The 127500-nt window shown below is 41.2% G+C and overlaps 6 protein-coding genes and 1 long non-coding RNA gene across 14 annotated transcripts in view; 1 reads left to right on the top strand and 6 right to left on the bottom strand.

Annotated features, from left to right (window-relative positions):
- The window catches only part of zgc:158766 (uncharacterized protein LOC100009641 homolog), a 49926-nt gene extending 17186 nt beyond the window's left edge, over positions 1-32740 (bottom strand). For 2 of the 5 annotated variants that reach the window (XM_058377065.1, XM_058377066.1), the window contains exons 1-3: positions 32519-32740; positions 9039-9236; positions 6921-8028 (exon numbers count right to left, since the gene is read on the bottom strand). In XM_058377065.1, coding sequence (XP_058233048.1) covers positions 6921-8028; positions 9039-9236; positions 32519-32725 — 1513 coding nt within the window. In that variant the 5' untranslated portion in view covers positions 32726-32740. Of the gene's footprint in view, positions 1-6920; positions 8029-9038; positions 9237-14750; positions 15032-19380; positions 19468-32518 lie in introns of those variants that run through there. The other 3 variants (XM_058377064.1, XM_058377067.1, XM_058377068.1) reach the window with 3 other exon arrangements.
- Positions 32741-34562: 1822 nt separating this feature from the next.
- On the bottom strand, positions 34563-47394 carry LOC131344645 (NACHT, LRR and PYD domains-containing protein 3-like). The gene is made up of 13 exons (XM_058377087.1): positions 47099-47394; positions 46323-46429; positions 45798-46071; positions 44342-44555; positions 42454-44242; positions 41799-42059; positions 41476-41652; positions 41096-41356; positions 40536-40709; positions 40278-40448; positions 37354-37527; positions 37025-37071; positions 34563-35984 (listed from the first exon to the last, which is right to left on the bottom strand). The coding sequence occupies exons 1-13, from the start codon at positions 47177-47179 to the stop codon at positions 35443-35445; spliced, it is 4272 nt and encodes a 1423-aa protein (XP_058233070.1). The 5' UTR covers positions 47180-47394; the 3' UTR covers positions 34563-35442.
- Positions 47395-52362: 4968 nt separating this feature from the next.
- On the bottom strand, positions 52363-70097 carry LOC131344584 (NACHT, LRR and PYD domains-containing protein 12-like). Its single transcript, XM_058376986.1, has 14 exons — positions 69978-70097; positions 68998-69117; positions 67770-67876; positions 62014-62287; positions 61412-61625; positions 59522-61310; positions 59105-59365; positions 58782-58958; positions 58403-58663; positions 57843-58016; positions 54468-54638; positions 54217-54390; positions 53948-53994; positions 52363-53699 (listed from the first exon to the last, which is right to left on the bottom strand). Exons 2-14 carry the CDS (start codon positions 69061-69063, stop codon positions 53167-53169), a joined length of 4248 nt encoding a protein of 1415 aa, XP_058232969.1. The 5' UTR covers positions 69064-69117; positions 69978-70097; the 3' UTR covers positions 52363-53166.
- A 1072-nt stretch (positions 70098-71169) lies between these two features.
- On the bottom strand, positions 71170-82004 carry gapdhs (glyceraldehyde-3-phosphate dehydrogenase, spermatogenic). Its single transcript, XM_058376065.1, has 11 exons — positions 81910-82004; positions 75671-75735; positions 75474-75570; positions 74938-75044; positions 74307-74397; positions 74078-74196; positions 73717-73798; positions 72852-73003; positions 72599-72761; positions 72392-72489; positions 71170-71637 (listed from the first exon to the last, which is right to left on the bottom strand). Exons 2-11 carry the CDS (start codon positions 75697-75699, stop codon positions 71568-71570), a joined length of 1008 nt encoding a protein of 335 aa, XP_058232048.1. The 5' UTR covers positions 75700-75735; positions 81910-82004; the 3' UTR covers positions 71170-71567.
- On the top strand, positions 79682-115150 carry LOC131344098 (uncharacterized). 4 transcript variants are annotated; one of them, XR_009203281.1, is made up of 9 exons: positions 79682-80007; positions 83030-83280; positions 87504-87987; positions 88835-90005; positions 90475-90645; positions 91415-94259; positions 97634-97830; positions 99304-99520; positions 114935-115150. It is a non-coding gene; the product is annotated as an uncharacterized LOC131344098 (long non-coding RNA). The 4 variants fall into 4 exon arrangements; XR_009203282.1 differs by having other exon boundaries at positions 90464-90645; XR_009203283.1 differs by having other exon boundaries at positions 79682-80023.
- Positions 85112-100664, bottom strand: LOC131344096 (potassium-transporting ATPase alpha chain 1). The gene is made up of 23 exons (XM_058376064.1): positions 100513-100664; positions 100298-100420; positions 100142-100201; positions 99294-99497; positions 98067-98180; positions 97668-97802; positions 94303-94420; positions 93927-94195; positions 92715-92913; positions 92427-92536; positions 92164-92298; positions 91396-91588; positions 90487-90662; positions 89857-89993; positions 89350-89500; positions 88809-88977; positions 87910-88064; positions 87700-87823; positions 87477-87622; positions 86219-86352; positions 85633-85734; positions 85422-85513; positions 85112-85331 (listed from the first exon to the last, which is right to left on the bottom strand). Exons 1-23 carry the CDS (start codon positions 100522-100524, stop codon positions 85303-85305), a joined length of 3087 nt encoding a protein of 1028 aa, XP_058232047.1. The 5' UTR covers positions 100525-100664; the 3' UTR covers positions 85112-85302.
- Positions 115151-118365: 3215 nt separating the features above from the next.
- On the bottom strand, positions 118366-123196 carry LOC131343996 (trafficking regulator of GLUT4 1-like). The gene is made up of 2 exons (XM_058375909.1): positions 122824-123196; positions 118366-118949 (listed from the first exon to the last, which is right to left on the bottom strand). Exons 1-2 carry the CDS (start codon positions 123112-123114, stop codon positions 118779-118781), a joined length of 462 nt encoding a protein of 153 aa, XP_058231892.1. The 5' UTR covers positions 123115-123196; the 3' UTR covers positions 118366-118778.
- Between the last annotated feature and the right edge of the window lie 4304 nt (positions 123197-127500).

Raw genomic sequence — 127500 nt, 5'->3', positions numbered from 1 at the left:
TGTAAGGTGGTATGAGAGATCTCCCCGCGGTCCAGCTCTCAGTCCCCTGACTGTCGCCTCTATTGTCTTTCCCCGGCTCTGTTTCCTGTCTGAGCTGCAGCACTGCTATTGATGCACTTCCTTAACGCCTCCGCCTTCACACACAAGCCAAGACACAAAGGTCAAAAAACCCCGAAACTCTCTGAGGGTCAAGTTCGGCATCTCCGTCCCCTTACACGAGGAGCCAATAAGAGCAAAAGGCTTGATGAAGTCATACAGCTCCTCTCTGTGAGGTGCACAAACAGCTGGGAGCATGAAATGAACTATTAAAAGGATGTGGAAGATATTTTGACTCAGTTTGTTTATGGCTCATGGCTCTGCACAGAAACAGCCTGCCCTGCCCTAGCCTGTCCTTCAGCTCGCGTTCTTCATTTTTTATATTCTTTAATTAATGCCAGGGATGCCTCATACCACATAAGCCTTTATTTGGTGGTAGCTTTGTGGTTAAGGTGTTGGACTACTGATCAGAAGGTTGTGAGTTTCAATCCCAGGATCACCAAGCTGCCACTGGTGGGCCCCTGAGCAAGGCCCTTAACCCTCAATTGCTCAGTGGTATAAAATGTAAGTCGCTCTGGATAAGGAGTCTGCCGACTGTACCAATAATAATGCCAACAATACAGAAGGACTGGTTTTCACTGGAGTGCAGAAATCCAGGCAGATTATATGATCTGAAGTTGAAATCTACATCAGTAACAATTTAATGTAATAATATAGACCCCTTTTAGTGCCAATAAACGTCACAATGACATCACAGCGCTAGCTGGAGGCAAAAAGAAGGGAAAACTGGAGGCAGCCAGTATAAACCAGTACAGAGTCGGCTACATGGAGAACAGAAATATCTTGTTGTGTTGTTGTGTGACAGAATTGATGGAGTACAGGCTCCAATTTTCCAAAAAAGTTTTTTAACATACCTGCCGCCACTGCCGGACAAAAAAATGGTGACAACTGTGGTCAAACTCAATAAAACGAGCGGACTGGACAATGCTGGCGTTTCAGGGCACACTTCATATAAGATAAAGTTAAAGAAACTATTGTTTTTCATTGGTGTGGTCTGGTTTCGTGTTAAATATTTTTTATGCATGTCCACCTCATCAGAAATTGTGGAACAAGTTAAATGATTTCTCATGTAATGCTAACTTCTTAGCATCTAACTGGTAGCTAACGACCGGACGCTAAACAAAAGAAACTGTTTGTGTCATCTCCCTTTCTACAGTTCCAAAAATCGTTCGGTTTTCCTATCAGAGAGGTATAGATGTTAGGTCACTCAACCAGAGGTCATCCTGTCACATCGTCCATCCACTGAGTGGGTGTGTTCGGGTTGGCTGATCTGGTTCTGTCCGTTAAAGTTTATTTTTTCAAATAACATTCGTGGTCCTGGACAGTGAGTGACCTAGCATAGTCAGATGAATTGGGATTTTGACCAGTCATTGTTTAAAAACAAACTAACAAAACTTCATAACTAGCTCATGTAAAGCGGTCAGGGAAATCTTTCTGCCACCACCTAAGCTCCACCCACAAAAAACGTCACAATGTTTACTAACAGATAAAAAACTGGGTTGTTTCTTATGCGTTCTTATAGCCTAATGACATAAATGTGTGCAAATGAAGCTTAAACTGACCATGTCCTGTCTCTCCTGTCAATCACAGAGGCATAAACCAATCATGTATATCTAGGTCATGCTAGAAAGGTCCAGAGCTCCTGCCATAATGCACCTGATTTGTAGATTATAAGGAGTAGGAAGACATTTTAGACCTCTGAGTGGACCATCATTGCAGAGCTTGCAGTTTACAGATAAAATAGATCTTATATCATTTGTGTGTGTGTGTGTGCATATTAGAAGTTTTTCTCTACAACCCTACTAAACTGACCACAGCACAAAGGTGGTCATTATGAGTGAAATGGCTGTGATGGTGGTAGAGCAGGCATCGATATCGCACTGAGACTCTCACTGTTCAGTCACCTGATCCTTCTGACTCTGTGGGAAAATCTCTGGAGTTTAAAGAGGGAAGGGGGGGGGCAATCCAGGGGGATTCACCTGAGCCTGTCGTTACGGGGTGTGTGTGTGTGTGTGTGTGTGTATGTGTATGTGTGTGTGTGTGTGTGTGTGTGTATGTGTGTGTGTGTGTGTGTGTGTGTGTATGTGTATGTGTGTGTGTGTGTGTGTGTGTATGTGTGTGTGTGTGTGTGTGTGTGTGTGTGTGTGTGTGTATGTGTGTGTGTGTGTGTGTGTGTATGTGTGTGTGTGTGTGTGTGTGTGTGTGTGTGTGTGTATGTGTATGTGTGTGTGTGTGTGTGTGTATGTGTATGTGTGTGTGTGTGTGTGTGTGTGTGTGTGTATGTGTGTGTGTGTGTGTGTGCATTAGTTGCAGAAATTAGCATTGATAGAAACTAAAACCGGAAAGAAGCCTGTGAAATAAAATAAACAGTGACTGACTCTGCATCTGCTAAGATCTGACTCTGATATATCATCCTGACTCTGATATATCATCCTGACTCTGATATATGGTCCTGACTGTGATATATCATCCTGACTCTGGTATATCATCCTGACTCTGATATATGCTCCTGACTCTGATATATCATCCTGACTCTGATATATGGTCCTGACTCTGATATATCATCCTGACTCTGATATATGGTCCTGACTCTGATATATCATCCTGACTCTGATATATGGTCCTGACTCTGATCTATCATCCTGACTCTGATATATGGTCCTGACTCTGATCTATCATCCTGACTCTGATATATGGTCCTGACTCTGATATATCATCCTTACTCTGATATATCATCCTGACTCTGATATATCATCCTGACTCTGATATATGGTCCTGACTCTGATATATGCTCCTGACTCTGATATATGCTCCTGACTCTGATATATCGTCCTGACTCTGATATATCGTCCTGACTCTGATATATGGTCCTGACTCTGATATATCATCCTGACTCTGATATATGGTCCTGACGCTGATATATCATCCTTACTCTGATATATGGTCCTGACTCTGATATATGCTCCTGACTCTGATATATGGTCCTGACTCTGATATATGCTCCTGACTCTGATATATCGTCCTGACTCTGATATATCGTCCTGACTCTGATATATGGTCCTGACTCTGATATATGGTCCTGACTCTGATATATCATACTTACTCTGATATATCGTCCTGACTCTGATATATCGTCCTGACTCTGATCTATCATCCTGACACTGATCTATCATCCTGACTCTGATATATGCTCCTGACTCTGATATATGCTCCTGACTCTGATATATGCTCCTGACTCTGATATATCGTCCTGACTCTGATATATCGTCCTGACTCTGATATATGGTCCTGACTCTGATATATCGTCCTGACTCTGATATATCGTCCTGACTCTGATATATCGTCCTGACTCTGATATATGCTCCTGACTCTGATATATGGTCCTGACTCTGATATATGCTCCTGACTCTGATATATCGTCCTGACTCTGATATATCGTCCTGACTCTGATATATGGTCCTGACTCTGATATATCGTCCTGACTCTGATATATCGTCCTGACTCTGATATATGGTCCTGACTCTGATATATGGTCCTGACTGTGATATATCGTCCTGACTGTGATATATCGTCCTGACTGTGATATATGGTCCTGACTCTGATATATGCTCCTGACTCTGATATATCGTCCTGACTCTGATATATCGTCCTGACTCTGATATATGGTCCTGACGCTGATATATCATCCTTACTCTGATATATGGTCCTGACTCTGATATATGCTCCTGACTCTGATATATGGTCCTGACTCTGATATATGCTCCTGACTCTGATATATCGTCCTGACTCTGATATATGGTCCTGACTCTGATATATGGTCCTGACTCTGATATATGGTCCTGACTCTGATATATCATACTTACTCTGATATATCGTCCTGACTCTGATATATCGTCCTGACTCTGATATATCATCCTGACACTGATCTATCATCCTGACTCTGATATATGCTCCTGACTCTGATATATGCTCCTGACTCTGATATATGCTCCTGACTCTGATATATCGTCCTGACTCTGATATATCGTCCTGACTCTGATATATGGTCCTGACTCTGATATATCGTCCTGACTCTGATATATCGTCCTGACTCTGATATATCGTCCTGACTCTGATATATCGTCCTGACTCTGATATATGGTCCTGACTCTGATATATGCTCCTGACTCTGATATATCGTCCTGACTCTGATATATGGTCCTGACTCTGATATATGGTCCTGACTCTGATATATCGTCCTGACTCTGATATATCGTCCTGACTCTGATATATGGTCCTGACTGTGATATATCGTCCTGACTGTGATATATCGTCCTGACTGTGATATATGGTCCTGACTCTGATATATGCTCCTGACTCTGATATATGCTCCTGACTCTGATATATCGTCCTGACTCTGATATATCGTCCTGACTCTGATATATGGTCCTGACTCTGATATATGGTCCTGACTCTGATATATCGTCCTGACTCTGATATATCGTCCTGACTCTGATATATGCTCCTGACTCTGATATATCGTCCTGACTCTGATCTATCGTCCTGACTCTGATCTATCGTCCTGACTCTGATATATGCTCCTGACTCTGATATATGCTCCTGACTCTGATATATGCTCCTGACTCTGATATATGCTCCTGACTCTGATATATCGTCCTGACTCTGATTTATCATCCTGACTCTGATATATGATCCTGACTCTGATATATCATTCTGACTCTGATATATGGTCCTGACTCTGATATATCGTCCTGACTCTGATATATCGTCCTGACTCTGATATATCGTCCTGACTCTGATATATGCTCCTGACTCTGATATATGCTCCTGACTCTGATATATCGTCCTGACTCTGATATATGCTCCTGACTCTGATATATGCTCCTGACTCTGATCTATCGTCCTGACTCTGATCTATCGTCCTGACTCTGATCTATGGTCCTGACTCTGATCTATGGTCCTGACTCTGATATATCATCCTGACTCTGATACATGGTCCTGACTCTGATATATCGTTCTGACTCTGATATATCATCCTGACTGTGATATATCATCCTGACTCTGATATATGGTCCTGACTCCGATATATCATTCTGACTCTGATATATCATCCTGACTCTGATTTATCATCCTGTCTCTGATATATGATCCTGACTCTGATATATCATTCTGACTCTGATATATGGTCCTGACTCTGATATATGGTCCTGACTCTGATATATCATCCTGACTCTGATATATCATCCTGACTCTGATACATGGTCCTGACTCTGATATATCGTTCTGACTCTGATATATCATCCTGACTGTGATATATCATCCTTACTGTGATATATCATCCTTACTGTGATATATCATCCTTACTGTGATATATCATCCTGACTCCGATATATCATTCTGACTCTGATATATGATCCTGACTCTGATATATCATTCTGACTCTGATATATCATCCTGACTCTGATATATCATCCTGACTCCGATATATCATTCTGACTCTGATATATCATCCTGACTCTGATTTATCATTCTGACTCTGATATATGATCCTGACTCTGATATATCATTCTGACTCTGATATATCATCCTGACTCTGATATATGGTCCTGACTCTGATATATCATCCTGACTCTGATCTATCATCCTGACTCTATTATATCACCCTGACTTTGATCTATGATCCTGACTCTGATAAATCGCCCCACCCACATCAGACAGTGAGACAAAGAGCTGCCCTCGATTTCTTCACCATCAATAGCAGGAAGAAGAAAATAACACTCTGTTTCCTCAGCGACTCACTCACAGTGTTCACGCCTGTACATCAGTGCACACACACACACACACACACTCATAGGAAAGGAAAATGTGTGTGTATAAAGCCTCACGTCAGAGTGATTGAGGCGTACATTTCACTAAAACTACTCCGACAACACACTCATACTGGCCCCTGCATCTACACACACACACACGCACACGCTTACACACGGTGGCGGTGCGTAAGAAAGTGAGTGGTGTATTAGTCAGAGCACACTGCGGTTGATAATTACACGCCACGCCATGTCACGTAACCGGAGAGCGGGTTTTCAGAGCCTGAGGCTACACTGCTTCGAAAACGAGACATCTGGTAACACAGACACACCTTAATGAGCGGTTTAATACACTCTACACAACTTTGTACACAACAGGTGCTCTATAACTTCACATTACAACCTGAGATTGAAACAGGGATTAATATAAAAATCAGTGACTATTTAAATATTTATATATGAAATTTTTAGATCTAGTTATACATTAAAATACCTATAATAAGTGCTGATCTGGCTTAAAGCATGGTGTAACTTCAGCGCAGACAGGTTTCTACAGAGACATTGCTGTGTCGTCAAAACAAACCTGTAGAGACTCTGAGAGCGTGTTCAATGTGAACGTGTGTTTTCACGCAACCCTTGTCTTCATGTTATGTACGTTGTGGCTAAGAACTTTGTTATTTCTTTCAAAACTGTTACACATAACCTTGATCGTTTCTATGAATACTCGTTTAAACACGTTAAGCCTCATCAATGTTAAACACAGCAATGTTTCTGTTAACCTTCAGAACTGAAATCTGACTCCATCACCACTAACATCGCTGTCCTGGTTGTGGTATATGTAATATTCATGTGAAACATGGTATCTACTGCGATGGACTGGCGACCTGTCCAGGGTGTACCCCTGCCTTTCGCCCTATGTTGGGCGCTGGGATAGGCTCCAGCAGACCCCCGTGACCCTAGGAGTCCTAGGAATAAGCGGGTATAGACAATGAATGAATGAATGAACATGGTATCTACCTGAGTCTCCTTTGCTGCCGCGTCTTTCTGTGCTGTAAAATGCCATCTCGAGGTCGAGTCTCCCAAAACGTATCGCGCAGCCGTTCATTAGCTTCTTGGGAGAGCCTTCGCCGGAGGACGAGCGTGTCCGGTGACCTTTGACTGCACTTTTTCCGGATCGTTCCAGTGACTTGGAGCGCCTCTCAGACCTGATGCTGCGCTGCAGCGGGAGGAGTGGCGAGAGGCGGCGCTGCAGGGATCCCCGTCTTGCCGGGTGTGTGTCCGAGTCGCATCTCGGCCTGGTCTCGGCCTCGACCGCCGGCTCACTGCCTTCCTCCGGGACAGACTCGGAACTTGATCCCAGATTCATGGGGTTCTGCAAAGCTTCCATGTACGACTTGCGAAACAGTCGTCGGGTCTCGAAAGCGGCCGAGTCTCTGGTTTGGCGCCGTCTCGGCGTGCTGAGATCCGTGCTGAAGGAGAGACACTTGGAATTTCCTCCTCTCCTGCTCCCACCCTCTACATCTATACTGGGTCTCAGGGATTTTTCCTCTGTGGGCAACGTGCCAGTGTTTGTGTACGTGTCGCTTTCACTGGGTCTGCGGCTCAGGAAGGGTTCGGAAGCCGTGGAATCGGCTCCCTGTGAGGCTAGCGAGTCTCTGGAGCTCCTCCGGCTGTCCAGTGTCCCTGTGGAACCATGGGTGCTGCAGGTGCCGAGGTGGCCGATGCTCAGTGCTCCCGGCTGCATGATGCCCTCGTTGGCGTTTCTCACACACACAGGGTTCACCACGTTCCTCCAGGGGGTTCGGTAGACGGCAGCGCCGGTGCTCAGCAAACAGTTCTGGAGGGGATGCAGGTTCCGTTCACGTGTCACATCCTGCAGGAAGTCAGTGGTGAAGACTCGGGGATACATTCCCTCAGGCACGGTGATCTCGGCCAGGGCGCGTCCGCTTCGAGCCAGGCATTTTATCACCAGCTTGGCGGCCTTGCGGCCCAGAGGCACCAGCTGCAGGTAGAAGTCCCCCTGCCTCAGACGTACTTTGTGCAGTGGGGCGAGCTGCAGGACAATCTTCTCGTGGATGCACAGGGGCCAGCCCTCGTGGTACAGCAGCAGGCCTTTAAATCGCAGCTGAGGGACAGAAAACAGAACAGATGAATAGTTTAATAACACCAATTAAACTTACTCACATGGTACATAGAACACCTCATCAACAAAGTGTTAAACAACTACGTAATGTTCATGTTACAACAGTACTTTGGAACTTTGGTACATTTAACCTGGAAAGCTGTAAGGAGTGTACCTGTAAGGAATTACTCTAAAACTCCCGTAAGATTTTGAAATTTCTGTGTAATGTTTTGGTTTCTGTTTCATTCTTCCTGACAGCTAAGATCACTTAATCTGGAGTCATGTCTGGTACCGTAAGTGCCTTAAGAAGGGATGAGAAGCAGAGAAAGACAGACAAAGCGGCACTACATAAAATGAAAAATGACAATTAAGAGTCATAACTAAATTAATAATAACTCTTAATGTTCCAAATGCAGTAAATAAACATGTACTTTTGTAATAATAAGTGGAAACTACATGTAGAGATTTCCTAAATCTCCTAATTGTTCAGGATTATGCCTCCTGGTTACAGTCTGCTGACTGAGTCTGTGACACAAAAACAGTTTTGCAACATGCAGTTACAGGAACCTTGACCATGCCCACAAAACAGCTTCACTCCTTGCAACATCTGAACAACTCCCTGCTTTTCATTCTGTAAGTCTTTTTACACAATGGGCCATCAAAGGACATCTGTAAGACAAAACTTTTTAATGAAACAAGAGAAAAGATGCTGTAATAAACCACAACTGTTGAACAATCTTCTCAAGTCCACTCATAGCTCATAATTAAGACAAACGACTCCATTAAACACCTGGCGATCCATGAGTCTGTTCTGTACATTGGCGTATTTCCTTCTCCAACATGTATTGCAGCACTTGACTGATTTCAACAACAGCCAATAGTGTTCGAGTTCTGCCAGACCCCGCCCACTCTAAACAAATCTCAATGGTCCAGTTGAATATGGAGAGCAGCAATGAGTTAATAATGAGTCGATTTGTGATGCTGTGAGGGTTACAGTGTTAGGTGTTACTCACGCAGCTCTCTCTCTGGATGGTGTGTAAGATCTTCGTGGCAGGCAGGAGGAAGTCGATGAGGCAGCGCAGGCCGTCTCCACCGTACTGACGCTCCACCACACTGAAGAGCTGCAGCAGCACCGTGGACGCCGTCACCCCGAACGGAGCGTAGACTGACGACAGAGTGCTCTGGATACAGCTGTCTAATGACTCCGAGTCCTAACACACACAAACACACACACACAAATGGATGATTTAGTTTTATCAAGCATCAGCTAGCATTAATTTTGCACATCTTCCTTCCTCTTCCTTCCTTCCTTAATACCACTAAAATAATTTTCAATAAATAAAATCAAAAATGAATAAAAGAGAAATAAAAATAACATAGCAATAAAAATCTTCCTTTAATTAAAAAAAACTGAAAATGAAAGAGTGAGGATTTCAATGCCCTGCTAGCTAGTTAATCTTTTTAATTAAGTTAATATTTGTTTTTTGTAGTGTTATAATTTAGCTATCAGTTAAATCGAGGCAAAACAATGTGGCAGACAGACAGACAGACAGATGGGTGTATTATTGTAAATACTGAGTAAAAGAAACACACTACATCGTTCTGTTTGTTTTGGCGTTAGTAAACCCGTGTGCCATTGACTTTCCAGCCCCTCCTGTGAGACAAGCGGGTCGCATATATATGAACACGTGTGTACACACACACACACGCACAGTAGGATGTCACGAGGTCACAGGCCATGTCCCGTACATTTAGCGGATGTCGGAGGAAACACCTGTCAGGTGACGTCATGGTCTGGACAATAACACAGCGAGGGTGGAAAATCTGACTTTTCCCGGGATTTTCTGTCTCTTGGGCCGTGACCTCTGACCCTGATTCTGATGATGAGCCAAAGGTTGAGTTCATACAAGTGTTTTAAGGAAGCTGACGACTCTGACTCGACTCACCTTAACTTACGAAGTGACCAATTGGAGTCGATTCACTTTGATTATAAAACTCACGACTTTCAGTCAACTCACCCGGACGCTCAAAGGCTCCCAAGATTTAATCGTTTATTCTAATAATATATATTTAGCACCTTATTGCCATCTCTTGATGGGAACATTAGAGTTTTATAAACGTATCCTGCTACAAAAGTGACTCATGAATCAAGTAACTGATTCATGAGTCACTTTTGTACCAGGATGCTCAGGAAGACCTGCTTGTGATTGTGACCCTCTGAGGAACGCTGGAAGAGATTACAGCATTGAGACCCAGAGAAAAATTCTGTGTGTTTGGTGTAACCTAGCGTGTATGTGTGTGTGTGTGTGTGTGTGTGTGAGAGAGAGAGAGAGAGAGAGAGAGAGAGAGAGAGAGAAATCGAGAGAGAGAGAGATCTGCATGCCACAAGGAGGAAAACTTAGTACTGTTTACTGGAGGAAGAACAACAATGGCAGGAAAGTCATCACTATGTATTTTTAAATATCTCAGAGAGCTGTACTTTGGGTTCTGCTGGCGCCGTGGACAAGAAGTCCACAAGGAGAACCTGCTTTGATCCTGAAAGATGTTTATAGAGTCGGGGAAATGCCTTGATGTACCACTGACCAAAAAATACCAAAAATACTGTATACCTATATATGTATAATGTATATTTATTAATTTACATATTCCACATACATACAGATTCACTCACTTCGGTTCTGTCATCATATGAGACTAAAGCCTCCCCCCCACACACACACACTGCTCAAAAGTTAGACATAAAAAAAACCCAGTAGACCAAACACGAGGCTCAGAAGTGTCTCGTTTGAAGAAGGACTTAAAAAGAGACAGAGATAAAGAAAGCTTCTGAAGCAGAACCAGCAGAGGAACAAAGACCCTGGAACTCTAGCAAGTCCAAGAAGATTAAAAGCTTCTGAAGGTTCTTCTGGGACTTTTCAGAATTCTCAAACTCTTAAACGATTTGAGTTCTAGTGTAGAAGTCTTCAGAAGACCTGAACAACAGTCTGACCTTGTGGAACTGTAAACGTATCTACAACCACTACATGGTTAAAAGACTCTGTAGGAGACTCTGTAGTAGAACCACACTGTCTGACTTTCTGGAACTCCTCAGAAGATGCTACAACTCTTCAACACTCCACTGCAGAGCTGTTGAGAATATTACACAATGCTCTGATGTTTTAGAATTTTTCAAATTTCTGGATCTCTTGGTCTGTGTGACATTAAGGAACAGGTCTTATGGAGCTTTTGATATGAGGAGGTGAACACATGATACGCTCTATAGTCAAGAGGTCAGAACCGTGTGGAAGGTGAATGCTAACCGCATGTGTGCTAGAACAACAAGAAACGTATGAGTACCGGAATCATGGCTACCGGAATCATGGCTACACACTTAGCATCAATGACAACCTTAGCGGTTAAGGTGGTTAAGGTGGTGGACTACCAATCGGAAGATTATGAGGTTGAATCCCAGGACCACCAAGCGGCCACCTCTGGGCCCGTGAGCAAGGCCCTTAACCCTCAATTGCTCAGCTGATACATAAAATGAGATCAATTGTAAGTCGCTCTGGATAAAGGGTATCTGCCAAATGCTGTGAATGGAAATGAACAACTAGATGAGTTTTACCACAGCCATGTCAGGATCCTATGGATGTTCTGGAACCTTCTCTTATGCGACGGCTGTCATGGCTTTGCTTGCTCTTTAAATCGTCACCACCAGCTTGTGTTTTTCTTTTTGAGACCCCATGAACATTAACAGTTCACAGTGATGCCTACTACCTCCATATTAGTGTCTCTGTCTCTTTAATCCGATAAACTTTGCTGTCATTACATCACCATCACATTACATTTATAGTGTTATCATTATTGTTTCTCTCAGAAGGCTGTACTGCATTTCTCTGGCATTCTAGAAGGGTTCTCTGCGTCAGCAGGTGGATGTGGGGGGTCAGAAACCCAAAGCTGGAGCGCTCCAGACCTCCAGCAGTGCATGACTCTGTGACTGTGCCATTTGAGAGTAACGTGAGAACGACAGCACTGAAACCGGACGAGCGATGGAGCTTTTCACCAAGGCACGGAAACAAAAAGTCACTTGAAGTGCCTGGAATTAGAGACATTTTCCAAAGGAAAAGCAAAAGAAAGTGCAGGAAACTGTTCTTGCTTCCATAAGTAAGGAAGGAATAAACCTAGTAAGTCTTACAGTGTTTTATTACTTTTATGCCACAACCTCAACCTTTTATACATTTATAGGGTATGTTTCACATCCTGAGAAAGTTAGTTCCTGTTCTCACGCTACAGCGGTTCCCTCACCAGCATCTCTTTCAGGTAAAGAAAAAGAAACACAAGTTACTGAAAAACCTCAACGAAGTACAAACATCTACAGACACTGGAGAATCCTTACATAAATGCTGAATAAAGACAATTCTCCTTACAGAGAACTTCATCACATTAATCTTTTTAAACACCTTAAATGTAGTCCAGATCTCTGTGACTGTGCTGTTACCATAAGAACATGTCAGCTAACATTAGAAGTAGCGTATTAATAATAATAATAATAATATAACTGTGTGAGTTGCTTCTGTTAGAGGAAATGAATCAACACTTTCTAACCAATCAGAATCCAAGGATTCATCAGCGCTTTGCTGTTTCAAACACCCATTTTGTCAGCTTCAAAGACTCTGAAAGTGCTGTAGGGGTGTGGCCTGTTGCCTGGGCAACCAAAGCAATAGCCCTGACCCAAATAGATCAAAGATGAAGCAGCTTTCGAAGTAAGCAACTTTTTTATTCATTAAGTTAATAACTGGTTGATTTACACATAACTGGTTGAAACCGTTTAAAAATAAGTTATATAAATATACAGTTACATGCTGTTCACAATAATAACATCAAAATGTTTTAATATTTTAGTTTTATTTGTTGCACTGAGCTGGCTGTGTGCAGCAATTAAAGTAAATGATTGTGCAAAGTGGTACTAGATGTTTAGAAGAAGATATGTAGAACAGGCTCCGCCCCCTCGGTCGCCACACACAAACCGTAATTAGGACTCGAGACGCGACTCTATGGCCAACGGAGCCAATTACGGCTTTTTGATTGAAGGATCCACTTCGCACTCAAGTAGCACTTTAGTGGCTATTGTGGTGTCCACTTTCGTGTGTGTGTGTGTGTGTGTGTGTGAAGGGTTCAGACACTTTGGACAGGGGAGTGTGAGTCGATAGAGTGTACGCTCTCTCTCCAGAGGAAAGCGAGCAACAAAGCCTGCTGCACTGAATGATGGAGTGCAGTGTGTGTGTGTGTGTGTGTGTGTGTGTGTGTGTGGTGGCATGGTCACTGAAGAGCCTTTAATATGTGATGGATTGAGCAGCAGTGTGAATGCACACATGATAAAGGTGCAAACACAGCAGAAATGGAAACAGATGAACAGAAGCAGCAAAAACATCTTAAAAGTATAAAAATAAAAATAATACACAAGTTGTCAAAGTGTCAAAACTTTTATTTTTTGCAAATTAGCTACCTAGCTACATTGTTGTAAACTCATCTAAACAGATAGCTGAGCAATATTAGCTTAGTGCTTCGCTAGATTTTAGATTCATTAAACCCAGTAATTAATCCCAGTAATTAAACCCAGTAATTAAACCCAGTAATTAATCCCAGTAATGAATCCCAGTAATTATTCCCAGAAATTAATCCCAGTGTGCATTAAAACAAGCTAGAGAACGGCAGCTGTGATATTCAGGTTTGTGATAAACTGGTCAAATTTAGCTGACCAGTTCTGGCCTTGTATTGACTCACGGATGTTCATCGACTCAGGAATGTTCATCAACTCAGCAGACTCAGGAGTCAGGACATTCATGCAGTGTGTGTGTGTCAGTGTGTGTGTGTGTGTGTTTTAAAGTTTGTTCTTTAGCAGTATTGAGATAGAATGTCAAGCACAGTGATATGAAAAGACTGTGATGAGAAATCAAAAGCTGTCAACAGAGTGAATAAAAACAGATCATTGAAGGACAGGAAGCTTCGATTCATTCCTCCCTCCATTCACATGATAATTGACAAATGCCTAGAGCATGAAAGGAAAGGAAAGGAATGAGCTCTGATCTTTGCTGAGACACTGACAGAAAACTGAACTTCAGAATTACTTTTTTATAGTATTTATATATATTTATTTATTCCACAGATGTGTTTATGCCATCGTGCTCAGAGTCAGGAGACTGATAATCAGTCAAACGTTACACTGCCATATTGAAGACTATCACTGCAGCATTGATCCATTAAAGTTCTGTAGATATCCCTGTGCTTTATTTAGGATGAGGCTCCCTAGCTAGGCAACATGGGTTGTGTTTTTGAGATAAAAGCATAAGCACAGTCTTTACGCACACACACACACACACTAAAAACTACAAGATGGCGTTGATGAAGTGATATATGACTTATATAAGTAAGTTATATCTTGGACGTTGACAAATTGTTGTTATAGTTGTAAACAGATTCAAAAAGTTTAAAGCACTTGTGATCTGAATATTTTTTCCTTTTATATACATCAATAACACACATTCGCTCTCTCCTTCTATAAGACAGTACAGTACAGTATGGAAGTGTAATGGGTGTCATTATGTGTTATTTTTACATTTTTTACCAAATGTTAACACACACACCACAGGAGCAACACACAGGACTGCGACACACACTTGTAACATTTACAATTCGCAACACACTTGAAATTTAAAGACAGCGGGACGTGACGCAGCGTGTCTCACCTTTATGCTCAGGTAATTGTCACAGCTGCGGGACTGGGCTCGCGTGTGCATGTCGTCTCCGTATAAACAACGCCTGCGGAATTAAATAAATAATCCGAATGGAAAACGAGTGCAGATTAAAATCCGGAGAGTGCTACAGGTCCATCATGTCCGGAGAGGGATGTGGGATTCTCCATGGCTGGGACGGAGTGTGTGTGTCCAACTCTCGCAAAAACTCAGCAAGTCAGCTGTGCGAGTCGTCCTGAGGGAGTGTGAGAGCGGCGGCAGTAAAGCTCTCCCTCTCTCTCTCTCTCTCTCTCTCTCACTGTGTGTCTCTCCACCCCTCGTTCACTCCCATTCGCTCAGTCATTCAACTTCCTTCACCGCTGAAAAAACACACAACCTGACCTGCACACAACAATGACACCACCACCTCCTCCCCCTGCCCACACACCACCCCTTTTGCCCTCCAGGGTCCCCCCTCCCCTTCATTTCTTTAACTCTTTACCACTCTCACCCCCCTCCCTCATTGTCCGGGCAGCACCAATGGATTATTCTATTGCTTTTGTCAAAGGAGAGGGGGAGAAAGACATTCGAATGCTGGTGGAACAATGGCACACTCCTGAATCAGGGGAATCCCTGACCCACACACACACACACACACGCACACACACTGACAGACGCACATGGCTTCCCGCCTCCCTGCTGAGTTCGAGAACGTCCACAGCTTGCATGATTCTCCATCACTATTCCAGAAGAATTAGTGAAGTATACAGGACTAATCTCGAACCATAAAGCCTTCTTCTGCTCAAGGTTCGAGGATTTAGAGCTCTCTGATGAGGGCTTACCTAGAGTAAAAGTTCCAGTTCCAATTTGTTCGGACAACATGGTGCTACCTGATTTGTGCAAAATGACTGCGTGACAAATGTTTGTATGGATACGAAGGAACTTGTTAGTAAATTGAGTCGTGTATAAATCCTTACCATTTGATTAGGACACAAGTAATACTGTAGCACCCTATTACAGGAGGAAGAGTCAGAGCAATGGCTGAGCTGCATTATTGGAAGATTTAGCGCACCTCAAACTTAAGAGGTGATATTTCACAGTTTTCGCTAAAACATAAGGATGATATTTAATTCAGTTTGACTACAAAAACATTTCGACACAAAACTGATAAATGAACACGAATGCTCCATTTTAAAATGCTGTTTTGCTTCTGTGTAATTTTGTGTTTCTGTGTATTTCATTCCCAGAGTCTCGTTCTCACATTAAATCAGAATGAATTAGGAAACGTTCAGGAGGAGGAAGTAAACTGCCCTGTAGGTGAACAGACAGGAATACATCCTGAGCTTTGCTTCATTTATATAACGATGTTCTAACAAAGCTGGCATGGTGAGATTTCTCTCTTCTCTTTTCAGGATCAGTTTGTCAGAGATAACGAGGGTATGCTGTGTGTTTCTCACCGGTTCTCTGTATGAGGATCTGGGTGTGTCTATGCTCTAGCAACATTTTAGACCTTAACTCCTGTTCCATGTTGTTGGCACATGCTCAGTTTCTTCGTTTTTATGCAGGTGGAAACTTTAAATGAGCAGTAAACCTCTTAACTCCGCCCCAAAATACTGTTCTGATTAATTTTTTTTATGCGTCAGATCTCACATGACCACGGAGACATCGCTCATTTACCGTGTGAAGTTCCTGTTTTCGTTCTCTCACCAGCCTCTCTACAGTGACGTCTTACACCTTCTGACCAATCAGATTACAGAATTCATGAACGTGCTGTGTGCTAATTGGCAGCATGCGATCTAGCTTTCTAGAGCTTCCTGCATCAGAACAGGAAATCATTATTCTGTATACTGACTGAGAGAACGGGACACTCGGCATCGTCTTTTTGTTTATCCGAGATAACCGTAGCTTTAGCGAGATAAAAGGGCGCGGCATTCGTGCTCTACACCCACGTCATGTCTGTGGTGGCATCTGCAGGCATAAATACTTCAAAAACATGTTATAATTTTCCTGTTGTTGTAAAAAAAAAGTCACTTAAAATAAGTTGTACAAGCTTTTAGAAAACTCGAGCAGGAGGAGATATAGCACTCCCCAGAGAGAGGCTGAGATCTGATATCGAGGATTGACGTTAATTAGACTGCTGAGCGTGCGCCCTTTGGTCTGTTCCCATAATCGTAACTCAGTCTTACACTAGAATAAAAATAAGTGCTCTGTGTGTGTGTGTGTGTTTAGGCACTGTTTGGACTCGGTGAGTGCTCGTGATAAACAACAACACGCTCATTTGCTGTTGTGTAAGGAGCTTGTGATGGCTGCTCTAAATATTTTTTCCTGAAATCCGGTGTGATACGATTGACTTTAAACTCTGTAAAGGAATATTTTAAATAAATCGCACATGTGTTTGAAGTTTTTGTTTTGGATTGTAGCTTCTATGCTAATGTTGCTAAGCTCCCACTTACAAGAACTTCATTTATATAGAGGAACTAAAGGTTATGGTAGTGGAGCAGATCGAATTGAACATGTGTATGTTTACTGTTTACTGTGTGTGTGTGTGTCTATGTGGGGCAGGTTCAGGGCATCAGTGTGTTTGCTGAGGAACACAAAGCCCAGCTGTGTCGTCCCTCCACACACACACTCACCCTACTGTGGAATGTAACACCCCGATCTCACAGCAGCTCTGAGCAGCGACCTAGCGGCACACCAACACCTCAACACACCTCTGTCTCTCTCTCTTTCTTTCTCTCACTATGTCTATCCTGTCTCTCTTTTCATTCATTCAGTCTCACTCACTCCCTGTCTGTCTTTCATAATTCAAATTTATCAGTTTTTCTTTCTTTCTTTCTTTCTTTCTTTCTTTCTCTATCCATCTTTCTTACATTCTATCTACCTATCATTTTTTATTTCTGTCTTTTCTCTGGCTTTCTTTGCCTGCCCTTCCCTCTCTTCCCCAGATGGATGCAAAATGATGGATGATACTCTCAGCTCATACACTATGTTGCCAAAGTTTTGGGACACCCCTCCAAATCATTGAATTCAGGTGTTGTTTTTCAGGGTTTGGCCTCGGCCTCTTTGTTCCAGTAAAAAGAACTCTTAATGCTTCAGCTTCAAACCAAGACATTTTGGACAGTTTCATGATCCCAACTTTGTGGGAACAGTTTGGGGATGACCCCTTCCTGTTCCAACATGACTGCACACCAGTGACCAAAGCAAGGTCCATAAACACACTCCTAAACTTGGAAAGCCTTTCCAGAAGAGTTGAAGCTTTTATAGCTGCAAAGGGCGGGACAACTCCATATTACATTCACGTGCATGTAAAGGCAGACGTCCCAAAACTTTTGGTAGTATAGTGTATGAAACCACAACTTTGATTCATTTATCAGTCTGTCTCTAAGATTCTGCAGCCTCTTGCAGATAAACTCATTTTAAAGTGCTTCCTCATCGCTATGACTAATCAGAGTGGAGATGTACTACATGACCTCACACACACACACACACACACACACGAAGCATGGAAGGAAAGGGAAGAAACCACCTAGAGAATCTCTGAGTGAATTATAAAATATCGGGCTTGTAATGAGACACAACCAAATGTCCAGACTACAGAAATAAACAACGACTAAACTGAGTGAGTCACGACCACGTGCATTGTCTCGCTCAAACCTGATGCAGGTTTATCAGCATCGTTTATCACTCAGAAGCGGGGATGAGTCACTGATCAGATCAGGCAAAAGTATAGTTCAAAAAGAGTAAAAAAAGTAGAGTATTTGTATAAATCAGTGTAATAAAAGCTCTGAGATGATTATTTATTTTTTACCAATGAATATCAGAAATATCTCTCTAACTCTGAGGAGTTTGTGTGTGCTAATATTTTAAAATGTTACAGATATCAAACCACATTTAAGTTACAAATCTCTGTAATCTTTATCCTGCCAGCCTGATGCTCTGCAATAGCTCAGCAATTAAAAAGGACACATTTCACCATCCAGCTATTTCCTTAAAAACATCGAGTGACTCTGATGTGATGAGTCTGATTTAAGTGGAACATGTGGTACTGAGTTTGGATTTTTGAGTGATGAACTGATAAAATGCTTAAATGTTACAACAGTCCATCTTTATAAATATGGAATACATAAGGACTAATCAGAAGGTCCATTTTGGAGAAGTCTATCCAAAAAGGTTTTGAGAATCCCTGAACAAAGCTTTACAATATCAAAGAAGCAACAAACTCTGTACAGGCTCATGGAATAAACTGTATTTATCTTTTTATACCTTAACCCTAGCTTTCAACCAACCAATAAAGACAAATAAAAAATACAGAATAAAGATTTCCATGTCAGAAAGCAGCTAAAAATCAGACTCAAAGGTTATAGTGATGGAAATGATACAAAAATGAGAATATTGGATAGCGGAGTACCGTCATGAAGTGAGCAAGAGTGCAAGAGAAGAAGAGTACGAGTGAGATTATTGGAGGTTGGATAAAACAAAAGTGCAAGCTCCACAATAAACCACAATCATTAAACAACATTATCACACTCCTACTGGACACCACAATGACCTGGAGGAGTCAAAACCTTCCGGAGACACAGATAACACTTGTGTTAAGATAACAAAAAAAAGAAGTGCTCAGAAAAAAAGTGTGTGAGAAGCTTACTGTGTTAATCAGGGATCGTTGACGCAGTGAAAGACGGACGAGTCGACTGCTTCGCTCGCTCTGGAGCTGTGATCTGACATGAGCTGCCTGGGGGAAGAGTTAATAGAGCTCAGGCAACATCTCACGGCCTTGAAGACGCACACACACACACACACAGAGACACACACATGCTCTGAGAATGAGAGTGAGTCTGGCCCACGGTCCCTCCCTCCTTCACAAAGCAAGGCAGTCTGGGAATCTGTGGTGGGAGTCAGGAGCTTGAGATAAAGAAGAAACACCACACACACAGTGTCTTTCTACCATTGCAAGGTCTCTCTCTCTCTCACACACACACACACACTCCCAGTGCAACCACCTGAATCAGTGTGTATTGTGTATTTTTGGCGCTAAGACATGGAATGTATATTCTCTTTCTCTCTCTTACACACACACACACACATACAAGAAACCTTGCCCTTTTTTGGATTCTACTTGACCCCCCAGTCAAACAGAGATAATTGGAGGCTAACAGGGCCGACCTGGTTTATCTTTAACCCCTGGCGGTTGGTGCAGCTTGATTCCACACTCATCCATCAGTCAGAGTTTCAGTGGCTCTGAGACGAGCATTCAGCTGTGATAATAAACACCCTGTGTTGGGCAGCAAAACCAGATGCACTGAATATTATCACCTTATCAGACAGACAGAGAGCGCATGGAGGGATCCTACGCAGGAACAGGTGTTTTAACAGTGTCCTCTATGACTCTGATAACACCTTCACACTGAATGATTCAAATAAGAAGTTATGTTATTTGCCTAGATAGAAATCTCACTGAATCTCCTACACCCACGGTTCCTCTGAATATTGTTGTTCAGCCACACAGTTTGTTTCTCTGCTGAACTACATTGCAGTGATGCTGTTTTACAGAACAAGTACTGGAGGTCTGTCTTAAAATATCGTCATAAGCACACACCCGAATCATCGTGCGTATATACTTGCTTCAAATTACACCCTTAAAGTCCATATATATATATATATATATATATATATATATATATATATATGTGGTGGCCTGGAAAACCCCCTGGCATGCTGAAATATTCTGCTATATATAAGTATATGTAGGTCTGAAAGAAACAAACCTTTCTGAAATGAAATACACTATATTGCCAAAAGTTTTGGAACACCCCTCCAATTCATTGAGTTCAGGTGTTGTTTTTCAGGGGTTGGGCTCGACCCCTTAGTTTCAGTGAAAGGAACTCTTAATGCTTCAGTTTCATACCAAGACATTTTGGACAAGTTCATGCTCTTTGTGGTAACAGTTTGGGGATGACCCCTTCCTGTTCCAACATGACTGCACACCAGTGACCAAAGCAAGCTCCATAAAGACATGGATGAGTGAGTTTGGTGTGGAGGAACTTGACTGGCCTGCACAGAGTCCTGACCTCAACCCCATAGAACACCTTTGGGATGAATTAGAGTGGAGACTGTGAGCCAGACCTTCTCATCCAACATCAGTGCCTGACCTCACAAATGTGCTTCTAGAGGAATGGTCAAAAATTCCCATAAACACAAAAAAATTCCCTAAACCTTGTGGAAAGCCTTCCCAGAAGAGTTGAAGCTGTTATAGCTGTAAAGGGCGGGACAACTCCATATTACATTCATGTGCATGTAAAGGCAGACATCCCAAAACTTTTGGTAATATAGTGTATGTAACATTTACAAAGTGAAAAGGGAGAAAGTTTCATTAGTGAGTGATTATTGTTCCGATGCTTTCCAGCAACTTGATGGAAGCATGATGTTCGCTGTGTGAGGAATGGTTATCACATTTAATGAGCAAGGTCTTAGATGTCTTTTTGACAAAGTGACTGTTTACTAGAAAGAGTAATTAAGAAAATTTTCCAGTCTAGAAAGTGACATATTTAGTCGGGCAACCCTGTTCCAGAAACTAGCAACAACAACAACAACAAAAGCATCGAAGAAAACAAAGATACAAAATTTCTATTGCTTCAAGAAACTTAAATCCAAAATAAAAATTCATATTCAAGAATGCTGGCTTAAAAAGCTGGGAAATAGGAATGGCAAAATTGATCCAGAAAATATTAAGGCTTAAATATTACAAGATCAGAATGACAAGAAAGCAACAAGAAGAAAATATTAAATACTAAAAAATAGCAAATTACAAAACGTTTAAATTGTAGAGGAGAATAATCATTTATGATCTGGCAACCCTGTTCCAAATCTAATAGAGAGCTAATTATAACACTTCCGCAAAGAGTTTAGATCTTTTACAGCAGAGGACTTTATGGTTGGTGTGTGTGTGTGTTAGTGGGTGGGTGGGTGTATGTGTTTAAGGGGGGTTTCCCTCTCCTTTGTCCACCTGTTGTGTCCTTTTTCCACGTCCCCCTCTACCCCCTGCAGAAAGTGTGTCTCGGACCTGGGAACACAGAGAGCCTTGTCTTCTCTCAGATGTGTGTAAGCACAGGTGGAAGCTCCTATTACAGTAGCTCTCTCAGCACGCGCACACACACACACACACACACACAGACCCCTATATATGTGTGCACTGTATCAGCTGATTGATGTCCATGAAGAATAAGTGAGACACTGACCAAATGGCGATGGGGAACGTCCTGAGCTTAAAGTGGAGAGAAAAAGTGTGTGTGTGTGTGTGTGTGTCTGTATGTGTGTGTGTGTATGCATTTTCCTAAAGTGTTCCTAAATGTCTGTGGAGGTCAGACAGGGCATGACCTCTATCACCACTTGCAAAGTGCAAAAACAATCCGGTCAGAAATTAGGCTGAATAATGTGTTAATAATCTGCACAGGAACAGAGGAGGAAGTAAATTTACCAGAAATCTAAAAGACCCTAAAAATATTTATTCATTACACAATGAAAAAAGGTCCTTTCATTAACCGCTCTGTAGTCAGAAATATGTCCAGTCAAGTAAATGGTTTCGATTTGCTATCTCTCTCTTTCTCTCTCTCTCTCTCTCTCTCTCTCTCTCTCATTTAGCTCCACCCCCAAAACATTAGAAAATGTCACAAAGGCATGTTCTTAAGAACGTAAATTATACAGACATCAATTTATGTCCTAATGTAAATTATAATGTCCTGATGCTATATTCAGTTATCATTAAGGTACTTTCATACACTATATTGCCAAAAGTTTTGGGACGTCTGCCTTTACATGCACATGAATGTAATATGGAGTTGTCCCACCCTTTACAGCTATAACAGCTTCAACTCTTCTGGGAAGGCTTTCCACAAGGTTTAGGAGTGTGTTTATGGGAATTTTTGACCATTCCTCTAGAAACGCATTTATGAGGTCAGGCACTGATGTTGGACGAGAAGGTCTGGCTCGCAGTCTCTGCTCTAATTCATCACAAAGGTGTTCTATGGGGTTGAGGTCAGGACTCTGTGCAGGCCAGTCAAGTTCCTCCACACCAAACTCACTCATCCATGTCTTTATGGACCTTGCTTTGGTCACTGGTGTGCAGTCATGTTGGAACAGGAAGGGGTCATCCCCAAACTGTTCCCACAAAGAGCATGAAATTGTCCAAAATGTCTTGGTATGAAGCTGAAGCATTAAGAGTTCCTTTTACTGGAACTAAGGGGCCGAGCCCAACCCCTCAAAAACAACACCTGAACTTGGAAGGGTGTCCCAATACTTTTGGCAACAAAGTGTATCACACCTTTAATCTTTGTCTTTTGTTCGAGGAAGTATCAAATTCACAGGCATCCTATGATGATTTGCCCAAAGCTGGAATATAAACCAAGTACATCTTCTCAACTCTTTGACAAATCCCAACAAGTGTTTGAAGCTCCACTGATATTATATAACGAGCCAAACTTTTTATGTATTGTAATTCTAGCAAATTAACTGCTGAAAGAGAGAGAGCATCTAGCAATGTCTGGACCTCCTCCAGTTTCAAATCTCAAGATTTCCCCTTACTGATTTCAAAGGATGTGAAGTAATGATGAAGGTAAAGTGGTTTAGTAACACAAAGCTCAAAAATGGTTGAAACAGAACCTAAACAACAAAAAAACCCAACAAACGAGTCAAACTAAGCTTCTGGAAATCCCATGAAAGCTTGTGTTAGATGCTTAAAGCAAAGCTTAGGCTGTGGAGAATCAACGACAAATGAAGAATCTGATTCAGGTTCAGACCTGCTCCGAACCTCTCATGATGAAGAAGTGATATAAACTGTGCATGTATAAGAGATCTTTACAGGAACAAAAAAAGAGGAAACTCACTAGCACTTCTTCACAGAACAATCCAGGCATGTGTGGGAGGCTTTATTTTTATGAAGGAGATACATTTTCTCATAAAAAGAGATCACAACTGGTTCAATTTTTCAGCACTGGTCCATGTTACTCAGACTGCTATTCTGATCAATAATATTTAGATGATGATTTTGGACGAAATGCATCAGTGTGTTCGATGAGAAGAGCTGTATGACTAGCAGAAGAAATATTCCCCAGAGAAACAAGATAAAACATTCAGAAATATCAACCAATGATTCTCCCAGATGTCCATGGCTTCCACCATTTTGAGAACCATTAACAGAAATTGAAATAAAAATGTAATTTTCTGTGTGCCAAGAAATTGCTAGAGTCTGTGAAGTGAAGACCACAAACTGAGGTTCTTACCTTTGTCTCAGCCTTAATATTGCTGAGAGGGTAGAGGGAGAGAAACGTGAGGAGAGAGAGAGAGAGAGAGAAACGTGGAGACAAAGAGACAGAGACAAGACACCAGTGACAGCTGTACAACCAGAGAGTATTACAGGCTCCGCTTATAGGTCTGAGGTATCCCACTATTCTCAGCTGCTTTGTTGTAACCTGGCATGTCAGAAAACTACAAAAGGAGTGTCCTGCTTTTAACATCTGTAGCTGAAGCTGAACATATCATACACTCACTGGTCATGGGTATAAAGTTAAGAGAGCACTAGAAAATATATATGGCAAACATAAACTATCTAATAATTTAGCATAATAATTAAGCTAGCTAAACATGTATCTGTAAAAATCTTGGACATGTTCTTCAGATGTTCCTCCCCAACATGCCTCGGATTCAGCCACATTGAGGAACGTGAACTCAAAGTCAGAGCTGAAAATATAAATTCGACTCCTGAGTTGCAAACATTATAAAAGTGGAATGTTGACATTATTTTGGTAATGTCAGCAGTGTCGGAAAGTAGCCACAGCCAGGGCAATTCAAGGAGCATCTGGACTGTCAGAATGACTTTGCATTAGATCTAAATGCCCTCGAGCAGAAAGAGAGACTCTCTCCGTCTATCAGCTCCTCCGATCTGCTCTTTTCTGTGTATTCGTCTCACACAAGCAAAGGGGTTGGAGGATCATGAAACAGAAATGTGGCATCTATTCCATAAATGTACGTATGACGATATAATTATTTAACATTGTGTTCCTGTGGTAGCCTGTACCCTAGCTTTTGTACAATAAGACTAAGGTTTGCTCAATAGGGAAAGCTTTAAAGGTAAGAGAGTTAGAAAATATTTTGAGTAGAACTCTTTTAACATTCCAAAAAGCCTTGAGGAACTTTTATCCCCAAGCATTGACGTTGATCCCAATGCAATCCCAGGTCATCTTCCTTCCAGTAAAGCCTGGATCAGCCCCAGGCTCTCACACCAAGTCATTCCTGTCTGGTGTACCTTCAGTGGAATGCATCCAGGAGCCATGTTATCAACATGGAGGAGCAGAAGTTCTACTCTGAGCCCCTTGCACACTCTAGAACCACCATACAGAAACTTTTACCTTGCAATCTTGTTACTTCATTTGCTATGCAAAGCCCGTGATCATTCATCAGAGTAGAGGTGAAGATCTCATGCTCCTTCATCCCAGCTCTCAAAAACAAAACCACATAAAACTGAGGAACCTTCCTGAACCTCCACTTCTCCATTAAGAAGCAGGTAAGCTTTTTTCATCCATATCAGAGATGGCAGACATTTTGTGTGAGAGTGATGGATCAAAGCCTTTTAATTAAACAGAACATTTTGACAATTTCCTATGAGAATTTCTCAGCCAAAAAGGATGTAAATAAAAGATTCTTGAATAGGAATCAAATGAGGTCGATATAATCTTATCTGATGTGAAGACCAGAAGTGGAACACACACATTGCTGTAATGTGTGATCCTCCCCCTTTCCATCAGACCAGGTGTGTGTTGTTTTGTCCCCATGGATTACAGGCCAAACACTCCCAGGTGTTGAGAAGGTGAAAAAACAGCTAGCGAGAGTTGCTCTTCTGAAACTCCCATGCTCGATACTGAAAAAGCACAACAGGTCAGAGTGTGAGTTTTGTGAATACGTTCAGGGTGACATGTCATGATGACATCCAGAGTCCAGGAATGTCCCATCGAGTAAGGGGAAAGAAATGAGGACTCGTCGCAGGTCTGTATTACCCACCTGGAGCTGGGCAGCTCTTTCATCTGCACAGGAAAGCTTTTAAAAATTACAGGGCTGCTGGCACTATAACTCACACAGAGCAAAAAAAAAATCCCACCAAGGGCTTGAACCCTGTTTGACATGGAAGGAAAGCCTTCTGAGGAAGCTAGAGGAGATGAAGGAGTTCCACTGACCACACATGAACATGTCAGCATGCACATAAACATGTTCAGATCGATAGAGTCAAGATTTCATTAAATGCTAAATTTTAGTATCTAATATATTATTATTCTTTATATCAAGGTTATATAGCTTGCATACAAATCATTTTGAAAACTTCATCTCGTTTAGACAATCTGGTTGGTCAATCGACTGAGTTCTGAACGTGCAGCAGGAACGAATGAGTGCTGTCTTAGATGCAGCTGATTTGTTTTTCAGGAAGTTGAGGCTCTTGTCATTTCCAGTAAAATCTGACACACATGGGACATAGCACTTCTATCTCACTCTAAAGGATCAGTTAGTAAAGGCATATCTGTATACACTAGAGAGAGAAAGAAAGAGAAACAAGGGAGGGAGGGTGAGGTTTTTCCTGTTTCCACTGGGCTAATTATACACTTCTCCAGAGGATGGAGCATAAATCAGGATGAACAATGGCTCTCTCCTACTTTGCTCAAAGTCTGAACACATCTACAGCTCTCCACTGCTCGGTCACTCTCAGACCGACCAGACAACACTCAAAGCTGAACGTTAATCAGCGATCTTTCTCATTTCACGTTAAGAGATGGAGAACTTGTTAAATGTGGACAAAATCCACAGACAAGGTGAAAAAGCATCTATTTAAAAGTTCATAAAGAGAAGCAGACTGAGAGAGAGAGAGAGAGAATCCAGCGGAGTGCTCGTTAGCATGGATTGACGCTTGGCTTCGGTAAACGATGTCATTGTGTTGTGTTATCTACGTAATGAGCTCTTCCTGTTGTGTTAAGTTGGATTCCTGGAGTTATCTGGCTTTTTGGTCTCGTCTCTAATCTCATGACCAAGTTCATTCCTCCAAAACAGCACAAACTGTTGTGACACTATTCATGCTCCACAACCCCACTAGGCGGCGACATGATAGGAACAGCGCTGCAGGATGATCTTCGTCACAGAAATGTTTCGCCTATTGTCAGTCAAGCACAGCTTTATTAAAGGATGCTTAATAAAACTACATTAAACATGATGATGCTTACAAAGCATACAAAGCTTACAAAGTACAACATTTTAAATAGTTTTTGATTTGAGTGTTAAGCTTATAACTAAAACTCACACTTAGCCTTAAACTGTTGTAATGCCTGCTAAGAAAATGTTAAACTACAAACACAAAATACATCCCTGGGAAATACACACATCTTCTAATGCTACATGTAAACTAACAGGTGAGATAGATAGATAGATAGATGGATAGATGGATAGATAGATAGATAGATAGATAGATAGATAGATAGATAGATAGATAGATAGATAGATAGATGGATAGATATTCTCTAGGTGTTTTTTCCCTTTGTGTGTGTGTGTGTGTGTGTGAGGTCATGTAGTACATCACTCTGATTGGTCAAAGCGATAAGGAAGCACTTTAAAATGAGTTTATCTGCAAGAGGCTGCAGAATCTTTGACTGACTCAAAGCTGTGGTTTTATACACTATACTTGTTTAAAGCTATAACAGCTTCAACTCTTCTGGGAAGGGTTTCAACAAGGTTTAGGAGTGTGTTTAGGGAATTTTTGACCGTTCCTCTAGAAGCGCGGTCATTTGTGAGTTCAGGCACTGATGTTGGATGAGAAGGCCTGGCTCACAGTCTCCGCTCTAATTCATCCCAAAGGTGTTCTATGGGGTTGAGGTCAGGACTCTGTGCAGGCCAGTCAAGTTCCTCTACACCAAACTCTCTCATCCATGTCTTTATGGACCTTGCTTTGGTCACTGGTGTGCAGTCATGTTGGAACAGGAAGGGGTCATCCCCAAACTGTTACCACAAAGTTGGGAGCATGAAATTGTCCAAAATGTCTTGGTATGAAGCTGAAGCATTAAGAGTTCCTTTCACTGGAACTAAGGGGCCGAGTCCAACCCCTGAAAAACAACACCTGAATTCAAGGACGTGGAGGGGTGTCCAAAAACTTTTGGCAATATACTGTATACATACACATATAATCTATATATCTATATATACACACACACACACATAATCTTTAGTGCTACTGGACTACAGCCAGAAGAGTACAGGAATAGAGTGTCTGTGTACAGGAATAGAGTGTCTGTGTGTGTGCTCTAATTCTCTCTCTCTTTCTTTCTCTCTTTCTGGTACAAAACTGAGACATTAGTATTCAAAGCACTGATTTCTGAAAAAGAAGAGATTCAGGGAGAGGGAGAGAGAGATTCATCGTCCAGACTCAAACTGGATTATCCCGTGCTGATCCATGGTGCATCGCTAAGCAACTGCCCAAGCAAGCCGAGAATTTGGACAGCAGGCTCCAGCGCCATCCTTTCTTTGTTGGCAACAAATCTCCTGAGCTTGTTCGTTCTGAGTTTGTGGCTGAAATGTTTTGGTGCTGATGATCAAGTCAAGTTTATTTAGAATGACCAACCTCACGGCCATGTCTCAGTGGGCTTTATGGGGCCTGGACAATGACCAACCCCACGGCCTTAAACGGCCAAATGAGGAGGGAAAAAAAACATAGAAAACTTGGAAAGGGCGTGAATGTTGGGACAAACAGCAGAGACAAAAACACAGTTAGTGGTAAGGGATGCACCAGTACATCTTATACACAGGGGTTCTGAATAAGAGTTGGATAAACTAAATATCAAATTCCTCATTACTAATTGCTCCATACGATTGTCTCTCGGCAGAAGAACTAAAACAATGACTAATTATTTCATCATACATTAATTCTATTAATTCTGATGCTTTCTTCTAAATGTCAGAGGTTTTCACACACAGCAAACTAATAAGATTTTAGTTCATTATTTTATTTTTATGTAAAAATATATCACAGAATTTGTTCAATTTTACAGTAATAGAAGTATTACATATTATGCTGCATTACACACATTTTAAGACCGTGATTTGGTGAATTTAATATTGTGAAGGAAATTTTAGATTTGAGATTAAAACTCATGATGTGACGTGTTCTAAAGGCCACAGTATGTCACAACTGTGTCACAATTATTTTCATCTCAAAATGGGTTCTGTGGATCTTTTAGAAGTTGCTGAAATAAGTCCTTTTATTTTTAAAAATAAAATTGTTAGATTGATGGAAATCATAACCGTTAGAAAGTTATTATGTGTATTATTGTGTTCTTCCCTTAAATGTCATGCCTTCTTGTCTTCACTTGGGAAATATTTCAGAAACAAATAGCTCTATGGCTCTAATAAATACACAACATATTGTTTATAGACATTTAAATGAATTGAATTAATACATATGGAGTTTATTGTACGGGTAAAGGGGTCTTCGGCTAACAAAAAGAGAACCAGTGTCTTTTCTCATACACTATACTGAGCAATTTATAGAAGCTCCAGTGACACCTACAGTTCTAGAAATGGCAGCGCATCATGTCTCCTTGTGCACTAAATTTAGGCTTATTTTCTTATAAAGTCACTCCAAATTTTTTTGTACACTGTAAATTTTTCTCTAATACATATACAGTTGTGTGATTTGTCAATTTCACACACACACAAAAAAAAAAAAAAAAAAAATATATATATATATATATATATATAACAAAAAGGCAGAGAGTTAAAACTGATTCTGAAAGCTTTAATCCTGCGGTGTTTAATAATGTCTTAAAGTTGAGATGGAATGGAAATCCAGCTCAGTTGTGTTCACTGAGTTTTAAAGATTAAGAGACCTTTTTAATAATATTATTTATAATAATAATAAATATTAATAATCATTTTTTATTGTTATCAAGTGTTTCTTTTCCTTCCTGATGATTAAGAAATAAACGCAGTCTGCTGTTTTTCTTCTCGCTGCTACCTCAGAATTACTGAAGCGTTTCTCCCTCTTGGACTCGTGAAGCTTAATCAAGTGGAAATTAGGGATGTGGAGGGAGGCATTATTTGGGGGGCGGGGGGGCGTTGGGGTCATTGGGACGGGGCAGAATAGGCCAATTGTTCAGCGAGTTCTTTGAGCAGCGGAGTGGTGCTAAACAAAAAAAACTGCAGAAGCATCAGAGAAAACCCTAATGAGACTGCAACACACAACATGGGTCTAAACTCACATAATACATAATAAATAAACAAATGCATTTAAACAAATTAATGTCTTCAGCTTCATGCAGAGACAAAAATTCTCTTTCTGTCTCATTAAAGCACTTTGATATGTGTGAGAAGAAACACTAAAGGACACAATACAGTGATAAAACTGTGACTTATACTATATTCCACACACAATTGTTGTACTGATATTTATCTCTCATTAATATAGAGCCATTACTTTCATAATGTATAAACTCATTAATGTATTCAACACAAAAAACACAACTACACTGGTATACTTTACTATTACAGTAAAGTAGAGTAGAGTACACTCTATATAATACAACACAATATTATCCTACATTTTTATACCCTACTAATCTAGCACACTGTACAGTCTACTATAATATGCTACATATTATATATTACATTATTGTATGTATTGTATGTAATGTACTGTATTTCATGTAGGCATTTTATTACTAGAATCTACTATATACAGTACATATACTACTATAGTACAGTATATTACAATCTACTATTATACTATGTCACTGTAGCATATACACTATATTGCCAAAAGTTTTGAATTTAGGTGTTTTCCAGGGGTTGGCCTCAGCCCCTTAGTTCCAGTGAAAGGAACTCTTAATGCTTCAGTTTCATACCAAGACATTTTGGAAAATTTTATGCTCCCAATTTTGTGGGAACAGTTTGGGGATGACCCCTTCCTGTTCCAACATGACCAAAGCAAGGTCTATAAAGACATGGATGAACGAGTTTGGTGTGGAGGAACTTGACTGGCCTGCACAGAGTCCTGACCTCAACCCCATAGAACACCTTTGGGATGAATTAGAGTGGAGACTGTGAGCCAGATCTTCTCGTCCAACATCAGTGTCTGACCTCACAAATGAGAGGAATGGTTAAAAATTTCCATAAACACACTCCTAAACCTTATGGAAAGCCTTCCCAGAAGAGTTGAAGCTGTTATAGCTGCAAAGGGCGGGACAACTCCATATTACATTCATGTGCATGTAAAGGCAGACGTCCCAAAACTTTTGGCAATATAGTGTATTATACTTTCCTGTTCTATAACATATACTACTTTGTGTCATTATATTATATTGCCTACTAAACTAAACTCTACTGTAAAATACAGCAGTAGACTCTCATACAATACTATGTGATATTGAATGTTCTATTAAACTATTACAAACTAAAGTATTACACAGTTTGCTATAGTATTGATCTCTTTACTATGCTTTATTAACTTTAACTACAGTATTAGACTACTGCTTCACTAAACATTTAAACTGAGCTAGTACACTACACCATACACTAAATTGCTCTATTTTACGTATCCTATTGTCTCTATAGTAACATATATATCTCAGTAAACGATTAGCCTCAATGTTATTACACTATACTATAATATTATACTGTTGATGTAGTTGTAATGTGACTGTACCACTAAAACCTATGCTGCTATATAATTGATTCTACAGTTGTGGTATTTCAGTACAGTATTTATCTAAAGTACAGTGTTATACTGTACAGTAGAACCTCAGGGCACGAAAGAGCCCAAAGTACATACAAATCAATTACGTTCAAAAATTCTCCTAAAACTTGCTTCTACGTACAACCATTATTTCGGAGTACCACCCGCCGTCCCAAGCCGCCGCTATCAGGTAACCAAAGGCACGAGTGCGTTACCCAGTGTCAGTTTTGATCAGTCTTCGGTCTCGTGATCGTACGTGTGCGTAGTAGCTGTGAGCTATATAATTTGTATTATACTGTATATAATAAGGTGTCTGATCAGGCTACGCAGTACTGCAAGCCGCTGTGAGAAAGGTACGTGAACAATCCCTGTACAGTCCGTGTAAAAAGTCTTCCCTCTCTCCTTTATAGTTGTTATATTTAGCGTTTTGTATAATTAAGGCTTTTTCATACTTTGTTTCATACTTTGTTTCATATAAAATGAAAAGTTACATATAGCTCGTAGTGATCGGGAATGGATTAATTCTATTTACATGCCATAAAATAAATCGGCCTACAAGCAAATGGGTTGCGACCAGAATTTAGGAACGGATTACGGTCAGACTCCGAGGTTCTACTGTGCTTTAATATATTTGTACACTTTACTACATCAGAATAGTCTTTGATATCGTACTACACTGCAACATTATACTGTCTGTACAGTTGTACTAAATAAGTCTATTACTGCTCTATATTACACTATACAGTCTATTATATTATAGTATTACTCTATTATACTATACTATAAAATTATACACAAGTGCAAAACATATTTTTCTCCAAATGTAGTTATTTCAGTGAATGCGCAATGATCCTAGCTGCAGTGAATAAAATTTTCTACACGATATAGAGTGTTACTCTTCTGGGTTTTGCAGTAATCTTGGTATTAAGATGGTTTTGTTCTTGCACAGCTCTTGACCTGGGCACAAATCTTGCCAGTTTAACTTTCCCTCCTCGCTTTTATCACAGAAAGTGAATTACAGCCTGGATCTTACCTCAGTCGGCTGTTTTCTGGTGGATCCTCCTACGGTGCACCTGGGTCCGTCTTCTCCTGCATTATTCTCTGACGTCCGCTTCCCGTCCGGAGAGAAACAGCGGTCTGTGCGTTCCGACGGAGTTTCTCTGAGGGGAAACGGAGAGACTGAATTTGCATTTCCACAACCCTCCCCATCTCTAACCCCTTCTCTTTTCAGCGCTGCCATTGTTTGGCCCGGTTGGGGTTCTTATTCGCACAAAATCCTCAGCTCAAAGCCCTGAATGGTGATGTGGGATGAGCCAGAGGAGCCAGCTGTTCACATCCAACAACAAAATCACTGCATTCATTCTGGAGTGGGAAACAGATTTAAAGGAATTTCTGAGAGTTTAGATAAGAAAAAAATGTTACTTCAGAGTGTCTAGTGTAAGATTTATGACAAGGAAAGTTGGGAAAGTATTAAATGTGTTTTCAGACTTGGATATTTATCTGGACATTAATCTGGATATTTATATAAACTCAAAACACCAAAGTGTCTGTATACATTTTCTAAAACTTTAAAGATAACTAACCCTCGAAAATCTGAAAGCTGAATAAAACTAATTTGGGAAAAGTCCTGAGACGTTCTGGAAGATCAGGAAATAAATGCTGTACTGCAAACCAAAGTTTCTTGGTCCTTGAACACAACATTTAGACAGATTTTTTTGGCAATTGTTTTTGTTTTTTAGTTTACTACAACAAACCTGCTTTTTATTTGAATAATCCGAAGACCAACAAGATGGGGATATCATAAATAAACAAACAAACAAACAACTAAATCAATAAATAAATGTCAAAAAATAATGTTGAAAACAGATGCAACACCTTCTTGCTGCATGAAATGGATAAAACTTGCACACCTCATATAGGGAAAAAAATCATAATTAGGATTCACAATTTGATTTAAATTGATAAATATTTCCTTTAACCACAAGATGGCGCTCTCATAAATGAGAGTTGCGGCAGTGAACCTGCTGAACTCCCACAATGCAATGCATCCAGCCCTACGCTGCAGAGCAGCAGTAGTGTCATTACTCGATCCGTACAGCAAACACGATTTGTACTGCGCATGTGCAGAAATGCGTCGGTATTTGTTATAGTGTTGTTATTATTACTGCTAATAATATAATACTGTATTATAATGTGTTGGTGGCGGCAGCAATTTCGCGCATGCGCAGAACAAATCGAGTGACAAGCAGAAACTAGTTAGCGATCTACGAGGTGCAGGGTTTATTAATTAGAAAAAACAATCAATATAGGTGGATTTTTCCTGTAACTTGAGTTGTTGTAAATCATTTCTTTTCACAAAGAACATACCAAACTTCTTAAAGTTCACCTCAAATGTGTCGTTTGAGTTTTCTCACATCTTTAAATTCAAACTAAATAAAGAACTGACTAAAGTGTTTCTGCTGAACGTTTTCATGATTATCTTTTAGACTTAAGTAAAAAATTAATACATGAATAATAATAACAATAATAATAAAATCATCTACTACGCCGATGACGCTACGTGAACAGCGCGTGCCGTTGCTAAGCTTCAGGTAGCAGTTAGGCTCGTTAGCTTAAATGCTAATATAAACGAGGTAAAATTCGTCTCTTTAAAGTTTTCTTAGTCGGATGTAAATGCCTAACATTACAAATAGCTCATATATACTAAAAGCATAATAACAACAACTTTAGCAACTTTCTTACCTCAGAATTTTTTTAACGTTTTCTCTGAGGTAAAAGTTCGTTACGAATCAGTTCAGGAATCGGCTCCTTGTGAGTCGGATCTTTGAATCGTGTCAGTAATATGGTGAAAATTGGGAGTCGTCTCAGCGTTCAAAAGAGTCGAGTTGGTGAATCGAACAGGCGAAAAATAACGGTCGAAAATGATAAACACAGTATATTATTATTATTATTATTATTATTCAGAGTTAACACTAAAAACATAACTAAAAAGTAAATGGTCTGAAAAAATAGCACTTTAAGTGGTATATTTTATTTTGTGATGGTTTCAGACAATAACAAATAAAAACATACATTATTCTGAGGATAATGAATCAAAGATGTATTCCAGATTCATTCTATGTATTTCATACACAGCAAACACACATAAAATTATATAATTTATAAAACTACTTAAATTAATGGGACGTTGAGACACTAACTACATTAAAAATGAATTTAAAAAAATAAAAGTGAAATCATGTTGAATAAATACACCAATCAGCCATAACATTATGACCACTGAGAGGTGAAGTGAATAAGACTGAGTATCTCCTCATCATGGCACCTGTTAGTGGGTGGGATATATTAGGCAGCAAGTGAACATTTTGTCCTCAAAGTTGATGTTAGAAGCAGGAAAAATGGACAAGTGTAAGGATTTGAGCGAGTTTGACAAAGGGCCAAATTGTGATGGTGGATAGACCACTGGATCAGAGCATCTCCAAAACTGCAGCTCTTGTGAGGTGTTCCTGGTCTGCAGTGGTCAGTGTCTATCAAAAATGGTCCAAGGAAGGAACAGTGGTGAACCGGTGACAGGGTCATGTGAGGTCAAGGCTCATTGATGGATGTGGGGAGCGATTAGAAGGCTGGCCCGTGTGATCCGATCCAACAGACGAGCTACTGTTGTTCAGATTGCTGAAGAAGTTAATGCTGGTTCTGATAGAAAGGGGTCAGAATACACAGTGCAGGACGGGTCAGGGCTGCCTTACCAGCAAAAGGAGATCCAACACAATATTAGGCAGGTGGTCATAATGTCATGCCTGGTCTGTGTATATCTTATTACGTCAATAACAGTTTACTGCCCACAAACCAGCCCATATCAAGATAGCTCAGTGGTTTGAGGAACCTGGTGAATGTTTTTAAATAAAGGTTAAAAGCCAGACAAGCTCTACAGTAAGAGTACGAGTGAATGGTCTTGTTTCATTCTAGCTCACACACTGTCACTGTGTCTCCATAGTGATAGACCCGGATTCCTGGATACAGGGGCTCAGTGAATGTTGTGTGAAACGTGTACGTGTGATACACCCTGTCAGACGAGATGATAAAATAGGAGAGTGTACCAGCCTGACAGTCTAAATAGATACCCATTCTTTTAGAGGGATTTGGTGGCATAGGTACCACTGTCTCCTTGTTATTGTAACTGACATAACAGCCATAATCTTTAGAACAGAACAGAATCCAGGATTTATTATTCATCCCCAGTTTGCAGTCTGTGCCACGCCCTTTTCTGTTAATACCTTTGTAAGTTACCCCTATGTAAACAACATTGCCAGTCCACTCGATTTCCCAATAGAAGCGAGCACCACTCAAAGGCTCCCAGCACAAAACCTCGGCATAGTACTCAAACCGGTCCGGATGGTCTGGGTATGGCTGCTCATAATTGGTATTTATCACCTTTTTGTTACCACTTAGAGAAAGTGTGCGGTGTGCTGTGTTCAGGTCCAAGGTGATTTCATAGGCGTCTGTGGAAAAATTCTCAAAATCAGTTTTCAACAATGGATAGATACACTATGTTGCCAAATGTTTTGGGACACCCCTCCAAATCATTGAATTCAGGTGTTGTTTTTCAGGGGTTGGGCTCGGCCCCTTAGTTCCAGTGAAAGGAACTCTTAATGCTTCAGCTTCATACCAAGACATTTTGGATAATTTGTCCATAAAGACATGGATGAGTGAGTTTGGTGTGGAGGAACTTGACTGGCCTGCACAGAGTCCTGACCTCAACCCCATAGAACACCTTTGGGATGAATTAGAGTGGAGAATGTGAGCCAGACCTTCTCGTCCAACATCAGTGCCTGAACTCACAAATGTCCTTCTAGAGGAATGGTCAAAAATTCCCATAAACACACTCCTAAACCTTGTGGAAAGTCTTCCCAAAAGAGTTGAAGCTGTTATAGCTGTAAAGGGCGGGACAACTCCATATTACATTCATGTGCATGTAAAGGCAGACGTCCCAGTTTTGGTTTCACTCGCAGTCTCCACTCTAATTCATCCCAAAGGTGTTCTAGGGGGTTGAGGTCAGGACTCTGTGCAGGCCAGTCAAGTTCCTCCACACCAAACTCACTCATCCATGTCTTTATGGACCTTGCTTTGGTCACTGGTGTGCAGTCATGTTGGAACAGGAAGGGGTCATCCCCAAACTGTTCCCACAAAGAGCATGAAATTGTCCAAAATGTCTTGGTATGAAGCTGAAGCATTAAGAGTTCCTTTCACTGGAACTAAGGGGCCGAGCCCAACCCCTGAAAAACAACATCTGAATTCAAGGATTTGGAGGGGTGTCCCAATACTATCGGCAATATAGTGTAGGTCTATTGCACTCAGGTTTCTCTCTCAGGCCTGTAGTTGTCTGTAGCTAATTTTCATTAAAGATCATGAGATCTTAAAAGAACTAAAGTATGTATAATAAAAAATAAAGCAAGACATTCTTACAAAGTGCCTTAATATATTATAATATAATATTTAAAATAAGTCATACACTGTTAAACTAAATTGTGTATGTTCTTACATTTCTTTAGTCCTGGTTTGATCCTGCACTCGCCACAGTGATCCACACTGTACAGAAAACAGAGAAGTCACATAAGAATGGAGATAACTAATTCTTTTAGCACAATAACCTTTTCATTATAACCTACAAACTCGAAAATAAAAAAACACAAGTCCATTTCGTCATTAAAGACAACCTTTTAATGTATTTGCATACTGTGCATGATTCATCCATGACCATCAATAAAAATGTTTTTCTTTACATTTTGAACTCATTTCATTTTTTGACCCTGAAGCAGCACAATCCAATGCCAGAGGTTAAAACAGATTTTCTTCCCTTGTTCCACTCACCTCAGTTTCTCCAGGTTACAGTGTGGATTCTCTCGTACAGCAGACAGCTGTCTCACTCCTGACTCTCCTGGATGATTGTAGCTGAGATCTAGCTCTCTGAGCTGTGAGTGAGCTGAGCTTAGAGCTGAAGCTAGAGCAAAGCAACCGTCTTCTGTAACACAACACCCTGAAAGACTGCAGAGAAACAACCTTTACACTTCATTCACAATTACTGAATACAAAACCAACACACACCTTTGTTCTCAGTCTTTATCTTCAGACGATAATGGTTATTAGTCTTAGTCAAATTTTAGTCATTTTTGTCTTTCACAGTTTTAGTCAAGTTTTAGTTGACGAAAAGTCATTGCATTTTGGTCAAGTTTTAGTCAAACTGCAGTTACCAGCTTTAAATTTGTTCATTTTCCGTGTAGTATTTAGAAAAAAATAGTGATTATAATTTTTTTCTCTTTAGACAATTAAGCTACAATATTGATTTTTTATGAAATCTGTCGACTCAGATATGGGAGCATCAACTTCTCCAGAAGGGAAATAGGGAAAAATCGGGGCAAAAATCATGTACTGTATTCCAGCCTTAAGCATACATACATGGCCAATAACCTAAACAACTTCCAAATCCATCTGTCATTATAGAAACAGCTTGCTATCTGCATGCTATTAAGTTAGTAAAACAGTAGGCTATGGCCTAAATAATCTTGCTACAGAACATGATACAGATTTCATTAGAAACAGAACTGAATGCCGCAGAAAAGTCGAACTGTTTTACAATATATAATTAAGCATTTTACATTTATGAAAGTCTGGCTCAGAACCATGCAGTAAGGTTAGCTAACTGACGTTAGATAACAGAAAGCTAAAACGTAAAAATGTAAAACTTGCTAGCAAATTTACCTGTTAGCACATCCAGTAACACTGACCTAACGTTAAGAAAAAGTACTTAAATAAGACTTAAGTAGTTGACTTAGCGTGACAGAAGCTGCGTAAATACCTCTTAAGGCTCATGATATTCGTTCCTCCTGTTTTATAGCCACAGGGCGTCTCTCCGTTTTCTGTGACAGTGCACAATGTTTTTGTTTCCAGAGGAATTATAACAGAAATGCTTCCAGATCTCAGTTCTTCATTTTCTTCCTAAAGCTTCAGGTGCTGAAGCCATTACAGCTCACCAGGCCAGTTGGAGTTTATTTAGCTGACCCGCTAACTGTCTGAGATGCAAACGCCCCTTATCTAATCCAACGACAGGGACGCACATTATGAAAGATGTAACGTCTGGGACCCCCGCCCTATGCGGGGCTCGACCCCAGACGCCCGTGGTGTGTGTGCGCACGCCAGCACATGGTGTAAAGAGACCCATGCACAGGTTTCAGCGAAGCACTGCTTTTATTACATTTAAGACGTGACACAGGGAAACAAACGTAACAAGACATGGCGTGGTTAACTAAACAAAACAGAACCTAGACCTTAGCTTGGACATGGAACCTAACAAACAAAACCAACAGAAACCACGGTACAGATAACAATCATGGACCAGGAAACAAACACAAGGATCCCTATTTATAGGGGTAGACATTAGGGCTAATGGGATACAGGTGACAATCAGGATAGGAACAATAGGAAGGGCGTAACAAAAGACACACAAAGAAGCAGGCTTCCAAGGTTCACCTGCCAGCACCCTCTCTGGGCCTGGCAGGGAACTGTCCAGCTGTTCCTGACATAACCCCCTCCTCTAAGGCGCAGCTCCCGAAGCGCCCAACCTCCGCCTAGGGGACGCCTCAGGAGTAGGCGGAAGATGTAGTTCATAGAGGGGAGATGCAAGGCCTGATGTAGTTCATAAATGCAGTCTACGGCGATGCCCCAGGTCCCAGGGGTAAGTTGACATCCGGCCCTGGAAAGAAACGGGAGGGAAGCGTCTTCCACCCGTGGTGCCGAGCGACGTCCTCCACGGAAACTCCATCGCGGAGCGGCGTCCCCGGCTGACAAGGTGGTGGAAGCCCGCCTCCAGTGGGACCGATAAAAAAGGGGGTGTCCCCCATGGCCTGAAGTCGAGCGACGTCCTCCTTGTAAATTCCCTGGGGGAGCGACGTCCTCGACCATAACGAAGATGGGAACACCTCCCTGGGGAAACGGGGAAAAGGATCCGCCGGATGCCATCCACTGGTTATCCAGGGCTCTAGCCAGCAGACTGCAAATCCTTACTGAAGACAGGAACTAGCTGGGAATCCCGCTGGGTCTCAGAGATGGTCCATGATTCTGTAACGTCTGGGACCGACCCCAGACGCCCGTGGTGTGTGTGCGCACGCCAGCACATGGTGTAAAGAGACCCATGCACAGGATTCAGCGAAGCACTGCTTTTATTACATTTAAGACGCGACACAGGGAAACAAACGTAACAAGACATGGCGTGGTTAACTAAACAAAACAGAACCTAGACCTTAGCTTGGACATGGAACCTAACAAACAAAACCAACAGAAACCACGGTACAGATAACAATCATGGACAAGGACACAAACACAAGGATCCCTATTTATAGGGGTAGACATTAGGGCTAATGGGATACAGGTGACAATCAGGATAGGAACAATAGGAAGGGCGTAACAAAAGACACACAAAGAAGCAGGCTTCCAAGGTTCACCTGCCAGCGCCCTCTCTGGGCCTGGCAGGGAACTGTCCAGCTGTTCCTGACAAAAGACGGTTAGCGATACAAAGAGATCATTTATTTTGAATGTCTGATACTCTTAAAAAGGCATTTTAGTCCAGTCTCGTCTCATTAACAAAGAAATGTCTTAAATTTCGTCATAGTTTTTATTCATCAGATATTAGTTTCGTCTTAGTCTCGTCTCGTCTAAGTCACAGAAAAAATGGTCATTAACGAATATTTTTCGTCATTGTCTTCATTAACAAAATTAACACTGCTTGGTTCAGCACTTACCCCAGTTTCTGCAGCGAGCATCCCTGATCCTGAAGACCAGTACAAAGTAGCTTCAGCCCTGAATCTTTCACATCATTGTCTCTGAGCTCCAGCGCTGTCAAACAAGTATGTGATCTCAGAACAGAGGCCAGGTTTGAACAGGACGTCTCTGTCAGATTACACTGTCGCAGACTGCAGCAGAGAACAGAATTTCTAAATTGTACATCTCAAGTCTTCATTGTTTGCAAACAGAACCAAAAATGTAACCATTGTATTTACCTGAGTTTTTCGAGAAAGCAGTTTGGGCTGATTAATCCAGCACAGAGCAGCGCTACTCCTGAATCTCCAATGTAGTTTTTGCTGAGATCGAGCTCTCTGAGGTGTGAGTTTTCCGACTGTAGAGCCAAGGCCAGAGTTTCACACATCTCCTCTGGAATGCCGACATCAGCAAGTCTGGAGATGAGCAAATAATATTAGCATGTCAACAATTTATGTTACACATAGGCTTTGCAGCAAACTACACAGATTCCTGATCGGCGATTCTGTTCCTGGAGAGCTGCAGTACCTCAAGCTGGAAATCAGTTCGAATTTAATCCTACACACTTGGGCCAAATAATCAGTCTACTTGTTCAACTGGATATTCTCTGTTGAATTTGACTTGGAACAGTTTTTTTTCCCACAAATTTCACACCAAACATCAGACAAAGCTGCGTAACACACTCAGAGGAAAGTGCTGTCCTCCCTCTTGTTTATATATGAGATGGGTAGAACTAAATTTTACAGGAACATCTTCAGAAACAGGATTGCTTTCAAAAACCCAACAAACTGTGATGGTAAACCTTATACTCTTGAGTTTACAATCTGGATTCATCAGTCCTTTAGAGAGAAGTTTTATTCCGGAATGGCCAAGGTTGTTGTAGCTCAGATCCAGTAAGTCCAGGTTACAGCTTGGATGTGTTAGTCCATCGCAGAGTTCTTGCACTCCAGAGTCTCCAAGCTTGTTGTAGCTGAGATCCAGCTTTCTCAAACACGAGTTAGATGACTGGAGAGCAGTTTTCAAGGCTTCACATGATTCATGGCTGAGGTCACATCTGTCTAAGCTGTAAAGTCACAGAAAACATTTTATTTTGTAATGTCACCTTAACCTTCTTTATTATTTATTAAATAAACCAATTATTGACAAAAAATAAATGCTGATTTCAGATTACAGTAAATTAACCTGAGTTTCTCAAGTTTACACTGCAAACTAATCAGTCCAGTGCAGAGAAGCTTCACTCCGGAGTCTTTAATGTCTGTGTTGGAGCCGAGGTCGAGCTCTTTCAGGTGGGAGTTCACAGATTGGAAAACTGAAGCCATTAATTCGCACGATTGTTCTGAGAAGTTTGTACCAGCCAATCTGCACACAGGTAAAAAGTACAATGATCAAACACAACTAGTGTGTCCCAGTTTATTATAAAATATATACAGCATCAGATTCAACTGAAATAAAAAGCATTAGCATCAAGTGCCATGACTATTGGAATGAGCAAAATAATTACAAACCCAAGTGTCTGCAGTTTACAGTGTGGACTCATCAGACAGTCGCACAGCTGCTTCACTCCGATAGGTTCCAACTGGTTATGACTGAGGGTCAGTTTCTCCAGTTTGCTGTGTGGATTTGAGAGACCGGCGCAAAGAAGTTTCACTCCTAAATCTCCCAAACTGTTAAAGCTCAGGTCCAGTTCTACCAGGTGTGAGTTGGCGGACTGGAGAATCGAAGCCAGGGTCTCACAGGATTCGTCGGTGAGGTTGACACCTGCAAGACTGGGAAATATCTTGGAAATTTACTCATTTGTTTAGGGAAAGGTCAGGGATTTAGAAGTCAGAAACACAACATTAACAGAACAAAACTCCAAATTTACTGTTCTTCACAAAAATCACTGGCTTTTGTACTTAAAGTAAAAATGGCTTACATTCTGTACCCATACTGTAACTGTAACAACACTCTTACTACACCTAACTAGCTTTCTTTGGCTCCCTCTATTGACCGGCCGCTACTGTCCAACAGAACAAAACTGACTGTGTTCTTTTGGTGGGCGGGGCATACTCTCACTCTCCTGTGACTCACAGGGACACTAGCCAATCAGAGGCATCTGTGTGGTCACACAGGCAGAAGAAAATATCTATGTGTGTGACTCAACAATTCAAAAAATCTTACCTGGCTTTTCTCGAGGTCTTGACCACTGGCAGAAGTCTCCGATATCCCTCAGGAGACGTGTTACACATCTTCATGTCAAATTCATTCATCACGTCCTCTGACGTTAGCAGCACATAGGCCAAGGCTGAGCACTGGTCAGGTTTAAGCTCCGCCTCTGACTGCTTGCCTGATCTCAGGAAAGTACGGATTTCTTCCACCAGTGAGTTGTAATTCAGTTCGTTTAGACAGTGGAACAGGTTGATTGTCCTTTCAGCCGATGACTCCTTTCTTATCTTCTCCTTGATGTAGTCCACTGTGTCCTCCAAACTCTCTGAACAGAGTTTTGGCAGCAGGCCTCTCAAAAGAACCTGATTGGAGTCGAGTGACAGGCCGAGGAGAAAGCGTAAGAAAAGGTCAAAACGTCCGTTCTCACTCTTCAGCGCTTTATCCACAGCGCTCTTGTGCAAATCTGACATCTTCACCACATTGCTCAGATTCTCGCCGTTCTCTTGAAGGATGTTTTCGCGGCTGTCCGTAAATTTAAGTTGCGCGTAAACAGCAGCTAAGTGCTCCTGAATACTCAGATGTACAAAGCAGAAGACCTTCTCTCTGTACAATCCGAACTCTTCTTTGAAAATTTCTGTGCAGATTGCAGAGTACTCGGTGGCTTTGCTAACATCTATGTCGCATTCGGTTAAATCATCTTCGTAGAAAATCAGATTTCCTTTCTCTAACTGCAGAAACGCTAACTTGGCCAGTTTGAAGATCATCTCTTTGTCAGATTCGGGCAGGTCAGTGTCGACCTGAGTCACTCCGTGGTATTTCTTGTTTTTCAGGTGTGTCTGAATGAGAAGAAAGTGGTTGTACATCTGGGTCAGAGTTTTAGGCACTTCTGTGTCTGACTGACCCAACATCTTCTCCAGAACAGTAGCAGATATCCAGCAGAAAACAGGGATATGGCACATAATGTGGAGACTCCTTGAAGACTTTATGTGTGCAACGATTTTGTCAGCAAGGTCTTGATCATCGAACCTCTTTCGGAAGTACTCCTCTTTCTCCGAGTCTTTAAACCCGCGGACCTCAGTTACCTGGTCAACACACTCAGGAGGGATCTGATCGGCCGCTGCTGGACGGGAGGTTATCCAGAGAAGAGCAGAGGGAAGTATATTTCCCCGAATGAGGTTTGTCAGCAGGACATCCACTGAGATTTTCTTTGTCAAGTCACAGCACATTTCATTGTTCCTGAAATTCAGTGGAAGTCGGCACTCATCCAGGCCGTCGAAGATGAAAAGGATTTTCACTTCCTCGCTTCTTATAGTGCTGAGTTCTTTAAGTTCTGGAAAGTATTGATGAAGGAGCTCCATCACGCAATATTTGTCATTCCCCTTCAAATTCAGGTCACGGAAAGGAAGTGGGAAGATGTAATGGATATCCTGATTGGCTTTTCCTTCTGCCCAGTCCAGGATGAATTTGTGCACGGATACGGTTTTCCCAATCCCAGCGATGCCCTTGGTTAGCACGGTCCGGATGCGTTTGTTCTGCCCAGGTAAAGGTTGAAAAATGTCTTCGCATTTTATCACAATCTCTTCAGCTTCTTTGTTCCTGCTTGCTTCCTCGATCTGTCTGATCTCGTGTTCTTTATTGATAGCTCCATCCCCTTCTTCTGTAATGAGAAGCTCTGTGAAGATATCGTTTAGGAGAATCGGGTTCCCTTGCTGAGCGTTCCCTTCACGTATGCACTGGAATTTCGATCTAAGATGATCCTGTAGTTTAGATTTAAGATGATCTTGGATGGTCTTATGACTTTTTCCTGTGAAAAAAAAATGAACGGTTAAATAAAACAATGAGTTTAGAGCAGGTTCATTGGAAATGCTTCAGTAAACAGATATCTTATATACAGAGATCTTACCTAACTCCAACATGACCTTGAGAGCAATCTTTGGAGCTGCATCTGAGCCAAATCTGTCCAGAATGAGTTTAGATGCTTCCAGGATATCACATGTCACCTGAGCAGTCTCAAAGCATTCTGGGTAATTTTTACACAGATACGACATAAACATTTTTGTGTCTATGTTGGTCAGTGTTTGCTCAAGTAAGGTCAATGTATCCAGCTCCAGCAGGTCCTGAAACAGAAGGTCAGAAGATGTTGATTAATTTTCTTTAACAGATTAATTTTCTTTAACTGACTGTAGTGTAAGAGTAAATCACAGGTTAGTTTCTATGGTAACAGCTGTGTCACAGGTTTTTAGCTTTGTGAGTACTGTCGAACTTGTTAAGTTCACTAGTCTATGTGTCCTGCTCAAGTACTTTCCCTGTTTTGAACCTTTTTGTCGACCTTTCTTCAGTCACAGATTGAGTGAGTTTTTTTCTTGATATTGACCCTGCCTGTTACCGTTTTCCTCTCTACCTGCCCTCTGCTACCGCTGTCTGCCTACTCTCCAAGTCTGAGCCCTGGAAGGTCATGTCCGTGCCCAACAAGGAGCTTGAAACCGGACTACAAATCCTTTGTGCCGAAGACCCCTCATCCCAGTCTTTGATCTTGATCTGGGTTGAGTATGCCCACAACTCCCTGCCATCTGCTGCCACAGATATGTCCCCATTTCAAGCTGCTTGCAGCTACCAAGCCCCTCTGTTCACTCCCCATGAGCTGGAAGCCTTGGTCCCCTTTGCCCACGACCTGGTCAAGCGCTGTAGATGTGTTTGGAGTAGGGGCCGAGTCACACAAAGTCACAAGTCATCCCAAAGCTACGCTTGCTGGGCCAATCAGCGCCGTCCTGCTCCCCTCTACCGCATTGCCCAAAGAATCTGGCTTTCCATCCATGACTTACCCCTGTGATCGCCTGCCGGAAGCTAGGTCTTTGCTTCGTTGGACAATTCCCCATCTCTAATATCTAATGGCTGTTCAGCTCAGGATCTCCAGGGCCCTCAGAACCCACACAAGGTTCCAAGTTTCCTGTCTCAAGCCAGCACAAACCTGTTCGCTATTTCCCACCTCCGGACCCCCTCCACCCGTCTGGTTCATCGACGGGGGTCCCAATTATATGGTGCACCGCCTCCTCTGATCCTGCCATTTTATGCTCGAGTACTTTCCCGGTTTTGAGCTTGGATTATTATCTTTTGTCTTGTTGTACCTGACGCTATGTTTAGCTAACCTTTATGGAAGGAGTCTCCAGTGTCAGTGGTGTAAATCTGTAATTTTAAACATCTTTTCACTAACTCTTACATGACAAGCTACTTTTTTGGTCTTAACTTAAAAAGAAAAACAAGGCTGCTATGAAGAACATGGACTATGAGGCCTTGTGGATTAAACAGCCCTGAATGAGCTGCACAGCTTCTGTAAACACATCAAGTATTTTTGACCTTACCCTAGCTGTCTGTGTGTAGCTTTTGTTATGTCCTCGATGTTCCACAGTCGCGCACTGTTTACAGATCAGCGTGTGATCTGTCTTGCAGTAGATTTCCAGAGGCCTGCGGTGCTGCAGGCAGAGTTGTGGCACATGTGGCTCGGACCTCACAGGTACTGAGGCTAATGGGTGCAAACGTAGGAAAGTTTCCTCATCATCCTGGATGAGTTCTGACTCCTCACTCACCACAGAGAGATAACTAGGTGGAGCTAAGTTTGGTCTTTCTCTCTCAAAACTGCAAATGATAGGGAAAAAAATACGACTTTGTCATTTTAGAGACCTAAAAAACTAACACGGCTGAGACAGACATCGTCTTTGTGTCATTGTGTGACTGAAATGCAGCAGCAGGTATGTTAGATTAAAAAAGGGACAGTTGTGTTAAGATCGGCTTTTATGTTTTTCTTTTGCAAGCAAGCATTGAATAAGAGGGCTTATTAATATAAATATCATGTAAGGACAGTAGTTAGAGATTACTGAATTGCAAACCTGTTTCCACTGATCTTTTTCTTTGGACTTAATTGGTGAAGAAAATCCATGGATGCATTGCTCTGCATGGAAACACAGCTGCAAGCAGGAGAGCTTGGTCTTTCTGCCTAAATGACCAAAAATGACATTTCAATAACTATTTTCATATTTCACAAACAATAAGCATTGCATGTAGATTATGTCTGAATATTCAAATATTGCTGATTCAAATATTTGGTATCAATGTCATAAAGCTTTATAAGTCTTGACACAAACCTCTGCAAATAAATGATCCTAAAAACACGCATTAAAATGTCATATCTACATCATAGCCCAAAGCACAGTGCGTGGCAGTGTTGACGCCTCTTTGTTGGCTTCTCTGTAACATGACAAGCTACAGGATATTTCTGTCTCCTTTACTTGGAGATTATGAACGTGTTTTTATAGCTGCTATAACATAACCACTGACAAACAGTGCATTATGTATAAGCCTTATACGATGCCATCATGTGTGTGTTTATGGACATTTATTTACAGCTACAGAGGCCTTGTGTAAAGCCTTATAAAGTCTTCTAACAGAACATTAAACAGAAATCAACTAAATCCAACAGAAAGGTGGAAAACCTTTACTTAAATGTGTTAGATATGAGAGTTTTGTTTGTTACAACTCTGAATCTTTTCCATGTTGCTGTAAGAACCTACACTGTCTTTTCAACAATCACTGGCACCCTTCATGAGGTAAAGAGGATTATATTATATACATTAAGACAGATAGATAAGAACTGATCAGTACTCACTGCAGATTCTGCTGATGATCTTCTGAGCCGCTTCCTAACTCCATCTTGCTCTGCTGTCTGGATGGATAATTGCCTTTTCATGACTGACTCTAATAGAGTCACCTTTTCACATTTAAATCATATTGTTGCTAGAATCTACAAAAAAGTATAAAATTCATGTTGTGTAAATTGTGACATCGAGGTAGACTCTCAGGAAGGTTTTGCAGGTTTCACATTTTATATGTTATTCATTTTCTGTTCAACATCAGAACTTGCAAAAGGAAGTGATACTTCTGCAATGACCTCAGTGTCTCGTTTCCTTCCTTGTTTCAATAGGGGTTCGACACCTTGGTCAGGACACTAGGAAATGGTGGGTGTTTGTGAGGGTCATATATGAGGAAGTTAGCACTTTCCTCTGAGTGCTTTCACCCTCACTGGATGGTATGCTATCTGTGGTATGTTAGGGCAAAGCTGACTGGTGTGTGGGAGGTGGACCAAATTAGGAAGAAAAGGAAAAGAAAAACATGATTGTAATAAAACACTGGTGTATGTCATGTTAAAACTTTCATTAATTAAATGCTACTATATTTAATTTTTTAATGAAAACAAGCTGCTGCCATCTACCGACCTGTTCACGTGATTCCGCTTAAAGTAAACTTGCAGGTCTCCTTAAACAACATTCTAAACTTTAGGAAGCATGAAAGCTTTTGATGCATAGTATGCAGTATTGTTTCTCTAGCTGTCCTGACCACTAGAAGTGATTCTGTGGCCTTTACTTTCATTAATTTTATTGGTTTATTGATGTCAAGTCAAGAAGCTTCATTGCCATTTCAACCACATATAGCTGACACAGTGCATAGTGAAATGAAACAACTTTTCTCCAGGACCCTGGTGCTACATAGACAACATACAACATATAACTACAAAACAGACACAACAACAACATAGAGCTAGATGTTAAACTGAACTCTGGTCATTTATATTACACCGATCAGATATAACATTATGACCAGTGAGAGGTGAAGTGAATAAGACTGAGTATCTCCTCATCATGGCACCTGTTAGTGGGTGGGATATATTAGGCAGCAAGTCAACATTTTGTCCTCAAAGTTGATGTCAGAAGCAGGAAAAATAGACAAGTGTAAGGATTTGAGCGAGTTTGACGAAGGGCCAAATTGTGATGGCTAGACCACTGGATCAGAGCATCTCCAAAACTGCAGCTCTTGTGGGGCCAGGAACAGTGGTGAACTGGAGACAGGGTCACGGGTGGCCAAGGCTCACTGATGCACGTAAGGAGCGAAGGCTGGCCCGTGTGATCCGATCCAACAGACAAGAAGTTAATGCTGGTTCTTGTAGAAATGTGTCAGAATACACAGTGCAGGATGGGTCAGGGCTGTTTTGGCAGCAAAAGGGGGACCAACACAATATTAGGCAGGTCATAATATTATGCCTGATCGTTGTATATTTATGTACATGCAGATAGAGGAAGAAGTTACTGCTCTCACTATGTTTTTACTGTAACAACACAAAGTGAGAGCAGTAACTTCTTTCTCCACCTGCATGAAAAACAATCGGCTGCGTGGTTTCTGAGAAAAGTCGTTGAGTTCGTGAATAAAGGGTATATTTTTAGGTCTTAGTTTACACTTGGAGGGGAATGGAAACTACTACAGTGTATCCTCAAGTGTTTTTGCAAATGTGCAAATGTACACTATGTCCACATTTCCAGGGGAAAGAGACATATTAATAAGGTACAAAAGTAAGTGTACACTCGAGTGAGAAGTTACTGTTTAATGAACCTCCATGTAACAGCTGAGTGTTCAGTAGTCAGGTACAACAGTCACACTATAACTGTACACTCTGTATCTACTGCTAGTATAATGAAAGGAAACACAGCTACACACAGCAGATATGCAGCTTTTGTCAAAGAATGTCAAAGAATGCTTAGAGTATAATGAAGCAATAATAATAATAATAATAATTTATAATAATAATAATAATAATAATAATAATAATAATAATAATTATTATTATTATTATTATTATTATTATTATTATTATTATTATTATAATACAAGGCATTTTACTAACTAGTTCTTAACCTGATGCATGTATAACACGTTTATACGCATAATATATCTGTAAAAAATATATATATATTGTTTTGTAAATAATTTGTTTTGTAAACTTACTGATCTTTGTAAATCTTACATCTTTTTGACTGCTTCTTGCCCTGTAAACATCCGGAAGATTCTTTTACTTTCGTTATTGCGAAGCACAGACAGAGAGAGAGAGAGAGAGAGAGAGAGAGAGAGAGAGAGAGAGAGAGAGAGAGAGAGAGAGAGAGAGAACATAACGAAAAGCCCACAAAACGCCATGTGATGTAAGGTACACAAATTTCCTTTAACACAACTAACTAACTAACCAACTAACTAACTAAATAAATAAATCAATAAATATAAGGGCAGAAGCCTGCTCATGTCCACTGCTTGTCTTGGACAATATGGTACGTGTCAACAGGGGCAGAAACATACTGATATAAATACCTAATAAAATATCGAAGACAAACAAAAATAATGATAATGAAAGCCATTTTATTTGTCTTTTTCCTTTATGGTAAAAGTTCGTTACGAATCGGTTCTGGGAATCAACTCTTTGAATCAGCTATGTGAGTCGGCTCTTTGAATCAGCTCTGCAAATTGGCTCTTTTTCACAATAAAGGTAGAGAGTCGACTCACAGTTCAAAAGAGCCGTTTTGGTCATCTTGGTGTAAAAGAACAGTAAAAAAAAATAACAGTGCTCAGTACCTACAGTATCCTACACTATAAACCCTGATGTTGTGTTTACTTAAACAATCAAGTGATCATGTTTAAACATTACTTAAAATTTTGCATTTTGGCCCTGTCACTCAAAAATATGAGTTAATGTAACTTATTTACCTTCAAAATGCATAAACGTAAGATTTCAAGTGTTGTGAGCTCAAGATAAAAGATTAATCATTTGCTACTAATGTAGCAATGCATTTATATCGATCTGGGATATAAATATACACAATGCAGAAGATGTGAAATGGAGAAGAAAAATGGTTATGGTATTTATATGTATAATTATTTTTAGATTTTTTTTTATTATTATTTCATATTTTACATTTCATTTTGATTTTATTTGTTATTTAAATGTGTATTATTTGTTGTATTATTGTTGTATTGTATTATTCTCTTCTTTCATTTTTAATACATATTTATTTTGATTTTTGGTTATTTATTCATTACTTATGTAGTTTTCTTGTATAGAAACTGTATGTTGTTGTTGTTCAGTATTTTTATTGTTTATTAAAGGTTATTTTCCACATTAATGTTAATTGAAATATTAATTAAAAGAAAAAATAATCAGTAATCAGTAATCAAAGATTAATCATTTGAAAAAATAGGTTTACTTGAAACCACTCACTCTGTTCTTCCTTTAGCGTGATTTGCCATGCAAGGAGTTATAAATAGCAACAAGACAACTAATGCTCTGATTGGTGGATTTCAAAATTGGTTTTGTCCTCGGCTGTTGCTGACACCACAGTTCCAGACGCGTGTTTTTCTTCGTGTCCTATGTTCGGTAAGTGAAATGATGTAGATATAAAGATATTTTGTGTGATTATTAAGAGTGAAATATGTTTATTTCAATCCCTGTGGCACGTTTCTATAATAAATGACAACGCAGCCATAATTACAATATTTCCCGGTCAAACTTTTACAGTGTAGCTATCAGGTAACGATATTTTATTAATTGCTTTGTGATGGTATGATAACTGAGATATCAAATGATTCTGTATTTGATCCGTAATACTGAAACATGTTAGTTAATACACTTAATCATCATGCTATCGTGTATTTCTGCGGGAAAGAACATGGCAGCCCCTTCTGCCCGGTCAACTTGTTTCTTATTTCACCCATGAGATAAACATATTTTATGAAGTCGCCTAATCGTTTTTCTGTGCGAGATACAACATGACATCTACTGCTTAACGTTACACCATGTGGGTTATTATTTCCCGGGCAAACGTTGTCAGTGTCGCCATTAATTAAAGAGAAGGTGCAGGTGATGTGATGTGTGATCTACGATGTACCTGAAATGTTTTGAACTGCGAGAGGGGTTTTCTTCGCTTTCTCCGCTTTCTTCATAAGTTGAATACAGGAGGTGGTCTGCCGGAATGTGGCCAACATTTTTGTACAAGTCTTCAAAATAATAATCGTCATTTATACTGCATACTTTAAAAAGTGTATACAAAATTCTTTGCAGGAAGCATGTACATTTAGATAAACTCAAATGTATGCATGTCAATATAATTTTGGATTAGGGTTAGTGATTAATTTTTTTTTCTTAATAAACTTTCTGATAAACATGCATTGATGATAAACCTTTGATTCCTGATCATAATACTCTATTTATACCTGTTTTTTCACTAGGTGTCTGATCATCGCAACACTACCCTGGATGTGCCAGTGGGGATCTTATTCGAGGACACTGATCTTCAGCCCCCCAACTCCTTGCATTTGACTTCTTCGATTGGAATAATTCTTGAAGGCCAAGTGGTGATGGACAAAATGCATGACCTCCCACAGGCATTTCCCCCCTGTTACACCTCTGTAGTGTGGTTGTGACTCAATAATATTTCCATTACAGTATAGTCTGTACTGTAATATTGTGAAATTTTGGTGTAAGACACTATATATGTTGAGTTTTTATTATAGTTTGCTATGTTTGCACAAGGCATAAACGGTCAAATGTTAGTGTGGCTGTGACCTATTTCCATGTCAGTATAGTGTGTACTGTATTTTTATTAATATTGTGACATTTTGTCAATAAAGAAGATTAAATATGCTGTTCATTGTTTTATTTCAGTTCGGTGTGCACAAATCTTGCAGTCAAAAATTAGAACTTCACTGAACAGTTTCAGTTAAATTTCCATGTTGAGTTAACTTAAATATATAAGTAGACTTGAAATTAATGCCAAGTTAAGTGAACATAATCGTTTAAGTACATTGAATAAGCACCAAGTTTGGTGAACTGAACAATTTAAGTATAGTCTACATAATCGCTAAGTTAAATAAACTTAAATATTCAAGTTTTAGAAGATTCCATTACTCAACTGAATTGAGGGAACGAGTTTACTCAATCAATTTAGTTTAATCAACTTATCAGGGTTTTCAGTGCAATTAAAATGGTCTGAAAGCAGTTTGTGAAGGACTTTCTGAAATTAGACACATGTAAAACTGTAAAACATCATTTATTTTCTGTAAAATTACAATTATGCAAGAACATTAGGGGCCCTAAGAGACAAGTACATCAGTCAACCCATTTCAATCATATTAATAGGCAAGAATAAACAGAATTAATATTTCAATTAACATTAATGTGGAAAATAACCTTTAATAAACAATAAAAATACTGAACAACAACAACATACAGTTTCTATACAAGAAAACTACATAAGTAATGAATAAATAACCAAAAATCAAAATAAATATGTATTAAAAATGAAAGAAGAGAATAATACGATACAACAATAATACAACAAATAATACACATTTAAATAACAAATAAAATCAAAATGAAATGTAAAATATGAAATAATAAAAAAAAAAAAATCTAAAAATAATTATACATATAAACACCATAACCATTTTTCTTCTCCATTTCACATCTTCTGCACTGTGTATATTTATATCCCAGATCGATATAAATGCATTGCTACTTTAGTTACCTAATTAAGTAAAGTAACTACATTAATAAATAATAAAGTCTGCTTTTTGTGGTTGACCGCTTGTGCCTCTTATGTCAAGGAACTGCCCTGCAATCATGTGTTTAAAAAACAATTGCAGTGAAAAAATAAATACTGATTAAAATGCATGAAATATATATTCTACACACAGACGTATGAAAAGGATAAGATTCAAGTTATATAAAGTCAATCAAAAATGATTTACTTTTAACAGCACAATACACAGCTACATATTATTACTTCCTTTAAAACCTTTGACTTCATTCCTGACCTACCATACGGTAACTTCAATTAATTGAATGCTTTTTTAAAAAATTTTTTATTCTAACTCACACACAGCCAATGTGTCATCGACCCGGAAACCTGGATACAGGGGCTCGGTGAATGTTGTGTGAAACGTGTACGTGTGATACACCCTGTCAGAGGAGATGATAAAATAGGAGAGTGTACCAGCCTGCCAGTCTAAATAGATACCCATTCTTCTGGAGGGATTTGGTGGTGGAGATACCACTATCTCCTTGTTATTGTAACCGGCATAATAACCATAGTTGTTAGAACAGAACAGAATCCAGGATTTATTATTCATCCCCAGTTTGCAGTCATTGCTGCGACCTTTTCTGTTAATACCTTTGTAAGTTACCCCATTGTATATGTTATTTCCAGTCCACTCAGTTTCCCAGTAGAAGCGAGCACCACTCAGAGGCTCCCTGCACAAAATCTGGGCGTAGTACTCAAACCGGTCCGGATGGTCCGGATACGGCTGTTGACTCCGAGTCCTTGTCACCTTTTTGTCACCACTTAGAGGCATTGTTCTGTGTGCTGTGTTTGGGTCCAGAGTGATCTCACAGGCATCTGTGGAGAAATTGCTTCCGAATCAGTTCTCAACAATAGATGGTCTAACTGGTTGGTTAACTATTTCTCAGGTCTGTAGTTGTCTGTAGATAATTTTCAGTAAAGATCATTGGATCTAAAAAGAACTCTAAAGAATGAACAAATAAAACATTCTTACAAAGTGCCTCAATATATTAAAATATAAAAATTAAAATAAGTGACTTCATTTTGGAAGGTACAATGGTAAACTAAATTGTGTATGTTCTTACATTTCTTTAGTCCTGGTTTGATCCTGCACTCGCCACAGTGATCCACACTGTACAGAAAACAGAGAAGTCACATAAGAATGGAGATAACTAATTCTTTTAGCACACTTTTAAAACACAAAAAAAGACAAAAAACCTTGTGCATGATTCATCCATGACCATCAATAAAAATGTTTTTCTTTACATTTTGAACTCATTTCATTTTTTGACCCTGAAGCAGCACAATCCAATGCCAGAGGTTAAAACAGATTTTCTTCCCTTGTTCCACTCACCTCAGTTTCTCCAGGTTACAGTGTGGATTCTCTCGTACAGCAGACAGCTGTCTCACTCCTGACTCTCCTGGATGATTGTAGCTGAGATCTAGCTCTCTGAGCTGTGAGTGAGCTGAGCTTAGAGCTGAAGCTAGAGCAAAGCAACCGTCTTCTGTAACACAACACCCTGAAAGACTGCAGAGAAACAACCTTTACACTTCATTCACAATTACTAAATACAAAACCAACACACACCTTGGTTCAGCACTTACCCCAATTTCTGTAGTGAGCATCCTGGATCCTGAAGACCAGTGCAAAGCAGCTTCAGTCCTGAATCTTTCACATCGTTGTCTCTGAGCTCCAGCTCTGTTAAACAAGTGTGTGAACTCAGAACGGAGGCCAGGTGTGAACAGGACGTCTCTGTCAGATTACACCATCGTAGACTGCAGCAGAGAAAAGAAATTCTGAATTGTACATCTCAAGATACATTCCTTCATTCTTTGCTAACATACAGTTCCTTCATAGCCCTTGAGCTTTTCCACATTCCACAAACGTAAATGTATTTTACTGAGATTTTATGCGATAGACCAACACATAGTGGCACATAATTCTGAAGTGGAAGGAAATTTTATTTTTACAAATAAAAATCTGAAAAGTGTGCCATGCATTTGTATTCAGCCCCTTTTACTCCACTGCCCCTAACTAAAATCCAGTGGAACCAATTTCCTTCAGAAGTCACCTAATTAGTAAATAGAGTCCACCTGTCTGTAATCTCAGTATAAATACAGCTGATCTGTAAAGCCTTCAGAGGTTTGTCAGAGAACATTAAGGAACAAAAGTAGGGTTAGGTTATAAAAAAATATACCAAGCTTTGAACATCTCACTGTTCAATCCATTATCCAAAAATAGAAAGAGTATGGCACAACTGCAAACCTACCAAGACCAGGCAAGAAGCATTAAACAGAGAAGCAGCCAAGAGGACAATGTAACTCTGGAGGAGCTACAGAGATCCATAGCTCAGGTGGGAGAATCTATTAGTCATGCTCTTCTGGCCTTTATGGAAGCGTGGCAAGAAGAAAGTTATTGTTTAAAGAAAGCCATAAGAAGCCCCTTTGCAGTTTGCGACAAACCATGCAGGGGACACAGTGAACATGTAAAAGAAGGTGCTCTGGTCAGATGAGACCAAAATTGAACTTATTGGCCTAAATGCAAAACGCTATGTGTGGTGGAAAACAAACACTGCACATCACCCTGAACTACAACAGGTTACATATGTAACTCGGTTCCCTGAGAAGGAAACGAGATGCTGCATCATGGGAACGCTTCTATGTGGAAGTTGTGTCTGAAGGTCTGTGTGAAATCACGCTGATTTATCGGCTTGGGTAGGTCATGTGACGAAGCGGCCCGTGCCAGCAAGACCATAAAAGAGCATCTATGTCACATTACTATAACTTCTACTTGTCGGGAGGAAGTGCGAGTAGACCCCAGGGTGTGGCCAGCAACACTGCATCTCGTTCCCTTCTCAGGGAACTGGGTTACATACATGACATGGTGTAGTTCCCTTTTGAGAGAACTCAGTGCTGTGTCATGGATGACGCTATGGGAACGCCAGTACCAACACCACCACACGCTGGGAGATCTGTCCCAGAAGTTGTGAAAGAGCACAAACTAGCCAGGAGCAGAGCATCATTAGTACTGTAAGACCCAGGACACAGGAGTGGGTCCAGATCCAGGTAATAGAACCTGATAAAAGTGTGTGGAGAGGACCAACCTGCCGCAGCACAAATGGAAACGAAAAGGGAGAGAACCTATGCCTATGCTCAAGCAATAGGTGTAGGTCCCAAAAACCTGAACTGGGCACAGCAGGTGCAGTCTCTTCTGCTCCACCAACTTGTGGGGTGGAGAGCAGAAGGCCTGCAGAAAGGCCAGATGAGCGGCTTATAGCAGAGCCGTGTACAGGGTCAGAAACTCCTCAGAGGCTGACTCCATTAGCTCAGAGGTCCTAGGAGGGGAGACACGATCTACAGGAAAGCCTCAGCCGTCTGGCACCTCACAGGAGGTGAGAGACCAGAGAACAGGCACATGACTCACAGCAAAGGCTGCCACGTATACCTCAATGTAGAGGGTGATAGGCCCTCAAAGAGGCGTGTCTGCAGGAACTCTAGCACTGTACTAATAGGGCAGTGAACTAGATCCTGACAATGCTGATTACACTAGAGGTGAAAGTTCAAAATAGTCTCCACAACCTCAGTTTGGAGAACAGTGTCTAGGAACTGGTCCCCATCAGGGGCCAGACCAGAGGTTCTAAATCTCAGGCTGGGGGGAAGAATCAACCATGCAACAGAGAGATGAGGCTCCTCCTGATCCCAAGGAGCACCATCCAGAAGGAAAAAGAGAAAGGCACAGGGCACAATTGGTCAACTCCTCAGAGGTGAACTTCTCCCCAACCAAAAATTGCCATATTCATTCCACCACCCCAGGGGTGGAAATGCAATTCCCCAGGCCTCACCTCCTGCCTCAGCTGGAAGTCTGCTTCCCGATTATGTGCTATGGAATGTAAAAAGCTCTCAGCGAGAGAAATATGGTCTCTACCTATTGCCAGATCTGGTGCACCAACCTGAACAGGGGGTGCAAACACAGACTACCTTAATGATTGAATAAGGGGAGCTCCAAAGGTAGCCCCTGAGTTTCAGGAGAAAGTGTTTCAGCACTAGAAACATAGAATCCATCTTCAGACAATCTGAGCACCATGAAAGACAGGAGCCCTCCTAAATGCCATTGGCAGGGCAGAACTCTGGTGCTTTCCAGCCCGAGAGGGGGGCATCTGTCAAAAGATACATGCGACAAGGACACGCCCTAAGAGTGGGACCTAAGGTGAGAAACTTGACGGTCCACGTAAGAAGGGTAGGAAGCTTGTGGCACGTAACACTTGTGACCCTGAAAAGGGTGTTTAAAGATACTCACCCTTCAGGATTATCATTGCAAATCAGTCCTTAGACCTGATCTGCAACACAGTGACCTTGAGTGTTAACATCCCGGGCTTGTATGTTTCAGCATACAATTCGGAGCACACGGGTCTAAAATTGGGAGAGGTGTTAGCCTCTCGCTGTTCTCACCTCGCATAGTGCCCTGAAACAGCAAGCTGGCAGGGGCTTACCCAGGAGTTGGCAACACATAAGGAGCAGGAGCATATTCATGTGTTAGAATGGCCCAGTCAAAGTCCAGACCTAAATCCAATTGAGAATCTATGGCAAGAATTGATTGCTGAAATTGCTGTTCACAGACACTCTCCATCCAATCTGACTGAGCTTGAGCTATTTTGCAAAGAAGAATGGGCAAAATCTCCAGATGTGCAAAGCTGGTAGAAACATAGCCCAAAAGGCATGCAGCTGTATTTGCAGCAAAAGGTGGTACAAAGTATTGAATCAGGGGGGCTGAACACAAATGCATACCACACTTTTCAGATATTTATTTGTAAAAAACTTTGAGTTTCCTTCCACTTCACAATTATGTGCTACTTTGTGTTGGTCTATCACATAAAATCCCAATAACATACATTTGTGACAAAATGACAAAATGTGGAAAAGTTCAAGGGATATGAAGACTTTTGCAAGGCACTGTAAAAAAAATGTAACCATTGTATTTACCTGAGTTTTTCGAGAAAGCAGTTTGGGCTGATTAATCCAGCACAGAGCAGCGCTACTCCTGAATCTCCAATGTAGTTTTTGCTGAGATCGAGCTCTCTGAGGTGTGAGTTTTCCGACTGTAGAGCCAAGGCCAGAGTTTCACACATCTCCTCTGGAATGCCGACATCAGCAAGTCTGGAGATGAGCAAATAATATTAGCATGTCAACAATTTATGTTACACATAGGCTTTGCAGCAAACTACACAGATTCCTGATCGGCGATTCTGTTCCTGGAGAGCTGCAGTACCTCAAGCTGGAAATTAGTTCGAATTTAATCCTACACACTTGGGCCAAATAATCAGTCTACTTGTTCAACTGGATATTCTCTGTTGAATTTGACTTGGAACAGTTTTTTTTCCCACAAATTTCACACCAAACATCAGACAAAGCTGCGTAACACACTCAGAGGAAAGTGCTGTCCTCCCTCTTGTTTATATATGAGATGGGTAGAACTAAATTTTACAGGAACATCTTCAGAAACAGGATTGCTTTCAAAAACCCAACAAACTGTGATGGTAAACCTTATACTCTTGAGTTTACAATCTGGATTCATCAGTCCTTTAGAGAGAAGTTTTATTCCGGAATGGCCAAGGTTGTTGTAGCTCAGATCCAGTAAGTCCAGGTTACAGCTTGGATGTGTTAGTCCATCGCAGAGTTCTTGCACTCCAGAGTCTCCAAGCTTGTTGTAGCTGAGATCCAGCTTTCTCAAACACGAGTTAGATGACTGGAGAGCAGTTTTCAAGGCTTCACATGATTCATGGCTGAGGTCACATCTGTCTAAGCTGTAAAGTCACAGAAAACATTTCACTTTGTAATGTCACCTTAACCTACTTCATTATTTATTAAATAAATTAGTTATTGAAAAAAAAGAATGCTGATTTCAGATTACAGTAAATTAACCTGAGTTTCTCAAGTTTACACCGCAAACTAATCAGTCCAGTGCAGAGAAGCTTCACTCCGGAGTCTTTAATGTCTGTGTTGGAGCCGAGGTCGAGCTCTTTCAGGTGGGAGTTCACAGATTGGAAAACTGAAGCCATTAATTCGCACGATTGTTCTGAGAAGTTTGTACCAGCCAATCTGCACACAGGTAAAAAGTACAATGATCAAACACAACTAGTGTGTCCCGGTTTATTATAAAATATATACAGCATCAGATTCAACTGAAATAAAAAGCATTAGCATCAAGTGCCATGACTATTGGAATGAGCAAAATAATTACAAACCCAAGTGTCTGCAGTTTACAGTGTGGACTCATCAGACAGTCGCACAGCTGCTTCACTCCGATAGGTTCCAACTGGTTATGACTGAGGGTCAGTTTCTCCAGTTTGCTGTGTGGATTTGAGAGACTGGTGCAAAGAAGTTTCACTCCTAAATCTCCCAAACTGTTAAAGCTCAGGTCCAGTTCTACCAGGTGTGAGTTGGCGGACTGGAGAATCGAAGCCAGGGTCTCACAGGATTCGTCGGTGAGGTTGACACCTGCAAGACTGGGAAATATCTTGGAAATTTACTCATTTGTTTAGGGAAAGGTCAGGGATTTAGGATTCGGAAACACAAACATCAACAATACAAAACATTACTGTTCTTCAGAAAAATCACTGGCTTTTGTACTTTGTGTGACTCAACAGTTCAAAAAATCTTACCTGGCTTTTCTCGAGGTCTTGACCACTGGCAGAAGTCTCCGATATCCCTCAGGAGACGTGTTACACATCTTCAGGTCAAATTCATTCATCACGTCCTCTGACGTTAGCAGCACATAGGCCAAGGCTGAGCACTGGTCAGGTTTAAGCTCCGCCTCTGACTGCTTGCCTGATCTCAGGAAAGTACGGATTTCTTCCACCAGTGAGTTGTAATTCAGTTCGTTTAGACAGTGAAACAGGTTGATAGTACTTTCAGCCGATGACTCCTTTCTTATCTTCTCCTTGATGTAGTCCACTGTGTCCTCCAAACTCTCTGAACAGAGTTTTGGCAGCAGGCCTCTCAAAAGAACCTGATTGGAGTCGAGTGACAGGCCGAGGAGAAAGCGTAAGAAAAGGTCAAAACGTCCGTTCTCACTCTTCAGCGCTTTATCCACAGCGCTCTTGTGAAAATCTGACATCTTCACCACATTGCTCAGATTCTCGCCGTTCTCTTGAAGGATGTTTACGCGGCTGTCCGTAAATTTAAGTTGCGCGTAAACAGCAGCTAAGTGCTCCTGAATACTCAGATGTACAAAGCAGAAGACCTTCTCTCTGTACAATCCGAACTCTTCTTTGAAAATTTCTGTGCAGATTGCAGAGTACTCGGTGGCTTTGCTAACATCTATGTCGCATTCGGTTAAATCATCTTCGTAGAAAATCAGATTTCCTTTCTCTAACTGCAGAAACGCTAACTTGGCCAGTTTGAAGATCATCTCTTTGTCAGATTCGGGCAGGTCAGTGTCGACCTGAGTCACTCCGTGGTATTTCTTGTTTTTCAGGTGTGTCTGAATGAGAAGAAAGTGGTTGTACATCTGGGTCAGAGTTTTAGGCACTTCTGTGTCTGACTGACCCAACATCTTCTCCAGAACAGTAGCAGATATCCAGCAGAAAACAGGGATATGGCACATAATGTGGAGACTCCTTGAAGACTTTATGTGTGCAACGATTTTGTCAGCAAGGTCTTGATCATCGAACCTCTTTCGGAAGTACTCCTCTTTCTCCGAGTCTTTAAACCCGCGGACCTCAGTTACCTGGTCAACACACTCAGGAGGGATCTGATCGGCCGCTGCTGGACGGGAGGTTATCCAGAGAAGAGCAGAGGGAAGTATATTTCCCCGAATGAGGTTTGTCAGCAGGACATCCACTGAGATTTTCTTTGTCAAGTCACAGCACATTTCATTGTTCCTGAAATTCAGTGGAAGTCGGCACTCATCCAGGCCGTCGAAGATGAAAAGGATTTTCACTTCCTCGCTTCTTATAGTGCTGAGTTCTTTAAGTTCTGGAAAGTATTGATGAAGGAGCTCCATCACGCAATATTTGTCATTCCCCTTCAAATTCAGGTCACGGAAAGGAAGTGGGAAGATGTAATGGATATCCTGATTGGCTTTTCCTTCTGCCCAGTCCAGGATGAATTTGTGCACGGATACGGTTTTCCCAATCCCAGCGATGCCCTTGGTTAGCACGGTCCGGATGCGTTTGTTCTGCCCAGGTAAAGGTTGAAAAATGTCTTCGCATTTTATCACAATCTCTTCAGCTCCTTTGTTCTTGCTCGCATCCTCGATCTGTCTGATCTCGTGTTCTTTATTGATAGCTCCATCCCCTCCTTCTGTAATGAGAAGCTCTGTGAAGATATCGTTTAGGAGAATCGGGTTCCCTTGCTGAGCGTTCCCTTCACGTATGCACTGGAATTTCGATCTAAGATGATCCTGTAGTTTAGATTTAAGATGATCTTGGATGGTCTTATGACTTTTCCCTGTGGAAAGAAAAATGAACCAGTTAAATAAAAGAATGAGTTTAGAGCAGGTTCATTGGAAATGCTTCAGTAAACAGATATCTTATATACAGAGATCTTACCTAACTCCAACATGACCTTGAGAGCAATCTTTGGAGCTGCATCTGAGCCAAATCTGTCCAGAATGAGTTTAGATGCTTCCTGGATATCACATGTCACCTGAGCAGTCTCAAAGCATTCTGAGTAATTTTGGCACAGATACAACATAAACTTTTTTGTGTCTATGTTGGTCAGTGTTTGCTCAAGTAAGGTCAATGTATCCAGCTCCAGCAGGGCCTGGAACCAAAGGTCAGAAGATGTTTATTAATTTTCTTAAACAGCAGCTCTGACTGTAGTGTAAGAGTAAATCACAGGTTAGCATTTCCATGGTAACAGCTGAGCTACAGACTTGTTTTGGGGACAGCTTTGGGAGTACTGTAGAACTTGTTGAGTTTTCTAGTCTACGTTTAGTTAGCATTTATGGAAGGAGTCTCCAGTGTCAGTGGTGTAAATCTGTAACTTTATAGAAGTTTGCATGCCTTTTTATTTCACTGTTACATGACAAGCTACGTATTTTTATTTTAATGGCTGCTATAAAGAACATGAATTATGATGCCTTATGGATTAAACAGCCCTGAATGAGCTGCACAGCTTCTGTAAACACATCAAGTATTTTTGACCTTACCCTAGCTGTCTGTGTGTAGCTTTTGTTATGTCCTCGATGTTCCACAGTCGCGCACTGTTTACAGATCAGCATATGATCTGTCTTGCAGTAGATTTCCAGAGGCCTGCGGTGCTGCAGGCAGAGTTGTGGCACATGTGGCTCGGACCTCACCGGTACTGAGGCTAATAGGTGCAAACGTAGGACAGTTTCCTCATCATTCTGGATGAGTTCTGACTCATCACTTGCCACAGAGAGATTACATGTTGGAGCTAAGTTTGGTCTTTCTAGTTCAACACTGCAAACAACAGGAAAAAAATACAACTTTGTCATTTTAGAGACCTAAAGTTCTAACACGGTTGACACAAAGACCCCCTGCATCATCTTTGTGTCACTGTGTCAACAGACTGAAATGCAACAGTAGGTATGTTTGATAAAAAAAAGGGAGCTTCCTAAAGATGTAATGACAATACCCCCTCCAGACAGCCAGAGAGAGCCCTCTCCTGAATACTGATGTGGTTCTGGGTCAAAGGGCACTTCTTGGTTTTGTCCCTTCTTAAACTATGCTCACATCGACATTCTGTGTGTAGTATTTTTTAGTTCAGACTTCTTACCAAGCCGTTCTGTTTCTCATTGTGATTGCTATTTCCATGTATCAACTTTGTCTTGTTCTGTAGATTTTTAGAGTACTTTTACTGCAGAGGATTCCTCCAACAGAGCAGAGGCCTATCGCAAGGAATTCACCAGTTCAAATTCAGTACCCTGGCTACATGCTGTGGGACTTAATCCTGCTCTCCAGGCTGAGAGTTCCTGCAAGGACATGAACCTCACCCTGTTCCAAGTCATCACTACAACCATTCGTCTGGACAACCTCCTGCATTCCCAGCACTCTCAGATCCACCGCAGCGCTTCCTATGGAGAGGATGCCTTCCCACCAACCTCAGAGTCCATGAAGATCAGCAAGACACGGATGTCAGCCAAAAAGTGCCCGTGTCACCTACACCTGCAACTTTACCCTTTACAACTTTACAAATGCCATGCACTGCTAACATATAATAGACAGGCATAACTGGACATCGCCATTTCAGCCACCTTTTTGAATTTATACCTCAGGAGCTACAAATCATTAACTGCTCCTGCAGCCACCGCCACCACCCCCAGGAAGGCCCTGATGCACCAAGCTTGAGTGAGGAAGCTGACCTGAGGAGTGTGTTCCGGAAACAGCAGTGAAAGCAAGGCAAGAGGGGGGGGCTCCATGCTAGCCTGAAAACCCATGCTAGCTGGCCACTGCCAGCCAGCCTCTTGTTAGCTAACGTGCAATCTCTGGAAAACAAACTGGACGAGCAGAGAAAGGATTACATCACAATGGGAAGTAAGAGAATGCTGCCCCCACTTTGGACAATCAGACCACATCTCTTTGTTCTTGTACCCGGCTTACAGACAAAGACTCAAGCAAACAAACCCTGTCACCAAACAGGTTAAGCTCTGGATGCAACAGACTGAAGGCATCTTGCAGGACTGTTTTGCTCTGACAGACTGGGATGTGTTTAAAGCTGCAGCAACTCAGGAGGACTCTTCTGTCAGCATACAGGATTATTCTGAGTATGTGACTGGGTACATTAGCACTTGTCAGGAAGTTCCCCAATCAGAAGCCCTGGATAAACAGTCAGGTACGCCACATGCTGCGTGCTCGATCATTTGCATTTACTTCAGGCAATGAGTACAAAACTGCAAAATGCAGACTGAGAAAAGCCATTACAGTGGCCAAGAGACAGTATAGCGAGAAGCTGGATAGTTTCTACTCTACTGCTGATGCTGGGCAGATGTGGCAAGGCCTGCAGCACATCACAGACTACAGGATCACCACGAGGACTACTATTAGCTCCTCAGACAGCCTGCCGGATGACCTCAACACTTTCTATGGCCGTTTTGAGACCTCCAGCGACAACACAGAGAGGAGGCACACACACACTTGGACACACGTTGACCTTTGGCTTTCATTAGCTGAAGCTCAGAAGTAAACCAAGGTGCTGAGTGAGAAAAGGTGACTGTCCTTGTTTTCAGAAGGGCAAGAGAATTAAGAATACTATTAAGACCATTATTGTAATGAAGAACCAGATCATCAGGGTTGGATAAATTGTTAATGTTTATAAGACTATCAATACCACAGGAAAGAGCATCAGAATTGATGTCTTTAATATTGCGAAATGAGATGATACGAGGTCTTGATTACAGAAAGAGTGAGTTGAACATTGAATGAAAGAAGTAAGTGATCAGTTATAGGGAGATCATCAGCAGTACAGACCAAATGAGTAAGACCAGAACAGCAAATTAAATCCAAAATGTGTCCCTTTGAATGAGTAGGAAAGTCAATATGCTCCCGGAGACCAAAACTCTCTAGACAGGCAACAAAGTCTCTAGTAAGAGGGTGGTTAATGTTGTCAATGTGTATATTAAAGTCACGCAACAATATTATATTTGAGGAAAGAGTGATTAAGTGGGTGAGAAAAGCAGTAAAATCAGATGTAAAATTGATTTTTGGTCGGGGGGTGATAAACCACTGCAACAATGGTGGGAGGGGCCCAGGGAGTTCACACACAGTTGATTCAAAAGAGTCAAATGCAGGAGCGGACACTGGCAAGACTTTCCACTTCTCATGATGAATATTCGTGAGACCACCTCCCCGGCCAGAGCCGCGAGGTTGACAGATATAAACAAATCCAGGAGGAATTGACTCACTGAGGGCGGAAGAGTCATTGGGTTGTTGCCAAGTTTCTGTCAAACAGAGAAAGTCAAACTTTCGGTCGGTGAGGAGATCCTGGATAAGATTACCCTTGCTCATAAGAGAGCGGATATTTAGTAGATCGAAGCATTAGCCGACCTACCTGGTCTAGCTAACACAGTGTGATCAACACCCCGGCCGGTGTAGTGCGAAGGACATCAAGAAGAAGTCCAGATGGATTTTATTCCCGTAGGGTTGTCGAAGTGGAAACTCCGACGCGACCCACGATGGATGTATCTACGACATATCCGGGTGAATATGTAGCGTCGGCGAAGGCTCCGACAGGTGAAAGCAAAGCTGGAGCAGTTCAGCAGCCAAGTACTGGAGCAATCCTGTCGCAGGTTTGTAGACCGGCAACAGAAGTAGCCAAACGATGGCATACCAGAAATGAATCCAGCCGACCTACACTGTAGACGAAAACTCACTGTAGACCAGGGAAGGGTTCGGAAACAAAACAAAAACAAACACATCATAACAAACATGTTATGAAACATCATAACAAACGTTGGCACCCCACAGGGGTATATTCTCAGTCCCATCCTCTACACATTGTTGACATATGATTGTGTCATGTCCCACAAGGACAACATCATCCTTTGTTGATGACACCACAGTGATGGGACAGATCACTGGTAGGGATGAAGTAGCCTACAGGAGGGAGGTGGCCAGTCTTTTGACATTGTATGAGGACAACAACCTCACCCTCAACAAAGACAAGACAAAGGAGATGATAGTGAACATGAGGAAGGAGAGGAGAACTCATCGGCCACTGTTTCCGAGAGCTTGAAGTGGAGAGGATGAGCAGCTTTTTTTTTTTTTAATAACATTTTATTTATCAATCCATTATTTCTTTAATTTCTTTTTATTTCACAACAAAAGACACTACATTGTAGAGAAACAAAACAACAAATACAAGAACAAATGACGAATGAATATTTGATAAATGAATATTTCTTGCAACATATATTCAATATTGTACACTTGCACATACAGATAACAGTCTATATTTCTATATTTACATACTATATATCTCTAATTCTGCTGGATCCTTTTACTTTTTATGTTTCTGTGTATTTATATGTGTGTGTTTATTTTATTTAATTTCTCATATAGTTTTTGTACTTGTCTGGCATTCACTGTGGACAGCAAAGAAAGAATTTCATTGTACAGGGAAACTTTTTTCCTCACTGTGCACATGACAATAAACATTGCTCTCCTACCTGCCCCAAAAAGCCAAGACAATCTAATCCTATGGTGGGCATGTTCTCTTATCCCTTGAATATTTTGATACATGTCCGTATCTGCTATGCTATTGTGGCACATTTCCCCTCGGTCTTAGTTGACTTCAGATCAGTTAATCTAATCCACCACCAGCTGGTCTTACAACTGTGCCTACCCATGGCCATCCCCCTGAGATTAACCGTAGACAACCTGCCCATCGGAGACAGCTTCATCAACCACCAAACCATGCCTATAACCCTCCAGGTGGGACTGTTCCACGTGGAGAAACTTGTCTTCTTCATGATCTTGTCTCCTTCAAACCTTATCATTCTGGGATTCTCATGACACCATGTGAACAGCTCCCAGTTTTCCTGGCAAGAGAGGGAACATACCTACTGGTCACAGTTCTGCATCACCCACTGTATTCAGGGTCACCTCTCCTAATCTGTGCCGCTTGACCATCTTTGAAGGCCTAGCTACTGGCAATGCCGTTGATGTCCCTCTGGTGTACCATGACTTCATGGAGGTATTTAGCAAAGAACATACCACAAAGCTACCCCCACACTGGCACTGGGACTGTGCTATTGAACTGCTATTGACACACACTTCACCTCCCTAAACCCGAGTTTAGCTTTGTCAATCTCTAAGACTCAGGCGATGGAAGAATACATTGGTATAATACTTCTGCATCTTTGGCCTCCTGGAGGATATAGTGTCGTACTGAAGGACCCAGTTCACATCAAGGGTCTTTTGCAAGCACCTTGTAGTCAACTTCAGCCTCACCTCTAGGTATTACCCACAATCAAATGGCCACGCAGAGCGCCTAACCAGGAGCTATTATCTATGCTCGTACAGCAGCTATGAACAGCATATGTGGAGTGAATTCCTTCCCTGGGCTGAATATGCACATAATTTGTTGGCTTATTCCTCAACCGGCCTCACACACTTCCACTGTGTTCTAGAGTACCAACCCCCCCTTGTTTCTGTTGTCCCTCTGCAATGAGCCATCAGACACCAGCGTCTGCCGGCCAACCGCCACCTCCAGTAACATCTGCCCTACCAACCTGGACATATGGTCTGGCTTTCAACCAGGAAACTGAAACTTAAGCCGCCATGCTGTAAGCTCAGCCATAGGTACATAGGGCCTTTCAAAATTATATGCCAGGTCAACCCGGTCACGTATCATCTCACATCCTGGACACCTCGCTCACAGAGCACTTTCATAGAGACCATCCTGGCAAACCTGCACCTCATAGGAGAACACCGGGAGATGTTCCTGTAACAACGTCACCTGCAACACCACCTTCTAACCTGATTATTGATGTGGCTCTGGGACTAAGGCCTTAAACCATGCTCACGCTGCTGTTCTGTGCGAAGTATTGTTAGTTCTGACTACTTACTGAGCCGTTCTCTGTTTCTCATTGGGATTGATACTTCCTTACATTGACTTTGCCTTGTTCTCTTGTTTTTTGCTCTTTGGATTTGTGTTGTTTGGTTTTGGTAGCCATGTTAATTGTTTGGTTTCATGAGCTGTGCCTGGTTTTTGACTATGTTTTTGCTTCTTGTTACATTGTTTGCTATCGGATTTTACTATCAATAACACTGCTTATGGATTCAACAGAATCTGCTTCAGGGGGTTCCTTATAGAAGAATAGTGTTTATGTTCTTCTTTTGGAAGCAGGCATAGGAAAAGTGATAATGAAAGAAAAAAACTGCAGTTTGTTATTAACATAAATAACGTGTTAGGACAGTAGTTAGAGATTACTGAATTGCAAACCTTTTTCCACTGATCTTTTTCCCTCGACTGAATTCGTAAAGAAAATCCATGGATGCATCACTCTTCATGGACAGACAGCTGGGAGCAGGAGAGCTTGGTCTTTCTGCCTAAATGACCAGAAATGACATTTCAATGATTATTTTCATATTTTCTAAACACTAAGCACTGTCCAAATATTCAAATATCGCTGTTTCAAATATTTGGAGTCAATCTCATAAAGCTTCATTGACAAGCTACAGGATAATTTTGTCTTTTTAACTTGATGAGAGGAAAAAAAATCAAGAAAATGGGAATGAGTGTTTATAGCTGCTTTAACGTAGCAAACTTGTTTCACTGACAAACAGTGCATTATGTATAAGCATTTCACACCTAGCCCTTCACTGGTGTCCTTCCTGAATTAATCCACCTCTATACCATCATTATGACGCCACGGCAATAGATACTAATCAACCAATAAATAGCAAAGTATAAAAGAAATTAGGCTACAGCATTTCACACGTCACAAGGAATAGTCCATTTTATTACAGTCCGCCTTAAAATGCATTTGTAAGGATGTCTGCGACCAAATCGATTCCTTCTCCTCTGTCAGCCATTGTGAGTTAAAATATATAAATTTTATTTAGTTTGTGCGGTTCACTGCCTCTGACTGCTCCAATTATCCAATCAAAGGACTGGAAACTGCTGACGTAATCGTACGCCTGCTAGATGGCCCCAGTGACACCAACTCGAAATCTGATTGGTTAATCGAACAATTTCATTGCCACTTATTTTAAGCTCCAGGCGCCTGCACTATTGATTCTGAAGGCCTTAAGGCAGATTTCTTTTACTCTGGCGACACATGATGTCATCCACTGTCTGAAATATGATTGGATAAATACTCTGATCATAAATATACACGACTGGAAGCAGCGCAACCGAGAGAAAAGCTATGAAATGTAGAGAATAGACTATTGGGAATAATTTAATACACATTCATGGAAAAATATATTAAATATATTAAAATGCAATGTCAGTGATTCAGATCACTGCTGTTTAGGCCAGCAGAGAAGGCCTTACTGACCCTGACGGTCCACCACTGTGTATAAGCCTACAGAGGCTGTGTAAAGCCTTATAAAGCATTCTAACAGAACCTACACTGTCATCTCTACAATCACTGGCACCTTTATGAGGTAAAGAGGATTATATTATATACATTGAGACAGACTGATAAGAACAGATCAGTACTCACTGCAGATTCTGCTGATGTTCTTTTGGGCTGCTTTGTAACTCCATCTTGCTCTGCTGTCTGGCTCATGATTGACTGTAAAACAGTCACCTTTTCACATTTAAACCATATTGTTGCTAGAATCTACAAAAAAGTACAAAATATATGTTGTATAAATTGTGACATCCAGGTAGATTCTCAGGAAGGTTTTGCAAGTTTCACATTTTATATGTTATTCATTAATATGTTATTCATTAATATGTTAACATCAACACTTATTAAAGGATGTGGCTCTTCTGCTACGACGTCAAAGTCTTGTTTACTTCGAAAATGTGGTCAAATATGCAAGGGGACAGATAACATTGTCCTCTGAGTAGTTTCACCCTCCCTGGTTGGTATGCTATCTGTGGTATGTTAGGGCAGACTAATGGGTGGGAACTGGCAATGACCAAATTAAGAAGAAAAGGAAAACAACATACCTGTAATAAAACACTGGTGCATGTCATGTTTAATTAAAACTTCAATTAAAAATGCCACTATTTTGAACTTTTTATTGAAAACAGGCTGCTCTACATTAATGTACACTGTTTGGCTGTTTACACAGATGGGGGAAAGAAAGCTACTATAGTGTATCATCAAGTGTTACATGTTTTTTTTTGCCCACATTAGAAGGGGCAAAGAGACAAAGGTATAAATGTTAAGTTTGTCCTCCACTCTGGTTAGAAGAAAGTTACTGTTTCCCAGTGTAAGAGTTTACTGACCCTCCATGTAACAGTGTTCAGTGTTCAGGAGAAAAGCTGAGTAACTGTTACTCTCATTACAGACTACTGCAAGTGTAATTAAACACAGCTACTCACAGCAAATACGCTACTACTGAACATCAAGGAATGCTTCGAGTATACTGAAGTAGTAGTAATAATAATATTAATAATAATACAAAGCATTTGACTCGAGAGTTGTTAATATATTCCAATAAAATATATGCTTTGTTAATGAAAACTTACTCGCTTTCGTCTGTCAATATATCCGGAAGTCTTTTACTTTCGTTATTTAGAAGCACAGAGAGAGAGAGGGAGAGAGAGAGAGAGAGAGAGAGAGAGAGGCGTGCTGCAGAAGCTAATATACTTTCTACCACCAGGGGCCGCTGTAATCATTCTGTGTGTAAAGGAGCTCACAGCTTTACTCTGATCAACCCCACACTTCTCTAAACTTATTTACATAAAGAAACGCCCACAAAACGCCATATAAGGTACACAACTTTACTTTAATAATAATAATAATAATAATAATAGCAATAAGAGCACCATAAAAACAAAAGCCTGCTCATGTCACTGCTTGTCTTGGACAATACTGAACATGTTAGCATTTATATTTCTGGCAGACACCAACTTTTATCACATTTTCCTATACAACTGAGCAACTGAGGGTTAAGGGCCTTGCTCAGGGGCCCAGCGATGGCAGTTTGGGGGACCTGGGGTTTGAACTCATAACTTGAACTTGAACTCAGTAGGTCAACACCTTAACCACCAAGCTACCACACCCCCTCAACATCATGGCTGAGAGGCAGGGGTAAAACTACATTAGACTACAGAGCTACCCCAGAGGACATATTTCACATCAGAGCATGTTTCACTTAGAGGGTCTCAAGTTTTCTGCACGCAGGACAGCCTATGGGTCACTGTGTCCCATGTTCTGCGCTGGACTCATGCACATTTACCCCAGCCGGGGGATTCCCTACAGGACATCCTGTCTCCTCACATGTGCGAGCTGTCACGAGTTTTATCATGTTTACCTGAAAGTCAGTCATTAATGCACTGGACGTTTTCTTAGTGGTCACTTTCACAGTGAAACATCAGACTTGATGAATTTTGTTCAAAATCTGGAAGCATTTTTACATTCAATCAAACCCTTTGAGAGAACTTTGTCCTGATGGCTCCTTGGTCTTCATGCTGCTCTTTGTCCAGGTAAATGACCTCTGTGCACCCCCAGGAGCAGATGTATGGAAAGTTAAACAGCTGAATGCTTTCACAAGCCAGTGTGCTGAACCATTTATCCTCGGTAGCATGACACAATTATTTATTTCAACAGTTTCACTAAATCCAGTGATTTTATTTATCACAGTCCTGTAATTCTGTTCATGTGAAAAACAGAGTAAAGAAATCCTGTACCAAATAAACAGACACTGAGACATCCAGATATTTTTCAAACTATTTATTTGATAGTTAGTTTCTTTTAGAGTGTGTGACAGTAGCACTTTCCTCACTTTAACCGTTGGTCTTATTACACCAGTAGAACAGTAACATCCAGTATGGGAACATCTACAGCAACGCTTCATGGGGTGACAGACACAATACTGAAAAACTCAAAATCACCTGCAGGTGAAAGGAAATCTAACACACACACACACACACACACACACACACACACACACACACACACACACACACACACATACACACACACACACACACAGGTCACTACAGAGACTAGCTGGTCTTGTAGAGAGTTTGTGGGATGCTAGCGCTTCAGCTATGACTCATAAGTGCATGTAAAAGAAGGAATGCGTCTCGGGTCTGGGTTCCTCGGCCGGACCTTTACTCCTTGGAGTGCATGTACTTTAAGAGGTCAGCGACACGGTGGCTGTAACCAAACTCATTATCATACCTGTGACAGGAAAAAAAAACAGATAAGAAAAACGTCACATTGTTAGCATGTTAGGACGCATGTTTTATTCCCCTTATCTTAGACCACATGACTTACTGGTGATTAGAATTCCTTTAGTCATTAAAGAGCGACGTTTTATCTGTTAACTTTTTATTTAACGTCGAACAGCAGCTTTATTCCCTTTATTCTAAGAAACTGTTGAAGAAGCTTAAGAAACAAGGCAGTGGTAGCTCAAGTGGTTAAATCTCTGGGTTGTTGACTGGAAGATCAGGGTTCAAGCCCTAGCACTCCAAAGCTGCCACTGTTGGGCCCTTGAGCAAAACCCCCTAACGCACCCTGCTCCAGGGGCGCTGCATCATAGCTGACCCTGTGCTCAGGGTGGGTTAGGGGGCCCAACAGTGGCAGCTCGTCAGTGCTGGGGCTTGACCCATGGGTCAATAACCCAGAGCCTTAACCACTTGAGCTACCACCGCCCCACTTTCACTGTACAGTAATGTATATGTAACAAATAAAGACAACTTAAACTCATTACAGAAAACATCACCATCTGAACAAAATATTATTATATTAAAATAATATTAAAATATTTTTTTTATTTTTTTTTGTATATGCAGTGTTGCTATAGAAACGAAAATACATCAAAATGAGCGCAATTATATTAATTAATATAAACCTGTGATTTGTAGCTGCGCTCCTGTCACCATAATTAATTAATGGTGGTAATTATGGTGTGTTCACTCGCTGTCTAACTTACCAGGAAATGAGCTTGACAAAGTTGTCGTTTAGGGAAATGCCGGCACCGGCATCAAAGATGGAGGAGTGGGTGTCACCGACGAAGTCAGAGGACACAACCTGAACAAACAAACAAACAAACAAACAAACAAACAAACAGTGCGCATTAATGCTGTGGTGCACAAACATGGTTCATCTGATGAGACAAATGATTCATCTTTTGACTCACAGAGTCCTCGGTGTATCCCAGAATTCCCTTCAGGGATCCCTGGGAAGCCTTCTTGACAGCCTCCTTGATGTCAGCGTAGCTGGCAGGGGTGGAGAGGCGGCAGGTGAGATCCACCACGGAGACGTCGGCCACGGGGACACGGAAGGCCATGCCGGTCAGCTTCCTGCAGCACACAAAAGAAGAAGAAAAAAGTTCTCATGCTCATTCTGTTTAAGAGTGTAAAAAAATCTAGCTTTGTGTTTGTCCTGCTGACCCGTTGAGCTCGGGGATGACTTTGCCCACAGCCTTGGCAGCTCCTGTGGAGGCGGGGATGATGTTCTGGTGAGCGCCGCGGCCGTCACGCCAGGCCTTAGAAGAGGGACCGTCCACTGTCTTCTGGGTGGCAGTGTAGGCATGGACTGTAGTCTGTAAGAAAGAAAGAGAGAGACGTCATAGGAGCAGACGGATTAAAGACACAACAGTCCGTGCTGTTTATATATACACTATACTGTCAAAAGTATTGGGACACCCCTCCAGATCATTGAATTCAGGTGTTGTTTTTCAGGGGTTGGGCTCGGCCCCTTAGTTCCAGTGAAAGGAACTCTTAATGCTTCAGCTTCATACCAAGACATTTTGGACAATTTCATGCTCTTTGTGGGAACAGTTTGGGGATGACCCCTTCCTGTTCCAACATGACTGCACACCAGTGACCAAAGCAAGGTCCATAAAGACATGGATGAGTGAGTTTGGTGTGGAGGAACTTGACTGGCCTGCACAGAGTCCTGACCTCAACCCCATAGAACACCTTTGGGATGAATTAGAGCAGGCTTTATGGACCTTGCTTTGTGAAATTGTCCAAAATGAAGCTGAAGCATTAAGAGTTCCTTTCACTGGAACTAAGGGGCCGAGCCCAACCCCTGAAAAACAACACATGAACTCAATTATTTAGAGGGGTGTCCCAAAACTTTTGGCAATATAGTTTACTTCTACAAATAACCAGGAAAATGATAAAAACATGATTAAAATAAATAAATAAATAACGGTTTAACACCAGAGGACAACGTGTCTGGAAACTTCAGTGTAAAATAATGCAGGGATTATTTAAATAATGCTAAAATAATATCAGAAATGATGCTCACCATGAGAGCCTCCTCGATACCGAAGCTGTCATGGATGACTTTGGCCAGCGGAGCCAAGCAGTTAGTCGTGCAGGATGCATTGCTGTCACATAACACCACCAGCATCCGGGTTAACGTTATTAGTTATTATTATTATGATAAATATACACTCAAATATCATGCACAAAACTGAAAAAGTCCAGTAATCAGTAATCCTGGGAGTTAAACGTGCCGTTAAAATAACGCTGGGTTGCAACAAGAAATTTAATTAATTAATCCTAAACAAGTAAACAAACAAACAAAAAATTCTATCCATCTGTTGGTGCAATCCCAGTCTGAAGTTAAAGATAAAGAGAAGTTCCAGTTTACAGACTGAACTCACCTGACGATGGTCATGCTGGAGGGGTTGTACTTGTTCTCGTTGACGCCCATCACAAACATGGGGGCGTCGGGGGAGGGGGCAGAGACTACCACACGCTTGGCTCCGCCCTGCAAGTGAGCCTGTAGATAACACACACACACACACACACACACACACGTGTGATTCAGGGAGAAGAAACAGATGTAGTTGTGAATGTTTTCTGGCAGCGGTGTGTGCTGATGAGACGTACAGAGGCTTTCTCGATGCTGAGGAAGACTCCGGTGGACTCGACCACGTACAGAGCGCCAGAGTCACCCCATGGGATCTCAGCGGGCTTCATGCTGAGGAGAAGAGGAGGAGGAAGAAAAAGAAGAAGAGCATGTTCAGTACAACTGGTGCTTCATTTATAAAACACTCACACTCACAGCTTTGATATAAAAGCTCCTGCTGCCATAACGAGGACAGGAGAATGTTTCTAGACGAGGATATATCGAGCGTTTCTATTCAAGCATACCCAGAATGCACTGTGATCAGGATCTGCACCGTGAAGCAGAACAGAAAGTAAAAATCCTCGTCATGTGAACAGTGCTGTGTTTTTTTTTTCCATGCAGTGTTGTTTCTAGACGAGTTTGGAGATCAACATGTCTTCCTGTCCCGCTCCACTACACAAACGGGTTTTCTGTCCTGACGCCAGAACACAAAGCCGTCTAACACACCAGGATTTACGGCTCTTTGTGCAGAAAGCGGTTCTTCTACTCCACACCTGTCACGCAACAAACCTGGAATTTTTCTCTCTAAGCAAATCATGAAGCACTAAACTAGCTGATTCTGTTAAATCCTGTGCTGTGTCTGGAGTGTGTGTGTGTGTGTGTAACCCTCACCACTGGAACACGGAGATAGCATGACCGTCCACTATAAGCTTGCCGTCCTCTTGACACACCTCTCCCTTGTAGCGTCCGTGGGTGGAGTCATACTTGAACATGTAAACCTGTAGAACACACACAGTTCATCACTGTGACCTCTGTAACCTACACACACACACACACACACACTCCATCTCTGTGACCTCTGTAACATTCTCTCTCTCGCTCTCTCACACACACACACACACACACACACCCCATCTCTGTGACCTCTGTAACATTCTCTCTCTCGCTCTCTCACACACACACACACACACACACACACCCCATCTCTGTGACCTCTGTAACATTCTCTCTCTCGCTCTCTCTCTCACACACACAGTCCATCTCTGTGACCTCTGTAACCTTCACACACAGACACACACACAATCCATCACCATGACCTCTGCGATGTTCACTCACTTGCTCGCACAAACACACACACACACACACACACACACACAAACGCACAAACACACACACACAAAACATGAGGTCAGCAAGTCAAAGCTCACCATGTACTGCAGGTCAATGAAGGGGTCATTGATGGCCGTGACTTTAATTCCTTTCTGCAGGCAGGCCCTGAGGACCAGGCGGCCAATACGGCCAAATCTGACAAGACAAAACATTTATTAAAAAAATAAAAATAAATCAAATAAAATGTAAAATAATTCTTGACCATGTGACACAGATGCTGCTTGCGTTCTCTTACCCGTTGATTCCGACGCAAAGGTTGGACATGATTACAGGATAGTGGAGAGCGGTTGTGGGTTAGACCTGCAGAAATAAACAAATAAATAAATAATTCTAAAACATTATTATAAGTGACGATCAGATTCAGAGGATATTTTCCTTCACTGCGGATCAAACTCTGCTAATTTACTTTCAGTTAAATACTATATTGCATATATTCCACTCTAATTCATCCCAAAGGTGTTCTATGGGGTTGAGGTCAGGACTCTGTGCAGGCCAGTCAAGTTCCTCCACACCAAACTCACTCATCCATGTCTTTATGGACCTTGCTTTGGTCACTGGTGTGCAGTCATGTTGGAACAGGAAGGGGTCATCCCCAAACTGTTCCCACAAAGAGCATGAAATTGTCCAAAATGTCTTGGTATGAAGCTGAAACATTAAGAGTTCCTTTCACTGGAACTAAGGGGCGGAGCCCAACCCCTGAATTCAATGATATGGAGGTGTGTCCCAAAACCTTTGGCAATATAGTGTAGGTTTTATTCAGCAATTAGATCATTTTTAGTTTATTTCAATTTTCACTGAAAAGGAGAAATACATTTAAAAAGTTTTCCGGTTTGAAATATTATGCAATCAGTTTGTCTGCAATCTTTTAGAAAAGTGAAGTAATTTATCATGATATGGAAATTACATAATCACAGCTCACACTACACACACACACACACACACACACCAGTATGTTCTATTTCCTGTGTAAATTTTAAGCACTTGATAATCAGGTGCTAAGATCCTGGACCCATTAAACAGCCATGAAGTCAAAAGAAGGACATGTAAATTCTATAACGCTTCATAATGCTTCTTAATTCTCTAATAAGAAATAAAATTTCTGCTAAATCTATCGAGCCTGATGCCAGTTTGTCTAAATAACTTTCACAGAGGGAGGGATTTGGGTTTGCGCCCCAGGAGATCTGGTTGTTCCAACTGTCGTTAGCATTCAGCTGGAGGAACTGGCTGAACTTTCAGGAGCTTGGATCAGGTTCAGAGCCATTGTGTTGGTTTCAGAGGACACACAAAAGGAGCTGCTCAGGGCGACTGGAAAGACTCTGTTCACCAGAATAACTCTTCACAGCTTTGTTAGATGAAATCTTTTCGTTTGCTCTTTCCATCGTAACATGAACATGAAACACGAAAAAGCTTCTAGAGGCATAATAGAGAAACTTCACAGAGGAATATAAAATGAGACAGCAGTGAACATGAGCTTCAGCAGTCACGCCTCATGGAGCTCAGATCGCTCTGAAGCAAGTCGCTGCATGTCAGAAATTTATCACGACTCCGTGCCTGTGAGCGCTAATGAGTTACGCAACACGAATCCAAACTAAGAGTTTTCCCATCCGACCGTATAAGGCATGGACGACAGAGTGGCTGTAGGAAAGAGCACAGGAAGTGCAGAAAACAGGAAGCATCACCATTGCATTCGCTCTGGATTACAGTGTAATAAATCAGGAGAAACCAGAGCCAACAGCCAATCAGAATCCAGAATTGAACATGGCCATGGCAAAAAGATCAAAAAGTCCATGTTACGCTGCACGACTGATGCAATCTCCGAGTTGCTCAAGTTACTGCAGCAGAAGCTACGCAATTCAGGATGTTACAACATTCTTACAGTTTAACACAAATCCTGAGGTGAACCTTGAGAGGTCACTCTGGTCATCCATCACCACCACCTCGAACCTCAAAGCCGCTTCTCCTCGTCATGAACATGTGAAGCGTTTATAATGAAGCGTAATGATAAGCAGCTCTGCTCTCATGTTTTGGAAAGTGTGTAAACTTCTCACAGGATCTCGTACAAAGTGACCGCTAATAGAGAGAGGTGCATTAGCCGTAAGGTTCTTCTTCCTTTCACGCTGAGCTGAAACGATTTGTTCTACACTGGGAATGGTTCTCACTGTTGGCTGAATTCACACTCAAGCTGTTCATTAATGGACCAAAGCTTTTATCTGATCAGACCGCCAGGACATGAGGGCGTTTCCAATCTGATCGGTTGACCTCATGGTGAAGAGGAAGTTGTGAGAGCTGATGGATGAGGAACTTACCTGGATTAGTTGACGTCCAGCCTGCGTTAAAGTGCAGCGTCTGAATATTTTTACCAGACGAAAAACTTACAGAAGTCCGAAAGGATGAGTGACCGATTCCTCTAACAGACAGAAATCACTGCAGCAGCTTCACTTCTCTCAGTCGAACTCACTGCCCTTGCATCTGGCTCTGAGTAACGGACAACATGGGAATAATCTCCTAATCTGATAAGTGTGTGTGTGTGATAATCCTAATCTCTCAGGTCCTTCAGCGCTGCGTTTATAAACTCTCTGACTCTTTATATGCACATGATGGATTAGTTATTTGTTGTGATTTGTGTGTCCTGCAGTGTCTCCCTTTTCTTTTCTCACTTAGTTAATAAGACAGAAAATATGTATACTTTTTTGTAAATAAACTTCTCTGTCACTAATGTTAATTAAACATAGAAATCAATTAAATATGTCTTCAGTCATTTCTTGTCCCTATATGACTGAACTGTTACTATGGAAACAATCAGCCTACAACACTGAATAAATGACAGACAAGTGCTGCGTTCACGTGCACTGCTGCTCGTCCCGCCCCTGCAACGAGAGGCGTCTGAAATTACAGCGACGCGTCGCGTGACGGACATGAAGAACGTCCAGCTCTGCACTTTTCCTTCCTAGCTTTGTTCACTTTTCCTCCTTCTCCTGACCGCGGACGCTGCGTCTCATGTTTATCTCTGCAGCGGGAGGTGAGGTCAGGTGACGAATCAGCAGCTTGATGTGATATTAGAGAGGCAGAGAGCATTTTGGGAAATAAAACAGGAGAAACAGGTCGTGTGTGTGAGTGGGTGAAATAACTGGAATTAAACTGGACTAACAAAATGACCGCTGTGTTCGAGACCCGCCTCTGCACACTGACCTCAGATCAACAGCTCTCGGCTTTCTACACACCATGACCCAGTAGGACACAGACACTCTTATTATTATTATTACTATTACTATTATTGATATTAAATATATATTACTTCCACAAAAAAATTCATTTTTCGATGTGTGTATTTGTTAATTAAGATATAAGTTCAACAATAAAGCCCAATATAATTATTCTGATTAATGTTAAATAATGATTAAATATTTATTTGTATGTATAATAATAAATTACACTTTTTAAAGATCATGTATTAATGTTATAAATCATCTTATTATACGTTTAAGATCAATTCGTTTGTGTCTTTATTTCCTTCTGTGAGCAGAAGGAAATGTTTTTTCAGAGATGGAAATAAGCTCCACCCCCCAAGGGCGGGACACACCTGCAGCTTCGCCTCTTTTTCTGTAAAAAGAAACAAAAAAGATATAGATCTAACCAAGAAATTAGAGTTGTTCAGATGGGTGAGGAAATGACTTGTTAGTTAAAAAAAAAAATATACAAATGGCTGCTTTAAACTAAACAAGCTTTGAGAGGCTGTGATGATGTCAGACAAACAGCCGCCTCAACCCAGAGAAAGTAAAGTTCCTGATCCGGGACAGTTTATCTGGGTCAGTCTCCTCCAGGGACACGTCCGTGTGAGCAGAGCGAGTCCATGTCCGTTTTGTTGGTTTTTTTTTTATCCAAGCAGCGACTCGCAGTGAGTGTAAGAGCCCTTATTTGGGAACAGGGTTTGTGGTGAGGGAGGGAGGGAGGGAGGGAGGTAGGGGTCTGGCAGCCATCTTGATGAAGTGCTGTGTCATAGTGTGGCTATTTACACACCTTCATACCTACTGCGTCCCTCTTGGAGTTGATAGAGGGACACTCCTACACCTCATACAGGACACCAGTCATTTCCAAACCACATTTTATAGTGTGTGTGTGTGTGTGTGTTTAATAAGAGCTATACACATAAAGAAGGAACAGGTTGTGTCATCTCACCCCTACAGTGTTACTAAACTATCCCCTTTCCACTCTCTTTTCCCCACCCTCTCTCTCTCTCTCTCAGTAATTTTCCACCAGAGAGCTGTGACCAAGAAGAGCTGAAACACACAGCACACACCTTAGAATAACACACACTCTCATAAACCTGGATATTTACACACTGAATGCCACAAGCCTCTTTAACTGGTTGCTTTAGGGGACGGTCGGATATTTTGAGCCGATGGAACCTAAGAGCTGCAGATGTTCTTGGGTATCATGCTGCAGTGGGGTCAATAAGATGAAGGACACGACAGGGACGCTGCCAGCGGACGGATGTGTGGCGTGCTGTGTCATTCTGCAGACCACATCACATCTGCAGATCAGACTGAAGCTAAGAATACTCCAAACACCCGGGTATTATATTATTTAGGTATTGTAACACTACACCTAGACTATAATATCACTGTAAAACAATATATTAAACATTAATAGTAACAGATATTATTCTGAGACAATGAGTCAACTCCTAGACACACGATTCCCTCTCAAACAATTCTTCAACCTTATCGATGTTTATCATCCATATAGCCTAATCTTTTTCATCATGAATGTCTCAAATAATAATATTATTTATTATTACAAGCAGCAACATGTCATGCTGGAAAGAAATAAAAAAATAATGAATCATGAATCATCTTAAGTGAACCGAATCACAAGCTTGTTAGTGATTCGCATCAATCTTTAAGATCAGAATGTACTCTAATCAAGCCTAATATGTTTCATAGTGGATTTAAGTGACAATGTAATGGTTTACAAAGCAACAAGAAGTCATACAGAAATAAAAAAAATAAAATGATAATAATGATGAATCGTGAATCTGAATCAAAATCACGAATCGATTCAAGATTCACACTGGAATAACATATTAAAAAAGCTTAAAATGTATTCTTATATAGCGTACACATTTTAGTATCAATAGTAATTATAAATATTAGGCAGTATAAAATGTTAAAGTCGAACAAATAAATATTTTATCACGGATGGAAATAAGCCCCGCCCCCTCGGCAGATCCGACTCATACCGGTTAGACTTTGCATCAGCATCAACGGCGCCTGATCTTCAGCACGTACACAGACTGCACCATTTAAGCTACACGTGAATCCATAAAGTCCACCAAATAAAATAAAATAAAATAAAAATTAAAAATAAAATAAAAACTGATTACAAAATGGTCAGTTTATGTAATAATTGATGATTATATCTTTAACCGTCGCTTTCCCGTACATCGCTCGTTTCAGTGCAGAATTCAGACCTGAATCCTGGGTTTTGTCGCAAATGACTCACATCTTGACTTTAGTGCACTATGTAGGGCGTCGCAGTGTGCACTAACTGAGGCTCCAAAGTGCGCCTATGTAGGGACCGACTAGTCATTTGGAACACGGATACGTGAAAGCTATCTTGTCTGACCTTGACCATGGATGCCGACCTTCATGGCGGATGTAAAAGTCTACACACGTCAGAATTCAGATGTAGAAATACAAATAAAGGCAGCGAATAACATTTATTTGTAAAACTTATTTACTTTCTTGTCCAACTGGAAGGAATAAGAAGATGCTAATAGTATGATGATGACCATCATCATGTGGCTGCTTAAAGTGATGGAGTGATGGAGAAATTACAGTATGCGGTATATTATCAATATATAACACTGATATATACATACTGACCGTTTTAACAATTATTACTGGCAAAACAAAAAAGCATAAAAACCCTCCCTGACTCATGTCCGATGGAACATTCTGGAAAAAATGATGACGCAGCGCGTGCTCATCGACAGGAGCTCGCGCAGCACGTAGACAGCCTTAATTACTATAGCATACAGATTACTCTAACGGCAAAAACTCTCGTTTTGCGAAAAAGCACACAACTTCCGCACTAAAGTGAAAGGTTGACGCCTAATTCATTCTGTCGCACTTTTCGTTTCTAAGCCAGGATTCATGAATACTTTACAACTACAGCTAGCATCCTTTAAGCCCTGCAGCATCAGATAAAGCCCTCAGGATTAGGCTCCAGTGAGCAGCTTCCTTCACTGAATTAATGATTATATAACAATTCGGCTAAGCTGCGTCCTTGTCGCGAGGCCTAAAGGCAGCAGGAAGGGCACATCCTCTTCCTTATTTTCTACTGCGCTACACGCTTCATTACGACAGCGAAATTATTATTATTATTATTATTTTGTAATCGTAACTTATGGTTTATTCTTTGCTATGAATTCTTTTTAAAAGAACACGAACGCCACGCGCAGAGTAGCCTTACCTCTTACTTTCTTCGTGATGCTGCAGCCACACTGCGCAGCTTCCGTCCGGACGGCCCCTTTTTATATACCGGTGCACGTGCACGGCTCTGGTCTCCCTGGCAACTTGACGTAAGGGGACCTGCTTTAAACTCCTGGGCACGAGCGGACTGTCACGGCTGCCATGGTGACGACGTGAAGGGCAAAATGAACGATGCGTCGCAATGAAATTCGCATAAAATTTGCCCTTGATGAAACTTTAGCAAATAAAATCTATTTATTTTTTTTATATTGTCAAATCATCGATATGATTACATTTTGCTGTGTGAGACTTCATTTATTATTTTAAGTATCAATTACATACCGGTTTAGAAATTTTTTTTTTTTTGCTAAAAACGAGTAATTTTTCTTTGACCGAATCCCAATTCCCTTCCTACTTCCTGTATAGGTTGCCTGTCTAGGGCGTAACCTAACGTCTCTACGCGCCCTATGAAGTGCACTTCGTGTCTATTAGGCAGCCATTTTGGATTCGCCGCTTGCTGTCACGTGACCCTGGTTGCGGTTACAGGCAACGTGCGAGAGAGAATGTAGCTCATGCCACATTCCGCCCTGATGAAGGAGCGCGTGAAGGAATGGTGCACTGTGGGCTGAAGCTCGAGCGTGTGATAGAGCTATGAACAAAGAAAAATAAATAAATATGTAAATATATATAAAACCCTGACTAAACATTTTGTCAGAAAGTGACAGAATTAAAACCGCGAGCATTCCTTTGAAACACGCCCTCATTTGACAAGGCAATCAGACATTACAATAATATTATAGTAAGATATTTAAAATAAAAAATTGTTTATTACATTTTAGCTGCTCCTGAAAAACATATTTCATCCGTGCAGTTAAACGCAGAGGTGGGTTAGTAACGAATTACATTTACTTTGTTACGTTTACTTGAGTAAACTTTTTTGGGTAATTGTACTTTTAGAGTATTTTTAAAGATGTGTACTTTTACTCTTACTCAAGTACATTTTTAGTGAAAAAAAAACTACTTTTACTTCGCTACAAATGTTACTGTCAAATGTTAATAATTAATATGAGATATGAGAAATTAATATGAGAAATAATTAGTTTATATGGCTTATTTGCAAGTCTCGCGAGATGTTGGAGAGGCTGCTTCGCGAGAGTCTGTTACGGATCTCCCGCTTGTGTTTAGAGGAAGAGGATGAAGCTGAAGCAGAGGAAGACGTGTGCGAGTTAACGGAGGAAGATCACCCATGACCTCAAGTTCAGTCCGTTTTCACTCCAAGATGTCAAAAAGAAAAGTTAAATATGGTTTACCAAAACCAACTGACATCCCAGAGTACGAGAACTCCAGCTCCAGCCTGAAAAAACACGGAGCAGTAAGTGTCACAGTTAGACCTATTTCAGCCCTATTAATGGTCATTTGGTAACTATGGGCACCTTATTTTAATAACACATTTCTCACACTGTCTGAATGTTTTTCCTCATATGCCCTCTCGTGCAAGCAATATCTGGTGAACCCTACAAACACAGGTTCATGAACAAACGTTCATTCTAAAAGTCTGCACAATTCCACACCCATTTTCCACAAAACTACATCAATTTTCCAGCACACTGTGATGTCATGCATTTCTACACAAATACGGTCACCTCAACAAAGTGTAGAACATACATACACAATAAAAACGGGATTGTATTTGATTTTATTCCTACCTAAAGAATGCACTTACTTATAAAATGCATATATTATTATTTCATGAGAGGATTCAGCAAACAAGCTTAAGGTTTGATCAGTCCACAGGAAACGAGGATCAGTCCACAGGAAAATTCTGTAAAACTGATTGTTCAAGAAAGAACATATGACAAAATAAACACTCACATAAACACACACACTCTGCACACACACACACACTCTGCGCACACACACACACTCTGCACACACACACACACTCTGCACACACACACACACACACACACACACACACTCTGCACACACACACACACGCCTTCTCTTTTGTTCTGTTAGCTTGTTTAAATGCAGATTCTGACAAGTTTGTGTTGTGAATGTGAAAATAAAGACAGAGTTAACTGTTAGAAAACACCTGTGTGTGTTTGAGATTTTATTGCAAATGACAGGTCATGTAATGTTAATGTGACCATCACTGGCCTGAGATGTGGCCATCACTGGACTGAGATAGGCTTCTTTACTTGATAGGCTACTTTTACTTGAGTAAATATTTCTATAAGTACTTGTACTTTAACTTGAGTACGGATTTTGGATACTCTACCCACCTGTTATCACGTGCATAATAACGATTAGCCAGCTGGCTAACTGCTAGCCCAGTAGCTCGGTCTCTCACAGATGAACACACATCAGATTTCCATTCATTTAAATCGTCGATTCTCTGTAAATCTGTCCAAATAGAACTTCAGTGAAAGCTCATTTGCATACTGGAACATGATTGGCTCTTAGATTTTATGACATCATAGCAGCCTGATTTGTTTTTAAAAAAAGATTGTTTAATGAGGATTTTCAGTGCCTTCTTAATATTTTTCATTAAACTCTGACCACCCTAATGAACTACCCCAAAAGAATCATTTGTTTGTAATCTCGATCAGCCAAAACATTATGACCACATAGAGGTGAAGTGGATAAGACTGATGATCTCCTCATCATGGCACCTGTTAGTGGGTGGGATATATTAGGCAGCAAGTGAACATTTTGTCCTCAAAGTTGATGTTAGAAGCAGGAAAAGTGGAAAAGTGTAAGGATTTGAGCGAGTTTGACCAAAGGGCCAAGTTGTGATGGCTAGACCACTGGATCAGAGCATCTCCAAAACTCCAGCTCTTGTGGGGTGTTCCCGGTCTGCAGTGGTCAGTATCTATCAAAAGTGGTCCAAGGAAAGAACAGTGGTGAACCGGTGACAGGATCATGGGCGGCCGAGGCTCACTGATACACGTGGGGAGAGAAGGCTGACCCGTGTGATCCGATCCAACAGACGAGCTACTGTTGATCAAACTGCTGAAGAAGTTAATGCTGGTTCTGATAGAAAGGGGTTAGAATACACAGTGCAGGATGGGTCAGGGCTGTAAAAGGGGGACCAACACAATATTAGGCAGGTGGTCATAATGTTATGCCTGGTCAGTGTATGTACTGTATGAATGTGTGCAAGGAATCATAAATCACTTAAAACCTACACACATTGTGTTTATTATTTTATTAATAAAAGAGTCAGATACAGGCACCACGTGAGGCTAATTCTAGTCAGCTTTCTTTAAATAGGACTATATGAGCAATTATTTTAGAGAAAAAAACATGTTTTTAGCAGGTATAAAATAAAATAAATCATTATCTGAAGCGGTCCGGTGTCATTCTTCAACACCAGATAACCAGCGTCCTCTCAGTAATACAACTCCTGATCCCACCAGCCTGTTGTGCAGAAAGCAGAACATCAGTCTTACTTCGAAATCTAGTCGTTATGTCAAAGGGATTAAGAACAGAGTGTACTGAAATACTCACTGCCCGGGTGTCTTCTCACGCCTAGTTTCCTTATTTCATCATAAACGAAGATCAGGATACCGTATGGCAGAGGAACAAACCACCACTGCACCCTGGTATGAAGACAGAGCAGACACGGGTTTTCGAAGAATCACAGATTCTCTACATTTTTCATCACATGTTCCTGTAATGTAAATAATATACATAATACTGAGGAAGAACCGTAAGCTACCTGATAGGCATGAAGTTAAAGATGTTGGGCATCCCTGGGCAGTAACACAGGAGGTTACCGAGACACAGCTGGAAGACTATAGCAGTCACAAGCACACGGTTTCTGCAGGAATAGATATAAAGAATTAAATCACACAATCATAATAACATCGTCGAAATAGAATCATAAACAACTCGCAGGCTCATATTCATGTGCTCGCTTTAATGGGGGGTGGTGGTAGCCTAAGTGGTTAAGGCTCTGGATTGTTGACCAGAAGATCAGGGATCAAGCCCCAGCACTGGGCCCTTGAGCAAGACCACCCAACCCACCCTGCCCCAGGGGTGCTGCATCATGGCTGACCCTGCGCTCTGACCCTAACCCCCAAGAATGGGATATGCAAAGAAAGACACTTCAGATTGTTCCGTTACAGTAAAATAATCCGGATCAGAGTGGAAACTCATATATGTCGCTCATCATTTTAGCGCCCTCTAGTGGCTGGGAGAGCTTTGAGAGCCTGAGCTACACCAGAATAAAGAGTGTTTGTGCTCCCTGTGTTGTGTTCATGTTGATTCCAGGTCTTCACACACCTACTAGGTCACTCACTCACCTGAAGAAACCCTGCTGGAAGGCTGAGAGGCGGCGAGTTTTCCTGATCAACACATCAGCAATCTGACAGACCTCGATACTGACGAAGAAGACGGTGTAGCAGGTGTACTCCTGATACAGACGCTGACTGAACGTCTGGTGGAGAACATTTTTTAGATTAGACGGTGTATTTATGGTTCCACTTATCTCTAAAGTACAGTCTGCTGTAGCTACTGATGATATATCTATACAGGCATAACAGATAAGGACGTGTTTATATGTACTGTAAATAGACATAAAGGTTATTAGCAGCTTTAGCTCTGTGGTAGCAGGACAGCTATGACAGGACTAATGACCCTTTGAGGGGTGTAACAGGGTGGACATTCATTTCATACAGAAGTTACACTTTTAAAATGAGTACACAGGCTTTGTGTAGTTAGTATGGGAAGCGTAAAGAAGCGTGACGACAACCGATTGCATCATGTATCATTCATCTGAGCAGCTATTGGAGCTAGCTTCTAGATAACTGAGATCCTTCAGAGACACATTGCTGATTGTACTGCGTCACAAGGCAGTGTAACACACTTGGAGGAAAGTGGAATTGACCCTCTGCGACATACATGAGCTCTGTGATTGGACTACTGATCAGAAGGTTGTGTGTTCGAATCCCAGAACCACCAGGATACCAGTGCTGGGCCTGAGCAAGGCCCTTAACCCTGAATGGCTCAGTTGTATAAATGAGATAAATGTTTCTAATTAAGGAGTCTGATAAATGCTTTAAATGTAAATATAAGATGCCTAGGATTTCCCAGTGTCACTGCGATGGACAGGGGAGACAGAGGAGAATGCCCCTCCCACTCGACCAGTGCTCGTCTGTGACTGGTGTATATTAATCAATACAAACTGTTTTCTGACTTCTTACATCATTTCTGCTATTCGCAATATAAGCAACTATTTTGTGAAAAAGAATTCCATCACACGGTGGTTAGATGCTACTGGTCTTACTGGAAGGTGTGTATTAATAGGTGTCTGAATCTGAAGCACACACACATTTTAGCTTCTAAATCACATTCAAAAACAATCCAACCACTTATCTCATTTCAGGGAGCTAAAGACGATCCTTTCTTCTCTTCTCCTGTGCCTCTACTCACAATTTACACTACTAGAGTTTCTACATCTAGATCTTTGTGTATCCTTTATACATAATAAAAACTTGCTATGCCTTTCCTTCTAAGCTCCCACTGTAGGCTTTCTTTTGAGTAAAAGTGTGTGGGACTGACCCATTCCTGTCCGTAACTGTCCTGTAGGTCCTGCAGCTTGACGTCCTCCCACTGAGAGCGAAGGCCCACACAGAGCAGCGGGTACCAGCCCTCCTGAGCCATGGCCGTGAAGTAATCGGTGAATCCTGCGAAAGACTGGATCGCTCCTGAGGGCAGGAAATACGGCATACATATAAACATACATATTAAAATGAAAAAGAAAAAATGTTAGAAGCTTACACACCGATCTGAAAGTAGGAGTAGACGGCCAGGGCTTCGTTCACCAGTCGGTCCCTGCGTGGGTTCCTGGGTTTGAGATGCATGATGTCACTCTCGGCTTTCTCGTAGGCCAGAGACACTGAGGGGAACTGAGACACAACACATGTCAGATGGAGAGGGAGACATGCAGGATTCACACCTCACCGGGGGAAAGATGGCGACGGTGCACACTCACGATGTCCGTAGCGAGCTCGATGAACAGGATGGTGATGCAGCCCAGAGGCAGAGGCACGCTGACCGTGATGTAGATGAGGTACGGGGTCAGCTCCGGAATGTTCTTCGTCAGCGTGTAGGCGATGGACTTCTTCAGGTTATCGAAGATCAGACGACCTACCGAGCGGAACGAGTTAAAAAAAAATCTAAGTGTTTTATTTTCAATAATCAAGAGGTTCCTAATATCCACTCTGTATATACCAAATAAAATCTGACAAACATCCTGTTTATCTGCACATTTAACATATATAATAGACAAAATGTTAATAAATAATAATAATAAAAACGTTTAATTAATATATTTTTTAAATTATTTCATTTTCAAATTATTTATTAAATCATTATTAATATATTATGACTTAATTAATTACCTAATACTCTGAAAATATAAAAAAAATAAAAAGTAATTTAAAAAATAATCATAAAAAAGTTAAATGTGCAAAAGAAATGAATATTTAATCAAATAAAAAATTTTTAAATAATTAAATTAAATAAATATATTCCCTTCTAAATTGATTCATTTAACTTGCTGCAGCTTTTTTTTTACAAGCTGTTTTTTTCCCCACCAATTTTGGCATCATAATGAAATCAAAAATCATTATTTTCTCCCAAACTCTCATGACAGCACATACAGTACACTGAAATACTAATTATTATTATTTTATTTTACATTCTTTATCATCATTGTGTCATGTTAAAATTCTCTCTGGATATTATATTTCTATTTCTACAATTTAATATATACATTAAATAAGTGAATATATTGTGTAGCTACTGTTTGAAATCTGAGAAATAAATCCCAGACTTTGTATTTTAATTTATTTCTGTATGTTTTTTGTTTGTTTTTCTTGTTGAACCCACCCTGTTCCACTCCGGTGACGATGGAGGCGAAGTTATCGTCCAGCAGGATCATATCTGCAGCGTTTTTCGCGGCGTCAGAGCCGGCAATTCCCATCGCAATACCGATATCTGCCTTCTTCAGAGCTGGAGAATCGTTTACTCCGTCTCCTGTTACTGCTACGATGGAGCCCTGAGAGAGACAGTTACATACATCACACTCACCTCAGCTACACACCTTCTTTTATCCTTTATTATAGATTTTTATATGAGTAAGACGATGTCTATTGGCTGTGTTTTATTTGGATGTATTTATTATAGAGTATAGTATATACTATATATTGAACCAAAGAGAATATATAGCATGTCAATCCATTGTTATTAAGGTCATGTAGGATTGATGTTGATTGACAGGTGTGTAGATACGCCCACTTTTCCTGATTGGTTGATAAAATCAAAGTCTCAGGTTTGTTTGTTTGTTTGTTTTCAGCGTATTGCATTCCATTGTTATTGCTCTGAGTATTGATTACTGATAAACAGTGTTTAACGTGGTAGTCGGTCTCACCAGACGCTGACAGCTCTCCACGATGATGAGCTTCTGCTGAGGAGACGTGCGGGCGAACACCATCTCCGGGTGATTCCTCAGAGCTTCGTCTAACTCGTCGCTGGTCATGTCCTTCAGCTGACCTCCATTAATTACACAAGCACGAGCGTCTCTGTGGAACAAAGAATAACATCAAAAACCATAAGGACGGCTGTTCTATGGGGTTGAGGTCAGGAAAGAGTTCCTTTCACTGGAACTAAGGGGCCGAGTCTAACCCCTGAAAAACAACACCTGAATTCAATGATTTGGAGGGGTGTCCCAAAACTTTTGGCAATACAGTGTATGTCCTGTCACACCACCAGCCACTTGCAGCAGAAGATGCAGAGTGTCCAGTGTGATTTTCATATACGTTTCTAATCGTCTTCTAAGAATCTAATTGTTATGAAGGGTTCCAATAATTTTGAACCTGACTGTAAAGAGATATATGAAGAGTTATAACAGCTTTACGAAGCGTCAGTCGTGCTTCACCTCTTCTTAACCTGCTCCACAGGGATGCGCAGTCTGTTGGCGATATCCTCCACTGTCTCACTGCCCTCCGATATGATGCCCACGTTCGCAGCGATCGCCTTCGCTGTGATGGGATGGTCGCCAGTAACCATGACGACCTGCAGATCAAAGTATTATATCAATTGCCAATAAATGTTAAATATAACATTCATATATTTATGATTATATACAGTGTATAAAATAAAATTATTGTTAAATGTTAGTAAATGCATTTATTTTATTTAATTCAGTAATATATTTTATCATATTTAATGAATAATGAATACATATAATATATAATAAATTAATAAGAATAATATAAAGTAAAATTGTAGTTTTAAAATAGTACAACAAATACATTAATATATTAATATATATGTATATATATATATATATATATATATATATATATATATATATATATATATATATATATATATATATATATATATATACATTAATTGATTAAATATTTGTCAATTTAAAAAATATTATATTAGAAAGAGAGGTTTTTGTGACTAAAATCAGTCCAGTGGTGTTTCTATTTTCTGTTTTTCTATTTTCCATTATATTGAATAATATCTGAAAGGTCCGATGCAGGACTGGACTTACTCGGATGCCGGCCGTACGACATTTCATCACAGCATCAGGAACAGTGGCACGAGGAGGGTCGATCATGGAGATGAGTCCGGCGAAGCAAAGTCCAGACGTGGTGAAGTTCATTTCATCTGCATCGAAGCTGAAACCACGAGGAAACTCCTTCTCATTCAGGTACAAGTGGCAGAAACCTGATGAATAATAATAATAATAATAATAATAAAAAATGTAAAAATAAAATAAATACATTATAAGCAAATAATAATAAAATAAAATAAAATAAAAATAAAATAAAATAAAATAAAATAAAATAAAATAAAATAAAATAAAATAATAATGTTTGAGTGGAACAGAGCAGGATCCAAATAAACATCTTATAAATAAAGTGTGGGTGCCAAAACTTTTCAGCCTAGAGTCTGTAAATCCTCAGCTGTCACTCATCACATAACGATCGAACCTTAAACTGAAATTGATAAATGAATAAAAATAGAAAATTCTTGCTCTCACACTCATATATGGGATTCTAAATATATTTAATAAATTATTTTATCAAGAGCTCATATTTTCACACTAGAGCATGTACCTGGAATTCTTGATTATTCTTCTTAGTATTATTCATTTTATTTTTATTTATATATATGACTTATTGGTGACGTAAATTTCTAATAGGATGTAAAGTGAAACCAGTAAAACTCTAAAACCAGTGGATTTTGTTCAATATTTCAATATTCAAGATTCAAGATTCAAAGAACTTTATTAATCCCAGGGGGAAATTCCTTAAAGGTTTTCGCATATCCCAGCTTATTAGGAAGCCAGGGTCAGAGTGCAGGGTCAGCCATGATACAGCGCCCTTCAGGACTGGACTGCATGAACATGAGCTCAGAGAAACATTTACAGTGAACTCATGGCTCCATGTGGCCTTACCCAGCACTCTCTCTCCCAGTCCTCCCAGATCCATGTAGGCAGTCTGGAAGGCCTCTTTCCACTGCTCGTCCAGCGGCAGCTCCTGACCCTTGATCAGGATGGTGGAGCAGCGTTCCAGGATCCTTTCCGGAGCCCCTTTCATCACCAGCAGGTAGCGCAGGTCCAGCGGGTCCTCCAGCTCATGTACTGACAGCTGGACACCACAAGGGGTCAACAGTGAGACAGCGGATTGGGGAAAAGTACTGCAGATGTGCTGTGTTTGAAACGCTGTGACAGAAACATGACACTTTGAGGTATAACTCCACATGTTCAGGGTAGACAAGGGACCTAAAGGTACCCTAGAGCCTGAGAGCAGATAGTCAAACAGCTGGAAAGTTAAAGATTATTGTGTCTGCAGCTCATCCTCACGGGCTGGTCAGGGAACAAGTGTTTACAGCTGTGTTAATGTACTTGAGAAAAGTTAAAATAACAAATTGCTGAGGTGGAGGACGGAAAAAACTTCAGCTGCTTTCCTGTGCTTCATCATTTTACTGAACCAGCACCACACACACAATATAATAGTTTTGTATTTGTTTAAATTAAGGACAATATGAGAGCCTTATAGAACCATGCTGGGGAAACTGTATTTTAAAAATATTTTTACAAATTATTTATAATATCTTTTAGGCCTTGGACGTGTCTATGGAAAGGGAATATGTACCGTTTATGTTGATGCAGATCTGGCAACCCTGACAGACTGAGATGTCCCAGATTTGATCTTAATCTCACCTGAAACTTGTTGGTGGAATTGAAGGGAACTTCGCAGATCTTTTTGAAGCGTGCTCTGTAGTCTATGATGTTTCCGATGGTTAACTCGGTGAACTTTAACAGTGCTGTCTCGGAAGCGTCACCCACCACCACCCTCTGTACACCAGAAAAAAACACACTCTGGTTCTGAACATGACCCTTAATCCGCAGACTGAAAGTTTTCTTTTTCCCCTGGTTTCAATTGATTTCAATCAATTACATATTTTCTCTGACGTTTTTCTCACCTTGGGGACCGGCACTGTCTCCTGATTGGGTTTGAAAAACGCCCGATTGCACAGACTCGCAACTCGTCCCAGTGATCTCCACGTCTCTGAGGACTGGTCAAAACTCTGACCTACACAAACACAAACACAGTGAGATCTTATTAGGATCACTCTGGAATTATTGGCAATCCCAAATGAGGATGAGGTTCCCTTCTGAGCCTGGTTCCTCTCAAGGTTTCTTCCTCAGATCAGTGTAGATCTGACATATTGGGAGGTTGTAATGAATGTTGTTGAGATCAGACCCATCACCTGACTGGTCCTCAGTTGTGTCTGCAGCGTGGATCATGTTGTCGAACCACAGGTGAGCCACCGTCATGCGGTTCTGTGTCAGGGTTCCTGTTTTATCCGAGCAGATGACGGACGTAGAGCCCAGAGTCTCCACGGCTTCCAAATTCTTCACCACGCAGTTCTTTCTGGCCAGACGTTTGGCCGTCAGGGACAGACACACCTTCAGAAATACACAGGTGACACGGTGAAGCCAGGTAAACCCAGATCCTACAGCGAATATTGTTATGTATTCATGTAGATAACGGCTTCTAACACTGGCTTACGATACAATCCAGCTCTTATTTGCACTGGTAGCTGTGGAAATATTTAGAGGTCAGGTTCACATAATGGAGATTGTGTTGAGGACGTTGTGACTTTGGAGAAAGAAGGTGAGATAAAACAGTATGTGATTTGAAATAAGAAGGTGAGTTTGAGAAGGTACACGACCTCTACCTCTCCTTAAAATCCAAAATGACTAAAAAATCACTAAAATTCTTTACACTACACTTTTAAAATTTATATTCTGCCTTTATTTATTTTCTGTTAAGCTGCTTTGAAACACTGTGGAAAACTTTAAACAAATAAATTGAATGAAAAAAACAATGTGCTAAAAATAATCAAGGTTTAAGCACCGTACACTGAGGAGAAGGTTAAACGATCATTTAATACGATTTGACTTCTTTTCTTGGAATAAAACGCAAGGGACGAGTTTCTGAAGTGATTAATTTTCCCTTTTTCATGCACACTGCAGCGTGACTAGAAATATTCAGTTCACACCACCTGAGTATTCAACACCGACATGTTTGTGACGTGATTAACTTATCTGACACGTTTTTATTCTCCTATAAATGGTCATTTACGGTCTCGGGGCCAGCAGGGGGCGCCAGAATTAAAAAAATAGATTCACAAAAAACAAACAGAATTTGCTGAAAAGTGGTTTGTGATTCACATGGCGGTCACGTAGTCTTGTGGTGTGAAATGGATCTGTGGTGTCGCTAATAGCTAAAAAAGCAGTTAGTCATATCGGATAACTAAGACATGATGGAGATTATAAAGAGCTCATAACTCTTTGGAGTGGAAAAAATATTACAAAGCAAGTAAAGAAACCCAAAGAGAGATGTGATCTAGATTATGAAACGTTTGGCTAACCCAAAGATTTATCAGTGAAAATGATTTCACGTCATTTGTACTTACAGTGACAGTAGCTAGAAGTCCCTCAGGCACGTAAGCCACCACGATAGCCATGAAGAAGATCATGGCCTCTAAGAAGGCGTAACCGATAAACATGGCGACTACGAAGAAGGTGAAGCCGAAGAAGATGGCCAGGCCGGCGATGATGTCCACAAAATGTTCAATCTCGATGGCGATAGGGGTTTTCTCATTGCCGACTCCCGAGGCCAGGCTGGCGATGCGTCCGATGATGGTGCGGTCACCGGTGTTGATGATGATCCCTGTAGCTACACCTGTCCAGGCAGACCAGACAATCCGTCATCCGTGGCTGTGAATCAGTTGATAAGCAGCTTCCAGGTTGGTGTGTGGGTGTGTTTGTGTGTGTGTGTGTGTGTGTTACCTTCTAAGCAGGTCGTGGAGAAGAAGGCAATATTACGGGTCTCCAGGGGACTCTCATGCGTGCACTCCGGGCTCCTGGTCTGAGGCTCTGACTCTCCAGTTAGAGAAGAATTATCCACCTGGGAAAAGGAAATGAGATAAATGGGATGTTTTGTGTCTCTTTAAACTGCTTTGGGATCACATTATAAAAGTTCACGGCCTTTTGTAGTGGTGGTGGTGGATGTGGAAGTGGTGGAGGTAGTGGTGGTGGATGTGGTAGTGGTGGTGGATGTGGTGGTGGTGGTAGTGGTGGATGTGGTGGTGGTGGTAGTGGTGGATGTAGTGGTGGTGGATGTGGTGGTGGTGGTAGTGGTGGATGTGGTGGTGGTGGTGGTGGTAGTGGTGGATGTGGTGGTAGTGGTGGATGTAGTGGTGGTGGTGGATGTGGTGGTAGTGGTGGATTTGGTGGTGGATGTGGTGGTAGTGGTGGATTTGGTGGTGGATGTGGTGGTGGTGGATGTGGTGGTGGTGGTAGTGGTGGATTTGGTGGTGGATGTGGTGGTGGTGGATGTGGTGGTGGTGGATGTGGTGGTAGTGGTGGATTTGGTGGTGGATGTGGTGGTGGTGGTGGTGGATGTGGTGGTAGTGGTGGATTTGGTGGTGGATGTGGTGGTGGTGGATGTGGTGGTGGTGGTAGTGGTGGATTTGGTGGTGGTGGTGGTGGTGGTGGATGTGGTGGTGGTGGTGGATGTGGTGGTAGTGGTGGATTTGGTGGTGGATGTGGTGGTGGTGGATGTGGTGGTGGTGGTGGATGTGGTGGTAGTGGTGGATTTGGTGGTGGATGTGGTGGTGGTGGTAGTGGTGGATTTGGTGGTGGATGTGGTGGTGGTGGTGGATGTCGTGGTGGTGTTGGTGGTGGTGGATGTGGTGGTAGTGGTGGATTTGGTGGTGGATGTGGTGGTGGTGGATGTGGTGGTAGTGGTGGATTTGGTGGTGGATGTGGTGGTGGTGGATGTGGTGGTGGTGGCAGTGGTGGATTTGGTGGTGGATGTGGTGGTGGTGGATGTGGTGGTGGTGGCAGTGGTGGATTTGGTGGTGGATGTGGTGGTGGTGGTGGATGTCGTGGTGGTGGTGGATTTGGTGGTGGATGTGGTGGTGGTGGATGTGGTGGTAGTGGTGGATTTGGTGGTGGATGTGGTGGTAGTGGTGGATTTGGTGGTGGATGTGGTGGTGGTGGATGTGGTGGTGGTGGATGTGGTGGTGGTGGTAGTGGTGGATTTGGTGGTGGATGTTGTGGTGGTGGTGGATGTGGTGGTGAATGTGGTGGTAGTGGTGGATTTGGTGGTGGATGTGGTGGTGGTGGTAGTGGTGGATTTGGTGGTGGATGTGGTGGTGGTGGTGGATGTTGTGGTGGTGGTGGTGGTGGTGGATGTGGTGGTGGTGGTGGATTTGGTGGTGGATGTTGTGGTGGTGGTGGATGTGGTGGTAGTGGTGGATTTGGTGGTGGATGTTGTGGTGGTGGTGGATGTGGTGGTGGATGTGGTGGTAGTGGTGGATTTGGTGGTGGATGTGGTGGTGGTGGTGGTGGATGTGGTGGTAGTGGTGGTGGTGGTGGATGTGGTGGTGGTGGTAGTGGTGGATTTGGTGGTGGATGTGGTGGTGGTGGTGGATGTGGTGGTGGTGGTAGTGGTGGATTTGGTGGTGGATGTGGTGGTGGTGGATGTGGTGGTGGATGTGGTGGTGGTGGTAGTGGTGGATTTGGTGGTGGATGTGGTGGTGGTGGATGTGGTGGTGGTGGTAGTGGTGGATTTGGTGGTGGATGTGGTGGTGGTGGTAGTGGTGGATTTGGTGGTGGATTTGGTGGTGGTGGATGTGGTGGTGGATGTGGTGGTGGTGGTAGTGGTGGATTTGGTGGTGGTGGTGGATTTGGTGGTGGATGTTGTGGTGGTGGTGGATGTGGTGGTAGTGGTGGATTTGGTGGTGGATGTTGTGGTGGTGGTGGATGTGGTGGTGGATGTGGTGGTAGTGGTGGATTTGGTGGTGGATGTGGTGGTGGTGGTGGATGTTGTGGTGGTGGTGGTGGTGGTGGATGTGGTGGTGGTGGTGGATTTGGTGGTGGATGTTGTGGTGGTGGTGGATGTGGTGGTAGTGGTGGATTTGGTGGTGGATGTTGTGGTGGTGGTGGATGTGGTGGTGGATGTGGTGGTAGTGGTGGATTTGGTGGTGGATGTGGTGGTGGTGGTGGATGTTGTGGTGGTGGTGGTGGTGGTGGATGTGGTGGTAGTGGTGGATTTGGTGGTGGATGTTGTGGTGGTGGTGGATGTGGTGGTAGTGGTGGATTTGGTGGTGGATGTTGTGGTGGTGGTGGATGTGGTGGTGGATGTGGTGGTAGTGGTGGATTTGGTGGTGGATGTGGTGGTGGTGGTGGTGGATGTGGTGGTAGTGGTGGTGGTGGTGGATGTGGTGGTGGATGTGGTGGTGGTGGTGGATGTGGTGGTGGTGGTGGTGGATGTGGTGGTGGATGTGGTGGTGGTGGATGTGGTGGTGGATGTGGTGGTGGTGGTAGTGGTGGATTTGGTGGTGGATGTGGTGGTGGTGGATGTGGTGGTGGTGGTAGTGGTGGATTTGGTGGTGGATGTGGTGGTGGTGGTAGTGGTGGATTTGGTGGTGGATGTGGTGGTGGTGGATGTGGTGGTGGATGTGGTGGTGGTGGTAGTGGTGGATTTGGTGGTGGATGTGGTGGTGGTGGTGGATGTTGTGGTGGTGGTGGTGGTGGTGGTGGATGTGGTGGTGGTGGTAGTGGTGGATTTGGTGGTGGATGTGGTGGTGGTGGTGGGTGTTGTGGTGGTGGTGGGGGTGGTGGTGGATGTGGTGGTAGTGGTGTTGGTGGTTATAGTGGTGGACAATGAACTTCCCTGATCTAGACTCCGGACCTGATGACAAGAAAGTAGCAGAAGATAGTGGAACTGTTAGCAGTAACTCAACTAGCTAGAGTAAAGGCTCTAAAATTTGGATTGGATCTTGACTTGGTCTTGACCTACTAAACCTCACTCTCTTCACGGTGGTTGTCATGACGACAGTCGTACTTTCTTCAACATTGAATATAGGAAACTGTAATTGGATAAAAAGTACCAAGCTTTAATTAATAAATTGCCCTCACTGGCATGTTGCTGTTTTTTCTGTATGTTTTATTCCTGGCACGTTGGAGGATTTTATTACTTCCTGATAATCCAGTCATGTTCATTGTAAAAACTAGGCGTGTTTCCTGAAGTGCTTTCAGTGTGTTTTGGTATTTCGACATTATCCTGAGCTGACAAACTTCTGGAGGAACTTGATCGTTCTGTTTTGTTCAGTATCCCAGACCCTGTACCAGTGCTGCTTACACACCTTACAGCCCTGCGATGTGATGATACGGACATCGGCCGGAACCCTGTCTCCTCCTTTAATCTCCACCAGGTCCCCCACCACCAGCAGGTTGGCGTTGATCTGGGTCTTCTGGCCGTCCCGGATCACCGTGGCTTGCTGGAGGGAGGAAAAAAACACACATTAGGTTTGTTTTTATCCCTTTTTTCCTGCTCACACACCCAGATATAATCACTCTTATAATCATTCCCTTCTTGGCAAAACAGGATGAGCTTTAGATGTTGCACTGCACTTTCCAAAGCAGGTGAAGATTTTAATCAGTAAACACTGGAAAATCCTCACAACAGAGCCGTGTACACTCTGTGGTTTCTCTGTAACATGAGAACTCAAGGAAGTGATCTCCAAGAAGTGATCCTATCTCACCTGCGGTACCAGATTCTTGAAACTGGCGATGATGTTGGTGCTCTTGAATTCCTGGTAGTAGCCGAAACAGCCGGTCACCACCACCACAGCGATGAGAGTGATGGCCAGATACAGCTGCAGAGAGACAGACATGGAGTCCATCAGGATATGAATGGAAAGGATGAACAGCTCAGAAGCGAGGAAGTTAAGAGCAGACTGCAACCAGGGCTTTAGAGCTAAACACACAACATCCTCATCTCTAATCTCGGGAGAAGGATTAAGATAATTCTGATTGAGATAATTCTGTATTCTGATAATTAGTCTGTTATCTGTTCTTTTTCAAACATCACCCCAACGCTTCTTCTGCTCGAGCAGATGTTTCTTGCTCATGTTAAATGCTAGGTAAATGTGTCCGTTTAGAAAACATCTAAAGTTTTCAGTAACCTTCTATTACACAGCCATGAGGCATTTTTTGGCCTAGCAGTAGCTTCTTTTACCCAAACTATGGTTTCTATCCTCCGAACCAAGGCTTCCGCCCAAGCTGAGAATCTTCTTGCACAACCTGAGGCATTGGTTGCTCAAACAGAGGCCTCTCCTGCACAAACCTGGGTTTCTTATTTATCCCAACACCAAAGCTGAGGCTTCTTTTGCCCAACCCAAAATACTTTTTTGCCCAACCTGAGACTTCCATTGCTCAAACGATGGCTTTTTTTGCCCAACCCTAGAGCTGAGGCTTCTCCTTTCCAAGCTGAAACTCATATTTTCTTTTTTACCCAACCTGATCTTCTTTTCCATTTTTTTGACTCATTCCACGGTGTGTAACCCTGATGCAGCTCAAACACAGAATATTAAAGTAAAGTAACATAAACACTGACTTGAACTTGTTCATCCTCCTGGTTATATTCCACGTAACACAGCTTCAGAGGAAATTATTTTTATGCCACTTAGGATTTGGATCTAATTTGAAATCTAAAATTCCTGCTGGATCTCCTGGATCTTCAGTTTGATCCTGATTTGTATCTGCATGGGTTTCCTCCAGGTTCTCTGGTTTCCTCTCGCCATCTCAAAACACGCAGATAATCAGACTGACTACGTTAAATCAAATCTTTATATAATCTCTGTGCTGAAATGCACCTGAGTTAGTGTTAGTTCTAGTAATTGGATCTGCTCTCCATATATTATTATTGAATGTTTCTGTTTCTAAAAATATAAATAGTACAGTATAATATGATAATAGAAACCTCTCACATTGTCATAGCTGGCGATTTCACCCTTCGCACACTCGATACCGAAAGCGATGAAGCAGATGACGGCGGCGACCCACATCAGACACTGCAGACCTCCAGCCAGCTGACGGGCGAACTTCACATACTCGGGGGTCCCTTTGGGGGGCTTCAGCTCATTGGGGCCATCACGCTCCAGGACTTGCTCCGCCAACCTCGAGCTCAGACCCTATGACAGATCATATACAGGAGGTAGAGCGCAGAGATCAGAGTTAATAACATGGCATTAAAGGGGTGGAACAACAGAACGAAAGTATAAATAAATAAATTAAAATATAAATGAATGAATGAATGAATGAATAAATAAATAAAATATACATAGAAAAAAATAAAATCTAAAATATAAATAAATAAATAAATTAAGAAAAGACATTGTACATCTTTTATTATTTTTGTTATTGTAGCATCTGTTTACTCTTCTAGGATAAAAATGGGACATTTTTATTTATTTTTGAATATTCCAATCATCTTTTACCTGTTGGATTTTCTCGCTTTTTGATACAAGTGAACTTGGCAGACAGAAATGTGCTACATAAATTATAAATAAACACATAAGTGTAATAAATAAATGTAATAAATAAATATAATATATAATAAATAAATATATTATAAAAATATAAATAAATAAAAATCTTCTAATCTGAATCAATACTGGTAAAGGAGTTAATCACTTATTACAATATTATTTTAATGCCTTAGGTATTAAAAATGGACAAAAAAATTAAGTTGAAATATTTAACTCTTAGTTTATTTGCAATATTTCTTCTTTAAGAAGTGGACTCTGTTATGTCTCTGTATCACGTAGAATCTCACATTGTTCACACTTGTGGAGTATCTCGCCTCTAATTCCTCGATGGTGATCTCGTGGTCATCCTGCACACACATAAATAACCAGGAGATTTAATTAAAATACACTCAGATCTCTGGCTGTAGAGAGTCGCACAGGTGTGAAAGCTTCCTGCCACTCACGATATCCATCTCCTTCTTCATGTTCTCCAATCTCTCCTTTTTCTTCATCTTTTTCTTTTTCTTGATCTTCACGTCGACCTCGCCGTCTGTTTTGTCCATCTCCACGAACATCTCGTAGGAATCCTGTGCAGAAGAACAGAAGAGATGCTCGCCGCTCAGGAACAACCCACTTTCATTTCTTTACTTTTAATTTCTTCATTCTTTATTTCTCTCACCGTTTTGTTCATGATGCTCAACTCGCTGTCCAACTCGATGGAAGTCCAAACCTCACAGCTCTTCTCGCCCGAAATGGTGAAACCGTCCTGGTATCCCACAGACACCGTGTTTCTGAACACCACGAGGATTCTGCACAGGAGTGTGTTATCAGCAGAGGCAGGTTTATATAGCGCTGCCCCGTGTCCTTCAGCAGATCTCCAGCAGGAACCCGCTGCTATCCAATGTCACCCTCCACACATTAGTGCTGCTGCTTGTCTTTCTCACTATCAGCAGCTCTGATATCAAATAAATTCCCTTTTGTTTGTGTTCGTTTTTAACTTTCAGCACATGCCCGAGTCACTAGAAGGTCACTCACACCACATGAACACAAACCTTCACTCAACACAACCTTTTCTATTTCTTCTCTTTATTGCAGTCTTTATGGAGGAGAACAAACTCCTCTTTTTCTTTCTTGTATCAGGAATGAACCAGCGTGTGTTGTGCTGCTGTAGAAAAACAATCAGTGATGGTGTGATGTGATCAAGAGCTTACACACTCAAGATATTTTTTTTCAGTAAAGTTATATTTTTAAGTCACAAATTATTACAATTTTTTTATCTATTAACTGAAGGCACATCATCATTTTTATCCATTTTTAGCTACATTTATCAACGTCCTTCTGGAGTTATTTTCGTGATTGTTGCAGCCAGAAATACTTCATTTTGCAGCTCGTTTTTTTGTGCTTTTATTTCAGTAAATATTGTTGTAATTGTTGTTCTCTGAGAGCCGTGTTCATCTCACACACGTGTGTAACGACCTTCTCTGAGAGCCGTGTTCATCTCACACACGTGTGTAACGACCTTCTCTGAGAGCCGTGTTCATCTCACACACGTGTGTAACGACCTTCTCTGAGAGCCGTGTTCATCTCACACACGTGTGTAACGACCTTCTCTGAGAGCCGTGTTCATCACACACACACGTGTGTAACGACCTTCTCTGAGAGCCGTGTTCATCTCACACACGTGTGTAACGACCTTCTCTGAGAGCCGTGTTCATCTCACACACACGTGTGTAACGACCTTCTCTGAGAGCCGTGTTCATCTCACACACACGTGTGTAACGACCTTCTCTGAGAGCCGTGTTCAACTCACACACGTGTGTAACGACCTTCTCTGAGAGCCGTGTTCATCTCACACACACGTGTGTAACGACCTTCTCTGAGAGCCGTGTTCATCTCACACACACGTGTGTAACGACCTTCTCTGAGAGCCGTGTTCATCTCACACACACGTGTGTAATGACCTAATCTGAGAGCCGAGTTCATCTCACACACATGTGTAACGACCTCCTCTGAGAGCCGTGATCATCTCACACTCACGTGTGTGACGACCTTCTCTGAGAGCCGTGTTCATCACACACACACGTGTGTAACGACCTTCTCTGAGAGCCGTGTTCATCTCACACACACGTGTGTAACGACCTTCTCTGAGAGCCGTGTTCATCTCACACACGTGTGTAACGACCTCCTCTGAGAGCCGTGTTCATCTCACACACACGTGTGTAACGACCTTCTCTGAGAGCCGTGTTCATCTCACACACACGTGTGTAACGACCTTCTCTGAGAGCCGTGTTCATCTCACACACACGTGTGTAACGACCTTCTCTGAGAGCCGTGTTCATCTCACACACACGTGTGTAACGACCTTCTCGGAGAGCCGTGTTCATCACACACACACGTGTGTAACGACCTTCTCTGAGAGCCGTGTTCATCTCACACACACGTGTGTAACGACCTTCTCTGAGAGCCGTGTTCATCTCACACACACGTGTGTAACGACCTTCTCTGAGAGCCGTGTTCATCACACACACACGTGTGTAACGACCTTGTCTGAGAGCCGTGTTCATCTCACACACGTGTGTAACGACCTTCTCTGAGAGCCGTGTTCATCTCACACACACGTGTGTAACGACCTTCTCTGAGAGCCGTGTTCATCTCACACACACGTGTGTAACGACCTTCTCTGAGAGCCGTGTTCATCTCACACACACGTGTGTAACGACCTTCTCTGAGAGCCGTGTTCATCTCACACACACGTGTGTAACGACCTTCTCGGAGAGCCGTGTTCATCACACACACACGTGTGTAACGACCTTCTCTGAGAGCCGTGTTCATCACACACACACGTGTGTAACGACCTTCTCTGAGAGCCGTGTTCATCACACACACACGTGTGTAACGACCTTCTCTGAGAGCCGTGTTCATCACACACACACGTGTGTAACGACCTTGTCTGAGAGCCGTGTTCATCTCACACACGTGTGTAACGACCTTCTCTGAGAGCCGTGTTCATCACACACACACGTGTGTAACGACCTTCTCTGAGAGCCGTGTTCATCACACACACGTGTGTAACGACCTTCTCTGAGAGCCGTGTTCATCACACACACACGTGTGTAACGACCTTCTCTGAGAGCCGTGTTCATCTCACACACGTGTGTAACGACCTTCTCTGAGAGCCGTGTTCATCTCACACACGTGTGTAACGACCTTCTCTGAGAGCCGTGTTCATCACACACACACGTGTGTAACGACCTTCTCTGAGAGCCGTGTTCATCTCACACACACGTGTGTAACGACCTTCTCTGAGAGCCGTGTTCATCTCACACACACGTGTGTAACGACCTTCTCTGAGAGCCGTGTTCATCTCACACACACGTGTGTAACGACCTTCTCTGAGAGCCGTGTTCATCTCACACACACGTGTGTAACGACCTTCTCTGAGAGCCGTGTTCATCTCACACACACGTGTGTAACGACCTTCTCTGAGAGCCGTGTTCATCACACACACACGTGTGTAACGACCTTCTCTGAGAGCCGTGTTCATCTCACACACACGTGTGTAACGACCTTCTCTGAGAGCCGTGTTCATCTCACACACACGTGTGTAACGACCTTCTCTGAGAGCCGTGTTCATCACACACACACGTGTGTAACGACCTTCTCTGAGAGCCGTGTTCATCTCACACACACGTGTGTAACGACCTTCTCTGAGAGCCGTGTTCATCTCACACACACGTGTGTAACGACCTTCTCTGAGAGCCGTGTTCATCTCACACACACGTGTGTAACGACCTTCTCTGAGAGCCGTGTTCATCTCACACACACGTGTGTAACGACCTTCTCTGAGAGCCGTGTTCATCACACACACACGTGTGTAACGACCTTCTCTGAGAGCCGTGTTCATCACACACACACGTGTGTAACGACCTTCTCTGAGAGCCGTGTTCATCTCACACACACGTGTGTAACGACCTTCTCTGAGAGCCGTGTTCATCACACACACACGTGTGTAACGACCTTCTCTGAGAGCCGTGTTCATCACACACACACGTGTGTAACGACCTTCTCTGAGAGCCGTGTTCATCTCACACACGTGTGTAACGACCTTCTCTGAGAGCCGTGTTCATCTCACACACACGTGTGTAACGACCTTCTCTGAGAGCCGTGTTCATCACACACACACGTGTGTAACGACCTTCTCTGAGAGCCGTGTTCATCTCACACACACGTGTGTAACGACCTTCTCTGAGAGCCGTGTTCATCTCACACACACGTGTGTAACGACCTTCTCTGAGAGCCGTGTTCATCTCACACACGTGTGTAACGACCTTCTCTGAGAGCCGTGTTCATCACACACACACGTGTGTAACGACCTTCTCTGAGAGCCGTGTTCATCTCACACACACGTGTGTAACGACCTTCTCTGAGAGCCGTGTTCATCTCACACACACGTGTGTAACGACCTTCTCTGAGAGCCGTGTTCATCTCACACACACGTGTGTAACGACCTTCTCTGAGAGCCGTGTTCATCTCACACACACGTGTGTAACGACCTTCTCTGAGAGCCGTGTTCATCTCACACACACGTGTGTAACGACCTTCTCTGAGAGCCGTGTTCATCACACACACGTGTGTAACGACCTTCTCTGAGAGCCGTGTTCATCTCACACACGTGTGTAACGACCTTCTCTGAGAGCCGTGTTCATCACACACACGTGTGTAACGACCTTCTCTGAGAGCCGTGTTCATCACACACACACGTGTGTAACGACCTTCTCTGAGAGCCGTGTTCATCTCACACACGTGTGTAACGACCTTCTCTGAGAGCCGTGTTCATCTCACACACGTGTGTAACGACCTTCTCTGAGAGCCGTGTTCATCACACACACACGTGTGTAACGACCTTCTCTGAGAGCCGTGTTCATCTCACACACACGTGTGTAACGACCTTCTCTGAGAGCCGTGTTCATCTCACACACACGTGTGTAACGACCTTCTCTGAGAGCCGTGTTCATCTCACACACGTGTGTAACGACCTTCTCTGAGAGCCGTGTTCATCACACACACACGTGTGTAACGACCTTCTCTGAGAGCCGTGTTCATCTCACACACACCTAAGTGGAAGAGAGATTTGTCTGAAAGTGTTATTGTGATGTCGCTGCATCTTAATACCAACTCAAGATGCGCAAGATCTTCAAAAGATCACGAAAACCTGGAGGAGATGAAAAAGTATTGACAAACAAATAAACAAACAAAAAGTAACAAACAAATAGACAAACAAACAAATAACAAACAAAAAAGTAACAAACAAATAAACAAACAAAAATGTAACAAATGAATAAACAAACAAGAAATTAATAAACAAATAAACAAACAAAAAAATTAACAAACAAAATATTAACAAATAAACAAAAAATGAACAAATGAAAAAACAAAGAAAATGGTAAAAAAAAAAACAAATAAACAAACAAAAAAGTAACAAACAAATAGACAAACAAACAAATAACAAACAAAAAAGTAACAAACAAATAAACAAACAAAAATGTAACAAATGAATAAACAAACAAGAAATTAATAAACAAATAAACAAACAAAAAAATTAACAAACAAAATATTAACAAATAAACAAAAAATGAACAAATGAAAAAACAAAGAAAATGGTAAAAAAACAAACAAATAAACAAACAAAAAAATAACAAACAAATGAACAAACAAAAATGAACAAATGAATAAACAAACAAAAAAGTAACAAACAAATAAACAAGCAAAAATTTTTTTTACAAATAAATAAACAAACAAAGTAACAAACAAAAAAGTAAAACCGGAGACTCCTTCTAAAAAAAAACAGTTTAAAAAAACTGCTCAGGTTGTGAATGAGTGAAGAGTCCGCCGGACACGTCTCTGTAAAAGAGCTGTTACTATGGAAACAGTAATTTATTATTATGAGCATTTTGATATGAACTTGTGACAGAAGTGGAATCAATCAGAATCCAGAATTTTATTACTGATCATTTTTGTGTAATTATGTGTGTATGTGTGTGTGTCTGTGTGTGTTTGTATGTGATTTGTGTATATGTGTGTGTGTTTGTGTATAAGTGTATGTGTGTGTATATGATCTGTGCATAAGTATGTGTGTGTTTGTGTATATGTGTGTGTATGTGTATGTGTGTGTATGTGTTTGTGTATATGTGTATATGTGTGTGTGTGTATGTGTGTGTATGTGATTTGTGTATATATGTGTGTGTGTATGTGATTTGTGTATATGTGTGTGAATGTGATTTGTGTATATGTGTGTGTGTGTATATGTGTATATTTGTGTGTGTGTATATGTGTGTGTATGTGATTTGTGTATATGTGTGTGTATGTGTTTGTGTATATGTGTATATGTGTGTGTGTGTATATGTGTGTGTATGTGATTTGTGTATATGTGTGTGTGTGTGTATGTGATTTGTGTATATGTGTGTGTATGTGTTTGTGTATATGTGTATATGTGTATGTGTGTATATGTGTGTGTGTGTGTGTGTGTGTGTTTGCTCTCATGGTGTAATTGATACAGAGTATGTGAGATAAGAACCTTTTCCCATGTCATTGGTCACTGCTCTTGTTTGCTCTCGGGATCCAGCGTGCGTAAGATTCAGTAAAGACGTAGATGAAGTCTTGCTCGGACGTCCAGTTCCTCTAGTCCAGTCCAGTTCATCTAGCTGCACACTGTGCACTTTACGTGGCTAAGACAAACTTCTGTCCTAGCTCTGTGGTGTTGTTTGTTGTTTAGTATTGAACTTGTTGTTGTATGTTTATGTAGCACCAGGTCCTGGAGAAACGTTGTTTCATTTCACTATGTACTGCGCCAGCTATATGTGGTTGAAATGACAATAAAAGCTTCTTGAATCTTGAATCTTGAATCTTGAATCTTTCACTAATCACTCTCACCTCTGAGATCAGACTGGAGCTGAGGGGAGGAGCTTTAAATCACAGCATCACTCAATTCTCAAATCTGATTGGTCAGATGATGTTGTCAATCAAAGGAGTGCAGCTGAAAATCACACGTTTATATTAATTAATTAATTAATTAATTAATTAATTAATTAATTAATTAATTAATTAATTAATTAATTAATTAATTAATTAATTACCATTAACCTCTAATATGTTATCGTTTCTATAGTATCAGCAGACACTCCAAGTGTGTGTTTGTGTGAGTCTGTGTGTATATGTGTGTGTGTGAGTCTGTGTGTGTATGCATGTATATGTGTATGTGTGTATATGTGTGTCTATGTGTGTGTATGTATGTATATGTGTGTGTATGTGTCTATGTGTGTGTATGTGTGAGTCTGTGTCTGTGTGTATGTGTGTGTATGTGTGAGTCTGTGTGTATATGTGTGAGTCTATGTGTGTATGTGTGTGTCTATGTGTGTTTATGTGTGAGTCTATGTGTGTATGTGTGTGTATGTGTGTCTATGTGTGAGTCTGTGTGTCTGTGTATATGTGTGTGTATGTGTGAGTCTGTGTGTGTATGTGAGTCTGTGTGTATATGTGTGTATATGTGTGAGTCTGTGTGTATATGTGTGTGTATGAGTGTGTATGTGTGTGTATGTGTGTATGTGTGTGTATGTGTGAGTCTGTGTGTATATGTGTGTGTATGTGTGTGTATGTCTGTGTATGTGTGTGTCTATATGTGTATATGTGTGTGTATGTGTGTGTATGTGTGTATATGTGTGTGTATGTGAGTCTGTGTGTATATGTGTGTATATGTGTGTGTGTATATGTGTGTGTATGAGTGTGTATGTGTGTATATGTGTGTGTATGTGTGTGTATGTGTGAGTCTGTGTGTATATGTGTGTGTATGTGTGAGTATGTGTGTGTATGTGTGAGTCTGTGTGTATATGTGTGTGTATGTGTGTGTATGTGTGAGTCTGTGTGTATATGTGTGTGTATGTGTGTATATGTGTGAGTCTGTGTGTATATGTGTGTATATGTGTGTGTATGTGTGTATATGTGTGTGTATGTGTGAGGCTGTGTGTATATGTGTGTGTATGTGTGTATATGTGTGTGTGTGTATATGTGTGAGTCTGTGTGTATGTGTGTATATGTGTGTGTATGTGTGTATATGTGTGTATGTGTGTGTGTATGTGTGAGGCTGTGTGTCTGTGTGTGTATGTGTGTGTATGTGTGTATATGTGTGAGTCTGTGTGTATATGTGTGTATATATGTGTGTATGTGTGTATATGTGTGTGTATGTGTGAGTCTGTGTGTATATATGTGTGTGTATGTGTGTATATGTGTATGTGTGTGTATATGTGTGTGTATGTGTGAGTCTGTGTGTATATGTGTGTGTATGTGTGAGTCTGTGTGTGTATGTGTGTGTATGTGTGTATATGTGTGTGTATGTGTGAGTCTGTGTGTATATGTGTGTATGTGTGTGTATGTGTGTGTATGTGTGAGTCTGTGTGTATATGTGTGTGTATGTGTGTATATGTGTGTGTATGTGTATGTGTGTGTATGTGTATGTGTGTGTATGTGTGAGGCTGTGTGTATGTGTGTGTATGTGTGTATATGTGTATATGTGTGTGTATGTGTGAGTCTGTGTGTATATGTGTGTGTATGTGTGAGTCTGTGTGTATATGTGTGTATATGTGTGTGTATGTGTGAGTCTGTGTGTATATGTGTGTATGTGTGTGTATGTGTGAGTCTGTGTGTATGTGTGTGTATGTGTGTATGTGTGAGTCTGTGTGTGTATGTGTGTGTATGTGTGAGTCTGTGTGTATATGTGTGTGTATGTGTGTATGTGTGAGGCTGTGTGTATATGTGTGTGTATGTGTGTATATGTGTGTATGTGTGTGTATGTGTGAGTCTGTGTGTATATGTGTGTATGTGTGTGTATGTGTGAGTCTGTGTGTATATGTGTGTGTATGTGTGAGTCTGTGTGTATATGTGTGTATGTGTGTGTATGTGTGAGTCTGTGTGTATATGTGTGTGTATGTGTGTATGTGTGAGTCTGTGTGTGTATGTGTGTGTATGTGTATATGTGTGAGTCTGTGTGTATATGTGAGTCTGTGTGTATATGTGTGTGTATGTGTGTGTATGTGTGAGTCTGTGTGTATGTGTGTATATGTGTGTATATGTGTGTGTATGTGTATGTGTGTGTGAGTCTGTGTGTATATGTGTGTATGTGTGTGTATGTGTGAGTCTGTGTGTATATGTGTGTATGTGTGTGTATGTGTGAGGCTGTGTGTATGTGTGTGTATGTGTGTATATGTGTGTATGTGTGTATGTGTGAGTCTGTGTGTATATGTGTGTGTATGTGTGAGTCTGTGTATATGTGTGTGTATGTGTGAGTCTGTGTATATGTGTATGTATGTGTGAGTCTGTGTGTATATGTGTGTGTATGTGTGTCTGTGTGTGAGTCTGTGTGTATATGTGTGTGTATGTGTGTGTATGTGTGAGTCTGTGTGTATATGTGTGTATATGTGTGTGTATATGTGTGTGTATGTGTGAGTCTGTGTGTATATGTGTGTATGTGTGTGTATGTGTGAGTCTGTGTGTATATGTGTGTCTATGTGTGTATGTGTGAGTCTGTGTGTATATGTGTGTCTATGTGTGTGTATGTGTGTCTATGTGTGTGTATGTGTGTATATGTGTGTGTATGTGTGTGTATGTGTGTGTATGTGTGTGTATGTGTGTATATGTGTGAGTCTGTGTGTATATGTGTGTATGTGTGTATATGTGTGTGTATGTGTGTATATGTGTGTATATGTGTGTGTATATGTGTCTATGTGTGTGTATGTGTGTATATGTGTGTGTATGTGTGTATATGTGTGTATATGTGTGAGTCTGTGTGTATATGTGTGTGTATGTGTGAGTCTGTGTGTATATGTGTGTATATGTGTGTGTATGTGTGAGTCTGTGTGTATATGTATGTGCGTCTATGTGTGTATATATGTGTATGTGTGTATATGTGTGTGTATGTGTGAGTCTGTGTGTATATGTGTGTACGTGTGTATGTGTGTGTATGTGTGTGTATGTGTGTATATGTATGTGCGTCTATGTGTGTATATATGTGTGTATGTGTGTGTATGTGTGTGTATGTGTGTATATGTATGTGTGTCTATGTGTGTATATATGTGTGTATGTGTGTATATGTATGTATATGTGTGTGTATGTGTGAGTCTGTGTGTATATGTGTGTATATGTGTGTGTATGTGTGTATATGTGTGTGTATGTGTGTGTATGTGTGTATATGTGTGTGTATGTGTGTATATGTGAGTCTGTGTGTATATGTGTATGTGTGTGTATGTGTGAGTCTGTGTGTATATGTGTGTGTATGTGTGAGTCTGTGTGTCTATATGTGTATATGTGTGTATGTGTGTGTATGTGTGAGTCTGTGTGTATATGTGTGTGTATGTGTTTGTATGTGTGTGTCTATATGTGTATATGTGTGTGTATGTGTGTGTATGTGTGTGTCTATATGTGTATATGTGTGTGTATGTGTGTCTATGTTTGAGTCTGTGTGTCTATGTGTGTATGTGTGTGTATGTGTGAGTCTGTGTGTATATGTGTGTGTATGTGTGAGTCTGTGTGTATATGTGTGTGTGTGTGTATGTGTGAGTCTGTGTGTATATGTGTGTGTATGTGTGTCTATGTGTGTATATGTGTGTGTATGTGTGAGTCTGTGTGTATATGTGTGTGTATGTGTGTCTATGTGTGTATATGTGTGTGTATGTGTGAGTCTGTGTGTATATGTGTGTGTATGTGTGTGTATGTGTGAGTCTGTGTGTATATGTGTGTGTATGTGTGTATGTGTGAGTCTGTGTGTGTATGTGTGTATGTGTGAGTCTGTGTGTATATGTGTGTATGTGTGTGTATGTGTGAGTCTGTGTGTATATGTGTGTGTATGTGTGAGTCTGTGTGTATGTGTGTGTATGTGTGTATATGTGTGTGTATGTGTATGTGTGTGTATGTGTGTATATGTGTGTGTATGTGTGAGGCTGTGTGTATGTGTGTGTATGTGTGTATATGTGTGTATGTGTGTGTATGTGTGAGTCTGTGTGTATATGTGTGTGTATGTGTGAGTCTGTGTATATGTGTGTGTATGTGTGAGTCTGTGTATATGTGTGTGTATGTGTGAGTCTGTGTGTATATGTGTGTGTATGTGTGTCTATGTGTGAGTCTGTGTGTATATGTGTGTGTATGTGTGTGTATGTGTGTATATGTGTGTGTATGTGTGAGTCTGTGTGTATATGTGTGTGTATGTGTGTGTATGTGTGAGTCTGTGTGTATATGTGTGTATGTGTGTGTATGTGTGAGTCTGTGTGTATATGTGTGTCTATGTGTGTATGTGTGTCTGTGTGTATATGTGTGTCTATGTGTGTGTATATGTGTGTGTATGTGTGTGTATGTGTGTCTATGTGTGTGTATGTGTGTCTATGTGTGTGTATGTGTGTATATGTGTGTGTATGTGTGTGTATGTGTGTCTATGTGTGTGTATGTGTGTATATGTGTGTGTATGTGTGTGTATGTGTGTATATGTGTGAGTCTGTGTGTATATGTGTGTATATGTGTGTGTATGTGTGTATATGTGTGTGTATATGTGTCTATGTGTGTGTATGTGTGTATATGTGTGTGTATGTGTGTATATGTGTGTATATGTGTGAGTCTGTGTGTATATGTGTGTATATGTGTGTGTATGTGTGAGTCTGTGTGTATATGTGTGTATATGTGTGTGTATGTGTGAGTCTGTGTGTATATGTGTGTATATGTATGTGTATGTGTGTATATGTGTGTATGTGTGTCTGTGTGTATATGTGTGTGTATGTGAGTCTGTGTGTATATGTGTGTATATGTGTGAGTCTGTGTGTCTGTGTGTATATGTATGTGTGTATATGTGTGTGTATGTGTGTATATGTGTGTGTATGTGTGTATATGTGTGTGTATGTGTGAGTCTGTGTGTCTGTGTGTATATGTATGTTTATGTGTGTATATGTGTGTGTATGTGTGAGTCTGTGTGTATATGTGTGTATATGTGTGTACGTGTGTATGTGTGTGTATGTGTGTGTATGTGTGTATATGTATGTGCGTCTATGTGTGTATATATGTGTGTATGTGTGTGTATGTGTGTATGTGTGTATATGTATGTGTGTATATATGTATGTATGTGTGTATATGTATGTATATGTGTGTGTATGTGTGAGTCTGTGTGTATATGTGTGTGTATGTGTGTATATGTGTGTGTATGTGTGTGTATGTGTGTATATGTGTGTGTATGTGTGTCTATGTTTGAGTCTGTGTGTCTGTGTGTATGTGTGTGTATGTGAGTCTGTGTGTATATGTGTATGTGTGTGTATGTGTGTATATGTGTGTGTATGTGTGAGTCTGTGTGTATATGTGTGTATGTGTGTGTATTTGTGAGTCTGTGTGTATATGTGTGTGTATGTGTGTGTATGTGTGAGTCTGTGTGTATATGTGTGTGTATGTGTGTCTATGTGTGTGTATATGTGTCTATGTGTGAGTCTGTGTGTCTATGTGTGTGTATGTGTGTGTATGTGTGAGTCTGTGTGTATATGTGTGTGTATGTGTGAGTCTGTGTGTCTATATGTGTATATGTGTGTATGTGTGAGTCTGTGTGTATATGTGTGTGTATGTGTGTGTATGTGTGTGTCTATATGTGTATATGTGTGTGTATGTGTGTCTATGTGTGAGTCTGTGTGTATATGTGTGTGTATGTGTGTGTCTATATGTGTATATGTGTGTATGTGTGTCTATGTGTGTATATGTGTGTGTATGTGAGTCTGTGTGTATATGTGTGTATATGTGTGAGTCTGTGTGTATATGTGTGTGTATGAGTGTGTATGTGTGTATATGTGTGTGTGTGTATGTGTGAGTCTGTGTGTATATGTGTGTGTATGTGTGAGTATGTGTGTATATGTGTGTGTATGTGTGAGTCTGTGTGTATATGTGTGTATGTGTGTGTATGTGTGAGTCTGTGTGTATATGTGTGTGTATGTGTGTGTATGTGTGAGTCTGTGTGTATATGTGTGTGTATGTGTGTCTATGTGTGTGTATATGTGTCTATGTGTGAGTCTGTGTGTCTATGTGTGTGTATGTGTGTGTATGTGTGTATATGTATGTGTATATGTGTGAGTCTGTGTATGTGTGTCTATGTGTGTGTATGTGTGTATATGTGTGTGTATGTGTATGTGTGTGTATGTGTGTCTATGTGTGTGTATGTGTGAGGCTGTGTGTATATGTGTGTGTATGTGTGTCTATGTGTGTGTATGTGTGTCTATGTGTGAGTCTGTGTGTATATGTGTGTGTATGTGTGTATATGTGTGTATATGTGTGTGTATGTGAGTCTGTGTGTATATGTGTGTGTATGTGTGTGTATGTGTGTATATGTGTGTGTATGTGTGAATCTGTGTGTATGTGTGTGTATGTGTGTCTATGTGTGTCTATGTGTGTGTATGTGTGAGTCTGTGTGTCTATGTGTGTCTATATGTGTATATGTGTGTGTATGTGTGTGTATGTGTGTGTCTATATGTGTATATGTGTGTGTATGTGTGTATGTGTGTATATGTGTGTGTATGTGTGAATCTGTGTGTATGTGTGTGTATGTGTGTGTATGTGTGTATATGTGTGTGTATGTGTGAGTCTGTGTGTATATGTGTGTATGTGTGTGTATGTGTGAGTCTGTGTGTATATGTGTGTGTATGTGTGAGTCTGTGTGTATATGTGTGTGTATGTGTGTGTATGTGAGTCTGTGTGTCTATGTGTGTATATGTGTGTGTATGTGTGTGTATGTGAGTCTGTGTGTCTATGTGTGTCTATGTGTGTATGTGTGAGTCTGTGTGTATATGTGTGTATATGTGTGTGTATGTGTGAGTCTGTGTGTCTATGTGTGTATGTGTGAGTCTGTGTGTATATGTGTGTATATGTGTGTGTATGTGTGAGTCTGTGTGTATATGTGTGTGTATGTGTGTATGTGTGTGTATGTGTGTATATGTGTGTGTATGTGTGTATATGTGTGTGTATGTGTGAGTCTGTGTGTATATGTGTGTGTATGTGTGTCTGTGTGTGTATGTGTGTATATGTGTGTGTATGTGTGTATATGTGTGTGTATATGTGTGTGTATGTGTGAGTCTGTGTGTATATGTGTGTGTATGTGTGTCTATGTGTGTGTATGTGTGTATATGTGTGTGTATGTGTGTATATGTGTGTATATGTGTGTGTATGTGTGTCTATGTGTGTGTATGTGTGTATATGTGTGTGTATGTGTATGTGTGTATATGTGTGTGTATATGTGTGTATGTGTGTATTTGTGTGTATATGTGTGTGTATGTGTGAGTCTGTGTGTCTGTGTGTATATGTGTGTGTATATGTGTATACGTGTGTGTATGTGTGTGTTGTTTATAAAAGTGGTTATTTTAAATATTATATTTTTCTGTAAGTAAGGGTATTCAAGGTTTAGTTCATATTGAAGTTTCACCAGAAGGTTTGCAGATCAGTGCTCATTAACATCCTTAATATTTTTAATACCGGACATGATTTATTAACGCTTTATGAACACACTGGCTGTGGAAAGCTGTTAATAATAATGACACAAATGATTCATTCTAAACACAAGAGAATCACAGACAGCTGATTTAGAATCAGGGTTAAAATGCAGCTTTTTATTTTTTTATTTTTTTATTTTTTTATTATTATTATTATTATTATTTTTTTACAAATTTCTCTTATTTTTTCCCTTAAAAAATTCCTCACTTTATTTCCTCTGCAAAGGTTTCTGCAGTGATTTATCCGGCTCTAATGATTTCACCCGCTCTGTTAACAGCAGAAGTCTGTAAACTTTTTATGTCCATCGTACTTTTTTCACATACAGCCTGTGATTCATCTTTTTATGGTGTCATAATCATAAACCAGATGGTCCACAATAAACCAGTTCGGCTCTGAGCTCAGACCTGACTGGTAATTAAATGCATATATATATATATATATATATATATATATATTTATATATATATGAAAGGCAGGTGAGAACTGGGAGTGATTTTCTCAGCTCCAGTTTCTGGGTTTCACTGCCAAATGTTTTGCTCAATTTTGATTTACAGGAAGTCAGGAAGTGGGAGAAGTTCTACAGTCTTCACTCAGGCGGGAAAGCTGGACGTGTGGAAGATCCTGAGACATGATCCAGAGCAACATGCTGACCAGGAGGCATGACGTGTGAGATATACCGACACACTGAGGACAAATAACTCCACTGAGAGACGGTAGACGGTAGAACATTCATACGGTGGCCGAGAAGTGCAGAACACAACATCAAATCCGGAAACACAAGGACGATTCAGACAAAGCGGAAAAGCTAGGTCTAGCGTTGCGAATGGAATTCTTCCCTCTGATTGGACGAGACATCGGTCACTCAGGATCTACAGGAAGTCCAGCAGTAGCTGCAGCAGTAGAAAGTGGATTGGTGTGTGTATGAACACAGCTCTGCTCTTATAGCGTTCCTTACCTCCTTTAATCTGGAATAGTTTGGTCTTCTGAAACATTCCTGTTTTTAGAGATCGCAGTCTAATCTTTACTCCATGATACACTATCAGTATCTCCAACATCACACCATATGAACGTCCTTCCTCACAGTAGAGCTGAATGAATTCTGTTTTCTTATAAATATAAATATATATGTTTGTTATTTTCTTTAAAACATTTACTGCATGCACTACTGAATAAAAATGGTTTAAAGTGAAGGCAGAACTCCACACATGTACAAGAAATAAAGTTAGATACACAATTTCCTACTTCTTGTAGATCCTGAGTGACAGATGTCTCGTCCAATCAGAGGGAAGAATTCCATTCACACGGTACACCTACCTTTTCCACTCTATCTGAATTCTCCTTGTGTTTTGGGGGATTTGTTATGTTTTGTGCTTCTCGGCCACCGTGTGTTAGCATCTATAGTGGAATCTCAAACACCAATCAGCTCTGAATAAACTTCAGATTTACATTAAGCCACGCCCACAGAACTCCATACAAGGCAAAGAAAGCAATATATACATATATATATATTGCCTGGATGTCTGATGTTTGCGGGATATGGGGTTTGTTATTTGTGATTTCTCAACAAAAGTGAAAACAGCCGTGATGGTAAAGCTCATGAAATGTGTGTGTGTTTATTATCCAGTCAGTTGTCAATGTGTGTATTTAGATCCTGTCTGAAAGCTAACCAGGTAACATGTGGTCACTGTCCTGCTAGCTGTGTCTGAGGCTGGACTTCTTTCTACACAAGTTTGTCTTTGTTAGAAGGATCTTCTAGGGAAGAAAATGTTGTCTGCTGTTGCTTTTAGTGCTAAAGGCTCATAGATTATGATTTTTTTTACTAGGAGCAAAGTAGATGTAGGTGGAGCAGCAGGATAGTAATTAGACACTCCTTGGACGACTTCCTACGAACATTAATGAGAGATGGGTCACGGTTACGGACAGAGAGTTGCCGAGGGTTTACTGCAAATGGCAGACTGAGGATGAGGAAGTTACCAGAAATAATTGCCTTGTTGTCGTATATGTACACACACACACACACACACCCTGAGCTCATCCACATTGAGTAGAATTGATTTTACGTCATGCAGCTACACAAAATGGCCCATCATTTCAAAACGAGTGGAAAATCAATACAAATTACAAATAAACCTCAGACTCATCGCCTCGTCTGTAACTTCTAGATGATGATGATCTTCCAAATTCCTGCCATTTTGTAATAATGGATTTGAAGCTGTATATATATATATATATATATATATATGTAGTTTTTTTTTGTTTGTTTGTTTTTTATTACACGCCAATCAGGCAGAACAGCCCTGACCTGTCGAGGCATGGACTTCACTAGGTGTGCTCCGAAGGTGTGCTGTGGAATCTGGCACCAAGATGTTAGCAGCAGATCCTTTAAGTCCTCTAAGTTGCAAGTTGGGGCCCATGGAGGCCCCACCTTGCAACTTACAGGACTCAAATGATGCTTACAGGACTTAAAGGACACTTTTGATAGATACTGACCACTGCAGACCGGGAACACCCCACAAGAGCTGCAGTTTTGGAGATGCTCTGATCCAGTGGTCTAGCCATCACAATTTGGTCCTTTTGGTCAAACTCGCTCAGATCCTTACACTTGTCCATTTTTCCTGCTTCTAACATCAACTTTGAGGACAAAATGTTCACCTGCTGCCTAATATATCCCACCCACTAACAGGTGCCATGATGAGGAGATACTCAGTCTTATTCACGGCACCTCTATGTGGTCATAATGTTATGCCTGATCGGTGTATACTACAAGTTCCCCTTTTATATTGCGAAGTTGTCTGCTTCCATTTCCTCAACAAAAGCTATGAAAGTCCCAGTAGACCCTCTGAATGTATATTTAATTTTCTCCAACTTAAGATGACACATGACTTCCCTGTATTATTACTCTGAGATTGGTTCATCTAAATCTGTCTCCTATTTATTCAGTATGTCTAAGGGATGCTAGCTTCATTGATATGTATTAAAAAAACAAGACCATGTTAGCTAGTTAACTATACATGTGTATGACATATGTCTTGTAGATATTGTAATCAAAACTGGGCAGCATGGTGACTTAGCGGTTAGCACTGTTGCCTCACAGCAAGAAGGTCCTGGGTTCGAAACCCAGGTTCGAACAGGCATGGAGTGTGGAGTTTGCATGTTCTTCCCGTTCTTGTGTGGGTTTACTCCGGGTACTCTGGTTTCCTCCCACAGTCTAAAAACATGTACATTAGGTTGATTGGTAATTCTAAATTGCTCATAGGAGTGAGTGTGAGTGTGTGGTTGTCTGTCTATATGTGTGGCCCTGTGATGGACTGGTGACCTGTCCAGGGTGTACCCCTGCCTTTTGCCCAATGCGTGCTGGGATAGGCTCCAGCAGATCCCCGTGACCCTAATTAGGAATAAAGTGGGTGTAGAAAATGGATGGATGGATCAGAACCCTGGTGTAAATGAAGTGATGAGATTGTTCTCTCGTTTGTATCGTAGCATCGGCGTATTTCGGCATATAAAGCTTGAACCTGCTCCATCATCATCCTCATGTACATACAATACAATATAAAAGACAATGGCTGTGTAAATACAGCTGATGTTTTTAAAGTGAGGCGTAAATAATTTAGCAGGCTAGCTCTCAAGAATCAGTGGTTCAGACTAATATCCGATGCTAGCTCCAAGCTTTACTTAGCCAAAGCGAATGTTTTGCAGTAAATCCTTTTAGAATCCGTGACGCTAACATTAACGCCCGCTATGAGGCTAAATCCGACGACTGAATGATGATTCTAGCTGCAGGAGGTTTATGTTTGGAGGATTAAAAGGGTTTAAAATAAAACTTCAGAACTCAGAAATGTTTTATTTCCAACACTTTAACTCATAAACATCATCCAACTATTTAAAAATAACTAATAGAGTCGATCACTTCATAATGAATAGAGAGTGTCAGGGGCGGAGCTACAAATCGTTTTATGACATCACTTGCAGGTTGTAGCTGTGGGTGTTTATTTATTTATTTATTTATTTATTTATTTAATTTCAATTCCATTTACATCTTTCAACGAACATGAATGTAGTCTATGGACTAAATAAGCACTAACAAAGAATACACACCAAGTTGCCAGTTTATTAGGAACAGTGATGTAAAAATAACTGGGAAGCGCTTAACAAAACACGCGTTTCTGTATAACAGTTAATTATATAATTATTATAAAACATCATAGCGTCATTATGCATTCAGATACACGAACAGGACGCGACTTCTAGCCTGTGTAATGGTAGAAAAGCATTAAATCATACACGTGAACTATCTATACGTACATTTCTGCAGTTGCTCACAAACATGTACACTTAATCAATACGCAATAAAAATATTAAAACGATCTCGTAATGTATAGTGGGGTTTCGGTAAACGTTTCAGTTATAATTGGCCATTTTCCACACGGTCGTAGCCGAGACGATGATGAGGATGATGCTGATGACGTACGCGACGATGCCGAGCCCCAGGGCGATGTTGTTCAGGAGTCTGGACACGTGAGAGTTTCTCATGGCCAGATCTCTGTTTCCGGTCATGTTGGCGTCTCGAGTCTGTAAGAGAGAAGAGAGAGGGACGTCTGGTGACTGACGGGACTCCTGAATCTCTTAAAGATCATTTTTATTCTTTCAAGTGTGAAAAGAAGCAACAATGAAAAATGTTTAGAATTAATCAATAGATGTTTTTATTTTAATCAAATAAATCATTAAGAGATCTGATAAGATTTCAGAGCTGTGTGTGTGTGTGTGTGTGTGTGATTAATCTGTAGATTATTCATAATAAAAACAAAAGCTGTGGTTACAAAAAGCTGAACATGTCTATATTCTCTCAACAGAGTTGTGGTCAAGCTGCTTCCTGATTAATGAATAATGACTCTTTATTTCCTCAAACGCAGAATTTACTTCCCACAAACCATGTGGACGTGAACAGACACAGAGTTCAACCAGTGCTGGAACAGGAAGTCCTGAAAAGACCATTCACAAAAAGCATCAATTTAAGCCAATCAGCTTGGAGCTTGGCCCCGGGGGGTGGGGGTGATGGCTATCAAGGATGGGGGTGGGTGTGGGGTGGGGTATTTAGCGGCGTGTGATAGAGTGTGAGGGCTGTGTTTTTTTATTTGCACAGCAGGACTGCGAGAGGGAAACTCTGCACTTTTATACAACATGAAGTTATTATGGATGAAATATTACAGACACGATTTCGGTCGCTCGGTTGCCGAGGCCGTTGTCTGTTGCCATGGTGACGCACAGGCTGAGTGACAGGAAGCGCAGTAACCGTTTCAGTGTAACGTACATCTGCTAAAATTAGAATTTTTTTATAGAGTTAACACGATGAAATGTTCCTGTAAACCTTTCCATAATGTTTAGAGCAGATATCCATGAACAGCAGAACACCAGAAGACATGTGCTCACCAGAGATAATGACAGATAATTCACTCTCTCTCTATCTCTCTCTCTATCTCACGATCTGTCTCTACCTCTCTCTTTGTCTCTATCTCTCCCTCTCCATCTTGCTCTCTGTCTCTATCTCTCTTTCTTTTTGTCTCTCTCTCGGTCTCTATGTCTCTCTTTCACTGTCTCTCTCCCTCCCTGTCTCTCTGTCCCTCTCTCTCCCTCTTGCTCTCTGAGTCTCTCTCTCAGTCTCTATGTCTCTCTCTCACTCTCTCTTCTCTCTCTCTTTGTAAGTCTGTTTCTCTCTCTCTCTCTCTCTCCCTCTCTCTCTTTGTAAGTCTGTCTCTCTTTCTCTCTCTCTCACTGTCTCCCTCTCTCTCTTTGTCTGTCTCTCTCCCCCTCTCTCTTTCTCTCTCTCCCGCTCTCTGTCTCCTTATCTCTCTCTCTGTCTCTCTCCCCCTCTTCCTCTCCCTCTCTCTCTCTCTTTGTAAGTCTGTTTCTCTCTCTCTCTCTCTCTCTCTCTCCCTCTCTCTCTTTGTAAGTCTGTCTCTCTCCCTCTCTCTCTTTGTCTGTCTCTCTCCCCCTCTCTCTTTCTCTCTCTCCCGCTCTCTGTCTCCTTATCTCTCTCTCTGTCTCTCTCCCCCTCTTCCTCTCCCTCTCTCCGTCTCTGACCACATGTATCAGGCTTCGATCCTGTAATGGTGATAAATGGTGTTAAGTCAGAGGCTCTGCGCCTCACGGGACTCTGCAGAGACGCTTTAATGGAGCACTTTTCTGCAGACGGCGGTTCTGTTGCTCTGTCACTAAGCCATGAACAAACAGAGTGATGTTTACAACAGTCGCTAACGCATTCACCTGACATTGACGGGATTAGTCCGGCTGAAACCCCAGCCAACAGGTGGCAACTTCCCTTTCTTCTGACAAAAGAGAGAGAAATACAACACCATTGTTGTAAAGGCATTATCTGCTATTCATCACTGTAGAGATCAGACCTTTCTTTTTTCCATCATGCATTTTATTTTTCTTTGCAAGCGATATTTAGCTGTTACTCTGAGACACAGAGTGAAATAACGTGCGTCCTTTCAGACGTGTGAGACCTGACTGTGCTAATAGTTTAGTTTAACGATGTGAGATGATGGAGACCACAGCCCTAAACAAACAGAGTTCATTTCAACAATATAACATAAACATGAAGAGGATGTGACTCAGTGTTTTATCGTTAAGTTCTACAGGACGTTCAACTCTCTGAGCAAAACTCCAGGACCTCCTGTTAGCCTACAGGTCAGGGCTTGGGGCTAAAATGAATCGTGAAATCCGTTGTGTGGAGATCTTTAATCGTCCTGAAGATCCAGTAACATATTAATCACATCGATGGACCTGAGGTTTAATTGATTTGAACATCATGTTGGATTTTTACCTAAAAAATTCAACTCAAATTTTAAAATATGATTTATTATCAAATGTTATTAATTTCCAATGATATTTGTCAAACGTCATGTGATGTATATACTTCATTTCATGGGAGTAGCAGTGAATCAGAGCGACTTCCCCGTCAGTTTTCCCCTGCCTTTATGCTGAGAGGTCGTTTTGTGTTCCGTGCTCATGACCTTTTATGGAGTTTTGTGGGCGTCGCCTAATGCAAATGGACTTTAATGGTGTGAGTTTGTTGGGAAACGTTGATGAATCAGGGGCGGTGTTTTTTTTCATGATGTCAGGGATCTAATTTCAGGGTACAACAGCAGAATAATCACCGGATCACACGCTGACGTGGAGCATGAATCATTACAGAGGCTGGAAGCGTGACCTTCGTCCTCAAACCTTTATATCCTCCACGATATAAAATAAAAAAAATGATTACACATGATAACAGCCCTCACGTATCCCGCATTCTGACTGGTCAGAAAGTTTTCATTTGTTTTCCCAGAACTGCAGATCACAGCTTTATTGATATTGATGTGATTTTGTCCAAGTACGGTATCTATAGCAACGGCTCCTTAACCGAGACCAGTACGGAAGATGGATAAAAACCAAGAAAACACCATCGAGAGCGAGCGCTTGATGGTCAGAGATCCTCAGAGAGCTTCTTCCTCATTAACGTTAACTAAAGCTCTTTATCTGTACTCTAACTGCATGATTTATATCTCAGCTAACATCTATAAACACACACACACACACACACACACAGCGTAAACCCTGCAGTTGTTATACATGAGGAACTTATCACCTGGGGCTCGGTTTCCAGTCTGAAAAGAATAAATCTAGTCAAAGGACAGGAAATAATTCAATGAATCAAAATCTAATGGCCGTGATGCTGACCATTGTAGTGGTCAAGAGGATTAAAATAATAATAATAATAATAATAATAATAATAATAATAATAATAATAATAATAATAATGAGAGAAAGAAAATTAAATCATTTAATTAATTAATAATAAGATAATAATTAAGATATTTCATGTGATTAGTTTCAGAGATGTTCTCATATCAACAAGTGGTGCATGAATTAATAATAATTATTAAAGCATCATTAAAGTTTGAACAAGAATTACATCACCATCGCCTTTTTTTTCATTTAACACTTTCATTTATTTATTTATTTTTCCAAGTGATGCAGAGCTACAGACAAATATCCTTCTGTTTAACTGAAAGAATTGCGTCACGTTTTTCCCCTCATGCGAGTGAAGCTCACGTCTCACCGTGAGCTGGCTGAATCACACCGACACTTTAAAAACATCCCTGAGTGAGGTTTAATTCATTTTTTCTTTAAGTAAAATTAATTCTGATATTGTTTTTTTAAATGAATATAATAACGATAGTTGGTCAATACAATTAAAAAAAAAAACAGCAGACAATTTAACAAATGTCCCGAAACAGAAATAGATCCCAATATTATTACAGAACAATATTATAAAAGTGTTTATGTCAGGATTTTTTTTTTTTTGGTGCTAATGGAAGTATAATAGACGGTTTAAAGGAAGTTGTGTGTTTGTGTGAGGAAAAGAGAGAGAGAGAGAGAGAGAGAGAGATCTACTTACGTTGATGGAGTAGATGAGAGCGGCGATGCCCAGAGGTAAGCAGCAGCACAGCATGGTGAAGATGGAGTAACCCAGGTAATCAGGGACGGGGTTAACCTGAGTGCCAGGGGTCACGAAAACGGTGGGCTGGACGGTGACGGTGGCCTGGCCGGGGTACTGCTGTGCTCCATATGGTGCAGAACTGTACCCCTGAGCCGGAGGGTAAACACCCTGAGCGGGGATTCCCCCCGGTGCTGAAGGATACCCCATATCAGCCTGGTATGCTGGAGGATGATCCGTCTTTTCAGTCATTGTGCTGGGTTTCTGCGAGCTCTGATGATTCTCCTGCTCGTGGTCTGGTGGACTGTCCTGTCGACTCTCTACTGTCACTCCTCTCTAGTGCTGCTTGTCATCATTTGACCACACCCATCTGTTGGACTTACACAAGGCTTCTGAGGCGAGGCTGAGCACATAATATACCCGAAACAATTATTTAGACAAGGATATATTTTCTATCTTTGGCTGTTAGAGACTCGACTGAGTGATGGTGTTATTGACTAAACTCGACTTTTCCTTGTCACTGACATGGCAGGGTGTATGCTGTGCATGAAGTGTGCTTTTAAATAAGTCAAAAATTAATAAAAAAGTACAATAGTGGTCCTTAAAGTCTAGATTTGAAGCATTAAATCTCTTTAAAAGCCATGCAACACTTCTATCACCATGCAAAAGATACTAAAGGTATCCCCTTGATACAGTAAAACCACGACACCAACAAGGGAAAGGGTGTTTTTTAATAGTGTATCAGCCAGGAGCACGTGCCTACATGCGTAGAGAATTTCTGTTTGTTTGTTTTTTATTTGTTTATAAGATGCATGCATGCGATGGCTACAGAACGTTGAACACATGACATGGCCTGTTTACACAGTAACATGATCCGGAGTATTAAATATTTTAAACTCTTCCAATCGGTGTTTTTTTCCCCCCTCCTCTCTCACGCGCGTGCCAGACGGAGTTTTACCTTTCAGGAATAATATTAGCTGCTGACGTAATTTCCGCTACCGTGTTCTCGGGTAACAGTTAAAGGAAATGTGTAAAGGTTTACAAACTGACAGTTACAATGAAGAAAAAAGTCTAACATGGTGCAATTAAACACGGAGAGAGTTCACAACAATGGCACAGCACGCGCGCTCCGGGGCAGTGAAGAAGGGGCGGGGCTTGTGGAGGGAAAATTTGTAAATTTGTAAAGCCGCGGAGGTCAAACTTCAGAACAGTGAGATGAAATACATTATAAAATAGATTAGATTAGATTCAGCTTTATTGTCGAGCAAAGTACATGTACAAAGGCAGTTAGAATCAAACCTGAAGTGCAGTGATATATTTATAATAAATTATCAGGTTAGATTCAAACGTTCTTGTGCATGCGCACAAGGCAAAGAAAAGAAGTAATGCATCTATCTATCTATCTATCTATCTATCTATCTATCTATCTATCTATCTATCTATCTATCTATCTATCTATCTATCTATCCGTCTGTCTGTCTGTGTGTGTAGACACATACACTGATAAGGCATAACTTTATGACCACCTGCCTTATATTGTGTTGGTCCCCCTTTTGCTGCCAAAACAGCCCACTTGAGGATCCCTGAAGGTGTGCTGTGGGATCTCGCACCAAGATGTTAGAAGCAGATCCTTTAAGTCCTGTAAGTTGCAAGATGGGACGTCCATGGATCGGACTTGTTTGTCCAGAACATCCCACAGATGCTGGATTGGATTGAGATCTGGGGAATTTGGAGGCCAAATCAACACCTCAAACTATTCCTGAACCATTTCTGCTTTGTGGCACGGTGCATTATCCTGCTGAAAGAGGCCACAGCCATTAGGGAATACCGTCTCCATGAAAGGGTGTACACGGTCTGAAACAGTGTTAATTTCGTTAACGAAGGCAATGACGAAAAATATTCATTAATGACCATTTTTTCTGTGTCTAAGAAGAGATGAGACTAAAACAAAACTAATATCTGATGAATAAAAACTATGACGAAATTTAAGACATTTCTTTGTTAATGAGACGAGACTGGACTAAAATGCCATCAGACATTCAAAATAAATGATCTCTTTGTATCGGCTAACCTTCTTTCATAATGTGCGTCCCTGTCGTTGGATTAGATAAGGGGCGTTTGCATCTCAGACAGTTAGCGGGTCAGCTAAATAAACTCCAACTGGCCTGGTGAGCTGTAATGGCTTCAGCACCTGAAGCTTTAGGAAGAAAATGAAGAACTGAGATATGGAAGCATTTCTGTTATAATTCCTCTGGAAACAAAAACATTGTGCACTGTCACAGAAAACGGAGAGACGCCCTGTGGCTATAAAACAGGAGGAACGAATATCATGAGCCTTAAGAGGTATTTACGCAGCTTCTGTCACGCTAAGTCAACTACTGAAGTCTTATTTAAGTACTTTTTCTTAACGTTAGGTCAGTGTTACTGGATGTGCTAACAGGTAAATTTGCTAGCAAGTTTTACATTTTTACGTTTTAGCTTTCTGTTATCTAACGTCAGTTAGCTAACCTTACTGCATGGTTCTGAGCCAGACTTTCATAAATGTAAAATGCTTAATTATATATTGTAAAACAGTTCGACTTTTCTGCGGCATTCAGTTCTGTTTCTAATGAAATCTGTATCATGTTCTGTAGCAAGATTATTTAGGCCATAGCCTACTGTTTTACTAACTTAATAGCATGCAGATAGCAAGCTGTTTCTATAATGACAGATGGATTTGGAAGTTGTTTAGGTTATTGGCCATGTATGTATGCTTAAGGCTGGAATACAGTACATGATTTTTGCCCCGATTTTTCCCTATTTCCATTCTGGAGAAGTTGATGCTCCCATATCTGAGTCGACAGATTTCATAAAAAATCCAGGAGTGTATGATAGTAACAGACTGATTTCATCCAGTCAGAGGATATGAACCATGTTTGATCATGTTTTGAGCCGATTTTAGAACGCGTTTTGTTTTCGTTATGTGTCTCCTAGCAACAAGGCACACGTTTATGCTCTAGTTTGTTGTATGTTAGTAATATATGTTCAGCTGCTTTTGAACATCTGTCTGTTTATTGCACATTTGTTTGACGTTTCAGAAAATAAATGCTGTTTTTCCAGAACAGCTTCTTCTTCTTCTTCTACTTCTTCTTCTTTCGGCTTTTCCCTTCAGGGGTCTCCACAGTGAATCATCTCTCTCCACCCATCCCTACCTTCTGCATCCTCAACACTAGCTTCATTTATTCCATCCATATTCCTCCTCTTTGGCCTTCCTCTTTGCCTCTTTGGCAGCTCCATGTCCAACATTCTCCTACCAATATACTCACTCTCCCTCCTCTGAACATGTCCAAACCATCTTAATCTGTCCTCCCTAACTTTGTCCCCCAAATGTCCAACATGAGCCGTCCCTCTGATGTACTCGTTCCTAATCCTGTCCAACCGTGTCCCTCCCAAAGAGAACCTCAACATCTTCAGCTCTGCTACCTCCAGCCTCTGTCAGACTCCTGTCTCTGTCTCAGTGATACTGTCTCTAAACCATACAGCATGGCCGGTCTCACCACTGTCCTGTACACCTTCCTCTTGATTCTCGCTGATATTTTTCTATCACACAGAACTCCTGACACCTTTCTCCCCCCATTCCAACCTGCCTGCACTCGCTTCTTTACCTCTTTCCCACACTCTCCATTACTCTGGACTGTTGACCCCAAGTACTTAAACTCCTGTACCTTCTTCACCTCTTCACCCTGTAATCTTACTGTTCCACTTCCCTCCCTGTCATTCACACACATGTACTCAGTCTTAATACCACTGACTTTCATTCCTCTTCTCTCCAGCGCAAACCTCCACCCCTCCAGGTTTTTTCCAGAACAGCTAAAAAAAACATTTTTGGTTTTTACTTGATACTTGAACTATAGACCACTTTAAGCTATCCTTAATGTATGATCCTACCTTACAAATGAGCAAGAGCAGCACAGCAGGCTGATATCCAACTAAGAAAAAGTTGCACAAGTGCTAAGAGTGCAGTGTCAATATAGCTTGTTATCGTGATTCAAATTTCTCATAAGCTTAATTGTCTAAAGAGAAAAAAATTATAATGAAATGTTAAAAATGAACTAAATTAAAGCTGGAAACTGCAGTTTGACTAAAACTAATGACTAAATCTAATAACTAAAGCTTGACAAAAATGCAATGACTTTTCATCAAATAAAACTAGACTAAAACTATGAAAGACAAAAATGACTAAAATGTGACTAAGACTAATAACCATTATCATCTGAAGTTAAAGACTGAGACTAAATCAAAAATGACTGTAAAAATTAACACTGGTCTGTAACAATGCTTAGGTAGGTGGTACGTGTCAAAGTAACATCCACATGGACGGCAAGACCCAAGGTTTCCCAGCAGAACATTGCCTTCTTCCCATAGTGCATCCTGGTGCCATGTGTTCCCCAGGTAAGAGACGCACACGCACCCGGCCATCCACGTGATGTAAAAGAAAACATGATTCATCAGACCAGGCCACCTTCTTCCATTGCTCCATGGTCCAATTCTGTTGCTCACATGACCATTGTTGGTGCTTTCAGTGGTGCACAGGGGTCAGCACAGGCACCCTGACTGGTTTGCGGCTATGTAGTCCCATATGCAACAAACTGTCCTGCA

This window comes from Hemibagrus wyckioides, linkage group LG23 (genome assembly GCF_019097595.1).
Source record: "Hemibagrus wyckioides isolate EC202008001 linkage group LG23, SWU_Hwy_1.0, whole genome shotgun sequence".
Taxonomy (NCBI): Eukaryota; Metazoa; Chordata; class Actinopteri; order Siluriformes; family Bagridae; genus Hemibagrus; species Hemibagrus wyckioides.
This window is presented reverse-complemented; position numbering and strand designations above follow the sequence as displayed.

Bases quoted from the DNA above. Each gene is read 5' to 3' on its own strand.
- LOC131344096 (XM_058376064.1), bottom strand. The intron at 87,824-87,909 runs GTGAGTGTGCAC...GTTGTGTCTCAG, and splicing joins TCGAGCTCGCTACGGACATC to TTCCCCTCAGTGTCTCTGGC. The intron at 85,514-85,632 runs GTAGCTTACGGT...TCTTCATACCAG, and splicing joins TTTAACTTCATGCCTATCAG to GGTGCAGTGGTGGTTTGTTC.
- LOC131344645 (XM_058377087.1), bottom strand. From the start codon at position 47,179: ATGAAAAGGCAATTATCCATCCAGACAGCAGAGCAAGATGGAGTTAGG. The intron at 41,653-41,798 runs GTTTGTAATTAT...ACCTGTGTGCAG, and splicing joins TGTAAACTGCAGACACTTGG to ATTGGCTGGTACAAACTTCT. The intron at 35,985-37,024 runs GTAAGAACATAC...ATTTTTCCACAG, and splicing joins CAAACCAGGACTAAAGAAAT to ACGCCTATGAAATCACCTTG.
- LOC131344584 (XM_058376986.1), bottom strand. From the start codon at position 69,063: ATGAGCCAGACAGCAGAGCAAGATGGAGTTACAAAGCAGCCCAAAAGA. The intron at 67,877-68,997 runs GTGAGTACTGAT...CTGGTCATTTAG, and splicing joins GAACATCAGCAGAATCTGCA to GCAGAAAGACCAAGCTCTCC. The intron at 54,639-57,842 runs GTAAATACAATG...TCTCTGCTGCAG, and splicing joins TGCTTTCTCGAAAAACTCAG to TCTACGATGGTGTAATCTGA.
- LOC131343996 (XM_058375909.1), bottom strand. From the start codon at position 123,114: ATGACTGAAAAGACGGATCATCCTCCAGCATACCAGGCTGATATGGGG. The intron at 118,950-122,823 runs GTAAGTAGATCT...TCTCTCTTACAG, and splicing joins CTCTCATCTACTCCATCAAC to ACTCGAGACGCCAACATGAC.
- gapdhs (XM_058376065.1), bottom strand. From the start codon at position 75,699: ATGTCCAACCTTTGCGTCGGAATCAACGG. The intron at 73,799-74,077 runs GTGAGTTCAGTC...GTTATGTGACAG, and splicing joins TCCAGCATGACCATCGTCAG to CAATGCATCCTGCACGACTA. The intron at 72,762-72,851 runs GTCAGCAGGACA...TGTGTGCTGCAG, and splicing joins GTCATCCCCGAGCTCAACGG to GAAGCTGACCGGCATGGCCT.